The 144,179-nt window shown below is 38.9% G+C and overlaps 1 protein-coding gene and 1 non-coding gene across 3 annotated transcripts; one reads left to right on the forward strand and one right to left on the reverse strand.

The window, feature by feature from the left end:
* Positions 1-7,513: 7,513 nt before the first annotated feature.
* Positions 7,514-114,162, forward strand: LOC125403387 (aldehyde dehydrogenase, cytosolic 1-like). 2 transcript variants are annotated; one of them, XM_087908036.1, is made up of 13 exons: positions 72,290-72,447; positions 76,851-76,955; positions 83,195-83,335; positions 85,208-85,337; positions 87,229-87,290; positions 88,898-89,026; positions 90,189-90,302; positions 95,180-95,282; positions 96,787-96,971; positions 106,226-106,390; positions 108,537-108,694; positions 111,694-111,768; positions 113,612-114,162. In XM_087908036.1, the coding sequence occupies exons 1-13, from the start codon at positions 72,382-72,384 to the stop codon at positions 113,682-113,684; spliced, it is 1,506 nt and encodes a 501-aa protein (XP_087764162.1). In that variant the 5' UTR covers positions 72,290-72,381; the 3' UTR covers positions 113,685-114,162. The 2 variants fall into 2 exon arrangements, with proteins under 2 accessions (XP_087764163.1, XP_087764162.1); XM_087908037.1 differs by lacking the exons at positions 72,290-72,447; positions 76,851-76,955; positions 83,195-83,335; positions 85,208-85,337 and adding exons at positions 7,514-7,603; positions 8,284-8,413.
* On the reverse strand, positions 81,526-81,629 carry LOC125403554 (U6 spliceosomal RNA). The gene has a single exon (XR_007232995.3). It is a non-coding gene; the product is annotated as a U6 spliceosomal RNA (small nuclear RNA).
* Positions 114,163-144,179: the final 30,017 nt, after the last annotated feature.

Raw genomic sequence — 144,179 nt, forward strand, 5'->3', positions numbered from 1 at the left:
GTCAAATTGCTTTGCCTGACCAGTGTCTCAATTTTTGTATTATTTTTCTTCAGTTTTAGTTTTCTTCTTTATTAATCCAAGAGGTATATTGTATTGATCTCGGGAAAATTCAGGGTAATTTCTTGGGGTTCTCAGTCTCATGAAATGGAATCTGGAAGACTATTATTGTAACTAAGAAGGAAAGCCTTAGGGAAAACAGATGTGAAACCTCAGCAGCTGCTCAGAGAAGGTAACTGGAGGAGGAGGGGAACATTCCCATCATTCAGACAGGCACTGAAGTGGAACACATGGCCAACATAGAGCCACACATAGGACAGGGATATTTTGGGGGAAGGAACAGGAAGTTCATATTGTTGGGAAAAAGGATCTCATTTTTAAGGAAAGCATTCTCAGAAGAGACATAGAAAGAGGAAAAGGGAAAGGTATTCTTTTCTGAATAATTCATAAGTGTGATCAGACTTATCATCCTACAGTTCTGTGGTCCAAACTTATGCATTAGAGGTGGGTTTTCTGGGAAGAGAAATTACAGTATTTCATTAAAGTACTAATTATTCTCCATATCTTATTAGTTTTGCTTAAGGGGAGCCCAGCTTCCTAGAGTGGTCCCCTGTCCAAAGTGATTGAACTGGTCCAACTCTAATGTTAAGTTTCCACCTAGTTCCAAGATTCTATTCTCTTGACCAGGAGATTTTTTTCCTTCTCTGAGAGTGTTTAGTGCACAAGAAAAGGAACAAGCAAGCAGATTTATAACAAAAAGAGAAAGATAAACAGGTATAGTCAGAGAATCGCATAATCTCAACTGTCAGAGTAGTTTTTTGTTGTTGTTTTTGTTTTTGTTTTCTGCGCACAAAACAAGCCATCGTTGTTTCATTGCCCCATCTTTCCAGGACTCATCTCCTAATTCAGTGTCTCTTTGACTGGAGTAGGTAAAATGGAGTTCAGTGTTTGAGAACTATTTTTCTCCTTTTTTAAAAAAAAAATAAAATACATCCCTTTTGTATTGGAAGCCTATATAACTCTGTAAATCCAAGTACACCCATCAGCTTTCTGTCTGTAACACCTCAGGAGCAGTGAGGAAACTCTCCATGTGCCTCCATTCCTGCTACAGAGCTTCAGCATGAGGAACACATTGTAAAGTTACAGGGCTACTGGTCAAACTCAGTCACCTCCATCTGCCTCTGTCTTTTTGCCATTGATATAGATGATGAGGAGCCCCATTTCCTGAGGGGGTACAACAGCCAGAGCATTTTATTCATAAGAAGCACTTGAGGCAAGGGCTGGCTCATGGCTCTACTTTAGCTATCTTAGCCCTGGTTTATTTTTTATAAATAACTTCTAGAATAGTTTTACCTGAATTTTCCAAGATCTGTTTTTCACTGTATCATTCTCCTCTCATTTTCTTCTAATTTTCTGTCATTCTATCTTGCACAGTCTGTTCTGTCTGACAGAGACTTCATCAGAGAGAGGTTCTGAGGCTTCTCCAAGGATCTCAGGGGAGAAGGATTTTGTTTTCTGGGATTTGAGGTCTTAATTCTCCTTTCTCATTTCACATACCTTAACCACTTTCCAGTTCTAAGTCAGCCAACGTCTTCTGTCCTCCTGCACCTGCATGCATGTGCTCCACAGAAACTCACACATATGTAAAATAAAGATGCGCATGTCCTTAAATAATTTAAGTTATCAAGCGACAATACTTTCCACTCTCAAAAACATGTCAGGAGCTAATAGTGTCTTTGTGCACATGGAATAAGCCACAAGGCTGCTGTTAGCTTTCTCACAATGGCCCTATAACAACGCTAATATTTGTTTTTGAAAAAAGGTATATTTTTGTTGAAAACAACAGTTTGAATAAAATACATAGTCATTGTAAGTCAAGAAAAATATGAAGTAGAAAAATTGCAATACTCAGAAGTAAATATCAAATCAACCATAATCAAGAACCAGTACTAACATTTATGTGTATTTTATTCTAGTCCTTACCCATCATCTGTTTACAATTATCTCTCTGCAAATGCCTCATTTATCTGTATACATATCTACATAGTCATGAACAACTAGAAAAAAAATCATCATGTAAGTTGATTCCTTTTCTACTCAAATTCGTCTGATCACATTTGCCACATCTGGGAAAATCATTTTCTTGTAGATATGATTCCTGTGGCAACATTTGTACTGGAGAGACATGGGTGTGTTTTGCACAGCTTAGGGAAAGATTAAACATTTTTATTTTCATATTGTTAAACATAGGATGCTTTTATCATGCTCAAATTATTTTCTGACAATTAAAGCACATGTCCAAATTTTAAAAATTATTTGCTTCTTCTTGCTTCCCTCACTCCAGTCTTATCCCTTGCTATGGCACATGGAAAATTTTTGTGCACTTTCAAAATGTTCTGAATATACAACTATTTAATATCTCATCCTGTACATTGTGTTTGACATTTTGCCTTTTAATTTGCTTTATAATACTTAAAAACGTCCAATCAGGCATTCCTTTGTATTTTCCTGTTTCTGAATTATATTCAGAATACTATTTCCGATTCTGGCAAATATTTCTAGGGATTTTTCTAAGATTTTCGTGTTATTTAGCTGTTTTTTGTGTTATTTAGTAACCACCTGTGTCTTGTTGGATCACCATGGAATAAAGTTAGAATTCAACAACAATTCTAACCCCAGAAAGCCTACAAAGTCATGGAAGCTGAACAGTCAACTACTGAATCACCCCTGGGTCTAGGAATAAATAAAGAATGAAATTAAAGTCTTCCTTGAATTTAATGAAAATAAAGACACAACATACTCAAACCTATGGGACACAATGAAAGCAGTGCTAAGAGAAAAGTTCATAGCACTAAGTGCCCAATTAAAGAAAATGGAGAAAGCACACATTGGAGACTTAACAGCACACATGAAAGCTCTGGGAAAAAAAGGAGGAGTAGAAGATTGGAAATAATCAAACTGAGGGCTGAAATCAACAAAATTGAAACACAGAAAACAATCCAAAGAATCAATGTAACAAAATGTTCGTTCTTGGAGAAAATCAACAAGATTGACAAACCCCTAGCCAAACTAATCAAAGGGCAGAGAGAGAACACACGAATTAATAAGATCAGAAATGAAAAGGGGGACATAACCACAGACACACTGGAAATTCAGAGAATCATTAGATCTTACTACAAAAGCTTATATGCCACAAAGTTGGAAAATGTACAAGAAATGGACTTGTTTTTAGATAAGTACCATATACCAAAGTTAAATCAAGACCAGGTGAACAATCTAAATAGACCTGTTAGACGTGAAGAATTAGAAGCTGTTATCAAAAACCTCCCTACCAAAAAAAGCCCAGGACCAAATAGTTTCAATGCAAAATTCTACCAGAACTTCCAAGAAGAGTTAATACCCATATTCCTTATTGTATTTCACAATATAGAAACAGAAGAGTCATTGCCAAATTCTTTTTATGAAGCTACAGTTACCCTGTTACCAAAACCACATAAAGACACAACCAAGAAAGAGAATTACAGGCAAATATCACTCATGAATATCGACGCAAAAATTCTCAACAAAATACTGGCAAACCGAATCCAAGAACACATTAGAAAAATTATCCATTATGATCAAGTAGGCTTCATCCCAGAGATGCAGAGCTGGTTCAACATACGCAAATCTATCAATGTAATCCATCATATGAATAAACTGAAAGAAAAAAAACATATAATCATTTCATTAGATGCTGAAAAAGTATTTGACAAAATTCAACACCCCTTTGTGATAAAGGTGTTGAAGAGATTGGGGATATAAGATTTTTTTAATATATATATATATATACAGAGAAAGGAACAGAGTCAAATGCACATTGAAACAATTTCTTAATGAAATTCAACTCCAGGGCGCAAACACTGAAAATCATACCCTTTTCCAGGGATTTAAGGCTACCTCTCCTGGATACTATGTCCTAGTAACACACACCTAAATTCCCAGTTGTCTTACCTCTATGTTTTTTAGGTGTTAAATGATACATATGTGTGCATTTTTAAGACAGGGAAAGACACATAATATTTTGGCAACACTTAATACATCAACTCTAGTTTATCAAACCCTTCACCGTACTGCGTATTTAAATACTTTTTTTCTTCCTTTGCTGCATCCTCACAGATCTTCATCAACAATGAGTGGCATGACTCAGTGAGAGGCAAGAAATTTCCTGTCTTTAACCCTGCAACTGAGGAGATCATCTGTCGTGTGGAAGAAGGGGACAAGGTAAGTTTTCCAATACCCGCAGGTCCAGTTCACACCAGAAGTCTTTGTTTCTCACCGTTCTGAGCTCTAAGCCCACTGCAAGTTATGTGAAAGGCATGACAATGTGGCTGCTCAGGCAGATGGGTAAATGTTCTGTTGTCCTTGACATAAGAAATTGCCTCATATACATCTGGTAGAGAATAATTATACATAATACTCAATAATTTAATAATTAAATATCAAGAGACCAAGAAATGATTTTTTTAAAAACCTCACAGGCTATAGATCTGATGTTAGCATTTCTAATGCTACCTAGGCATCTAGAACAGGGACGTGGGGTTCAAAATGTTAATGTTCTGAGGTTACTGTAGCATAATGAAGTATTAATTTTTAATTACCGTGACGCTTTTCTTAAGGGTTAGCATTAGCATTTGGTGTTGGACATGCAGTTTTAATATAATAACATATTTAAGGTGATTGTCTGTACTTTTTAAAAGAATTTTTTAAAACCTCTTTGGCTCTTGTCTCTTTAGTTCTTTGAGGGGCCCACCACCCAGTTCCCAAATAAATATACAGAGACTTATTTTTTCTGGCCTTCACTTGGCTTGTTTCTAGCCAGCTTTCCTTAACTTAAATTATCCCAGCTCTGTATTGCCTCTGAGCTTTTATCTTTATCCTAAGGTCTTTCTTAACTCCTTACTCCTTGACTTGCCATGTAGCTGGGTCCTGGACCCTTGCATCCTCCTCTCTTCCTTTTCTCATTCCTTGATTTTTCCCCTGAGATTTCTCCTCCTATTTATTGTCTCTGCCTGCAAGTTCTGCCTTTCCTTTCTCCTTTCCTGCTATGGACCATTCAGCTATTTATTAGACCAATCGGGTGTTTTAGAAAGGCAAAGTAACAGCTTCACAGAGTTAAACAAATGCAAGGTAGAAGAATGTAACACATCTTTGTATCATTAAACAAATGTTCAACACTATAAACCATTGTAACACATCTTTAACTAATATTTTACAACATCTGTCAGCTAATTATGCCTTTTCCTTGACAATAAAATGACACTAAAATAGAAGACTATGAGTCTGTAGATATAAGTTAATAAAATGTCATATTATCGATGCTTTAACATAGAGGTCTTGAACATTTAGTTTCTATGGGACATTTTGCTCTGATGCTGACATTAGTTTCATCAGGAAAACAACTATCTACCTGGGTTCAGTAGAAACTTTGTCAGTCAGGCTGAGGACTTTTCTAGAGAAGTCAGTGAGGTTTACCTTCTCCCGAAAGCACAGATGGGAAAACTGGTGACCATCCTAGCAGCCTTGCCAGTCAGAACTGCTCTGTTCTGTGCTTAGTGACAACTGCCTCTCTCATAGAAAAATCAAGGAGACTAATTCATCCCTAGACAAACTTGCAGGCCAAATCACTGTGCCAATCTGGTTGGCTAGTGAATCCTCTAAGACAGTAGTTCTCAACCTGTGACTGGGGGTGGAGTTGAACAACCCTGTCAAAGAGGTCATGAAAGACTATCGGAAAACACACATATTATATTATAATTCATAACAACAATAAAGTGACAGTTGTGAAGTAGCAACAAAAATAATTTTATGGTGGGAGTCAACACAAAAGGGGAACTGTATTACAAGGTCACAGCACTGGGAAGGTCGAGAACCAATAAGGAAATTGTTAGTGATAAGCAAGAGCTGGTTTCACAGCCACATTCCTATATCTGTATCCTGTTTTGGAATCATTAACCAACTTGTCCTTTTAGAATTGTTGATGTTCAAACAATTTGTGAGAGATCTAATGAAGAGTGGCTGGCTTTGCTTAGAGGGCGGTTCTAACCTGGTAAAGTTCACAGTCAAGTCTGATATGCTTGACTTACTCATTATATCACAGGCTAAAGGTTTTGGAGATTCTATCTACAAGGAGAATGGGGCTGCCAAGAGGTCAAATGAAGCCTTTTATGGTATCACAAGGTGGGTTCAGGGGCCAGAGCAAATATATATATTTTTACTCTTCAGTGGCTCTGACTTCAAACTGTAGTATTTTATTTTCCTAGGTCACATGATTTGATGATAGTAAATCACAGTTAACCTGCTCACTGATTCCTGTTTAATTCAAAAGTATTTTGGAAAAGCCAGCACCTGAATAAAAATGTACAATACAGGAAGCTTGAAATTAAAAAAAATACTACAAAAAATTTATCATAAACATTTATGAGACTTATAATTTTGGCTAATGCAAAATTACTGTTACATAATGGAAAATAATTATTTACAGTTTGATTTTTATATAAATATCACCAATAATAAGTCATATGAAGCTTATGTGTCATATCCAAGCACAGATGAATATGTTTGTGTTTTTCCATAATGTGTAACTGTATTGAATAGCAATAAATTCACAAGATTTAACCATTCAAATGCGAACAATTTGGTATAAAAGTAACCCAGCTTAGTAGTCTTCTTGAGGAAAATGTGAATTCTTTCTTCCAGGAAATTACTAATATTAATTTTCATATCTCACATCACATAGTAAACATATTTGGACCACTGTATATGCATTTATGGATAACTAAATTAATACAAGTTAAAGAGTCTGCAGCAGAGTTCAGATGCTTCAGAGGTGGTTTAGAAAGAACCTGTATGATAAGGAATCCGTGCCTGGGCAGAGCTGCCGGGCAGTGGCTGGACTCAGGGGGAATAGAGAAGCTGCAGAGTTCAACTGCAAGACCCATGGCCAAGCTGGGTCTGGAACAGAAAAGAGCAGTTCAGACAGGTGAGTATGTATAGGGGTCGGCTGCCCAGCAGGCTGCTTCAATAGCAGGGGCACAGCTGAGCCAAGGAGTTCTTGGTACCTGGCGCACACACTGGGTATCAGACAATAGTTTGTTCGGAGGCCTTGCACTGCAGTCTAAGCTGTCCATCAATTTTTGTGATCCAGGCAAGGGAGTTGCACCCTTTTCTGGGTGACTGCTAAGTTCTTTCTGTGATTTTCTTGATTTCATTTCAATATGCCTACTTGGCTACACACTTTCAATTCTCCCGAGAATATGTACAAGATGGCTTGCTTTCTTTCCCCAAGAGTATGTTACTCATCAGACTGAGCTAGGCAGGTGGTATATGGTGGAGTTCCTTGGTCCACCTGAGGACTGTGTTCTAGTTTATTAAGCTGTGATGTTTTGCTCGCCAGTCTAGAATTTTGAACATCCTGAAATGAATGCTTTGTGACCTCCAGGCAGATGTGGACAAAACCGTGAAGGCTTTTCAGATTGGCTCTCCATGGCGCACCATGAATGCTTCAGAGAGGGGGCGGCTGCTGAACAAGCTGGCTGACTTATTGGAAAGAGACCATCTACTGCTGGCTGTGAGTATTAACTTACACCAAAGGGACACAGTGGGGAAGCTCCTGGAAGCATTGAAACTTCCAACTGACTAGTTAGTTTGGTTTGCAATTGTATGAGCAGACCATTTATAAATGAGAGAAATAGGATGGTGATGGTGACATTGTGCATTGTTCAGACCCTGAATTGTTGCTACAGTCAGATGATAAGTCAAAACTTGTTGGAACTCTGGTAGAGGTGGAGACAGCTGTGTACTTATGTAACCTGCTCTTAGACATGCTTAGTCAGAGATACTTAGAATTGACCAGAAATTTTAGTGGGATCAGACAATCAGAATGTCACTACCTCTCTCATCAGGATTTTGTTATTTAACCACAGACAAGTCATTTAATTCTTTCTTAAGTTGCTTTCAAAAGGAACATAAGATTTATGAATCCTTTAATCCCAGCACTCGGGAGGCAGAGGCAGGCGGATCCCTGTGAGTTCGAGGCCAGCCTGGTCTACAAGAGCTAGTTCCAGGACAGGCACCGAAAACTACAGAGAAACCCTGTCTCGAAAATCAAAAAAAAGAAAAGATTTATGAAACCTTATATTTCTAAATCTCTAGTACATAATTACTAAAATCTAAAATGATTGACTGTATATTCTTGATGGAATTTTATTGCTGAATGTTTAGACTTTGATATTACTACCTATTTTTCAGACAATGGAATCTATGAACACTGGGAAAGTATTCCCCCATGCATACATGATGGATATAGAAATAAGCATAAAAGCATTAAAGTCTTGCTCGGTCCGGGCTGACAAGGTCCATGGCCAAACAATACCAAGTGGTAAGTACATTTGGGAAACTACTTGCATGATGGCAGAAGTGAGGCCATTCGTGCAGAACTGAATACCTTCAAACAACACTCCCTGACAACAGTGTCCATCAACTAGGTAAATAATTACTTTACTTTTCACGTTGACCCAACAGAGTTCTGGTGCTGGAAGTTTTGTTAGGATTAAACATTGTGGATAATGTAGACAGAATTCAAGTAAAAACATTGTCATAGATTTACCTCCTAATTTGAGTGAGATGTCTTAAGGTCCCAAGTTTTCAAAACTGGGCACAGAAATCATTTATTGAGTGCCATTCCCATAATGACATTTGTAATTATTTTGTAACATTATTACTAAAGACTTTGCATGTACAGAATTAGTAAACTGTGCTGATTTGTGCCCAGTATATTTAGTCCAATATACTTCAATAATCCAATTTATACTAATGTATTTCAAAGGCATCAAATCAAGATTAGACTCTGATTCAGCAAGATTAGGAATCTTAGCATGGAAGTGTGGTGTATTGCTTAGTGGGGCATGCAAGTAGCAAAACAAACACACGGCAAATATTTCATGTGAGAAAAGAATCAGTTAGGGAAGAGTTGGAGGCAGTTTCATATCTCTATCTACAATGACTTCAGGAACCCAAATAATACACTTCACATTCTGATGTGCACTTCCATTCTAACTGGAAGATACAGTATAAGATATATTAGCTTCTTGATCCCAGCTTCCATCCAGAGGGCCATTGAAGGGGTTAGTTTGCTTCGGGCCCGCGGCAGGGGCCTGCGAGGTGGAGCTAGGACTTTCCCCGACCCCACAGACTCCCAGGTCACCCTGCAGTGCTGGCTCCACCCTGCTAAGCTCTCCCGCCAGCCATCCCAGCTTCCATCCAGAGGGTCATCGGAGGGGTGAGTTTGCTTCGGGCCTGTGGCAGGGGCCCGGCGAGGAGGAGCTAGGACTTTCCCCGACCCCGCAGACTCCCAGGTCACCCTGCAGTGCTGGCTCCACCCTGCTAAGCTCTCCCACCTGCAATCCCAGCTTCCATCCAGGTACAAATTCCTATATTTCTCCCTTCCCACTGGGGCCATAAAATTTCCCCAGCTCAGCTGCCTTGCATGCTGGCCTGCTCTGTAGGCGCATCCCGGAAAGAGGGAGTGCCTGTGCTTCAATAGCCTACCTGAGGAAAGGTAGGCATTCTATCAGTGAGTTCCCTGCCCGACAAGGGAACCTGACCCACTACCAGAAGTTCCAATAGAGAGCATCTGAACGAAGAGATGGGCAGACGCCAAGGCAAGACCTCCTCCAACAATCTGAAAAACAACATGAAAACACCAGATCACAATGACCCTACAATAGAAGGACTTGAACACTCTAACCCAGAAGAAATGGAAAAAAGTGCCATTATGAAAGCAATAGAGTCCCTTAAACAGGATATGAATAACTCCCTTAAAGAATTGGATGAGAAGAATAACAAAAAGTTTGAAGAAATGAGTATAGAAATGGATGAAAAATATAACAAAAAGTTTGAAGAAATAAGTAAATCCGTGAATGATACCCTCAGAAACCAAGAAAAAACAATCAAACAGGTAAAGGAAACAGTCCAAGAATTGAAAACTGAAATGGAGGCAATGAAGAAAACACAAACCGAGAACCGACTGGATATGAAAAACCTAGGTAAACGAACGGAGACTACAGAATCAAGCATAACCAATAGAATACAAGAGATAGAAGAATGAATCTCAGATTCTGAAGATACCATAGAGAAAATAAATGCTCTGGTCAAAGAAAATGGCAAATCCAACAAATTCTCTTCACAAAACATTCAGGAAATCTGGGACACAATAAAAAAAACAAATCTAAGAATAATAGGGATTGAAGAAGGAGAAGAACTGCAGATCAAAGGCCCAGAAAATATATTTAACAAAATTATAGAAGAAAACTTTCCCAATCTAAAGAACGATATTCCTATGAAGGTTCAAGAAGCATACAGAACACCGAATAGACTGGATCAAAAAAAAGTCCCCTCGCCATATAATAATCAAAACACAAAACATATAGACTAAAGAAAGAATATTAAGAGCTGCAAAGGAAAAAGGTCAAGTGACTTATAAAGGTAAACTTATCAGGCTTACACCAGACTTCTCTATGGAAACCATGAAAGCCAGAAGATCCTGGATAGAGGTACTTCAGAAACTAAGAGACCATGAATGCAAACCCAGACTACTATACCCAGGCAAGCTATCATTCACTATCAATGTAGAAAGCAAAATATTCCAGGATAAAAATAAATTTAAACAATTCGTAGCCACAAATCCAGCCTTACAGAAAGTAATAGAAGGAAAATAGCAACCCAAGGAATCCAACATTGCCATCACTGCCTACAATAACCCAGACATCTAGCGACTCTTCACAAACACAACTCAAAGAAGAGAAACACACAAACTCTACTACACACACACACACCAAAAAAATAATAACCGGAATCAACAACCACTGGTCATTAATATCACTTAATATTAATGGACTCAACTCACCTATAAAAAGGCACAGAGTAAGAGACTGGATAAGAAAACAGGATCCAACATTCTGCTGTTTACAAGAAACACACCTCAACCACAAAGATAGACATCTACTCAGAGTAAAGGGTTGGAAAAAGGTTTTCCAAGCAAATGGACCTAAGAAACAAGCTGGTGTGGCCATTCTAATATCTAAGAAAATTGACTTCAAACTAAAATCAATCAGAAGAGATGGAGATGGACATTTCATACTCATAACAGGAACAATTAATCAGGAGGAAGTCTCAATCCTGAATATCTATGCCCCTAATATAAAAGCACCCACTTATGCAAAAGAAAAACTTTTAGAACTCTAGGCAGTCATCAAACAACACACACTAATAGTGGGAGACTTCAACACACCTCTCTCACCAATGGACAGGTCAATCAAACAGAAACTCAACAGAGAAATAAGAGAATTACTAGAAGTAATGAATCAAATGGACTTAACAGGTATCTATAGAACATTCCATCCAAAAAGGAAAGAATATACCTTCTTCTCTGCAGCTCATGGAACCTTCTCGAAAATTGACCACATACTCGGTAACAAAGCAAACTTATACAGATACAAAAAAATATTAGTAATCACCTGTGTCTTGTTGGATCACCACGGAATAAATTTAGAATTCACTAACAATTCGAACACCAGAAAGCCTACAAACTCATGGAAGTTGAACAATCAACTACTGAATCATCCCTGGGTCAAGGAAGAAATAAAGAAAGTAATTAAAGTCTTCCTTGAATTTAATGAAAATAAAGACACAACATACTCAAACCTATGGGACACAATGAAAGCAGTGCTAAGAGAAAAGTTCATAGCACTAAGTGCCCAATTAAAGAAAACGGAGAAAGCACATATTGGAGACTTAACAGCACACCTAAAACCTCTGGAAAAAACAGAAGCAGACTCTCCCAGGAGGAGTAGAATATTGGAAATAATCAAACTGAGGGCTGAAATCAACAAAGTAGAAACACAGAAAACAATCCAAAAAATCAATGAAAAAAAAGTTGGTTCTTGGAGAAAATCAACAAGATTGACAAACCCCTAGCCAAACTAATGAAAAGACAGAGAGAGAACACTCAAATTAATAAGATCAGAAATGAAAAGGGGGACATAACAACAGACACAGTGGAAATTCAGAGAATCATTAGATCGTACTACGAGAGTTTATATGCCACAAAGTTGGAAAATGTACAAGAAATGGATTGGTTTTTAGATAAATATCATTTACCAAAGTTAAAACAAGACCAGGTGAACAATCTAAATAGACCTCTTAGTCGTGAAGAATTAGAAGCTGTTATTAAAAACCTCCTGAACAAAAAGAGCCCAGGACCAGATGGTTTCAATGCAGAATTCTACCAAAACTTCCAAGAAGAGCTAATACCTATACTCCTTAATGTATTTCATAATATAGAAACAGAAGAATCAATGCCAAACTCTTTTTATGAAGCTACAGTTACCCTGATACCAAAACCACACAAAGACACAACCAAGAAAGAGAATTACAGACCAATCTCACTCATGAACATTGACGCTAAAATACTCAATAAAATACTGGCAAACCGAATCCAAGAATACATTAGAAAAATTATCCACTATGATCAAGTGGGCTTCATCCCAGAGATGCAGGGCTGGTTCAACATATGCAAATCTATCAATGTAATCCATCATATGAATAAACTGAAAGAAAGAAACCATATGATCATTTTATTGGATGCTGAAAAAGCATTTGACAAAATTCAACACCCCTTTATGATAAAGGTGTTGGAGAGATTGGGTATACAAGGATCATACCTAAATATAGTAAAAGCAATATATAGTAAGCCGACAGCTAACATCAAATTGAATGGAGAGAAACTCAAAGCCATTCCACTAAAATCAGAACACGACAAGGCTGTCCACTCTCTCCATACCTCTTCAATATAGTGCTTGAAGTTCTAGCAATAGCAATAAGACAACATAAGGGGATCAAGGGGATCGAATTGGAAAGGATGAAGTTAAACTTTCGTTATTTTCAGACGATATGATAGTGTACATAAGCGACCTCCAAAAATCTATCAAAGAACTCCTACAGTTGATAAACACCTTTAGTAATGTGGCAGGATACAAGATCAACTCCAAAAAAATCGGTTGCCCTCCTATACACAAAAGATAAAGAAGCAGATAGGGAAATCAGAGAAACATCACCTTTCATGATAGCCACAAATAGCATAAAATATCTTGGGGTAACTCTAACCAATGAAGTGAAAGACCTATTTGACAAAAACTTTAAGTCCTTGAAGAAAGAAATTGAGGAGGATACCAGAAAATGGAAAGATCTCCCCTGCTCTTGGATTGGGAGAATCAACATAGTAAAAATGGCAATTCTACCAAAAGCAATCTATAGATTCAATGCAATTCCCATCAAAATCCCATCAAACTTCTTCACAGACCTTGAGAGAACAATAATCAAGTTTATATGGAAAAACAAAAATCCCAGGATAGCCAAAACAATCTTATACAATAAAGGAACTTCTGGAGGCATTACCATCCCTGACTTCAAACTCTATTTCAGAGCAACAGCATTGAAAACAGCTTGGTATTGGCATAAGAACAGAGAAGTCGACCTATGGAATCGAATAGAAGACCCGGGTATTAACCCACAAACGTATGAACATCTGATATTTGACAAGGGAGCTAAAGGTATACAATGGAAGAAGGAAAGCATCTTTAACAAATGGTGCTGACATAACTGGATGTCCACCTGTAGAAGAATGAAAATAGATCCATATCTATCACCATGCACAAAACTCAGGTCTAAATGGATTAAAGACATCAACATTAATCCGACCACTTTGAACCTGATAGAAGAGAAAGTGGGAAGTAGTCTACAAGATATAGGCACAGGAGACCACTTCCTAAGCAGAACCCCAGGAACGCAGACAATAAGAGAAACAATGAATAAATGGGACCTACTGAAACTGAGAAGCTTCTGTAAAGCAAGGACACGGCCAGTAAGACAATAAGGTTTATAACAAGGTAGATAGAACAGGCAGACAGAAGGAAGCCTAGAATTCCACATCCTCTGCACTAGGGATGTGAAGAGCACATCTGAGCCCAGATCCTAGGCTCCCTTCTCCAGTTTGCCTCTGCCTGAGGCTGATGTTCCTTGAACCTGGGAGCAGCTTTGCTGTGTGGTTGTCTTAACTAATTCTCAAATTGGTGCCATTTTGCTACTCCTGTAATGCTATCTCTATGCCCATTTACCTTCTGAAAAGGAAACAGTGAAATTCGAGAATGAGGGAACTTCTGACTTTAAATAAATTGGGTGTGCCTTAGAAAAACAGAAGAATCCTTTTCCAATTTGAGATTCCTTATTTGAGAAACACAGGGACTGTAATTCCCACTTTATTCAGTTCCAAACAATAAAAGTGAGAGTTGGTAGAAGATATTTAGCGCCCTGCTGAGCACTCAGGAAAACGTTTGTGAAGCATTCTTAGTTTCTGCTTTCTCCTCCCACTTACTTTCTCACATTAATTTAGGAGATGTCAATGTGCCCTCTCATCTCCTGATTGTCTTTTACATCTGCCCAGGCTTTGGCATGAATAAGGGCATAAGCTCCTCTCCCTGACTCCCATTGATTCTGTGCTGCCTGGATGCCAGCATCTTTAGGTCGGAGGGAATCATGAACTAAAAGCCTTCCCATCTGTGTTCTCATTGTCTAAGATGTAGTCATGGGCTTCAATGTCCTTGTCGCATACCTAGTCTCTCACCTTTGCCTGGTTAGTCTTGAAGACTCCTATTCTGTGTTAGCCACAAAAAGATGTACAACAGATTGTGAATTAATACTGAATAATGACATGTTAGCATGCTTTTAGACACCAGAGTGAACGAAAATAGTATTAGTCCTACTCAAACTCTTTTTGTTTTTTTCTTTAAAAATACTGGCAATTGTGTAAGAGGCAGAGACAGTATCTCTCGTGGTGATAACAACAACGAGACCCAGTGTAGTGAAACTTTTATTACATTCCTTTAAAATAGACCTCCAGTCACAAAGGAAAACACAGTCATTTTTTAGTGCTGGCAGGCACTGGCTACATGTGCAAAAAATTGAAATTGTAGGCTAAAAATCATTTGCTGTTTTCTGTGAAAATTCAAGCACACTTCTTGTTAGCCATCTGGATGTACACATCTACAATTAAACAATTACCTTATTTTTCTGGTGAAATAGAAAGCCTGTCAATAAGAGAAACAAAATATAATGGTTGCCTCAAAAAGAGAAAATATACCATCTTACTTAATGTACTCTCAATATATATAAAGAAGGATCAATAGTAATCAAAACAGGATACCAAAGTCAAAAATAAAATAATCATAGTTAATGAATAGGCAGGACAGAATCCACAGATAAAATAAAACAAAAGCAATGTGTTTTTCTTTGAAGAAGCAACTAGAATTAAAGAAGAAATGAGAATGGTGGGATTCCAGCTAAGTGTAGTAGGAACAAAGGGCTCAAAGCCAATTTCTTTTTTTGTGAAAAGCAACATGTGTTTAAGAAGAGGAATAGTGTTAGGGGAGATAGAGGGAGAAAGAGAAAGAAAGAAAGAAAGGAAGAAAGAAAGAAAGAAAGAAAGAAAGAAAGAAAGAAAGAAAGAAAGAAAGAAAGAAAGAAAGAAAGAGAGACAGAGGGGGAGAGAGAGAAGAAGAAGAAGAAGGAGGAGGAGGAGGAGGAAGAGGAGGAGGAGGAGGAAGAAGAGAGGGCAATAATGAGAGTGAGGATGCTGTGATCAATAAGTGGAGAATTAGGTAGTGACCTGGTATTTGTGAGATTTACACAGATAGACATAACATTGTTTGAAGCTGACTCAGAAAGATTATTATGAGCATTATGGGACCAGGAGAAAAGAATCAATTTTTGTTCTCATTAGAACAAAGCTCAAAGAGGATCTGTGCCAAGAGCTGATACAAGTAAAGGACCAACCTGGAGACAGTCCAGACTGGGAGGGTATAAAAAAAGAGGAAGAGTATTAAGATTTAGATGTTGGGCAGAATACTATTTTGACTGAACAGAATTCTCTGAATGTCATTAAAATGACGAGAAGTCAATACATGAGGTGCTTGGGGTATTTCTGATCAAATCCAGAGAGGACGTTCTGACAAAAATGAAAATAATCTTTTATCTGTCCACACATGAAGTCAGCTCTTACATCTGCCCATGAACATTGTCATGTCTCTCCAAATAAAATTAAATGGTTGTGCAAATGTCCTGTAGCACACAGCTGATAGACACAGAGAAGATTTTGTCCTGGGTGGGGATAGATTTCTACTTCCCAGTGTCAAACTGAGGTAGTATAAGTGGGCTGCATGTAGAATATATGATGCAGTTTTGATAATTCCATAACTGTAATTGTATCGAGGGCACAAGTTACTTGAGACATTTGGAACCAAAAGTATCATATCCTGGTTGTCAGCAACTTTCTATTATTTCTCTGTTTTCACTCTGGTTCATCATCTCAATAGGGCCAGAAAAAATTGAACCTGTGAAGTCATTTCTCTCTCTCTTTCCATTTTAAGGGTTGTTATTTGTCATTTTGATGTGACCCTACTAATAATGATCCAGATTACTATGATTTTATTACCAAATGAAATTCTCATGTTACTTCCTTAGTAGTAGTGACTTAGCTGAGATTTGTGGTCCAGAATTTCTTTAATGTTGGGAGGGTAGAAGCAGGGAGGAGAGCAGAGAAAATGTAGAGTTCAATAAAAATCAATAAAACATTGAGAAAAGTATTCCTTTAACTCATCGTTCCTTGGCTCATACGTAAAATGAGGCTATAAACATAGGCTCCATAGAATTTGCTGTTGTCACTATTGGTATCTTTACTGGAAATATTAGGACTTACTACTTTGTTAGCATGATGTCTAGTTTGTCACTCTCTGTCACCTCTCCTCATTGCACTTTCAACAACTACTGTTAGCTCACAGTTTCACACCCAAGTTCTACAAACATGAACGGAGTAGTCCTCATTTATAAAATTAAAGTTCACATACACACACACCTCATAAATACACATCTTTTTGAATAGAATTAAAAATATTCTCATATAAAACTCTTGGCCCATTGGAGCATCTAAACTGAGTTTAGTATGCTTGTGTGGTTAAGGCTTTAGTTAAATTTTAGAAATATTTTTCCTTGAGTAAGGGTGGGAGGGTGAGTTGTTCTGATGTAGTGAGTTTTAGGTGTTTTAATGCAACTTTCAGAAAGACAACATTTTTTTTTATTGAGAAAAGTATTTAGTAATGCTTGAAATTACTTGAGGCAATAGATAATTCAGTTTTCTTCTGTTAATTAAAAACTGAAACCTAAAAGAAATATAACTGACTAAAGAATCATAAAATAGAAGTAGTTGTAAATAATTTGCAATGATATTTTATCCTCTAATCAAATATATGCTCTTCAGAAATCATAACAGGCACCATCATATCAGAGTTCCCTGGCTATCATTGCCATCATAAATAAAGGATCAAAAGGTCTATTTCTTTTGTGGCTTCCATGCAATGTAGTGAATCTATGTCTCATCAGATGATTCATCATTTTTCCTATCATCCTATTGCATCTGAAACATATGTGTGTGTGTGTGTGTGTGTGTGTGTTTGTAATCTTCAGAAAACGTTCTTCCTCTCCTGTTAATGTTTCCTTTGCAGAGGACAATGCTGTTGAGTTTGCACACCAAGGAGTGGTCTTCCACCAGGGACAGATGTGTATAGCAGCATCCAGGCTTTTTGTTGAGGAGTCAATTTATGATGAGTTTGTGAAAAGGAGTGTTGAGTGGGCTAAGAAATATGTTCTTGGAAATCCTCTGAGTGCAGGAATAAATCAAGGTCCTCAGGTGAGTAAACATCAGAAAGGCAAGTATTTTGGATGTAAAACTAATCTTTTTAGGTCTAATTATTGTTACGTAAGATAGTATTAAGTAACTTCCTAATATTGCTCATTGGTAGCTGATATTATCTTGGTTTGGCGATTTAACTATTCTTACTTAAAACAGCAAAGATAAATCTGTTTTGTTTATGCCGATTTTTCCTTTGTATCTAGAAATATTCTAGGAGCCATGGTGGGAATAAAGCATAGAAAGAAGGGCTAATGGGATGGATCAACACATAAAAAAAATTGTCACACAATCCTGAAGACCAGAGTTCTGATTCTAACACCCATATAATAACTGACTAGTTAGAGCTTTGAGTTCAATGAGAGAGTTCCCTCTGTAGAAAAAGACTAAAAACCGTTGAAGAAGACATTCAGTGTCAACTTTTGGTATCCACAAACATGTACATATATGTATGTGCACCTGTATACACTTATTCAACATGAAGGTGCAAACACATGTAAATGCATTTGCTCCTACCTATATATACATGCATGTAAACACACACACCTGCACATTGCACTCACATAACACACAAAAAGGAAGGAATATTTCTTGCATACTTTAATTGGTAATATTCTTAATTCCTACATGCATTTTTTAGTCTGGAAATGTATACATATTTGTAAATTCTTCCTCATAATCAATTCATCATCTTAGTTGCCATTCTATAAGCAGTCGGGCACTTCCCAATCCTCTACAGGGTCCTCAGTTTCTCTGATGTAAAAATATCCTAAGTATTTTTGAAGGTCCTGATTTCTGGACCAGAAAAGCTTTTCCTTCTATTTATCAAAAGCCAGACACCCCGTGGGATCTCTGAGTTTCTTCTTTGTAGTTACATCAACTGCAAATATGAATGCCTTTTTTTTTCTCTCACCCCAATGTAAACTTTTGCTCTTGCACACCTTTCATGGGCCATTGTTTAAACTCTTGGACATTCTGAGCTTACCCTTTCTTCTGGATATCGCAATAGGGGCCACTGACCTTATCTGGAGGCAGATAAAATTGAAAGGGATCTACATAAACTATTGAGCAGAGGAAAGGATGCTACTGAGCACCCAACAGTGAACAGGAAAACCTCAAAACAAATATTTTACTCTCCTCAAGTGCCTCACTATTGAGTTGTTACCTAACTTCATACTTGAATTATTTAATAAATAAAACTTAAATTCAATTAAATGCTTAGGGTATATTGCTACCAGTGAGAAAGAAGCTTGGCAAAGTCTTAATATCCAAGTGGACATGGTCACTGCTTTCTCTGGACATAATTTGTTTGCAAAAAGGTCTTATAATTTTCTACTTAGCAAAAGTATACAAATAGAAAAGCTTTAGTACAAAAATAATGTGGAGTAGTGAAACCCCAAAGACATAAATAAGGTAACTGTCAAGTGAAGGAATCATTGTGTTGTTTTAATATCATAGTGTTTTATGAATGAGTTCAGGGATTATATAGAAGTACTTATGTTTTTTATCATGTTTGGTAATTTTTCAGATTTCTATTTGTGTTTCACATAGACCAGAAAAATATATAGTTCTGAGTGTATTTGTTGTTACTGTTCCACACTCTAAGTATTTATTGGTCTGTATACATAAGTATGAAATATGTTTATCGTTAGATATATGAGTCAAAACATAGAAGATGGTGAGAGTAGATGAACGGAAGACAGATAAATGCTATACTGATGGCACAGTGGTGCATACTTAGAGGACCTATGGAAAAAGAGAAGTCATGAGTATCTGTAATATATAACACTGAACAAGAGCCTATATTTTCCTTCACCAGGAAAGAAATCAATAGCCTCAAAAACTGAATTTTAATATTTCATAATTTACAAGGGCAATACATTAGAACAAACTTAAAACATTAACTCACAGAAGTTGAAAGCACAAAATTCCATCTTCTAGATTATTAGCACAGGGCTTTGTGAGTTCTTAGCTGCTTGTGCAAGTAGTGCTGTGCAAGTAGAATAGACAGGCATGCTGGGAATCTGGTCAGTGCTAGAGGGAAATTCTAGGCATCTCAATGCTTCTCTCTACATCTCTTTATGTTTTTCTGTCTGTAACAAGAAAAAGCTTATAGGAAGAGTCATAGAGAAGGCACTTGCCTAGCATTTCATTCATTCCTGGTTTAGTCACCAATTCTTTAAAAACCGATTTTGAGAATTAGTACTGTATTATAACCAAATAGGTATGGAGAAGGCAAAACCATATTTATTTGTATAGGAAAAACTATTTCTACAATTTTGGAGTTTCTTCTTCTTTATGATTACCAACTTACTGTATTTGAGTTTTTCAGCAGTTATAATAGGTGTGTTACTTATTTTATATTACATATTAGAGTTTATATAAGGATATTTGTTTTATAAAGTACTCATTTTTTGTTTCATACATTAACACATACATATGCACGTACATGCATATACTTGGAATGATCAGGATTTTTATTTGAAAAAGAAGTTTGAACTTTCCTCTACTCAATCTTCTTATCAATAACGAGAACATAGTAATATATGTCTTGAGGACTCACTATGTCATAAGCCACCTTTTGGGGTGAGTTCTGCCGTGGTCCAGCCATGATGGATTCATACATTCCAGGATAGAGGTTTGTGGATTAGAAATGTTAGGTAGGAGGAAAAGAGGTACAAAATAAAAACAGAGACACAGAATACTACAGGGAGGGCAACTCAGTGAATACTCAATATTGAATTTGCCCAGCTTATTTTTCATACACTTTTATTCCCCAATACAAAAGGAGGGAAAGAAGACAAAAGACTGCTTTAACATGACACAAAAGATAATCAGAACAGTTACTTACTTCAGTACTTGAGGAATCAAGCCATTGTTTCCTGAGTAAAACATTTGATGTATCAGGTAGGATATACAGTGAACATACCCTAGACCAAGTATGCTGTAGACAGTCATTCCCTATGCCAAACCTCTTATTTTAAATGAACGAGCAGGAGTATGCTTAAATTCTCTGATCTTTGGTCTGGATGGAGTGAATCACCTCTATGGGCCATCTTAATGTCCAAAACAAAAGTAACCAATCCCTGAGTCAGGCTGTGTAGCCACACCTGTTGTCAACAACTTTGAAAGAGCAAAAATAAGCTCAAACTCTGTGACCCTCCGTTAAGGTAGTACAGGCTTAAAACTGTGGACCCACACACATTATACACTGAGATGAGACAAACTGTATGGTACACTGACATAGCTAGTGCCATGTTGATTTTGTTGTATATTCTTAAATGTCTATTAAATAGAAAGCTAAAGCCGTTATAAAAGTAACAATTAACTTCTCCCCTTAGAAGTAAGTAGTATCAAAAACACCAATGATAGCCTATACTGGAGAGGATGTGGAGTGAGGGGAACACTCATCCATTGTCGGTGGGAATGCAAACTTGTGCAGCCACTGTGGAAATCAGTGTGGTGGTTTCTCAGGAAACTGGGAGTCAACCTCCCTCAGGACCCAGCAATTCTACTCTTGGGAATATACCCAAGAGATGCCCTATCATACTACAAAAGTATTTGTTCAACTATGTTCATAGCTGCACTATTTGTAATAGGCAGAACATGGAAACAACCTAGGTGCCCCTCAATAGAAGAATGGTTAAAAAAGGTGTGAAACATATACACATTAGAGTTCTACTCAGCGGTAAAAAACAATGACATCTTGAATTTTGCATGCAAATGGATGGAAATAGAAAACGCTTTACTGAGTGAGGTGACCCAGACCCAAAAAGAGGAATATGGTATGTACTCACTCATAAGTGAATTCTAGCCATAGTTAAAGGTCTTTGAGTCTATAATTTGTGATCCTAGAGAAGCTAAATAAGAAGGTGAACCTGAAGAAAATCATATAGTTATCCTCCTGGATATTAGAAGTAGGCAAGATTTCCAGGCAAACTTGGGTGCACGGGGGGGGTGGGGGGGTGGAAGTAAGGGGAGATGGTTAGGGAGAGGGGAGAGGGGGAGGATTGGGAATGACTTGGGGGAATGGGAGGGTGGGAGGGAGGAAGGATGGTTATGGGAACAGGGAAGTTTATATCTCAACTAAGGGTTTTACATTTTAGGTTTTGCAAGAGACTTGATTCTGGAGGGGTTCCCAGGCCCAAGGAGAGGTCCCCAGATTGTACTCTGGGCAGCAGAGGAGAAGGTGCCTGAACTGGCCTTGGCCCATAACCATACTGATGAATATTTTGCATGTCACCACAGAACCTTCATATGGCGATGGATGGAGATAGAGACAGAGACACATATTGGAACACTGGACTTAACTCCCTAGGTCCAAATGAGAAGCAGAGGGAGGGAGATTGTGAGCAAGGAAAGCAAATTCAGAGGGGGCCTTCATCCGACGATGGATGGAGATAGAGACGGAAACCCACAGTGGAGCACCGGAAGTCAGGACCGCGAAGGGTGCGTTCACCCATTGATACAAGGGGACTGATCGAATGAGAGCTCACCAAGGCCAGCTGGACTGGAACTGAACGAGCATGTGATCAAACCGGATTCTCTGAATGTGGCTGACATGGGGGCTGACTGAGCCCCCAAGGTCCAAATGAAGACTGAGAAGCCATTGACAATGGCACTGGGTCTTGTTTCGTCTGCATGGACTGACTTTTTGGGATCCTGGCCTGTTTGGATGCTCACCTTCCTGGACCTGGAGGGAGGGGGGAGGAACTTGCATTTCCCACAGTGCAGGAAACCCTGACTACTCTTGAGAATGGTGAGGGAGGAGGAGAGGGAGTGGGGGGGGCGAGAGGGTGTTGGGAGGAGGGGGAGGGTATTGGGAGAAGGGGAGGAAATGGAAAGAGTGTTTTCGGATACTTGAATAAACAAATCTAACAGAAAAAAAAATTGAAAATTTAATATGAATACATTTCCATTTCTTTAGCAGATATTTTAGAATTAGATTGTCACCAGATATGTTCTCTGATAAAAGAGAGGCAAATACTTTAATTAGTGAAATAAATTTGAAACAAGAACTGATAAATAGTGAGCTTTGAGGACATGATCTAGTTAATTTTCAGTATGAGGGAGAAAAAGAGAGAGATGCTTATGACCAACCAGGCAGTCAGCAATCAGTAGGATGTGAGGAAGCAGGAAAATAGAATATATGAAATGAAAGAAAGGTAAAGGGTTCTGAGGCAAAATGTAAATGAAGCAAAATTGGTTAATGAAAGTTATAAGAGCTAATGGGACAAACTTATACTAAGGCTGAGCATTCATAACTAATAATACGAATCCATATAATGATTTGGGGACTGGGAGTCCAAGAAAGCCAGTTACAATTCTACAATAGGCTAGAAATGAAGAGATTTTCTTGGGGGAAATCCATTTGAGTGATGTGCATAAGAAATTTCATAGAAAAATGGTACCATATTCTGTGCCAAAATTTCTAAAATTATAACTGATATTAGTTAGCATTTACTCTGCCTGATTGTTGAAACTGAGATAAGTTCAGTTAGAAAGTATGTCATGGATCACGTCTGATGTTCACAAGACTGAGGAGATTGGGAGAATCCAACAAGATGAAAAATGCTAATTTTAAGTCACAACAAGAGACACTTTCAATAGGCAAAATCCTGACCCTTTTGTAGTACTTTGATAACCATTTCTTTAGTATGACCCAAATTTTATCTCTGATAGGCTGTTTTCACCAATGAGTTGATATCCATTTCTTTAGTGTGAACCAAATTCTATCTCAGATAGACTGTTTTCACCAATGATATCAAACACAAGAGATATTCATGTAACCACTTGTATGAGAGCTTATGTAACAGGAAGACTTCACATTCTATTGCATTGTAGGGAGACTTGGGTCATTCTGATATTACCAAACAGAATTTTGATCTCTTTTTACATAAATATTAGTTGAAACATTGTACACCTGTGGAAACTGCCATATATTTAGGCTTAGTTAATCTCTTGAAAAACAAATATGGCAAACAGGACATGTTAGAAAGTATTATAAAACCTACTGAGCTGAACTCAGCTGTACTGAGGAAGACTGATATGGTATCAAAAGGATGCCTGGCCACATGTTTTACTTAGGTAATATCATATCCCTTTTGATTATCTGATGAAGATTAAATAATAGATAGTTATTGTTACAGTTTTCCTTGTTACCAAATTCAGAAAAGAAACTCACAAAAGAGGTATAAAGCTTATAATGTTGAGAAACAAAGCTTAAGTTGTTTATCTAAGATAATGTTTTGAGGTCTAAAAGTATAGTTTTAGGTTGATAATATAAGTTATGATAGAAAATGAGTTAGGTGAACTAAAGATTGGAACCACCAAGACAGAGTAAATAATGAAATATTTTCTCTGAATTTGCCAAATGCTATGGACTGGACTTTATGAATATAATTCTTACCTGATAATTGTTCTTATTGTATATAGTTTTACTGTATTAGATTTAAACCTTTCCTTTTTATTTACATGAAAGAGGGGAAATGTTGTGTGATATTTGAACATTGTATGAAGGTATTTTTATGTGAACTGAATGGCTAATAGCTAGGCAGGGATGATAGGTGGGATTTCCTGGGAGACAGAGGAAGAAGAAGAATCAAGGTGCAGTATTTATGCTAATAGATGCCAAGAGACATGTAAAGAGTTAGACATATAGAATGAAAGAAAGGCAAAAAGCCATGAGTTAAAATGTAGGTTAGCATAAATGGCTTGGTTTAAGTTATAGGAGCTGGTGGGACAAGATTAATCTCAGGCCAAGCTTTCATAATTAATAATAAGACTGCACATCATTATTTGTGAACTGGTTGCCCAAAGATGTAACATGAGAAGGCCGGGCCTGCTTGCTCAGATTTCTGTCCTGCCCAGCCCCTCAGCTGCTTAGCCCCAAAGAAAATGACACAGAGGACTCCGTAAGTTATAATGCTCATTGGTTCATTAGGTCAGGCTTCCCACTGGCTAACTCTCATATCTTGATTAACCCATTTTTCTGATCTATTTTAGACATGTGGCTCAGTCCCTTTTTCAGTGGGGCAGCTCACATCCTGCTGCTTCGGTGATCTGGGCAGGAGTGGGAGGAATCAACTTCCTCCTCCCCAGAATTCTCCTGCTCTCCTTGCATCATTTCGACTTCCTGTCTGGTTTTTCCGCCTACACCTCCTGCCTGGCCAATCTGCGTTTTATTTAAAATATGATGAACAGAATACAGACAATTCTCCTGCACCACAAAGAAAAATCTTTCTACAAATTAGTAGTCAAAACATTTCATGGCCATGGTAATTGATCACATGCTTAGATATAACTCATCTTTTGAAGCATGAAGGTGATAAGCAGGACTTGTTGCAAAATAGGATAAAATCTACTGATCTGAATTACTAAATCTGGTATAGAAGCAACAGGATGTGAGGAAAGACGTATATTTTAGGAATACACAGATTCTATCTCTGAAGATTGGTGGTCTTCTCCAGGCAATAACATCTATTCTTGAGTGGCATACCCACTGAAACTAGGTCAAGGTCTTCTTTTTCACTTCACTCTTTTATTTCACTCAGGACTAAGATTTCAATCATTAACATGTTTTCTTTCAAAGTGAATAAACAGCAGTTGTAAGAAACCTTCTTATATTCTCATATCATCAAATTTCTATGCTTACCTAACTACACTGAATGTAAATATTTTTTAGGTTTCTTTCCTAATTCATGAGAAAAAACATACCAAAAAATTAGATAAGTATCTGTCACCAATTTTGGAACATTGGATTTTATATGAATATTCTGGCATTTTGAAGTCTTCATTTGCAATATATTATCTTTATTATCTCTCTTTTTCTTGTGATTTCTTTCAATTAGATTGACAAAGAACAACACAATAAAATACTTGATCTCATTGAGAGTGGAAAGAAAGAAGGAGCCAAACTAGAATGTGGTGGTGTGTAGGTACACAGGTCTTTTTTCCTTCTTCCTGGCAATTCGCAGGGCTGTTTGACCTCTGACTCCCTGGAGATTCTGCACTAGCACTGACTTGAGGGTATAGTTTAGAAAGAACTTGGCTCTCTTTTGTTATAGTAATTCCACCTGTAAACAAGGTTCCAGCTGCGGGCCCTATATGCCTGCCATGCCTGGCTCCCCCAGCTGGTTCTGCCTGAGGCGCCAGGCACCTGTCATCCTATTCCACTGCTCCTGATGGGAGGGGGCCGTGACCTTTTGAACCCTCTTGCCCACTGGTATAAATACCCAACTTGAGTTGAATAAAGTGGCCATTTACTCTTTGGTAAGTGAGCAGGTCTCTTTGTGTGTGTCAGTTTAAACCCTTAGGACAGTCGTCCATTCTCGTGGACCGAGTTCAGGAAAGCATGCGCCTAAATCGGGCCTGGGTATTCACAGAAAAGTGCGGAGGCTAACAGATGGCGTCCCTCGGTGGCCCTTGAAGAAGGACTGAAGAACCGCGTTCTGCTGTCTGTGGACCCACCACGAGAATCCCAAGAGGTGAGGGTCCCCCCACGATCAGGAATCTGGCCAGTTTTATAGTGTGCAATTGTGCACGTGTAATTAGGGGGTGAATAAGCTTGATGTGTAGAAGTATGGGTGCCGAAAGGTCTGATCTGGAGCTGAAGGCCAGTGGGCAAATCAGCTGTTAAATTTCATAAAGACACTAGGCACCAGGATTAAATGACACTGCTCTAGAGACCGCTTAGACTAATTTAAAACTCAGTCCCTGGCTCTCACATGCAGGGAACTTTAATTTTTACCAAGAGAACATGGTTCCCAAGGCAACAGGGCCAATGTAGCTGGCGACTAGCAAAATAAATAGCCGAGGGCCCATATAGGTGCGGGCCTCAGGCTGAGAGAGGATTTAAAAGATATATTTGTAAGTTCTATTAATAGTTTTTGAGAAACGAACAGCTTCACAGAGCTTGTCTGTCAGGGAGACTAGAAAGCTCCCATGCATGTTTGAATGCAGGTCACAGGACCGCACTCGGCCCCTCACTGCGACTGAGGTTCTGCAAGATGCACTTAGGAACAGAGAGACAGGCTGCCAGTTGGTGCGGGGAGGAGCACAGGCGGCCGGCGGGACCATTACAGACAGGCCGGGGAGGGTAAAAAGGCAGCAGTGTGCCGGTACACTCAGCCGCAAGTGTAAACTCATCTGGGAGGCACAGCCACACTGACCAGACGCAGAAAGGGAGCAGAGCCCACAAGCAAACGGCAGCGATGCAAAAGGCAGTTGCGCGTATGCTGGCTCCCTCGCCCAAGGCAGCCGGTGAGCTGCGGGCCGCAAAAACCTAGGGCAGGGCACAATGCCAGTAGTGGCGGTGCCTGGGCAGACAGGTAAATAAAAAACGCTAGGCGTGCACCCCAAGAGGATGGCGGAGAGACTTGGGTGCATAGCCCACAAAAAGCCACAATAGCCAGGCCTTGGCGGTACAAAAGATAGTTAAAAATCCACCCTCCAAAACTCAGGTGGTAGTTTGCAGACAGAGCAGAGCAGGTCTGCATCCCACCCCCCATTGTGCAGTGCAGCCTCAGCAGTTTTAAGTTAGAAACTGTAATAGATTAAAAGGTTATACAGACCCAAAAGGGTTTAGCTAAATCTTGAGATGATTTGTTGCCTAATTTTCTAAAAATCCAAACTGTGCCAGTTTGCATTTCCACCAGTGGTGGAGGAGTTTCTCTTAAGTACAAGTTATGAGCAATGTTTAATCTTGATCATGTCATTTAAAATAAGATAGAGTCTCAAGAGTTATTTTGATTCACATTTCTCCAATGATTAAAGATGTTATAATTAAAATTTTTTTAAATGTCTTTCAGTCATTTTAAGTTTGCCTATTGAGAGTTTTCAGTTTAGGTTTGTTGCATATATTTTTATTTTATTAATTGTTCTTTGGAGGACTAATTTATGGAGTCCTTATGTTTTTTTATATGGATTGATGACTGACAAAGATTTTCCAAATCTATAGCCAGATATGTCGATCCTATTAATTATTTCTCAGATGTTGGTGGGAGGCAATGTGTACCCATAAAGATAACAATTTTAATAATTATATCCAGTTATGTTAATGCTCACGTACTGGATCAGATAATTATTTTCTGCCCCTGGTAAAGTCCCTAAGTGTCAGAACTCTGTTTAAACCCTTATCGTGAGGAATCAGGATCGCTTATGGACATTTTGAATTAACACGCACATTGGGCTTAGTTTTGAAGGAAGGAAAACTTGAGGGAAATTGTATCTTCAGAAAATGCTGAGAAACAAGAAAAGTACACAAAAGCTGGCCCTGCTGAACATCCTTGGAAAGGCTATTTGGCATATACCAGTGGCATCTAAGAGCAGCAGAATCATTGAAGAACATCTGAAATGGTATCAAAATCAGATCTCCACAGGTATCCGTGGCTGGTTCAGTTTGCAAGCATATTTACTTATAAAGCTGAAGAATGTTCCTGGTGTCTTTAATATCTTCAGTGTTACAGTGTCTGGTGTTCTTTTAATGGGTCATATGTACACTGTTTAAGACCCCAAATTACAAGACATGGTCTAAAATTGGTATTCTTGAGGTTCTCTTTCATAATGACTACTCTTTACCCCGTGTGTGTGTATGTGTATGTGTGTGTGTATGTGTGTGTGTGTGTGTGTGTGTGTGTGTGTGTGTGTGTGTGCATGTGTTTGTCTTTATGTGTGGGCAGCATCCCCACCTGCGGGGTCTGTATCATCATCCATCAGGTATGGACTGCGCCATCCATACCTTCCATGAGTTGGACAAGGCCCTAGAGGTGAAACACAGATGGATACGACACATATAGAAAGTTCGGAGTCATCCTTTAGGGAGAGAAGAATGCCCAATTCATTTATCTTAATCCAGGGTTAAATACTTTTGGCCCCAGTAAAGGAAAACTCCTCCCACCCAGAGGGGGCTGGGGAAACTGGCGTCTGTGAGAGCTCCTTCTCAGACAGGTGGTCCAGGGTGCAAGGCAGTGCCAGACAGGGGAGATGGGACTTGGCGCCTGAGCTTCTTTCAGGCAGGTTGAGAAATTACCATTTTAAAGTAATATAGACTACTCAGGCTATTGTATCAGGCTGTAGGAAAAGCAAACACGAAACTTAGCAGGAAGATTAGCTGGTTAGAGTAAACATTATTTGCATCCTGTGTTTTGGCCTCGAGAAACAGGGAGGACAGGGCCTCACATTTATGAGGACTAGTGTGCTTGGTGCATGTGTCTAGACCAAAGGATGGATGTTTCCCTTTAGCTTTTGTCTTCTTTGGTGAAGGACATCTTGTTTGATCTTGTGTATTTTAGGTTAGCTGCCTTGTGAACTGGCAACTCATCTGTTTCCACCTGCTATCCTACCATACTAACACTTTGGTTATGGATGTCTACTGTCTGGTTTGGGGGATTCAAGCTGAGATTCCCATACTTGCATGGAAGAAGCTCTACTTAATCTCCCCAGGCCCTAACTCTGTTACTTTAAAAATAATTTAAAAATTTTATATTCATACAGTTTACAGGATGAAAGTTTATGATCATTACATTAAACATTTTGATGTAATTTGTTCACCAGCCCTTCCTACACTCACAATATTGTGCAGTCACCACCCTTATCTAACTGAAAGTATTTCTTACCCCTCAAGGTAGATTTTATCTCTGAACCGTTCCTCTTGGCCCCTACCACCAACAGTCAATGTCTCACCTGCTTCCCCTTTCCTGACCCACTCCTTTAAATATTAGAGTTGCTTTTGGTGCTTGTGACCTCATCTGACAGCACACTCTGCTTCCATGGCCAACACCATTCAGTTGATTCTAGAGCACAAGTCACTGGCTCCCTTCATAATCACCACACTGCCAGGGTTCATCAGCTGCCTGCTTGCTGTCTTATCTACCCAGATGCTCTATCACCTGGATGGTCTATAACCTACATGTTCTACCACCTGGATGCTCTCCCACCTGCATGGTGTATAACCTGGATGTGCTATCACCCAGATGGTCTATCACCTGGACGCACTGTGACATGGCATGACTGTGCTGCATCTGTATAGCCTGATCTCCTTGGATTGCTCTATGAACACGAAAAGCATGAATAAAAACTTCTTCATTAATTAATTATCTTCCCTGTGCCTACTGCTATGATTAGAAAAAATGCTGGGGAGAGTGAAATTTGGGTCAGAAGCAAGTATCAGGTTCAACTTCTATCTCTGACAGAAAATGCATCATTAAACATAAACTAACTCGCCCCTGCTATCTGCATTTAGTATTAGTGCCAATATTTTTAACATGATCTATAAAGGTGCTTCTGATGGGCAAAGTATTAATATCTCCACAGTGAATATCATTTGGATACAAGCAATCTTCATGTTGATATAAAACCACCTGGGAGATATAAATAAAAGTATGAAACTACATGTTGGAGGAATGACAAAATGTGGTGACTGGTAACTTTTGACATGAAATTGATCAAAAATTCTGTGATGGGCATGAACAGGCTCAGATCTTCAGAGACCTTACCTTGGTTGAATCCCAGGTTCTCCCCTGCTCCTCAAGGTGCTATACAGGACTGTTTACACAACCAGTCAAGCTTCCTGTTTCTCCTCTGCTTGATTCTACCAGTGTGGGGATTTAGCATAGAGCCTTATTCATCTTTTGGCATGATAATTTCACCTGCAAGGGAGGGATCTCACGGAGGTGCCTGATCTGTCTGCCACTACTGCTAGCTCAGTACCCCCTGCCTGGAAGAACCTGTCACATGGGCTCCAGGCTCTCATTGCTTTGTTCCCACTCCTGACTGAGAGGGAGCTCTCCTCTTTTGGGCCCTAGTATATTAACCCTGAATTTCGCTGAATAAAGTTGACATTTACCCTTTGGGCAAATGACCTGGGTCTCTCTGTGTGTGCATCTCTGTTTAACCCCTAGGACATTATCCAGCTCGTGGAAGGTATGGAGTCGCAGTCCATACTTGGTGGGTGGTGATACAGACCCCGTGGCGTGGAACGCTCACCACAAATCGAGGCCCAAGTGAGATCAAAAGCAGCTACAACCAAAGAACTCTCATCTGCAAAACCATCTGCGAGTTTTGAGGGGTAAGGAGAATCCATGTGGTCACCCTCAGGAAAGTCTGGCCAGCAAGTTTACAGAGAGCGTGAGGGTGGATTGGCTCCAAATGGGTGCAGGGTCCGGTTTCGGGCCATTTGATAATGCTTGTAGAGAAGCAAGGGAAGTAAGTAAGCACCGGTATTTTTAATGTAGACCATACGTGAGTTCCTTAGACAGTTTTCTTTTATGTAGGTAGTAACTGCCTAATTTTTTTTAATAGAGCTCAGTCCCTGACTCTCATGTGCAGGGAACTTTAACTTTTACTAAAGAGAACAGGCTGGGTGCAGCTAGCGCCCGATGGGAATCCGTTTCTTAGGCAACAGGGCCCAGCGTAGCTGGTGACTAGTAAATGGCCAATGGCTTGTAAAAATGTGGGCCTCGGGCTGAGAGGAGATTCAAAAAACAGTATCCATAAGTCCTACTAAGAGTTTTGAGATTCAAAAGTTAAAATTTACTAAAGGCATGAGTGCGAGCAAGCGCAGGCGGGAGGGAGCAGCACACGGCGCAGAACAGCGCCTGCCCGGGCCGCGGCTCAGCCAGAGGGCAGTCCGAGAGGGCGCCTGGGTCCCCGGCCCCACTTGGAGGGACAGTGCCCGATGTTCCCCAATGTGGGGGGCAACGGCGGCAGCTGGGCGGACCCCAAAGGACCATGCGGGTGTTGCCACCTCAACCGAGGAGACGGCGTTGCCGCAAAACCCTGAGAGCTGGGCTTGGGGACCATGACAGACAGGCCAAGGCAGGTGGCTCGGATGGCACAGGCCAGGTGCAGGGACGGCCTAAAAGGCAAACAGAAACCGCCCGCGGGCACACACCACAACCAAGGTGCACATAGCGGCCTACGGCAAGTGGCTAAGCCAACAGGAAAAAGGCGTGCGCCACATCCGAGGCGCGCCATAGCTGGGGAGCCGCTCGGGCTGTGCAGGAATGCCAGCGGCGAGGTTGCCTGTATCCTGGGCAACAGAGGCAGACAAAATAGCCTGCCGTGGCGGGCAGGATGAGCAACGCTGGGGCTACTAGCTTAAGAAATTTTCACCTAAAGAGGGAGCTGGAGAGATGGTTCAGAGGTTAAGAGTATTGCCTGCTCTTCCAGAGGTCATGAGTTCAATTCCTGGTAACCACGTGGTGGCTTACAACCATCTATGTTGAGATCTGGAGCCCTTTCTTTTTAAAAAAGGAACAAAAAAAGGTTGTTCACACATGGGCCTGTGTCCCGCCCCCTGCTGTGCAGCACAGCTTCAGCTAGGGGAAAAGACAGCTTTAAATTAAAACAGTCTCTAGATAAACAGGTTAAAAATGCTTCTTTTCCATTTCACAATTTTGCTTCTTTGTCAAAAGTCTGTGGTTTGTCGGCAGGTAAATTTGTATTCAAGGTAAATTGGTTTCAATACTGTAACTCTATGATAAAGTTTAAAGTTAGAGATTATAATAGACTCAAAAGTTCCTTAATTATACAGGATTTTAAGTTTTGTCTTTTCTCATGAGGGTAAAAATTATTTTATTTAAAAGTCTATCTTGATCATGTTACAAAAATAAAACAGAGTCTCAAGAGTTATTTTAATTGATATTTCTCCTATAGTTGAGGATGTTATTCAAACTTTTTTTTAAATGTCTTTCAGTCACTTTAAGTTCATCTATTAAGAGTTCTCAGTTTAGGTCTGTTACATATATTTTTACTTGATTAATTGTTCTTTGGAGGACTAATTTCTGGAGTCCCTATGTTTTTATAATGGATTAATGACTGATAAAGATTTTCCAATTCTATAAACTGATATGTCTTGTTGACTGTCCTTTGCTATATGGAAGCTTCTCAGTTCTAAAGATCCTATTAATTATTTCTCTAAATTTTGACAAAAGGTTATATGCCCTCATAAAAATGGCAATTTGGATAATTCTATTAAGTTATGTGAGTGCTCACATACTGGATCAGATAATTATTTTCGGCCCCTGAAAAAGTTCCAGGCAGAGCTGGTTCTAAAAGATGTTTTGGAATTGGCCATTCAGCCCAATTCAAAGGCCTGCTGTGGTGGCACAGGCCAGTAGGATTTACTCTTTGGAACAGAAACCTACAGGTCTCTATAAATTCAAGACCAGCCTACACTAGCGCTGGCTGTACTAAATTTTAACCTGAGTTTTTATTACTCTTAAATATTAACTTGGGAGAGGAGCTTTATTTATGTCTCTCCTAGAAATGTTGACGTCCATTTGGGTACTGCTGTGCTGTGCTGTAGATTCATCTGTCCAGAGGCCTGAGGACAAAGCCTCTGCTATGGAGCTGTCTGGCCTGTCTGCTACTGAGCTGGCAGATTCCTGAAAAGCAATCCAGTGCCTGGATTTACCATTTTCTAGTTCCCTACCCTTGATCTGTCAGTCATTGCCATGACTGCTAGACGTGGCTTGCTCCCCCATCCTGTCAGCAGCTCCTGCTGCGTGCTAGGGAAAGCTTGCCAAAGCAGGTTACAAAATGTCTTGGCCGTTCAAATTGAGCTAAATTTATAATTGAGTACTGCAGTTAATCTTTACGGACTGGGTACGAGTTTTTGACCTCTGTTGGTCACAGAATAGGCTTTTGCTGTTTTTCATGGACCCTGGAATACAAGATTTGCTAATTGGCTGTCATTTAATCTAGTTAGCTAAACCAGGGCCCATTTCTTTTTTTCACCGGTGCTAAAAGTCCTTACTTAATGGTCTCCATTCTGAGCAGACTTTTTAAAGACTGTGTAAGCACAGTCTCCTTTAGGAATGCTTGTATATGTGCTAAAGCATCATTTTCATGATATCATGGTGCCAGAGTCAGTGACAAACTCAGGTCAATGCTGTCACATGACAAGTCCTATTATACATTCACCTTGGAGTATCTTTCAACATAAATCCGGCTAAACTTGATGATGTATGACTTGAGCCAGAGACGGATTCGGTTTGTATGGAGGGGCAGTCTCAAGCTAAGACAGGGATGTGTTTGGACCTGGACACATTCCAATGACAGGTAATGGTGTCTTGCCTGATGTCCATCCCACCTAAGCCAGGCTTAGTCATCATATTTTAATTTAATAGGGGGACCTGTTGGATCCCAGGTTCTCCACTGCTCTTCGAGGTGCTATACAGGACTGTTTACACAACTAGTCAAGCTTCCTGTTTCTCCTCTGCTTGATTCTACTGGTGTGGGGATTTAACATAGAGCCTTATTCATCTTTTGGTATGGTAATTTCACCTGCAAGGGAGGGATCTCATGGAGGTGCCTGATCTGTCTGCCACTGCTGCTAGCTCGGTACCCCCTGCCTGGAAGAACCTGTCACACGGGCACCAGGCTCTTATCGCTTTGTTCCCACTCCTGGCTGAGAGGGGGCTCTCCTCTTTTTGGCCCTAGTATATTAACCCTAAATTTCCCTGAATAAAGTTGGCATTTACCCTTTGGGCAAATGACCTGAGTCTCTCTGTGTGTGCATCACTGTTTAACCCCTAGGACATTATCCAGCTCGTGGAAGGTATGGAGTCGCAGTCCATACTTGGTGGGTGGTGATACAGACCCCGTGGTGTGGAACACTTGCCACAAATTACCTTCAATATAGATCTGAGTGTAAAACCAAGAGAAACAACAGTATGAGAGGATGACAATGTTCAGAATTTGATTGCTACTTAGGAGGACAACTTACCAAACTGTGCAAAGCTAAACATATACAAACTACTACAATCTATTATCGAGGAACCAATCAAGTTATTTCCTAAGTATTGTGCTTTTTTTCAGATGGAAAAATCATTTCCATTTTATCCAATGCAGCACACTAGATTATATGAGAATTCTATCTCATAGAAGAATAAAAAACATAAGGTGAAAGTGATATGTTGTAAGGTGCTGTCAGAACATTGCCATTGTTAAATGGTGCTGGTGTCTTACAGCTTGGAGGTAAACAGATCCTTTGATGCTGCTGCGTGGGCCAGAGCGCCTGGGGCTTGTAATTTGCATAACTGAGCCTTGGTTCCCTGGCCTGTCCTGAGGCCCCGGGCTCCAGCAGAATGGTATTAACCAATCAGCATCAGAGCCTCTCCATCCTAGAAAAGCAGCTGCCACTTGGCTTCTCGCTCTCTCTTGTCCCTCTCTCGTCCCCCATTCCCCCTTCAACCAAGTACTCCAGTAAAGTTGTGATTTGAGAAGGATTCTCGATTTCGTGGTCGCTTCTGCTTGCTGGTCAAGGGATGCGTCCCACAACTGGTGTCATTTAAACCCAAGACACTGGAACATCAGTCATCAAGGAGGGAGCAGAATTCAGAACCCAACACAAGGAGCAGTGATGTCAGGAAATCCTCCAGATGTATGCTGATTGCTAAGGCTGGTCCAGACTGGTAATGTTTGTATTCGTTCTTCTCAGCTGTTTTGGGCTGCGCTGCTATTAATCAGGTTGTGAGTGCCTTTGCTGCTACTAGTCAAAAGTGAAACTAAGTCTAGTCAAAAGTGAAACTAAGTCCACAGTAGATCAAGCGGCATTTTTCTAAAAAGACTTCCTTGTAAGTAAAAAGGGGGTTTTTTCTTTAGCCCAGGGGTTAAGTGTATACCATGGGCAATTCTTATGGAACCACCTCGAGCGCCAAGAGATTTATCGCTCAATCCAGGCGCTTTTGTGGCAGCGTGATTTAAAGATCTCTTCCAGCACTGTCGCTACTATCGTGAGGGACATTGTTAAAATCTCACCTTGGTTTGCAGCTTCAGGTGATCTAACTTTGCCATCTTGGAATAGGCTAGGCAGGGATTTGGAACAAGCAGAAGGAAAGATTGGGAGGGGCACACTTCCTTTTTGAAGGATGGTGCGGGACTGCTTGAAGGAAGAACGTAATATAGAGATATTAAAACAGGGTCGCAAGGCATTACAGAAACATCAAGACAGCTTTTCAGAATCAGATCAGAAGGAGGAACAAGAGGATAGGCCTATAAAGAAAAAGGAAAAATCAAGAGAACAGGATCCGGAAATAGAAAAAAGAGAAAAGGGGAAGAGAAGCCCCATAACTTTAGTGGTGAAGGAATTTATAGACCTAGATTTATCAGAGGAGGAAGAGCAGCTTGAGGAGGCAGCTGCTAAATCTGAGAAAGAGCGAGGTAGCCAGAGGCGGGGCAATGATGATGTGTTAACTACGAAGGACAGAAGAGACGAGGCGCCCGTAGCTTCTGCTCCTTCCCCATCCGCCCCTCCACCCATGTACTCACAGGTAGCTACAGAGGGCCACAGCTTCATAGGAAGGCAAACTTGGTCGCAATTAGTGGCTGCCTTTCCTGTTTTTGAAGAGCCACAGAATCATAATAGTTGGTATGAACCAGTCCCATACAGACAGCTTAAGGATCTGGTTGAAGCTACGAAAAATTATGGAGCAAATGCCAGTTATACAATCGTGTTATTGAGAAGGATTGCTGCAGTAGCGCTGACTCCTACAGACTGGCAGGAGATTGCAAGGGCAGCTCTTCTGGCAGGGCAGTTCCTGGAATTTAAATCTATAGCCCAGGACAAGGCTCAAACCCAAGCGTGAATTAACACACAAGGCAGCCACCCACAGTGGACAGCTGATATGCTTCTTGGACAGAGGCCATTTGCTGGAAATCAGAATAATTATCCTTGGGAGGTATATCAGCAGGTTAGTGAGATTCATTATAGAGCATGGAAATCACTCCCTAATAAAGGTGAAACAGCTGGTAACTTAACCAAGATTATTCAAGGTGCTGCAGAGCCATTCTCTGATTATGTGACTAGAATGACAGAGGCAGCTGAAAGAATGTTTGGGAATTTAGACATATCAATGCTTTTTGTCCAGCAGATCATTTTCAAACAGAGCACCAAGGAATATCAAAGAGCAATAAGTCCAGTAAAGGGAAAGGGATTAGAAGCCTGGATCAAAGCCTGCCGTGAAGTTGGGGGGCCTCTAACCAATGCAGGGTTGGCGACTGTTGTGCTTGCTGCTGCCAGAGGTGCCAGGGGAGATAAGGGAAAGGCATGCTTTAAATGCGGACAGTTGGGACATCTCATGACACAATGTCCCAATAGTAATAATGCCTCAGATTCTTCAGGGCCCTCAGCTGTAACATCACAGAGGCAGCCAGGCACTTGTCCCAGATGCAAGAAAGGGATGCATTGGGCTAATGAGTGCAAATCAGTTAGGGACATAAATGGACAACTTATTCCTCAGGCTGTTCAGTCATTGTCAAAAAATGGATTAAGGGACCCATGCACCCAGGGCCCAAAAATATTTGGGGCAATTCAGAGCTCGATGGCAGTCCCCGATATGACTCCATTGTCCCAACAAGAAGGGTAACCAAGGGCTCCGGAGGGCTGGACCTCAGTGCCACCTCCGAACTGGTATTAACTCAGGATATGGGAGTTCAGATCATAGAAACAGAGGTATCTGGACCATTAGAACAAGATACTGTTGGCATAGTTCTGGGGAATTCATCCTCAATTATGAAGGGCCTGATAGTTCATCCTGGAGTCATAGACACTGCTTATGAAGGCTGCATTAAAATTCTTTGCCATTCTCTGTACGGGGTAATTTCCATCGCCCCGGGAGACAGAGTAGCTCAACTCTTAGTTCTGCCTTCAGGGTGTAATAAGCTTCTAGCAGAGGGGCTTATCCTAAAGGACAAAGGCCTTGCTTCCATGGGAGCAGATTTGACTTGTTTATCCTTGGAGCTTGATCAGCGGCCAATTTTAAGTTTAGAAATAGAAGGAATGGTTTTTTCAGGCCTGGTGGATACTGGGGCGGATAAAAGTATCATCAGATCCCAGGCATAGCCAAAACGCTGGCCCTTACAACAGGCTTCCCAGTCCCTTCAAGGGCTGGGGTATGCACAAACGCCTCATATAAGTGCTAAGGAGTTAGTCTGGAGAACAGAAGATCAGAAAGGGACTTTTCAGCCTTTTGTGGTTGATTTGCCCATCAACCTGTGGGGCAGGGATGTGCAGTCTCAAATGAGATTGAGACTTACAAATGATTACTCTGACACCAGTAAGCAAATGATGGCACATCAGGGCTATGCTCCCAAAAAGGGACTTGGTAAATGTCTCCAAGGTAGACAGAATCCTATTGAGACTGTCTCCAAGTTAGATAGAAAAGGCTTGGGTTTTTCATAGGGGCCACTGAAGTTGTTGCTTCCAGACAAAAGACAATGCCCATCTCTTGGCTAATAAATAAGCTGGTATGGGTCCCTCAGTGGCCCCTTTCCTTGAAAAAGCCGGAAGCTACAAATCAATTAGTACAAAAACAGTTAGAACTAGGACACTTAGAACATTCTGTATCGCGTTGGACTACGCCTATTTTTGTGATCAAAAGGCTTCTGGAGGTTGGAGGGTACTACATAACCTTAGGGCAGTCAATGCTCAGATGCAAGTCATGGGCCCAGCCCAGCAGGGCCTCCCATTGCTTTCAGCAGTACCAAAGAATTGGCCTGTAATTTCCTTGGATATCAAGGACTGTTTCTTTTCAATTCCCGTGTGCCTTCAGGACCGGGAAAGGTTTGCATTTACCCTTCCTTCTGTTAACAATGAACAGCCCAATGCTCGGTTTCAATAGAAAACCTTGCCTCAGGGGATGGCCAATAGCATATTAATGTGTCAGCTATATGTAGATGCAGCATTGAGTCCTGTTAGGAGACAATTTCCTACCGTAAAAATTGTCCACTACATGGATGATTTATTGTTATCTGCCCCCCCATCAGAAAACCCTGAAGGAAGTTTTCCAAAAGGTTACATCCCTTTTGGAGGAACAAGGACTCCACATAGCCTCAAATAAAGTACAAGCATCTTCAATGGTGAAGTTTTTGGGGACTATAATCACCCCTGAAAGCATCAGGCCTCAGAAAGTGCTTATTCGCACCCATCACCTTAAAACTCTTAATGATTTCCAGCAGTTGCTGAGAGATATAAATTGGATTAGAGGATATTTAAATATACCTCGATCTGAGCTCTTGCCTTTGATTTCCATCTTAGAGGGCAATCCTGATATCTGTTCACCTAGAGTCATGACCCCGACTGCAATGCAGGCCCTTAAGAGGGTAGAATCTGCTATTACTACAGCTCAATTGCAGTGGGTGAATCCATCCTTGCCAATCCTGCTATGCATTCTCAAAACAAAGAATTATCCCACTGGAGTGTTATGGCAAGATGGGCCCCTCTGGTGGATACATGAAAATTCCATAGTAGCAAGATCTGTTCAATATTATCCAGAATTGGTGGCTGGCCAAGCATTAATGGGAATAAAGCTTTGCTTAGCCCACTTTGCGAGAATGCCTGACAAGTTGATAATTCCCTATACGAGGGAACAGGTAGAAGTTTTGACAGCCATGGCAGATGGATGGGCTATCCTGCTTTGTGCATTCCCAAATGTTATTGACAATCATGTGCCAAGACACCCCTTGATAAATTTTGTGGAGAGAAATTTGGTGTATTTTCCCAGGATTACCTTGCCCCACCCATTAGAAGGAACCTTAGCTATTTATTCAGGTGGCTCAAAGATGGGAAAAGGGGCTTTGGTGGCAGGAAATGCTAAACCTGTGATCTTTCAATTTCAGCCTGATTCCCCCCAAGTCACTGAGTGCTTGGTGGTGTTGGAGGTATTTCAGAGATTTCTTGAGACATTTAATTTAATTTCAGATTCACAATATGTGGTGAATGCTGTGGCCTCTCTTGAGGTTGCAGCCTCAATTCGCAGCTCAAGTACAGTGTCTAATATTGTTTTACAAATACAAAAACATATTTTAAAAAGAGAAAATCCCTATTATATTGCTCATATTCGAGCCCATTCTCTTTTGCCAGGACCTATGGCAGAGGCCAATGCTCAAGCTGATGGTGCTACTCGAGCACTCGCCCTTGTGGCTACAGATTCACTCCAGCTAGCTAGAGATTTCCATCAGCTCTATCATGTCCCAGAGAATACACTTCGCTTAATGTTTAAGATCTCTAGGGACAATGCCAGGAGAATAGTAAAAGCCTGTCCCTCCTGCGTGACCATGTTACATCCCCCACATATTGGGGTAAATCCCAGGGGGTTAAAGCCAAACTCACTCTGGCAAATGGATGTGACTCACATCTCAGAATTTGGCAGACAAAAATATGTTAATGTGTCAGTGGACACATGCTCTGGGATAATTCATGCCACCCCACTAGTGGGGGAAAAGGTAACTCATGTAAAAATGCATTGCTTAGAGGCCTGGGCAGCTTGGGGAAAGTCAAGTCGCCTAAAAACCGACAATGGCCCGGCATATGCCTTACAGGGCTTTAAAGCCTTTTGCAAGCAATTACAAGTTGAACATACCACTGGCCTACCATACAATCCGCAAAGCCAGGGTATCATAGAAAGAGCAAATAGAAATTTAAAGGAAATTTTGCAAAAACAGAAAGGGGAATAGCTGTAGCAGCTTCCTCCAGAGAAAGGATTTCTCTTGCACTCTTTACACTTAATTTTTTAATTCAAAATATTGCTGGAAAAATAGCAGCGTACAGGCATGCCCTGCATGAAAGCTCTACAGAGCAAGATTTGATCATGTGGAGAGATGTATTAAATAACAAATGGTTTGGACCGGATCCGGTAATTACCAGATCCAAGGGAGTGATTTGCGTTTTCCCTCAGAATCGTGAGGATCCAATCTGGGTGCCAGCGAGACTGACCAGAGAACTGGAGGATGCTGTGAAGAAGAAAGATGACCCAGTGGATGCAGAGTGCCCTGCTGTGGAAGATTCGTGTGGAAGCAGCAGAGATGACCCTCTGGGCGGTGTCAAGAGCAGCTGTTTCATTCTATCACCTTGAGCAGCACACTGTGCAGCCTCTTACTTTTGAGCAATTTTCTGACTGACTCTATTCTGCCTTTTTCCTTCCTTAGGGATGGGTGGGAGCAGAGTTATTTTTGGCATGCTGTCTAGGTGGATGTGCGGTATGTCTTTGGTTGGTGTGCCATCTGCTAGCCCAAATGAAGAGGGACAAGGTCATTGTGGCACAGGCCTTGGCTGCCTTGGAATGTGGATCCTCACCCCAAGTTTGGTTTTCAGCCTTAAAAGAGCTCGTAGGCAAAAGCCATGCATAGCCTTAGCACCCTCTAGGGACCAGACAGTCCCACTGCACAGAGGAAGGTATGCATAGGCGAGGGTGTATGGATACAGCCCTAGCACTCCCAGGGAAAAATCTATCCCCTTGCACGGGAAGGGTATATCTTGTTTTTTCATTTCCCTTGATCGATCCACACATCATGAGGTGGGGACCAGATTGGGAAATAGGTTTTGCCTTATTGCTCTTTAAAACAAAATAGGGGGAGTTGTAAGGAGCCGTCAGAACATCGCCATTGTTAAATGGTGCTGGCGTCCTACAGCTTGGAGGTAAACAGATCCTTTGATGCTGCTGTGCGGGCCAGAGTGCCTGGGGCTTGTATTTTGCATAACTGAGCCTTGGTTCCCTGGCCTGTCCCAAGGCCCCGGGCTCAAGCAGAATGGTATTAACCAATCAGCATCTGAGCCTCTCCACCCTAGAAAAGCAGCTGCCACTTGGCTTCTCGCTCTTTCTCGTCCCTCTCTCATCCCTCATTCTCCCTTCAACCAAGTGCTCCAATAAAGTTGTGATTTGGGAAGGATTCTCGATTTCGTGGTCGCTTCTGCTTGCTGGTCAAGGGATGCGTCCCACAATATGTTACTATCAAATACCCATTCAGTCCAATTAGAAAGGCTGAGAAAACTCCAGAAGTCAAAAGAACAAAGGAATCTGAAATCTTGGAGAAATTCAAGCAGTTCCTGTTTTCAGCCTTGATGGACCAAGGTTTGAGCAGCCACGAAAGAGGAGAAGTAAGGCTTGGAGAAGAGGTAAGACTGAGACCTATACTTTCAATGACTTCTACCCACTTAACAATGTAATAGAAAAATATGTTCTCTGAATGACTGGATAGGGGTGTGGTCGTAGCCTCAGGCAGAACTCAATGAAAAATGATTCTTTCTTTCTTGGCATTTGATAAACAAGGATGAATTGTCCTTGTCAGTGTTCATGGTGTTCCAGTACTGAAACTTGGCACTGTGGTAGCTCCCAAATGCCAAGAAGAGATACCATTAAGGAAAAAATGTTGCTTTTCCCCATACAACAACCCAGCAACATATATAATTACATATCTTACATGCAGTTCTGATAAAGTGTAATTGAGAAGACTTATAAAAATCTCAGTTCCATTCTCTTTGTCCCCCATATAGAGATCTGTGTAAAAGTGTGTGGTTTTGTACAGTTCCCTAAAAATCTCTGGATATGTTATTTAAGCAAAGTGGCCTTTTAGACATTTAGACTTTCAGAGTAACTGCTGCTGTGTCTTGTAAAACATATCCTCTTCCAAAAAAAACATATATTGTCTTTGCCGAGTCCACTGTTTAAACAGTACTTCAGAGTTTTTATTAATGTCAGTCAAGAAGAGAATGGCAGACTTTCTTCTTTACCATTCATTTGTGCAAAAACATGTAGAACAACTGAAAGTTATCTTGAATCCTTCAGTTAGGCAATGATTTGATACAATTTATCATGGTTAAATTAATATAAAAAACAGTAATACATTGGAAGTGTAAATAAGCTTGTAGAAAAAGAAAGTTGTTGAAATTAAAAAAATGGGTCATCTAATTAGTATACTAAGGACATAAGAATAGAGAGCACGTAATCGAGAGATCTGATAAGTTAATTGAGGAGGCATCAAAAGGGCAGGAAGCCACAGAATTTTAAAATATGTCAAAAGTAGTTAGCATAAGAAGGCTCTCCATTTGAATAAAAACTAAGAAACCTCCAAAATGAATGAATGTCATGAAACCCAGACTGGAGTGTCAAAATGAATGCAGAGAAACACATTTAGACATATCATAGTAAAAATAATGACAAGGAAAAAGCACACACGCACAGAAGAGAACTGTAGCCAATGGCTGAGAGAAAATAACTTGGCAATAGAAACATCATCTACCCTAGAATTTTAGAAAAAAAAGGGAGAACTTGCCTTAATTTCTGGTTCTGATAATGGAAGAACTAATAATATGGACTGGAGCTATAAGAACATCCAGAAAAACCATGGTAGCCTGCTTGCTGTCATGCTGTTCTCACCAATATGGACTCTCAAACTGTAAGCCAAAATAAACTTTTTTTATAAAAAAAAAAACAGAAAAAAAATGAAACAAATCTCTTAAGTATAGGAAATGTGCTAATTAGACAGTGACATAAGGTCACTGGAAATTCTATAGATGCATGGAGCTTTTGAAGTGGAGTAGGAGGATTAGAGTAAGTGTTCTCAGGACATTTCTGATTAATTACAGAGACTCAAACTGTACATTTTTGAGGCCATGACCCATACCTTACAAGCTTCTGGTACTTAGTCTATGGCATGCAAAGTGTAGAATAGTAATAATGGATGCTTTCTACTTTGACCTTAGAACACCAGTACCTGTAGCTGTATGAAATAACTGGAGACATCGGGAGCATTGTAGAGTCAAATACACATACACTTCTAAAAATCACATGGTCCTAGTTTTCTGCTTATTTCTACAAACAAAATTTTAAATTAGTGTCCAGCACATATGTTTTTCTAGTAGAGGAAGATGAACACACCCACAAACTCTATAAATTTAATATAAACAGATATGGTTGGAAATATCAGATACAATCATAAAATATCCATGATTAAATTGTAAGATGAATTTTTGAAAAGATACATGGGAATAAGAAAACCCTAACAAGGAGTTATTTTTTGAACAAAATGATCTGTGTCAAGAACTCAGTGAATCAATGTTTATGACAAACAGTACACAGTTGAGGGTAGAATTAATGAATTGATTAGGGTAGAAGAGACTTTCCAAAGTGAAGCATTAGAAGAACAATCAAAACCAGATAAGACAGGATGGATGAAGGCAGCATCCAATGATGTGATATTGCTAGGCATGCTGGGATCGCAGAAGGGCCAGAGACAAAAAACAGAACTGTAATCAGAGAAATGGATTCATGCTTAAGAAACTTTATTACCTTGAAGCAGAAAAAAATGAAATTACAAGAAGATCCTGATAAAGTAAAAGCAGCAGTGCTAATGAAGCCAATGAGAAGAAAACACCAGGAGTATCAATAGAAAGGCTCAAAGGACCAGTCTTTAGGTAATCATCTGACAACACAGTAACAGCAAAAGAAGAATCTAGCATAAGGATAAAGTGGTGACATGGCTTCCATCCCAGAATTTTCCATCCGGGAAGCTCTAGTGTTCTATATTAAAAATATAAAACTGAGTTAATTATATGCACATTGCTTTTATTAATATGATCATCCGTATACTGAAGAAGAAAGGCAGAATAAATATATATTTACAGGAAAAAGCAAATATAATCCATCAACATGGATTAGATAGAAATTTCTATCTAAAGTGCAATAAATATTCTTTACTGGAAAGTATTTTCAAGTATAGGGAAAACTATCGCTTGTTTAAGTTTAGAGATAAAGAGAGAACAATGCCAATGAGCATAATTGAATGAATGTAATTGAATGATTTATACATGGGTATTTTTCTTAGCTATAATTGAAATATCTGTTTAATATCTCACAATTTCTAGCTATGTATACATATAAATGATGAAAAAGAGGAATCTAAAGGTACAGTTTCTACTTCTAGCTGAGTTGAAAAAGGAAGGTGTTTTGAAATGTTAATCTAATTATTACTATCTATAAAAATTTTAAGTAAGATATCAGGGTAAAGAGATCAGAGAAGGAGGGGAGCAGCCACAGTCACTTCCTACTTCTGCTGTTCCTCTTTCCAAAAGGGCCATGACCCTCTCTCAGCCCACATTACCACTTCCTGTCTCTTGTTTGTCTGCAGTCCTTCAAACCTCTATGGTCAGCTACTGGCCAACTGTGCCATCTGACTCCAAGCAAGTTTTACTTTTCAGGACACAGACAGAATAATTACACATTTCCCCCTATTTGTCTAAACAAATAGCAAAGGTTTTAACTAACACAGTAAAACTATGTACAATAAATACAATGACTATATACAAATATATATAGGCAAGAATTACATTAAAATGCCCACTTCATTTGAATTTGACAAGTACAGAGAAAATACTCCATTATCTACCCTATTCTGGTGAGTCCAAAGTATTGTACCTAATTCATCTTTTATCTTAACTGGTATTACCAACCCAAAATTATCTATTTATATTTCTTGACCTTGCATAGTTTACACCTCTTTTGTGAGCTTCTTTACTGAATTTTATAACAAGGAAAGCCAAAACTATAACTGTCTAGTCTTCAAATTTATCAGAAACCTGGGAAGAATATAATATTACCTGAGTAAACAGGAAGTATAGAGTAAACAGCATTCAAAACTAAAAAATGGCAGAGACAGCTGGTTGCCTGGATAGTTGCCCAGGGTTCTTCTGTAACATTGGGGCATCCATATCCAGGCCTTGAATATCTGACAGATTTTTCTGGAAGCATGAATTTTGAAGGACTGTCTCACCTTGTCTTTGCAAATTTTGACAGTCACTTTCTTTTGTGTCGTGCTTGTCTAATTTGGGCAGCATTCTGTCAGCATTCGAAGCACAGTTTCTTGCCCACTGTCTAATTTCTGTCACAAAGAAAGTAAACTTCATATAGAGTTTTTTTTTGATACCCATCATCTCTGTAGTAGATTGGCACTGCCATGAGCAGATAATTCTCTTTGCCATTAAAAGGGAGAAAAGAACCTTATATTTCTTATTGTTCAGATGTTGCATTTGTCTAGTGGTCTTCAGACTCTTTCGCTGATTGTCTTCATTTCTTGAAAAGGCAAAAGCAAAACTTTGTCCCAATCCTGATTTTTATAATCAGGCATGATAATATGGCATGTTATATCTGATAAACTGAAAAATATTTATTAGTTTTGTAGATTAGTTTAGATTGAATGGTCATGCTCTTTTTTAAACTATCACTTATTGTAATCAAGAGATCGCTCTTGTTCAAACCTAATATTTATAATATTTGCCTTATGTTTCTCCTGAAATTTATGTTTTATCTTCTAAAGCTATTCTATTCAGAGCAGTATATTGAGTTTTTTTTTTTACAATAGGTATTAGGTCCTTTAGTTGCTCTGGGGAGGAATTTACCCCATGGAGAAAGTCTGTGCACATTTTTAAAACACACTATGATTCATTCCGAAGTTTATTTCTGTCTGAACCTGTTTTTGTTGCATATCTGTATTCATTTTCTGACAAGGAATGACTTTAAAATGGTAAAAATTTGTTCACAATGGCTCGGATGCTGACTCTGCCTCTTTTGGCTTTATAATATAGCAGAGGTACATTTACTGCCAGCTCTGTGAGCCATGTTCACTGCCTCAGGACCTACTACTTCCTGCAGGTATAGGGCAACATGGGGAAGGGGAGAGCTAGGTGTTGGTAGTTCCATGCTCAGCAAAAGGTTTGGCTGGAAAAGCATCTTATGTACTGTCATCCTGGAGATGTCAGGCATCTGTTCCTTGGGGGAGGTGAGAAGGCAGTTGTCTAGGAAGAAAATATTGTTATTACCAAAGGTGAGTGTGCCAGGATAAGGATCAGGTAGGCCCTTCATTGTGGCATCCTGGAAAACTGGAGGGTGGAAGGTCCTGTATGTATGCTGGACAGACCAAGTGTCCTGAGTAGGTGCTTGTTTGAGCTTGGAGAGATGGTACCAGCATGGATGTCCTAAGAGCATGGCAGCTGAGGGGGTGGTGAGGATTACCATGTGAGGTCCTGTTTTTGTTCTTTAAAAGGCGGGCGTGTTCCCTGGCAGGCTCGCAGAGCAGCCGCTAGTCCGACAAGTATGGCTGTGGGTCCCTGCAAGATCTCCAGGATGGCAGCACCATGTGGTCGGGCGAGTCAGGCGGCGGGTATGGCGTTAAAAGGCTCACAGGACATAGTAAATAAACATAAGGGTAAACTTTTATTACTTAAAGAAGAAGGAGAGAAAGAAAAGCAGAAATGGAAAAGAGAACAGAGAGAAGAAAAACACGTGTGCACACGCCAGGAGAGAGGGACAGAAGAGTAAGGGTTAAGATGGCGACCAGGAGGTCAGAAGTGGCTGGAGTGGGCGTGGCTTGCTCTTAAAGGGACCAGACCCAAAGGAATAACATTCCTGGATCCTTTTTATAATAAAAAGTAGAAGGTTAGACATTACAGTTTGAAGGAATTGGGGCGGCGAATTCTCAAGACGGCTTCCGGCTGATTTGTGGGTTTCATCTTTGGGGGGAAGATCCAAGAGAAGGCTGGGTGCTGGTCACATCCTGGCATAGTTAGTCTCTGCTCCCGACAGGTGTCTGTGGCATAGAAATGTCTGGTGTCCCTTGTACCTGGTTAGGGTGTTGGCAGAACAGAGGACAAAGTTAAATTAAGAAAAAAAGATTTTTCTGACATGAGCTCCATGACCCTGAGCTACTTTGTCTGCTAATTCCCTGGAGATGGGAAACATTTCTATCCATCCCAGTTGGTGTCCTCGAAGCTGGTGTAGAGACTGATGCATGTGGAGAGCTCCTTGTGGGTTGGCCTGGGCACATGTCTGGCAGGAAGAATGAACCTGTAAAATAGAATCTTGGAGATGGTGGGGTCATAAGGGGCTCCAAGAAGTGGAACAAAGCTTTGGCAAAGCAGCTAAGGATTTCTTGAATCAGTAAAGGTGTGGGGCAAGCAGGCATCACTAAGAAAGAATGAGAGAAAAATTGTCTTGCAAGAATGCAGAGCAATGGCAAAGTTTTAAGTGGGAAGGAATGGGTTCTGTCTACCCCCATAACTGAAATTGTTGAGGGGAACATAAGGCCTGAGTAAAAATAAAATAATGAATTTACCCTCTACTTGCAGCTTTATCCTAGGCTCGGATAGGGTTACAGGATATACCAAGTCTGGGCAGCATCAATCCTCTGCAAGGCTGAGAAGTTTAAGGGCTGACACAGTTTCACTTCCTGATGTTGGTGAGGCTGGACCTCTGTGACATGGCATAGAGGACAAGCCCACATGGGGGCATTGTGATTTCCAGTGTCCAGTTTGCTGGCAGATAGGGCATAACCTCGAAGGAGGCATAGTGCAATATCGTGCCACATGACCATTTAGGCCACACTTAAACAGCTTACTTGTGAGGTTGACTTAGGCTGAGATCCACCAGGGCAGAGCCTTGTGGTTGGCTTCCCTTATCCACCTTCCTGGGACCTCAGGGCAGTTACTAAGTACTGGGCCTGTAGGTAAGCTTCCTGCTGTAGCCTTGTCTGTCAGGAAGACTCAGCTGATTCCTCTTGGGCATTGAAACTTTAAAGGCCATTTACACCAATTCTCATATAGGGGTTTGGGGACCCTCTTCAACCTTTCTTAACTTTAAGCAGAAGGATTAGTAGAAAAGGAACCTAGCCACTTTTCTATCTGAGAGAGATCTGAAAGAGAAAATGTGGAAGTTGACCTTGAACCTTTGGATTGGGAATGAGAGGAATGTGGAGAATGTTGCTCCACCTCTTGAGTGAGTGAGTGAGGGGCCAGTGCCTCTATCTGAGAGAGATCTGAAAGAGAAAATGTGGAAGTTGATCTTGAACCTTTGGATTGAGAAGGAGAGGAATGTGGAGAACGTGGCTCCACCTTTTGAGTGAATGAGTGCCTCTGGCTGTGTGGTGTTGGGAGATATTGGCTAAGGGAATGATGAGAGCACAGAGCCCCAAGACCATGAACATATGTAAGCTCTGCCCATTTGTCCTTGAAGCAACAAAATTTTTTAGGTCCTGGAGGATGGTAAGTTCAAGGCTTCCTTCTGGTGGGCAACATACCCCATTGTCAAGATCATATTGAGGCCAAATCTTAGTGCATAGAGAAATTAGCCATTCAGGACAGATTGTAAGGGATAGGCTCAATTTAAAAAGATTCTGTAAAAGGCATCCCAGGGGCGACAGTGGATGTGGCTTTGAACTGCAAGTGCCCATTTTAAAGTCTATGCCCAACCAAGTGACCTGAGTCTATTACAGCATGTCTGCTAAAATAGCTCTCAGGTACAACAGGGTTGTAGAAATTGAATGCTTGGCATCCTAAAACAAACAAATCCTACCTCAGCAGAGCCTGGTCTTTCCGGTCTGGCCGCTGCTGATCAAACTCTTGGCACGAGCTCATGGCTTCAACAAGAATTTGATAATTGATAAAAATAAGTACAAATGGGTCCCCCCCAACCCTATTGTATAGACAAGAAAAAGGGACTCACCAAGAAACAGCTGCTGTAGCCCAGAGCCGGTTTTAGCATGGTGTAGAGAGCCCAGATTGTAGACTGGGGGCTTTTGACATGTGACCTAGGGCCATGCAGAAAAGGATGCCCTACCTGGTGGGGCCTCCAGATGTTAGGATTTTTTTGTAACACAAGCTCTCTGCTAATGCAAAAACCCCAATCAAGCCAAATCACAAGCCAAATTAAGAAATATCCAGGTTTAATGAGATTTCTTCACTCTCGGATGGCCCCAAGGGGGTATCGGAAGGCTGCTAATGTGACCACCAGGAGGAAAGAAAAGAGACCATGAGTTTCTCCTTTGGGAGCTCACATAAATACTCTGTGGGAGTGGTCAGGACTTAGCATGCTGGGATTTAGAGTCCAGACCAATACAACTCTCAGGCCTAGGGGCTAGGATAGATGCAAGGGGCTGGAGTCTATACTGCCAACTTAACAATACAGCAGTTTTAGCAGTATATTTGAAGAAAAATTTATGAAATGAAATTGAATTACAGTACATAAAATGCATAGGTACATATTATATTCTACTGCATTTTATTTTTCAAAATGCTTTTCTAAACCCATTAGGCTGATTTGATCTTCAGAAACCAAACTTTTCTTTGATAATTATTTTGACTATTAGGTTACTCGGTTAAAAATTAATGAACATTCCAAGTGAAAATGAAATGATACCTATTGTTCTTTTTTAAAAATATTATGATGATGGGATGTCCCGGGCAGCTCACGGAGCAGCTGCTAGTGGCTGTGGGTCTCCGCCAGATCTCCAGGGTGGCAGCGCCATGCGGCCTGGGGAGTCAGGGTCCCCAGGCGAGCGGCAGAGTCAGGCAGCTGGATGCGGTGGACGGCAGAGTAAATGGACATAAGGCTATACATAAAGCTAGACATTTATTACTTAAAGAAAGGGAGACATAGACAAACATAGAGAGAACAAAGACACAAGTACACACGACACGAAACAAACACACACAGACACACACATACACGCACACACACGAGAGAGAAGATGGCAGCAGGGGGAGGTGGGGTCAGAAGTGGCTGGGGTGGGCGTGGTTAGTTCTTAAAGTGTCCCAATGGAATAACATTCCTGGATCCTTTTTATAATAAAAAGTAGAAGGTTAGACATTACAGGTTGAAGGAATTGGGGCGGCGAATTCTCAAGACTGATTCTGGCTGATTTGTGGGCGTCGTCTTTGGGGGGGTGAGGGAGATCCGAGAGAAGCTGGGTGTTGGTCACATCTTGGCATAGTTGGTCTCTGTTCCCGACAGGACAGGTATCTGTGGCATAGAAATGTCTGGTGTCCCTTGTACCTGGTTAGGGTGTTGGCAGAACAGAGGACAAAGTTAAATTGAGAAAAAAAAATTTTTAGGACCAGGGAATTGAGGGGTTTTTATCTGACCTGTTTACAGTGGGTTCTTTAATTTGGCTCCCTGGAATTTATAAGAAAAACAGAAGTTTTAGACATATATATATATATTAAGAACTCCTTGGGTTTGTAAAAGCAGAAATTATAATGAAAAGTATTTTTATTTGGTGAGACAACCTGGCAAAACCTCTCAGCTATCAGACTGTCAGAGATCTTTGAGAAGGGTCAGATTTTACTTGAGTTACTGATTAAAAAATGACAGAGAACTTACTTGGTTGGCACCCAGAGCTACTCTTTGGTCCTCCCTGGTCGCTGAAGGTTGCATTTGACCTTTGTTGTTTAGTGCAGAGTCAGTCAGGCTTTTGAAGACCCTGTGGACTAAGAAATCTTTAGGAAGACAGGCCTACCTTGACTCTGGGCAGCTAGACTGTCGATTTCAGTGATTTTGTCCACGTTTGGAGGTCCCCAGTTTAGGTGAAAGGCAGTTTTTTGCCCAATGGTCAGCGCTTGGCAGTCGAAGCAAACTGCAGATGGACGGTGGTCAGTGACGTGACCGTTTGTCTTCTGTCTTCTTGGAGGAAACAGAGTGCTTGCTATGAACCAACTTGTCTGTTTTTGTTATGAAAAGTTTTTTTTAAATAATTAAACATTTAAATATCGCATTCCCCAGATCTCTGAGCAGTTGAGGGCTGATTATTAGGTATAGCTGCAGTATAGAATCTGTCTGGAAGATTGGGTTTGAGTTTGACTGTATTGACTCTTAACAGGTAAGATCCATATTTGTAAAAAGACAGACAGAAAGAAAAAAAACTGTTTGTAACATTAAGATTAGTCTAGAACTGACAATGGTAGAAAACAGCTTAACAGTACATACCAGTTTAAAATATGAGAATTATGATTTTGTAGTCTGAAACGAGATTAAATGAACAATTATTTTACATAGAAAGATTGAACAGGAATTAGGCAAAGTGTATGTTTCTGATGGACCCTATCAGAAAGCACGTCACTATGCAAAACACCTGTAATCAGAGTTAACGAGAACACCAAGGAGAGGGAGAGGAAAGGCAGGACATACATAAGAATAAGAAAGCTTGGTTGCGTGATCTGGCTCTCAGTGAATCTATTGATAAAGTCATCTGACCCCAATGAACATGGTGGCAGCCACGTGTTACAATGGAAAAGTTACAGTTTTTGAGCAGTTGTTGAGCTGCCATGCCGAACCATAAGCTGCAGAGGGGAGCAAAAGTCTGGAACTGAAAAAAAAAAAAACTGCACCAGGTCATGGCTGGGATGGAAAAGCCAGCGACTGCCTGCAGTGGACAATTGCTATCCAGAGTCTGAATCGTGAAAACCCGCGCAACAAAAGAGCACCCAAGACCACGTGAATGAGCGTCCTCAATTCACGGGTGGGGAGTTATGGGCCTAGCTGGATAAACCAGAGGCCAGGGCCTCTCCGAAGCAGCGGTTACGACGAGAGGAGAGAAAAAGTAAAGAAAAGAAGTGAAAATGAAAAAAAGATAAAGAAACTGAGGACCCAGTCCCCAGACGAATGTCCAATGCACAGCACGGGTTGCAGTGTTAACGCAGGCAGACCAACCCCTGGCGTCGTCCAAACACTATTCCAGCAAAGGAAAGCAACCATCTGTAGCAGAACGAGGAGCGACTCACCAATTGTTACAAACAAGCCGGTGTTGTTTGTAACAGGTGGGTCGGTGTTGAGACCTCGGTTCCGATTCAGTCCCAGAAGTTGGAGCTCAGAGTCCCGGATGATATGTGAAGCTGGGACCGGCCCTTGGCGGGTGAATCTCTCGAGTCCGCGGAAACAAATATTGTTCTTTTAAAAAAATAATATGATGATGGGATGTCCCGGGCAGCTTGCGGAGCAGCTGCTAGTGGCTGTGGGTCCCTGCAAGATCTCCAGGGTGGCAGGGTCATGCGACCAGGGGAGTCAGGGACCCCGGGAGAGCAGCAGAGTCAGGCGGCTGGATGCGGTAGACGGCAGAGTAAATGGACGTAAGGCTATACATAAAGCTAGACATTTATTACTTAAAGAAAGGGAGACATAGACAAACATAGAGAGAACAAAGACACACGTACACACGACATGAAACAAACACACACACATACACGCACACTCACGAGAGAGAAGATGGCGGTGGGAGGTGGGGTCAGAAGTGGCTGGGGTGGGCGCAGTTAGTTCTTAAAGTGTCCCAATGGAATAACAATACCTAGCTAGCTCAGGATAAACTAACAGTCTCTTTACTTAACCAAAAAAACGAATTGGTTGCAGAGATGAGTTACCAATGTGGCACTACATGAGAAGACAATGTGCATGTCTTCTCCATGAGTGAACAATGGTTCATTCTGGTAAATGTGTCCAGACTATTCTTATGGTCAAGGTGTATTGTGTTAAGTCATCAAAACTGTTAACTCAAAATGTCTCTAATTTCAAAGAACATAAAAGACAGATTATTCTTACGTGAAAAATGAATTGCCATGACCTAATTTCACCCAAATAACAAGCCCCAATTGGAAAATGTTTTCATTTTATTGGTATATGTTTTAGAGAATCCATGAGAAACCAAGGTACAGCCACCACTGAAATCCAACAGGGTGAACCAAAGATTTTTGGGAGTTACTTATAGGAATATGGATGACAGGTTGCTTGTAGGAGCATAAATGACTTGAAGAGAGCTGTATCATTGAAATGTACCCTAGTATGGATCACAGCTCACAAACCTGGAACCTGGAGGACACTGTATGGTCTATAGGCAGCTCAATATATTCAAAAGTATCCTTTCCAAGTGACTCAGTTGGTTTAAATCATTGTTAGGCAGCTGTCCTTGTTACTGTTTCTTCCAGGTGACTGGTCTTGTCCCATAGTCTTCTTTGCAGCTTGCATCATCTGAGAGTCTTCTTTCCAGCTTGCCTTCTCAGAGTGACTCTTAGCAGCCTTTATTGTTTACTTTTGGGAGGGAAGGCTAGTTGAGTGAATCTGGTCAGTTTCAGGAAGTTCCTTAAGGCAGGTTTATCTTCTGTGTTAAGAAGCTTCTTAGAAGATTATGATGTTTAACTCACAGAGAAACTTCTACACAACATTATAGAACAAAGAAAGTCCTAAATCAAGGCATTTTCAAATACATTGATGGGTGTATCATATAGGTAGTTACAGAAAAATGGGAAAGCTCTGCAATGGGTCTCAGAGTTATCTGATGAAATGCTGAAATTTGAGTTGTTGTAAAATTTAATTCATTCGAAAGATGTTACTTGAAAATTTCAAGGCTGCCAGATTAGAAAAAGAGGTTGTCAATGAATAGCTATGGGATTGGGGATAGCCTGACATAATTTGGCTCTTGCTCTGGAGCACTGAAATGCTCCAAAATCCTGAAGCTGAATAAGCCAATTTGTCCTATAACGTATTTAACATGAGGTTTTTGCTCCTGTTTCTTAATGTTTAATTCATGAAATAATGATATGAAAAGTGTTTCATTTCATCCTCAAGGATAGAGGTGGTTTGCATATATCTGAACTCAAGCTCCCATTTAGTAGTGTGCTTGCTATTTGATGGTAGCTGTTGTGAGTTTGTTCAAAAACAGCACAGATGTATTCTCTTGCAGTTTTGTTTCTATTGGAACTGTACAAGTGGTGTGACCATAGAATTCCAGAGCTCAGAAATCAAATTTCATGTCCAGGAGATGATAGTAAATTGATGATCAGGGTCTATTTCCTTCTGAGACTCTAGGGGAGAAACCATATCCTTGTCTTTTCTACATTACACTGTTTTGCTTCTGACCCTTTTGTTCTTTTGCTCTGGATCCTTCAATCAGCTTCAAGTTAGCAGCACAATATTTCCTTTCATTTTCCACTTTGCCTTTGTTTATCATAGTTAAATCTCTGCCATACTTTATCGAGACCATTGTAATTGCATTTTGGACTATGGTGATTTAAGTAAGATGGTAATTTTCAAAATGCGCAATTTCAAGACATCAGAATTAACATTGTATTTGCTGTTTTTCTCATTATTGGAACCAAATATCTGACAGACAAAATTATTTGTTTTGGCTTATAGATTCTGAAATTTCAGACAATAGAATTAGTTCTATTTAATCTGGTCCATTGAAGAGAGATTAACATTCCAATAGGAGTGTAGCAATGGAGGTTCATCTTTTGATACAAAGAAAGGAGGAGATTAGCAATCAAGTACAGCCATAGCCGTCTTCCTGCAGCTAGACTGCTGTGGATAATGCTCTTTTACACTGTAAAGATTTGTCACTGTATTGTTTTAATAAAACACTGATTGGCCTGGAGCCAGGCAGAAAGTGTAGGTGGCACAACTAGACTAGGAAATTCTGGGAAGAGGAAAGGCATACATGCAATCATCACAAGTCAGATGCAGAGGGAAGAAGATGAGAATGCCTTAAGGAGAAAAAGTACCAAATGCTTCCCTAAAATTTGGCAAGAATTTTCACATAAAGCCCAAGAAAGCTTAAAAAAAAAAGCATTCTAGACAGACAAGAACAGAGTCAAATACAGCTTCTGGATAGCTATCTTTAATCTCATAGACTCTGTTTTCTGGCTGTAAGCAAAGGTGCGACTCCTTTAAGAAAAGGCTTCTTGCCTGAGCATTCACAACAAAACCTGCTCTGTGGCTCTTTGTTGGAGACAAGCCTCAACAAAAATACCACTTAGCAGGGTAGAGGCATGGAAATCAGAAATGTTAGTAAAGAATACAAGGATGTAACTAAAAATAATAAAACTGAGATATAGGGTAGTATTGGGAGAAAGTTTCAGTGAATACTGATATCAATAGTGTATTTAATTTTTCATAATCTTTTATATCCCAATACAAAAGTGGGGAAGAAGGCAACAAAGACTTCTTTAATATGCTACAAAGGACAACTCGAACAGTTAATTGCTTCAATACTTTGAAACATCAAGCCATTAGCATTCTGTTGTTTAGGCAGTGAATTGAGCCTAGACCAAGTATCCTGCTAGCAGCCACTCCCCAGGTTAAACCTCCTATTACAAAAGAAGTAGTAGAAGTATGCTTGCATATCCTGACCATTTGTCTGGATAGAGTGGATTTACCTATATGGGCCCTCTTAATGTCAAAAGAACCAAGTCATGGGTTGGGATGTGAAGCCCTGGTGGTTGTTGACAATCAGAGTTTTAACAGCCTCAAACTCTATGACCTTAAGACAAGGTGGATATAGGCTCACATTTTTGGATCTCCACAGTTCTTTTTAGAGGCCCGGCCACAAACCATTTAAATGGCTTTTGTGACCAGTCAGCAGCATTTTGTGGTGTCATGGATGTATAAACCCCAAGAGTTGTAGCAGTAAATGTTGCTTCTGCCAATACTTCTGCCATGAAGCTAGACTCTCAAAGAATTAGGTAATGGGCTTGAGCCTGTTGCCAAAGTTGTAGTTTTAAATCAAGCCACACTTCTTTGCAGATTAGACTCTTGTGGTCAGAAAAAGAGATAGAGATGCGCATTTAAGGCAGATTCAGAGGGGAAAAACAACCTCTATATGGTACACAGTGTTCTTAAGAATATATTTTGGCTTGGGAGAGAAAAAGAAAAGAATAGAGAAAGTCCATTAAAAAAGAAATAGAGTAGTTGGGTGTGATGGCACATATCTTTAATCCCAGCACTTGGGAGGCAGAGGCAGGCAGATCCCTGTGAGTTCAAGGCCAGCATGGTCTACACAGTAAGTTCCAGGACAGCTAAAGGTACACAGAAATATCTGATGTGGGATTTCCGTCTGTATGTTGTGATTACCACTGATTAATAAAGAAACTGCTTTGGGTCTATAGCAGGGAAGAACAGAGTTGGGGGAAAAAATTAACTGAATGCTGGAAGAAAGAAGGTAGAGTCAAGAGGAGCCATGTAGCCCCTGAAGAAAGACACTAGACAGAACCTTGCCAGTAAGTTACAGCCATGTGGTGATACACAGATTAATAGGAATGGGTTAAATTAAGATTTAATTTATTTCTTTTGGAATTTATTTAATTTTTGATTAATTTCAATTAATTTATTTAATTTTGGGAAACTTGGGAGCTGCTATAGAAACATAGTGCAGTGGAAACTTCGTGCAATTTGTGAAGGTGATCTTAATGTTGACTCCTGGTAATGAGAAATAAAGAATCTCAAGTGACCATTTCTTATAGCCAGGCAAGACTTCCAGGGGAGGAACTGCATTGCAATAAATTCCATTGTCAGTCAAGGGGTTCTATGAAAATCCCCCAAACAACCTGGGCTAATACTAAGACAAAGGATTACCTCGAAAACTGACAGAAGAACCACATTGATGAGCACACACAACTCACTGAACATGGAGAACTCAAGCTGGTGCCTACATGAAACCTTCATCACTATATTCTAGTATCTCTGGTGTGAAAAAGATACTTTTGGGGGTACCAAAAGAGAAATGTAAGCAGCAACACAGTTGTAAGACCTTTGACCAACTATCTGTCCTGCCTAGAAAATATGCTAGGGAAATTGTGGCCCAGAATTTATGGGACTAGCCAATGAATGTTTGATTTGACTTAATGCCTACTCCAAAGGAAGGAATCCATGTTCAACACTGTTTATGTATCCAAGAACAAATGTTTGTGTAGTCAAGAACCAGAGACTAAATAGCCCAGAGACCTAGGTTAAATCCAAACATAACTGATTTAAAATAGAACAATAAAATAATTCCCAATGATGCTCTGGTATACTCATAGATCTGTGCCTTATCCAGTTGTTAACAGAGAGTCTTCCTCTGGCAGCAGATGGGAACAGATGTGGAGACCTACACTCAGATATTATGCTGAGAAAGAGTCTAAATGGGAAGCCTCTATTAAATCCCTTAACCCAGAGCTCAGGCAATCCTGCAATGGAGAAGGTGGAACAATATTAAGAGTCAGAGGGCATGGAGGACACCAGGAGAACATAGCTCTCTGAATCAACTAAGCCAGGAGCCTTTCCACTCACAGAGACTGCAGCAGCAATCCCAAGTTCTACATGGCTCTGTATTAGGCCCTCTACATACCTTGTGAAGTCCTATACATACCAAGTGAAAGAAGTATCAGTCAATGGCTCCATAAGAATTCAAGGATGACTTTATGTTTCAGTTAGAAAAATGTCTTCATAGTTTTGATAAATGATACTTAAAATGTTTTTATTTTTGGAGAAATTTCTATATAACCTTTGGTTGTTTTAGAGATCAGACTATCTGTTCATTTACTAATGTCTTCTTTAATTTTTACAACAATGATTTACCATTTTCCATATAAAATTATTGTTGTACTACATTGAGAAAGAAATAGAAAAACAGGAATAAATTCATTTATATTTGATGTGGACGTAGTTATGTTAGGGATATTCGTGTGTATGTGTCCTTGCCTGCACATGCCAGATGTCAATGTTGAGCTTCTTTCTCAATCACTATCTAGCTTGTTATTGAGACCAAGCCTCTCATTAAATATGAGCACATTGATTGGTTATATTGGCTGCTAAAAAATCTTGGGACTGTTCCTGTCTCTGTCTCCTATGCTGGGACAACAAGCTTGCAGTGATGTGCCTGGCCTTTCTGCTGTGTGCTCAAGTTATGGAATTGGGACCTTATGCTTGTATAATAAATGCTTTCCTAATTAAGCCATCTCCCCAGACCCATATGTAATTATTTTCAAACATACTTTATATCGGATAGAGGTAGAAGCCATAGCCATGAAACCTGTGACTAGAGATCTAGTTGTGAATATGCTAGAGAAGTTTGGACATCTCCTATTTGTATGTAAATATTGTTGTTGTTTAATGCTCGCATGTTCCCTGGCAGGCTCGCAGAGCAGCCCTAGTCCGACAAGGAAGGCTGTGGGTCCCTGCAAGGTCCCCAGGGTGGCAGGCTGGTCCCGCCATGTGGCCCGGAGAGTCAGGTGGGCGGGTGCGGCGTATAAAAGTCTCACAGGACATAGTAAATAAACATAAGGGTAAACATTTATTACTTAAAGAAGGAGAGGAAGAAAGGCAGAAATAGAAAAGAGGACAGAGAGAGGAAAAACACATGTGCACATGCCAAGAGATGGGGATAGAAGTAAAGATGGCAACCAGGAGGTCAGAAGTGGCTGGGAGTGGGTGTGGCTTGCCCTTAAAGGGACAAGACCCAAAGGAATAACAAATATACTTCATGCTAAGTTGTTTTTTATTTTCATTATGTTGTTTTTATATTTTATTTCTACTAAGATTTTTCCTTAGTTAAATTGCTTCTTTTGTGTAACAAAAACATAAGCCACGTGTATGTTATAAATAGTAAGCATCAATCAACACAGTAAGAGTTCCTACTTTTGTTTCTAGTATTCCCTGTGTATCTTTCTACTTCACATTCTCATTCGAAAGATATGTAACTGTGATATTTCTGGCAAGAGGAATATCATTTAGAATGGAAAATAAACTTCAAGAAACGAAAAATATATTTTATATTTCTCAAATTGCCTAGAAACAATTGGAAATGTACAACCCTGAAATGTAGAAAACACATATGATTCAGCGAGGTTATTTTAATTCCTGTTTATTTCAATATTGTTTTATCTTCAAATAAAAAAAAACATTGATAAAGATAAAGAAGACTGGATAAAGTTGGATGAAATAACAAGACTATGAATATGAATTACTTGGACTCTAAAAATCATGAAAGTCATTCCAGATCTTTTGGAACATAGAAAAATTGCTGGTTTATTTAAATCTGTGTACAGCCTCTATAGGAAGGCAATGAAGGTGCTTTTTGGAAGAGGGAATAAAGGATGGAGGGGCAGAGAAGCAGCATTCATCACTCGATTTCCTGAATGTCAAGGAAGCTGGAGTCAAGAGAAGCCCTTTTGTCTCCAGGTGCTTTTGTCAGGGGTTCTGTCTCAGCACTAGAGCTGTAAGTAATACTTCTGTGAATGGTTCAGTAACAACTGTAGAGGAGACTCTCTGTTTAATGTAATGTGGACAGTTTATGATCATAGCCATATCCGTGTGCACAAAGCATTTTCATTACCCTTGTTAAAAACATTTAAGACTAAGAAGCTTTCAGCTTTCCTTGAACAATCGTTGCTTCAAAGTCAAGAATGAGGTAGCTGGTGATTTTCACTTGCTGGCATTGTGAGCAGTGAAAATGAGGGTGAGCCCTTCTGTAATCAGGTATCACAATGACAAAGCACTTTGTGAAAGGAAGGGGTGGGGATCTGTTTGCATGACCTTTACATTGTCTGATAGCAGGAACAATTGCTTAGTGGGAAAACCTTGCCCCAGCCTTAAGCAACTCAACACTCAAATTGCTTTGTCAACAAGTAATGATTGGGGTCGTGTTAGTTTGTGACTAAAGTTCATTAATTAAAATAAATGTGTTTGTTACTTTAACATACCTTTCTCTACTCCATCTGAAAACTTGATCATGGACTATAATTGATGGAAAGCTTCTTTCTAAGGTAAAAATTTACCCTTAAAAGAAAACTAAGGAAATGGATATTTTCAAAGATAGTGTTGCATTTGTATATTTAGACCAAGCTATAAGAAAGGACATTATTTAAGGAGATAATTCCCCCTAATACTTCATGAACACTTGATATGTAATACAGGGGTAAGAGAATTGAATATTGAGCACAAGTTCAGAATGGACCCTACCTCACTCCCCTTTTCTTCACAAATTAGGATAAACTCTGTGAAGTCCAGGTCTGTCCAATGGCTCCCACTACCCTTGAATGATAACATGTAAGCTTCTTGGCACGCATTAAATATGCTTCATGGTAGGCCTGGCTCACCTCAGGCTCCTTTCTCAACTCCTTTCCCCATAAATGCTGAGTTTCAGATCGCTTCCAAGAACAGAAGTCTCTGTTTTGAGTGTGTGAGCTAAAACATGGTATCTTCCCTTATGAAGGCTGCTCATTACTCTTCTCATTCCATATAACCATGAAAGACTCCCGTGGGCGTCTTCCTTCGGGAGAGACCCCGTGCCCAAAGATCAGTCGAAAACACGGAGCTGGATGCAAACAGCAAGAGGTTTATTGGATACACAGGTACCTGGGGCGACCAAGTCTCTCGGAGGACTTGCGCGCCTGCAGGTTGGGAGTGAGGGGTTCTTATAGGAGAGCAAAAAGCGAGGTTTACAGAAGCAAGATGCAGGGTGGTAAATTCTTAACCTAAATAACAATGAGGGGACTACTCAGCGGTTTACTGTTCCTCTTATCCTGCCCCCCTTTCCTGGCTGGCGACTAGATGTCTGATTGCACAGCCCCTGACTCGTGACAAGCCTCACTTTATACGTGACTCAGGCCTCGCAATCCTCTCTTTCTTTGTTCCTACTCAGGCCAGTCCATAAATCCCCTGTCCTGCAGCCAGATAAGGCTGTCCTTGCTCTAATCTCAGGTATCTTTGCTTAGCATTCCAGAGGCCCTGAACTGAGCTTGTTATTTGGTCAGCATTCCAGAGGCCCTGAGCTTGTTATTTGTTCAGCATTCCGGAGGCCCTGAGCTTGTTATTTGTGAATCCTTTGCAAAACAGTATAACTGTGGCTGAAACGAGTTGGGGTCCTTCAACTATTTTTTGTTCCCTCTCTCCATTCCTCCCTTCTTTCTGAGATTACAGGAGTGATCCATCATGCTCAGCAAAGTCCCTCATTTCCTCCTACTTTTCTTTGCATTTTTGGTTAAATCCTTACTGTGTTAATTACTACTTCGGGATTCAGACTTGATTCTAGGAAATGTTTCCAAACTCCTATATCCACAGTTCATTTGCATCCTTTAAGACCTTACAGAGTTAACTGATTGAAATTTCCCTCCTTTTGATCTATTGCTTCCCTTGAGTCCTTGCAAACAAAGAAAAGATTCTGCAGGTAAATTAGTGAAGGCCTGGGGAAATACAACTCAGCTTCTTTCTTAACCTTTCCTCAGTTTACAGTATCCTAGCACTAATGCCTGAAAGTGTGGTTAGACCTTCTAAGAAATGTATGCATTGACAGTGGCTGCTAAACTGAGACTTAAGATTTGGAAGCAGTAACCTACTAACTATGTACATTTAAACTGTAAGTTGTGGCAATCCTACAGGGATCCATGACCTGATATGGGCAGGTTCATTTTGCCTTGGTGCTACTCTCACTATGGGCTGAAAATTACTATGTGACTTTACAACTTCCTTTCTAGTTATTGACATCACTGGGTGTGTTTGCAACATCCACATGGTGCCAAGGTGGAGATGATCACGTGAGCCAAGATTTCAGCACCCACATTGTTGCCTAAGATTCCTGATATTACTAAGTCTTCAAGCCCTCAAAGCACCTCTTTGCATCCCTGGGAATTCCTATGTCATTGGTATTTAATCCCGCTTCCCAATCTTCTTTCAATTTCTTTCCTCTTTTCATCTTCCTAAATGCTCCTGCACAGAAGTGGCTCTAATGCTCCAGGTACTGTCTTGGGCAACACTCACTCCTATACAGTAGGATGCCTGACTCCAAAGGCCTGAAAGAGTTGTTCACTAGGTGGCAATGCCACATAAGACTGTTGAGACTTTAAATCACAGTTTACTCTTTTTAATAACTATGTTTAAGAACAATGATGTTTGTATATTCCTGACAATTGTTCTATTGTCTCCTTTGCCTTGGAAGATCTAGAGATTCAGACTTAGGCCATGCCAAACATACCATCTCATAGGTAAATTTATGTGTGACGTCCTTCTGTATGTGTTGTTTTTAACTGCAGATGAATAAAGCTCTTTGGGCCAGTGGTTAAGCAGAGTAAAGCCAGGTGGAAAATCCAAACAGAGATAAAGACAGCAAGTAGGCAGAGTCAAGAAGATGTCATGTAGTTACAGAAAAAGAAAGATCATGCCGCTAGAAACTTACTGGTAAGTCATAGCCTTGTGGTGATACACAGATTAATAGAAAAGGGTTAATTTAAGATGTAAGAGTTAGTTAATAAGAATCCTGAGCTAATAGGCCAAACAATGTTGTAATTAATATAGTTTTTGTGTGGTCAGTTGGGTCTGGATAGCTGGAAACAAAAGAGCAATCTCCATTTACAAAATGGCACCCAACATGGAAAATGGATCCACATAAGACCTAAAAAAGATTAAGAAAAAAAAGTGGAAGCTTCTAGAATCACAAAAACAGGAGCCACGTCCAGTTTCTTGGTATACACATTTTTTAGATAGGCTCTGTTTGCTGGTGGTGAACAGACACATGACTCCATTAAGATAAGTCTTTCTGACTCAACATTAGCAGCAAAAACTGTGCAACTTCTTTGAGAGACAGTTTCCTGGATCATGCTGGCTGCACTAACTCTGTCTCTTTTGTGAGGTCCTGCCATTAAATGGGATTTGAGGGTAGTGTGCTACTAGTTACTTAATGGTGACATAGAACTCTTGTATCAGTGGAGCTGGGGCAGTGAACATGGCTCACAGAGCTGATGGTAAATGGTTGTAGTCTCATTATTTTTAAACATTTTATAAATGGTACATAACTATAAATAGTTAAATTCTATAAATATTACTTTTAAAAATTTAACAAATCATAAAGGAGGAGAAAGACTACCATCCCACCTTTAAATATCAGTTCTGTCTCAACACTGTTCAGTGGGGCTCAGCATCAAGGCTGAGTCCACATGCACTGTCTAATTGACTCAAATGACAGAACTAATATGATTTAAGCTATGAGCATAAAAGTGAAGAGGAGAATTACTTCTAGCAAAATGATGAACATGTTGTAGGGTAATCTATGCATACCATAAATCTCAGATACATAGGGAGACTGACCCTTTTGCTTTCTGTCTTCACTATCAGGATTCCAAGTGGAAAGTATAGATAAAATATTGAATATTGTGTTGTCAAGGTAATTTCAAAGCCTATACCAGCCAAGTTCCAGGAGACAACCTTGGCCCACAAGGTTCAACAACATCCTCTTTAAGCTCCAATAATTGCCTTATAAGGTTTTTAATCTACAATTTATTATAGAGACCTTACTGTCCACTGAGTTGTTCAACTGCATTAGATGCCTGGGATACATGGTATATTAGGAACAAACAGAAAGACAATGATAAAACATGTGAGTACCCAAAAATAAAAGGTGAAAAATTTGGCTAAATAAAGAAGACTAGTAGGTAAATAGAAATTAATCCATATATACACAAGTTTCATTTCATGAGTACTTTTTAGCATCCGGTTGATAACAAACTGCACAAGGGTTAAAACCCTGAACAGGCATAAGAATGTTGTGATATCAGATAAACCATAGCTATTAAAAATGTAAAGAAATATTTATCATGTAGATATCTCAAAGATTAAGGAAGCAGTAGTTTGAGAGCTGTGGCATGAATCAGAACAAGATTCTGAGCTCCATGAACCACCCAGGATCCTGAAGTTAGACAATGTGAAAAGAAGGCATCCTAGTCCATTTATGTTGCTTTAACAATAGACCATAGACTAGATGTCTTTTAGAGAAGAGTCCTGGAGGTTTAAAGTCAAACATCAGAAGTCTAGCATGATCAGGCTGTGTGGTAGCAGGCTCCTGACTTCTTTTGGATCTTCACATTGAAGGCATTTGCCAGAAAAGCTGGTGACATAGTTAGGTGTTAGAATGTTGCCCATCATGTCTGAGGCTCTGGGTTCACTCAATAGTACCAGAAAATAAAGAGAGTTGAAAAAAAAATCAAAGCAATGAGGCCAGAACTAGAAAAAAGGAAATCACCAAGAGGCTTTTCTGGGTTCTTTCTTATAAAGTCGTTTTTCTGGGTTCTTTCTTATGAAGTCATTAATCTCACTGATAAGGTCTTCCCCTTCATGATCCATTTTTATCTAATGGGTCCCACATTTCCCACCAGCACATTTAAGGTTACAACTTAAACATGTGCACTTTGAGAGGAAGCAAATATTTGGCCCACTGCAGAAGAGTTCATTATACTATTCAGTTATGTTTTACTACCTAATCTTTTTTTAATTTCTATTATTATTAGTAGTAGAAAGTTCAACTACCTATGTAAGGAAGAGCTTTGCTCTTGTAAAAACTGCTTGTTCAATGAAGCTGTGCACTGATGTGTTGTCTGTTGAGCTGGTTTCAGTGATGGCAGAAGTCATGGTCTGTGCATTTCTTGGTATAAGTACATGTTTAACAAGAGTTGGAAGTCATTGCTTATATACAACCCTGTATTTCTTTTTATGTATGTGTGTATGAGTATGAAATTTAGCTTATCATTGAGAAAGAAGTAATTAAATATTGTTTGCAAGGACCTGATGTTAAAAAAGTACCAGCTTGCAACGGGCAGTGGTGGCACACACCTATAATTGTAGCACTTGGGAGGCAGAGGCAGATGGATCTCTGAATTTGAGGCCAGCCTGGTTTACAAAAGTTATTTCGAGAACAGGCTCCAAACTACAGAGAAACCCTGTCTTAAAATGCCAAAAAAGGAATACATAAATAAAAAAATAAAAAATGTACCAGTTCTGTCATCAAATGAAAACTTTGGGTCTAGTCATGAGGAGGGCCTCCCCAGTTCCCATCATTTTACTAAAATTTTATTTTCCCTCTTTATGAGGAAAAATGAATGAAAGAGTATTTGACTTTTGTAATCATCCCTAGAAATAAACTTTTGTGTAAATTAAATTCTGGGCTTGACAACAGTCGACTTGGAAATACCTGCCATAGCCCAGTACTGAGCAGAAAAAAACATTTTGGCAAAGGAAGCCAAAGTTTTGGAAAGTACACATAATGGTTAGTAAGTACTTGTTGAAAATTAATGAGCTGTCTTGGTACCTGCCTCCAAAGTTTTTTTAGCTACATGCTACGGTTCTCGGTTTAAGGAGTACATTAATACATAATTATCTAGTGAAAGACGGTGAATGATGTACCTACTCAGAGAGTAAGTGGAAATTCCAAGAATGTTTTTCAACCTGTGATTTTTACCTCCTCGATATCAAATAAACAAGTTTTGGATCCACAACCGTGACCCTTGCAAAATACAACTGTTTGGGCATTGTCCAGAGCCCTAGTCTGCACGTTATGTAATAGCTGTTGCACAATTGTGCATTTAACTCAAAGTAAAAAATATTTCCAAAATGAAAAGGGAACAAGAGATTAGAGGAGGAGAAGTTTCTATCTTAATTCAAAACAGAGGCACAGGGTACTCAAGGACATCCAAAACGTACTGTCGGAAAATCTAGAAGATTGTTCTGTTCTCCAGACCTGAATTGTCTCCTATTTTTCCCAAATACAGCTGTTTTAAAAACATAATCTCTCCGACTACAGGGACAGTCAAGTTAGATCCCTCTCTCATCTATTGCTTAAGAGGGGGTCATCCTTGTGTATGCCTGGAAATTTCTCCAGAGCCTGGTTTATGCTAACCCTATAATGGCTCCCTCAATAAATATATCTTTTTTCTTGTTCTCATCTCTGTTTTTGTCCATTTCGACTATCCCATTCCTCCAAGTTCTCTTCACACCTCCCATCCTCCCCTCCTTTCCCTTCCTATCCTCCCTTTTCCCCCCAACCCCATGCTCCCAATTTTGTCAGACTATATTGCCTACTTCGACTTTCCAGGTGGATCTCTCTCTATATATATACATTTTAAGACTCACCTTATTGCTTAGCTTCTCTAGGATCATGAACTGTAGGCTCATTATTCTTTGTTTGATGTAGGTGGGTCATCTGTCTATGTGTTACTTTCATTGGTTAATAAAGAAACTGCCTTGGCTTTTTGATAGGGCAGGATTTAGATAGGTGGATTAGACAGAACAGAATGCTGGGAAGAAGGACATGAGGCAGACATCACGATTCCCCTTCCTGTGATGGACGCTGGCTATACTCATGCCGGTAAGTCACGACCTCGTGGTGACATACAGATTATTAGAAATGGGTTAGTCAAGATGTGAGAATTAGCCAAGAAGAAGCTAGATATAATGGGCTAGGCAGTGTTTAAATAAATACAGTTTCTGTGTAATTATTTCAGGTAAAGCTAGCTGGGTGGTGGGAAGCAGCCCCCCACCCATTTCACTACATTTGTTTATAGCTAGTATCGACTTATGAGTGACTACATACCATATTCATCTTTTGGGGTCAGGATTATCTCAATCAAGATAGTGTTTTCTAATTCCATCCATTTGCATGCAAAATTCAAGATGTCATTGTTTTCTTACAATATTTTTTTACCTCTAACGTGTAAATGTGTCACATTTTCTTTATCCATTCTTTGGTTGAAGGGTTTAGGTTGTTTGCAGGTTTTGTCTATTACAAATAATGCTGCTATGAACATGGTTGAACAAATGCCTTTGTAGTATGATTGAGCATCTTTTGGATATATGCCCAAGAATTATATTGTTAGATCCTGAGGTACGTTGATTCTCAATTTTCTGAGAAACCACCATATCGATTTCCAAAGTGGTTGTACAAGTTTGTATTCCCATGAGCAATGGACGAGTGTTCTCCTTATTTCCCATCCTCTCCAGCAAAAGCTGATGAATATCTTCAATATCATCCTAGTAACTTTCATCTAGCTACTGATGGAAACAGAGGAAGAGATCCACTTTGGAGCACTGGACTGAGCTCCAAAGTCTAGTTGAAGGTTGGGAAGAATGAGAATATGAGCACAGAGGTCAAGACTATGCTGGGTACACCCACTGAAACAGTCTACCTGAGCTAATGGGAGCTCACTACCCTAGACAGACTGGGATAGAATAAGTATAGGACCAAACTATTCCCTCTGAATGTTGACAGTTGTGTGGCTGGGGCAGACTGAGGGGACACTAGTAGTGGCACTAGGATTTATCCCTACTGTATGTACTGGCCTTTTGAGAACCTGTTTTCTTTGGTTGTATACCTCGCTCAGCCTAGATTTAGTAGGGAGGGCCTTGGTCCTTCCCCAAAGCAATGTGTCTTACCTTCTCAGAGGATTGGATGGGGGTGTGGTAGAAGGGTATGTGGAAGGAATGGGAGGTGGGGAGGGAGTGGGAACTTGAATTGATATGTACAATGAAAAAAAAAGATATTTTATTTTTTTAAAATAAATAAATAAATAAATAAATAAAATTCTATATAAAAACATAGTCACACATTTATTTACGCGCTGCCTATTGTTCCTTTTTATGTGCATAGACTAAGTTACAACATAATTGACATGTCCCAGTGTAACATGAGGGCCAGCTTGCTGGGGTTTCTGTCCTGACCAGAACCCCACAGCCGGCAAGCCCTAAAGGAAATCACACACAGGACTCCATAAGATTATAAACTGATTGGCCCATTAGCTCAGTCTTCTTATTAACTAATTCATACATCTTATGGTAACACATAATTCTTGTCTGTGTTAGCCATGTGGCTCAGTACCTTTCCCAGCAGGGCAGGTTATATCTTGCTTCTCTGTGGTCTGGGCAGGAATGGAGGAATGGGCTTCCTCCTTCCTAGCCTTTTCCTGTTCTCCTCGCCCCATCTTTACTTCCTGTCTGGTTGACCCACCTATACTTCCTGTCTGGCCAATCAGCGTTTTATTAAAATACATGATTGACAGAATAAAGATAATTCTCCCGCACCAGTCCCAGAAAGATGAAAATATTTTCTACTTGTTCCATAAAAAAGGCTTGCCATTTTCTGCTCAGATGAATAAAAGGTTCAACATAATTTCCATGTGTGTACCTACTCATATGGAGATGCCAAGCTGATCTTTCCTACGATGTGGGAAGTCCTTCTGCATATGTGTTGCTTTTATTGGTTAATGAATAAAGAATCTTTCTGGGGCCTGGCAAGGCCATTGTTTATTCTTAATAACCAGAGCATGCAAAGAATGCTATCTAGTTCCTTCCATATCTTGTGCTGGAGAGTCTACACAGAGTAGCATTGTGTCCAAAATAAAAACACTGGAGGTCAAAATGATGTTTTACAAAGTTCCAGGCTCAAAACATTCTGAATTCAAACTCTAAGGGAGTGAAAATTACAGTCGTTCTTTGTACACCACATAGACTGTAGTGGAACTCAGTGTTTCTCAACCTTCCTAATGCTGCAACCTTTAATACAGTTCCTCATGTTGTGGAGACACCCCAGTCATAAAATTATTTTATTGCTACTGTAATTTTACTACTTTTATGAATTGTAATATAAATATCTGATTTGCAGGATATCTGATACATGACCCCTTCCCACTCCCAGAGGGTGGGTACCCATATGTTGATAACTGCTCTCCTAGAGTAATTATTCACAAGTGCAAATCCTTCCAAAATCTGACATTCCTTTCACTTTCAAAGATTTTCATTATCAACTTGTAGTAATAAGGAACGGTGGGCTGTGTTCCTGCCCGGATCCCGGCTTGCTTAACCCCGAAATAATTATATGGAAACTATTAATTTAAACACTGCTTGGCCCATTAGTTTTAGCCTCTTATTGGCTAACTCTCACATCTTGATTAACCCATTTTTAATAATCTGTGTAGCACCACGAGGAGACAGCTTACCGGGAAGGATCCTAACCTGTGTCTGTCTTGGAGAGGAGAGTCATGGCGACTGCCTCAGTGCCTTCTTTCTCCCAGCATTTTGGTCTGTCTTCCCCGCCTACCTATATTCTGACCTATCAGGTCAAGTAGTTTCCTTAATCAATTAACCAATGAGAGTAACAAAAGACCAAACCCTTCTCTCATCAAATAGTGTAATGCTCCTTGAGGGTCAATGAGTGACTGTGATCTCTGACTGAAAACGCCTACACAATTTTCTCTTACCATTGAAAAGACAAAGATACTCTAAGGCTCTGATTTTACCCAGACTGAAAATAGACCTGACTGTCTAAATTTTTAAAGGTGGCCAAAGACAGTCTAGAGAGAGGACCTTTCTCCACAGCAGCATTCTAACCTGAGACATAGTAAATTCTGTCAGCTTGGCCTGAAGATTCATGGTCTTTTGTAGTTTTCTTTTATTTCTCTTTTGTCTTTTGGGGCGCTGCAACCAGCTCCCAAATAAATCATATGGGGACTTATTCTTTTTTTTATGAATGCACAGCCTTAGCTTGATTTATTTCTAGTAAGTTTTTCTTAACTAAAATGATCCCATCTACCTTTGGCCTCTGGGCTTTTATCTTCCTGTTTTATACACCTTTCTTTACTTCTTATTCTGTGACTTGCTGTGGAGCTGAATGGCTGGACCCTGATGCCCTCCTCCTCCCTCTCTTGTTTCTCAATCTCCAAAATTGCTCCTATTTACTCCCTCTGACTGTAAGCCCCACCTATTCTTTCTCCTGCCTTGCAATTGGCTGTTTAGCTCTTTATTAGACCAATCGGGTGTTTTAGACAGCAAAGTAACATAGCTTCATGGAGTTAAACAAACACACAATAAAATCATGAGCTCCACAAGGTTACACAGTAGATCAGCTGACATTTAGAAGGCCAACCCACCAGAGATTTACATATCTGATCGACGATAAATTCACTCAGGCATGGTTCATGAAAAATGCTGCCTTTTGAGTAGCTGGCTGGCTGTAACTGTAAATTCTCTTGTGTGATAAGATGTTCCGCTCTAACCCAGCTTTGGGACTCTAAAGCAATGTATGCCTCATATGTTGGGTGCAATCTTCCTGTGTTCTGTTAGTAGGATGACTTTTTCCCCAAAGTGTGTAATTCTGGCAAAAAATAAAAAAATAAGACAGTCAAACCTTTGTCCCACACTACAATAAAAAACAAACAGACAAAAAACAAACAAACAAAAAAACCAAAAACTCTTGGGAGCCTTTTCTCTATATTTAACTCACCGCCAGTATTATTTGGTCAATTAGAAATCCTTGTGGGGTGATCACAGGGGAACTTTCACACAGCAGAATTGCAGGTATCTAGCCTTGATAGATTTAAGATCTTTACAGATTTATGACAAATTAGATTGATATTGTAGGTGTCTGTTCTTATTATATTATAGTCCTTCAAGAGATCAATGCACCTTTGTTGACCTAAGCTTCCTTCCCTGACACCTACCTGCTCTGATTGAGAATAGCAATTAATACTCTGTACCAGCTTTTGATGCAATAGAGTAATTGTTTTTTATTAGGTCCTGGGATTCAAGTGATAAAAAAAGGCTGTTAATTGACTAACCATGTCCAGATATTATTAATCAAACTTAAGAAATGTAGAAGAATGCACATATTCTTTTCATCTTCCTTAGTACTCTCAATGGTTTAGTTTTTTCCCTTTGTAACTTTTGTAGAGGCCCCTTTAAGAGATGGTTGGAACCTCCCCACAGCTGCAGGGATGGTTAGCTACAAACTAATTGCTAAGTTTACCACATATCTTCATAAAATGCCTGTGTTCCTGAGAATTTTACTTGTAGTTTTCTTTTATTACTAACAAGTTGTTAATGAATGGAGGGATATATGTGTGTTGTGATTACATATATGTATGTATGTATGTATGTATGTATGTATGTATGTATATCTGCCTGGGTGTTTGTAATGGAGAAAAAATAAGATTGAAGAGAAAGAATCTAGAAGGATAAAAATGTAGGAAAATGAAGAAGAAAAAAGAATGCAGAGTAATTAGAATAAGAATGAAATGGAACAGAGTTTGTAACAGACAATTGGAATTTGAATTGAGACAGAGAGTTAGAGCTAAGAAATTATAGGCAATTATGGCAAGAAAAGTAGAATTAATGCAGAACAATGAAGAGACGTGACTGGAACTGCAAGCATATGAATCTTTATCCTCAGATTAGATCCGTCCTAAAATCCTTTTCTCAATGTGGAGACAACCTGATCAAACCCTGGGAGGAAGCCAGAAGAACAGGACTGTGCTGGCTGTCGATAATAAGGGAACACAACACATCTTACAGCAAGTCGGCAGCCAACATCAAATTAAATGGAGAGAAACTCAAGTGATTCCGCTAAAATCAGGAACTAGCAAGGCTGCCCAATCTCTCCATATCTCTTAAATATGGTTCTTGAAGTTTTATCAATAGCAATAGGACAACGAAAGGAGATCAAGGGGATTCAAGTTGGAAAGGAAAAAGTCAAACTTTTCTTATTTGCAGATGATATGATAGTGCATATAAGTAACCCCAAAACTCTATCCGAGAACTCCGGCAGCTGATAAATACCTTCAGGGATGTGACAGGATACAAGATCAACTCAAAAAAATCAGTAGCCCACCTATACACAAATGCCACTGGCAGTGGCACCAGGACTTATCCCTACCGCATGTAATGGCTTTTTGGGATCCTAATCTCTTTGGATGTACACCTAGCTCAGCCAACACATAGCAGGGAGGGCCTGGAATCTTCCACAAAGCAATGTGCCCAACCCTCTCTGAGGATTAGATGGGGGTGGGGTGGGAGGAACTGTGGAGGGAATAGGAGTAGGGGCGGGAGTGGGAACTTGGATTGGGACTTTTTAAAAAATCTAATAAATTAAGAAAAAAGCCACAAATGTTCCACGGCATAAACAAATGTAATAATTCCACAACTGTCCTCTCCCCCAGCTGCTAATGACAACAGAATCTTTTCTTCTTTACTTCACAAATTCCCTGTTTCCAAGTCTATCAGAGAAGGGAAAGTTACATAATAACCTAAAAAGACATGAAAAACTTAGAAAATGATAACTGGCTTTGAGTGTCCAGAGCTCTGGGTCGCAAGTACTTTCTTAGCACAGGCAGGTTTGACCTGGTAAATTAATTCATCTGTAAATAGTGAGCAGTCTCTCCAGATGGAACTTCAGGGCTGAGGTGCAGGTTCCTTAAGGATTCACATTTAAAAGCAAAGGCTCCCTGCCAGCCTTAGTTACAAGAGAGTAGTGTTCTTTCTGCCCTGCTCTGAATCTGCCCATCCAATCATATCTGAGCATGCAAATGACCCTTAGTGCATGCAGATAAAAAGGAGCAAGTGCCCTAACAGAACAAAATTGCTGAGCCTGTCACCTGTGTTCCAGGAGCCAAACCGGCAATGTCTTCCCCTGCACAAACTGAAATCCCTACCCCGCTGGGTGACTTGAAGATTCAGTACACCAAGGTAAGAAAAACACTTGCAGGTGGGGCTTTCCCTGGGGTCCTGGTTAAAGCATGGTCAATTGTGGCTTCTTTGCAGACAGAAAAACAAAAAGCTTGAAAATCAAGTGGCCTGATTCAATGGTGAATTCTAAGCCCTATCAGGCAACTTCTCATAAGACATACATACAAGGAAAAAGGCTTTCACTCTATGTGAATGGTTCTTGTGCCAGAGTGCAGTGAAGCAGACTGAGTTGCTCAGGTCTATTAACTCTGTGCAGTGAATACTTATGATTAGAAAACGGAGAAATTTAGTGGAAGGAGCCAGGCACATGGGAAGTTCTCTCTCTTGCTTTTTCTCTCAAAATAGCTCAGTGGAACAGGAAAATATGGCTTTGTTTTTTGACAGTGTTAAGGTTGGAGGACTGAACCCTGGACCTTGAATGGAATTGAATTATTTTTCTTATTTTGAAATAGAAATAGTAGTTGTTTATTTCTGCAGGCAGGCTTGCTGTTGTTGGAAAAAAACATTCCATTATTAACAGTTAAATATTTAGAGACATAAGAGCAGGAATCTGACCCAGGCTTGAAAATCTGTAGCCAGGGAGAGCAGATGATTAGGCTGGGCTCGTTGGACTCTCGTTATTTTGCCTACTGAACAGTTTCATGCCTACTTCTGTTACATGTCTTAGGATTTCAAACTTAAGAAAAATCTCTCTCTCTCTCTCTCTCTCTCTCTCTCTCTCTCTCTCTCTTTCTCTCTCTCTCTCTCCCCCTCCCTCCTTCCCTCTCTGTCTCTCTGTCTCTTTCTTTCTCTCTCTGTCTGTCTCTGTTTGTCTCTCTGTCTTTCTCTCTCTCTCTCTCTCTCTCTCTCTCTCTCTCTCTCTCACACACACACACACACACACACACACACACACACACACATCCAATCAAGTCATTGAGAAAGTCACTTAAAGTGTTATGGCCTGATGCAGAAAACAAAGTGAGAGACGAACTGTTAAACTCTGCAGAGAACCTAACTGGGTTCTGACACAAACAACTACATCAGAGAGTGTTAAAGTAAGTGAGGAGACCTGATGTCTTCTCTCATCTATTTTGTTTTCCCTGTGAGCAAATGTAGTTGGTTTCAAATCCTTGAAGCCTTTGTATTTTCCTAAGCACCTAAGCTGCCTAGTTTAAGGGTTCTTTGCTTAGGCTAAGGTCCTTAGGAGAGGACCCTGGTCATGATCCATGAGCAGTTAGACATGTCTGGGGCATGATTTCACCAGGCTTTCTTGGACAGAAAATATTTTCAGTTTATGTTTTGTCGAAGGAAAATATATGAACTAGGATGTATCCACACTCTCCAACAGCTCACAGGTGTCAAAGTGTGTCCACTCCATAGACTCGGACCCTCTTCTCATTTGGAAGAAATACTTGTCACAATCTCAAATCAGATATTCCAAGAAGATGGGAACTGTCTACCTAGTTTATATAGTTACAGTTTAATCACTAAGAATAGTCTGGTTTGCATAATTTCAAATGGAAATGTATTTAGGTCATCAGAAAGTTCCTCCCCCTCTTCTTCATTTGTCATTTACGAATTTTCTTAACTCTCTCTCTGTGTGTGTGTGTGTGTGTGTGTGTGTGTGCATCTCCAGGAAGTTTTAAAGTGAGCTGCCTTTACTCTGGATTGTTTCATTTAGCATTTACTAATTAAAAATGAGATGAAAGTACTAGAAAAATAAGCTATTCTTTAAAGCGCCATGTACAAATGCAGGCAGGACCTGTTATCCCTTAACACAGATCAATGTTTCCAGACTGAAACTTCTTTGCTCCAAACAGTTCATAAAGCTATGAAGCAGGAATGGAGGCACATGTAGCATCTCCTTACCACTCCTAAGGTATTACGTACAGAAAGCTGATGGGTACACTTGTATTTATAGAGATATAAAGGCTTCCAATACAATCTCACGTTGGGAGAATGGAGAAACTAAGTATTGAAAGTCCAGAACACATTTATTTGATGTTCAAATACTTCTCTACTTAATAATAAACAGCACCATTCAGTGAATTTTGATTTTCTTTGTAAGTCTGGTCTACTTATTAAGCATTGTATTATTTGATGAGCATTGTCACACTTGGGAAGACACCAGCTATGGATGCAATTAAATTTCAATGGGGAGCATTCTCTATCCCTCTGCATATTCCTTTGCTGCATTCCATGGAGAATTATATTTGACTTTCACTCTTAAGAGGGGTTGAGATAATGACTGTTAACTAAGTTCCTAGTTGCAAACCAGAAAGACAAGGGTGAGAAGTATTTATCAAATTGCTTTGCCTGACTAGTGTCTCAATTTTTGTATTATTTTCCTTCACTGTTTTAGTTTTCTTCGTTATTATTGCAAGAGGTATATTGTATTGATGTTAGGGACATTCAGGGTAATTTCTTGAGGTTCTCAGTCTCATGAAATAGAATCTGGAGGACTATTATTGAAACTAAGAAGGAAAACTCAGGGCAAAACAGATGTGAAACCTCAGCAGCTGCTCAGAGAAGGAGACTGGAGGAGGAGAACATTCTCATCATTCATCCAGGCACTGAAGTGAAACACATGACCAACAAAGATCCACACGGAGGGCAGGGAAGTTTTCAGGGAAGGAATAGGAAGTTAATACTGTTGGGAAAAAGGATAAAACTGTTAAGGAAAGCATTCTCAGAAGAGACATAGAAAGAGGAAAAGGGAAAGTTATTCTTTTCTAAATAATTCAGAAGAGTGATCAGACTTATCATCCTACAGTGCTATGGTCCAAACTTATGCATTAGAGGTGGGTCTTCTTGGAAGAGAAAGTACAGTATTTCATTAAAGGACTCATTATTCTCCTTATCTCTTTACTTTGGCTTAAGGGGAGCCCAGCTTCCTAGAGTGGTCCCCTGTCTGAACTGATTGAACCCGTCCAACTCTAATGTTAAATCTCCACGTAGGTCTGAGATTCTCTTCTCTTGACCAGGAATTTTTTTTTCCTACTCGAATAGTGTTTAGTGCACAAGAAAAGGCACAAACAAACAGATTAATAACAATAAGAAAAAGAATAACAGGTATAGTCAGAGAGTTGCATAATCTTAACTTTCAGAGTCTTTTTTGTTTTTGTTTTCTGCACAGAAAACAAGCCATCGCTGTATCATCACCTCACCTATCCAGGACTCATCCCCTAGTTCAGTTCCTCTTTGACTGGAGTAGATAAAACAGAGTTCAATGTCTGAGAACATTTCTTTTTTTTTCTTTTAAAAAAATGCATCCCTTTTGTATTGGAAGCCTTTATAACTCTATAAATTCAAGTGTACCCATCAGCTTTCTGCACGTAATACCTTAGGAGCGGTAAGGAGATGCTCCATGTGCCTCCATTCCTGCTACAGACCTTTAGCATGAAGAGCTCATTTGAAAGGTACAGGGCCACTGGTCACACTCTGTCACCTCCACCTGGATCTGCATTCTTACCACTGATATAGGATGATGAGGAGCCCTGTTTCCTGAGGAGGAATAACAGCCAGAACATTTAATTTATAAGAAGCACTTGAGGCCAGGGCTGGCTCATGGGGAATGGTCTACATTAGCTGTCTTAGTCCTGTTGTGTTTTTTTCTGAATAGACTTTAACTTCTAGAATATTTTTACCTGACTTTTCCCCGAACTGTTTCCCACCATATCATTCTCCTCTCATTTTCTCCTAATTTTCTGTCATTCTATCTTGCACAGTCATGTCTTGTCTGAAAGAGACTTCATCAGAGAGAAGTTCTGAGGGTTCTCCAAGGATCTCAAGGGTGAAAGATTTTGTTTTCAGGGATTTGGGCTCTTATTTCTCCTTTCTTATTTCACACACCTTAACCACTTTCCAATTCTAAGGTGGTCACGGCCCTCTGTCCTCCTGCAACTGCATGCGTATGAAACGCACACGGGAAAACACATGTGTAAATAAAAATGCACAATCTTTAGAGAATTTAAGTTATCAAGGGACAATACCTTCCACACTCAAGAACGTGTCATTAGCTAATAGTGTTTTTGTTCACATGAAATAAGCCGCAAGGCTTCTGTTAGCTTTCTCACAATGGCCGTATTACAAGGCTAAGATTTCTTTTATACAGAAGAAGAAATGGAGTCAATTGCACATAAAAACGTTTCTTAATAAAACCCAAGTTCAGGGTGCAAATATTGAAATTCCCACCCTATTCCAGGGATCTACGGGTGCCTCTTCTAGTTCCTATGTCCTAGTAACACACACACCTAAATTCTCAGTTGTCTAACCTCTATGGTTTTTAGGTGTTAAATGACACACATGTGAGCATATTTTAGACAGGGAAAGCCCCATATCTGGGCAACACTTAATATCTCAACTCATCACCATACTTCATATTTAAATGCTTTTGGTCTTCCTTTGTTGCATCCCCACAGATCTTCATCAACAATGAATGGCATGACTCAGTGAGTGGCAAGAAATTTCCTGTCTTTAACCCTGCAACTGAGGAGATCATCTGCCATGTGGAAGAAGGGGACAAGGTGAGTTTTCCAACACCCGCAGGTCCAGTTCACACCAGAAGTCTTTGTTTCTCACCGTTCTGAGCTCACCGTCCACTGCAAGTTCAGTGAAAGACATGACAAGATGACTGCTCAAGCAGTTGGGTAAATGTTCTGTTGTCCTTGGCATAAGAAATTGCATCATATTCATCTGATAGAGAATAAATATCCATAATACACAAGAACTTAAAAATTAAAATATCAAGAGACCAAGAAACGATAAATAACAACAACAACAACAACAACAAAAAACCCCACACAGGCTGTAGATCTCATGTTATCATTTCTAATGTTACCCTGGAATCTAGAATAGGGAAGTGGGGTTCAAAATGTTGATGTTTTGAGGCTACTGTAGCATAATGAAGTATTAATTTTTAAATACTTGTCTCTTTTCTTAAGGATTAGCATTAGCATTTATTGTGGGGCATGGAGTTTTAATAATAATTAATAATAATAATATATTTAAGGTGCCTCTCTGTAGTTTTTTTTTTAATATCTCTTTGGCTCTTGGCTCTTTGCTTCTTTGAGGGGCCCACCACCCAGTTCCCAAATAAATATACAGAGACTTATTCTTCCTGGCCTTCACTTGGCTTGTTTCTAGTCTGCTTTCCTTAATTTAAATTTTCCCAGCTCTGCTTTGCCTCTGAGCTTTTATCTTTTTTCTATAGGCCTTTCTTAACTTCTTATTCCTTGGCTTGCTGAGTGGCTGGCCTCTTGTATCCTCCTCTCTTCCTTTTCTAATTCCTTGATCTTTCCCCTGAAATTTCTTCTCCTATTTATTGTCTCTTCCTACAAGTCCTGCCTATCCTTTCTCCTTTCCTGCTATGGACCATTCAGCTCTTTATTAGACCAATCAGGTGTTTTAGACAGGCAAAGTAACAGCTTCACAGAGTTATACAAATACAATGTAGAAGAATGCAGCATATCTTTGCATGATTAAACAAATATTACACAGCATAAACAATTGTAACACATCTTCAACTTATATTATACAACATCTGTCAGCTAATTATGCCTTCTCCTTGACAATAAAATGACACTGAAAAAGAAGACTATGAGTCTGTATATATAAGGTAACAAAAAGTAATATTATTGATGTTTTAACATAGAGGCCTTGAACATTTAGCTTCTATGGGACATTTTGCTCTGATGCTGGCATTAATTTCATCAGGAAAACAACTCTCTACCTGGATTCAGTAGAAACTTTGTCAGGCTGAGGACTTTTCTAGGGGAGTCAGTGAGGTTTACCTTCTTCTGAAGGCACAGATGGGAAAACTGGTGACCATCTCTGCAGCCTTGCCAGTGAACACTGATCTGTTCTTTGCTTAGTGACAACTGCCTCTCCCATAGAAAGAGCAAGGAGACTAACTCATACCCAGACAAACTACAGTCCAAGTCACTGTGCCAATCTGGTTGGCTGAGCAAATGAATCCCCTAAGACAGTGGTTCTCCATTTGTGGGGTGGGTGGAGTTGAACAACTCCGTCGTAGAGCTCACCTAAGACTATCGGAAAACATAGATATTAAGTTATAATTCATAACAGTAGTAAAGTGACAGTTGTGAAGTAGCAACAAAAATACATTTATGGTGGGAGTCACCACAAATGAGGAACTGTATTACAAAGTCACAACACTGGGAAGGTCAAGAACCACTGCTATAAGAAAATTGTTAGTGATCAACAAGAGCTGGCTTCACAGCCACATTCCTGTATCTGTATCTTGTTTTGCAATCATTAACCAAATTGTCCTTTTAGAAATGTTGATGTTCAAACAATTTGTGAGAGATCTAATGAAGGGTGACTAGCATTGCTTAGAGGGCGGTTCTAACCTGGTAAAGTTCAGTCCAGTCTGATATGCTATACTTACTCATTAGATCACAGGCTAAAGGTTTTGGAGAGTCCATCCACAAGCAGAATGGGGCTGCCAACAGGCCAAATCAAGCCTTTCATGGTATCACAAGGGTGGGGCAGGGGCCAGAGTAAATACATTTTTTTTCTCTTCAGTGGCTCTGACGTATTTCCCCAGGTCACAAGGTGTGATGACAGTAAATCACAGTTAACCTGGTCACTGTTTTCCTTTTAATTCAAAAGTATTTTGGAAATGCCAGCCCCTGAATAAAAATCTACACTAAAAGAATCTTGAAGTTAAAAAATACTACAAAAATGCTATCAAAAGCATTTATGGGACTCATAATTTTGGTTAATGAAAAATGTTCATCACATTATGGAAAAGAATTATTTACAGTAGTATTTGTTGTACAAAGATCAACAAGAATAAGTCATACAAGGCTTATGTGCCACATCCGAGCACAGATGAATATATTTGCATCTTTCCATAATATCTAACTGTATTGAATAACAATAAATTCACAAGATTTAGCCATTCAAATGAGAGCAATTTGGTATAAAAGTCACCTACCTTAGTAGTCTCCTTGAGGAGACTACTAACATTAATTCTCATACCACACATTACATAGTAAACTTATTTGGACCACTGTATATGCATATGTGGATTACTAAATAAATACAAGTTAAAGAGTCTCCAGCAGAGTTCAGAGGCTTCAGAAGTGGCCTAGAAAAAAACTGTACTGATGAGGAATCCGTGCCTGGGCAGAGCTGCCGGGGAGTGGCTGGACTCAGGGGGAATAGAGAAGCTGGAAACTCAACAGCAGATCAAAGGCCAGACTGGGTCTAGAACAGAAAAGAGCAGTTCAGACAGGTGAGCGTGTACATGGGCCGGCCGCCCAGTAGGCTGGGCAATAGCAGTGGTCCAGCTGAGCCAAGGAGTCTTTGGTACCTGACACAGACACACAGACACACACACACACACACACACACACACACACACACTGGGTATCAGACAATAGTTTGTTCAGAGTCCACGCATTGCAGTCTACGCTGTCCATCAACTTTAGTGATCCAGGCAAGGGAGTTGCACCCTTTTCTGGGTACCTATTAAGTTTCTTTCTGTGATTTCCTTGATTTGATTTTAATATGCCTACTTGGCTACACGCTTTCAATTCTCCCTAGTATACGTACAAGACAGCTTGCTTTCTATCGCCAAGAGTATGTTACTCATCAGACTGTGCTAGGCAGGTGGTATATGGTGGATTTCCTTGGTCCACCTAGAGGCTGTAGTCATCTTTCTCCCTCAAAATGGAGACAAAAGCTTCTCACAAAATGCACTCTCACAGGGTAACCTACAGGCTGAAAAATCACTGTTCTCTACAGTGTGGAGTGACTTGGCATTGACTATTTCACAAAGCAGTGCTATTGAACATCCTTTCTGAGAAAATTGAATGTGGAGGTCAGATGTAGAATAAAATATTGATTCTATTTCTGCTGTGTTTCACTAGCATAAGGAAAGGTTACTAGAATAAGGTAAGGTTTCCTTCCTTATCACTAAGGCAGGGTCCACAATACTTAAGTATAATAGTAACTGGGGTGATAAAGAACTTGCCTTTCTTCTTGTAACTTAGTCGGATCTTTATTATGATCTGCCATTGAGCTGGGTGTCTGGTGATTATTGATGTAAAAGTTGTTATATTAAAACAGGCCTTGAAAAATGTGTAAGACTGTGGAAGTAAATGGGATTGCTCATAGGACCTTCTCTATGCAAAAAGAATTTCAGGAGCAAAGGTGGGAAGAGCTGTTTCAGCTAGAGTAGGAGAAATGTGAACAGGAAGTCTTTCCAGAAAATGTTGGACCTTGAAAACCAGAGAGCTTTGCTCTTTGCTCTTAGGATTGCGGGTGCAGCCAGCAGTTACAAACACAGACAAAAATGTGATAAGATAAATTACATGGCAATTAACCTAGTAGCATTAAAGAGAAGGTGGGAAGTGGAGAAAGTGAATGGGAGACTGTTCACAGGTTGCAACAGAAAAGGCCTTTGTGACAGAAGGTAAAGAAGCTGAAAGGCTGTACTGGAATGAACTAGAATGCTGTAATCATTTTCATGTTGGCTTGTCTTCTAGGACCACAGTTAACTCCATCTTGTGCACATTTGGCATGTCTGCCACATAGAAAATGTGAGACACATGTGAGTTTGAAGATAAAATAAGTGAATTTCAAACAAGTTGTAGCACAGCACAGTAGAGTTTAGAATAGAGTGGACCCTCTGCACCCTCAGATTCCAATTTGGTTCACTCAACTCTGGGGTCTGAAATGTGCAGCTGCTGACATGGATGAAGAAATGAGGCCTGTCACAGCTGTGTGCACACTGTGTGCACAGAAAAATGTGGCCACTATTCTCAAAACAGTACAGTTTGTCTACTACTTCACTAGTATTTGTACTCAGTATCAGAAGTATGTTTATTAAAAGAATGTCTGAGGGGTAATATATAAATACTAAGTAAGTTTGGCACTCATGAATTTAGATTATCATTCGATGACTTTGGGAACAAATCCTCTAGCATACTAAGGAAGGCCTGTGTTTACCTAGATTTTTCCATTCCCAGGATTCCCTCAATTTGTGTTTTCTTTACTGCATATATTCCCATTGTCTAGTCTCAAACAGTTTCCTTCACCTGATTATTTGTTTTTTATTGGCTTTCTAAAAATATGGAATATTTCACAAATTTACCTGTCATCCTTGTGCAGGGGTCATGAAAATCTCTATATCATACTAATTTTAATATATGTGCTGCTGACGCTAGCATGAGGCCTGTGTTTAATATAATAGCATGATGATGATGTTCAGGTCTAGGTTCCTCCCATCTAATGAATGTTTCAGAATAAACTCTATACCTCACTGTCCTATCATTAGCCAACCGATAGAAAGCTATATGGTGGATGCATATTTGGATGCCTAAAAATTAAAAGGGAGAACTCAGAATCCATTTTTTAAATTAAAAACACAGTGTCTTTAGTCTATTTCTGGTCCTACAAGACTAAATATCTGGTTTGAGAAAAGGAGAGCCATGACCCAAATGATAAAATCAGAAGAATACATTTACTTGTAACAGTTTTTTGTAGGCAATTTTTTTTTCATGCATGGTAACATGGTGTCTCAAAGGTCATTTCACTCCATTGCTAAGAGGGGCCAGGAATCTCAAGAGAGTTCTTATTAAACAGAGGCAAATGAAGGAACACTGAGCAAAGAAATCCACGCAGAACTGTGGTCACACTAGTTTAAGACGTGTGGTTTAAAACTCACTTTATTTTCCTTCGCAAAGTGCATTACAACAAGAAGTCAAGCCCACTGTCCTTTTGATCATCTTGATTTATACTGTACCCTATACTGGTGAGTCCTGTAGACAAAAAGCTGTGCAATAGTCCTTACATGCATGGTATTTGCAGTTGACCTGATTAAGTTAAAAAAAAAAGCACACAAAGTAGGAATGGAAGAAGCAGCGACACTTTCAGCGGGTGGACTGGAAGAGACTAGAAGCATGAAGAGGGGTCTACAGACGACGGGAGTGACCATGGCAATGTGGAAGGGATATGGCTCAGGAGATTTAAAGGAGTAAACGAAAGGAAAAATACAGCGGTGATTAAAATACATTAGCGAAAACAAGAAAGCTAAACAGTGCGAGTGTGCCTTTATTCTATCACTCCATTTTGTTTCAATTAATGAGGCTATAAGCAGTATCTTATTAATAAAAGACTGTCCTCCGCTTATTTAGGGACTAGAGTGGATCACTTTGCATGCGCTTGGAAGGATGGGCTTACCATACACATAGTGCTTTGGTTTGGATGTGAAACGCCCAGTACAGCTGTCACCCAGGTGGTGGCGCTGTTCTGAGAGGCTATCAAAGATTCGTGCTAGATGCAGAGTTGTGATCAGGTTACATGGTTCAGACCCACTCTATTTGTCTTGAGATAGATAGTCTTTTGTTTTTTGCTTTAATTTCTTCATCTGCAAAATGAATTTTCACAGTATTTTCTAAATCAAATGAGATAAAAAGTTTAAATTAACTAGAACATTATTTCAAATAAAATAAACACTGTGTCCTATTTACATGGGATAAAGTAAAAGCTATTAAAAAACACGTCTCTTCTAGAGTTTAACTATTTGATAAGGATATGGAGCTTACTTGAAATATTACTCAAGAGAATCATTCTATCATATTGTGGTGCAGTGTGTGCGGAATGTTCTGGACCCTGGACTAATATAGACTAGCGTCTGTCTCTGAGGACTGTGTTATAGTTTATTAAGTTGTGATGTGTTGCTTACCAGTATAGAGTTTTGAACATCCTGAAATAAATGCTCTGTGACTTCCAGGCAGATGTGGACAAAGCCGTGAAGGCTGCACGACAGGCTTTTCAGATTGGCTCCACATGGCGCACCATGGATGCATCAGAGAGGGGGCGCCTGCTGAACAAGCTGGCTGACTTAATGGAAAGAGACCGTCTACTGCTTGCTGTGAGTATTAACTTACACCAAAGGGAGACAGTGGGGAAGCTCCAGGGAGCATTCACCGTTCCAACTGGATGGTCAGTTTGATGGAGAGCCAGACTGACAAACTTGTTCCTGCCTTTTCTCTAGAACTTCTCAGAGTCCAGAGCCCAACTTTGCTATTCTCATTAAATCTCGTTATGCTCTTAGGGCCTATATTTTTAAATTTCAATAGTTACATAAGTCAGCATAGATTATGGATGGAGGGTATAATTCCTTTTCTTTTCTGCTTTGAATTTCAGCAAAGTCAACTGAAAACAAAGTGTTACACAGGTTACAATTCAAAGTAAATATTATTAGCTTCAGAATCTTAAGTAACAACAAGATTCAAGTCATAATTTTATCAAAAATATGAGCAATTCAGCAATTATTAAAAATCACCTATTCCTTTAGGATTTTTTTCATTGTTCAAACATGCCAAAATAGATTTCATAGCTATGTAGTAAATGTATACTAACTGAAATATTCTACTGAAAGTAATTGGTATTTCCCAAAGCTTAGTTCTTTTCATTTGTCTTAATTGCAGAGTGAAATGTCTTAACTTCCTCTGTCATCTTGAGAGCTATAGGGATGGAAGAATAGATATAAAGTGACAAATTTAAGATAGTGGACAATATCAGACCTGTGCATCTTGCCAGGTGACACCTAGTGGATTGTATGATTTCAAAGCATCCTTTAAAGTCTGCATTAAAGGGTGAGGAGAAGATACTGTAAAGATAAGAAAATGTGGAACTTCATAATCTTTTAGTTTTCCTTTTATAAAAATAGATTCTTTTCTCATACAATATATCCTGATTTTATTTTTCCTTCTTCTATTGCTCCCAGTTCCTTGATTCCCATCATGTGGATCCACCTCTAGCAGTCTCTCATTAGAAAATAACTGGTTTCTAAGAGATAACAACCAAAAATGACAAAATAAAATATAATCAGGTAAAGTTAAAAAAAACCCATCATATTGAAGTTGAATACAGCAGACAAATAGAAGGAAAGAAGCCCCAAGAGTAGGCATAAAGAATCAGAGACTCACTTGTTCTCACAGTCGGGGGATCCCATAAAATGAGAAGCTAAAAGCTTTAATATATCTCCAGAGGACTTGGTGCAGATCCATGCAGGCCCCATGCTTGCTGTTTCAAACTGTAAGATCATGTGCACCTCGTTTAGAGGTTTTAGCTGTTTTAGAGGGCCTCGTCCTCCTGGTGTCCTCCATCTTCTCTGGCTCTTATGCTTTCTCTCCCTTCTTTTCCATGGTGATCTCTGAGCTCTGAGAGGAGGAATTAGTGAAATACTTATGACAATATTTCCCAAACAAGGGGTTAATAGTTAAATTCTCTGCTATGTAGGTGTTGCAATTGTGTGAACACACAGCTATGAGTTTTACAATTGTACGAGCAGACCGTTTATACACGAGAGGAATAGGATGGCGATAGTGATATTGTCCATAGTTGCAGAACCTGAATTGGTGCTACAGTCAGATGACAAGTGCAAGCTTGTTGGAACTCTGATAGGATGTGGAGACTAAGAATCATTTTCACAGCTGAGTACTTATGTAACTGGCTCTTAGACACGCTTAACCAGAGGTACTTAAGAAAGAATCGGACAGAAAGATTAGTGGGATCAGGCAATCAGAATGTCACTATCTCTCTCATCAGGATCTTGTTATGTGACCACAAACAAGACATTTAATTCTTTCTTAAGTTGCTTTCAAAGGAACATTCGATTTAAGAATCTTTATATATCTAAAACTCTAATACGTAATTACTAAAACCATTGACTGTATATTCTTGATGTAATTTTTATTATTGAATGTTTAGACTTTAATATTACTATCTATTTTTTCAGACAATGGAATCTATGAACGCTGGGAAAGTATTCCCCCAGGCATACATGATGGATTTAGACATCAGCATAAAAACATTAAAGTACTGTGCAGGCTGGGCTGACAAGATCCATGGCCAAACAATACCAAGTGGTAAGTACATTTGGGAAACTACCTGCATGATGGCAGAAGTGAAGGCCATTCATGCAGAACTGAATACCTTCAAATTCTCCCTGACAACTTTGTTCATCAACTAGGTAATTAATTACTTTACTTTTCATGTTGACTCAACAGAGTTCTGGTGCTAGAAGTTTTATTAAGAGTAAACATTGTGGCTAGTATAGATATAATTCAAGTAAGAACATTGTCATAGACTCACCTACTAATTTGAGTGAGATGTCTTATAGCCCAAAGTTTTCAAAACTGGCCATAGAAATCACTTATTGATTGCCATTCCCATAATGACATTTGTACTTCTTCTGCAATATTATTACCTAAGACTTTACATGTCTGGAATGAGTAAGCTGTGCTGATTTGTGCCCAGTATACTTAGTCCAATAGACTTCAACTACCCAATTTATACTAATGTGTTTCAAAAGCATCAAAGCAAGATGAGACTCTGATTCAGCAGGATTAAGAATCTTTGCATGGAAGTGTGGTGTATTGCTTAGTGGGGTATGCAAGTGGCAGAACAGACACCCGGCAAATATTTCATGTGGGAAAAGAATCAGTTTGGGAAGGGTTGGAGGCAGTTTCACATCTCTATCTACAATGACTTCAGGAACCCAAAAAATCCACTTCAGGATTTTTCTCTGATGTGCACTTCCACTCAAACTGGAAGATACAGTATAAGATATATTAGCTTCTTACATCTCTTATAACATAAAAGAAGAGAATGAGACAACAGGGGTACTATGAAACAGGATATTTTGTGGCTCTTTCTCTACTTTTGGGAAACATAGAGGAAGCTGTTCAAAGTACCTGTAGAACTGGACAGGTAAAGAGGTTGTGTGCTTGCAGTTGGTTCCTGTGAAAGCCACAACAAAACATAGAACAGCAAAACTCCAAATGGGAAGATATCATTGTGAGGATTTGCTGTGATAATACACTATGAACAAAAGAACTTATGAACAAAACGGTCTCTTTCACTTGTATTTCTACCCTATATTACTTCTGAGGGAAATAAGGGTGAAAAATCAGGGCAGAAACCTAGAGGCAGTAACTGAAGCAGAGGCCATGGACAAAAACAATGTACTATAGGGTTACTTTTTATGGCTTGTTCAGTCTGATACAATTCAGGATCATTTGCCAAGGTTTGGTATTATTCACAGTGGGCTGGGCCATCCCGAATCCAAAAATAATTGAGAAAATGTTGCATTGACTTGCCTATAGAGCAATCTCATCAGAGTATTTTCTCAATTAAGGTTTCCTCTTCCAAGATATATTTAGGTTTTTGTTGATAGTGAGGCACAAGTGTCAGTCACATCAAGAAAGAAAAGAACAACATTTCATTTCAAATATTTCATTCATCGAATAAGAGACTGCATTTATGTTTGGTAGGGATAAGGAAACACCAAAACTATAGCAATTCTAAGAGAAAGACTTCTTACTTCTTGGAAAAGTTTTACTATTTTAAATATTTTACCTGTTTAAAAGTTGGAGCTCCTGGGACATTTGAGATACTGGGAAATTTTGCACATGGCTCTGCCTTTGTCCAGAGGGGACCTCGTCCCCCTGTTCCTTTCTGCACCACTCTGTGTATGAGAGTGATGAAGAAGGCAGCCATCTTGGAATACAGAGAATGGAGTTAACATTCTACGGGATCCTCCCCGATCCTGTCACTTATTTACCTGTACCTCGGTCTTTAGAATGAAATTGCTATTTGAGAGCTCCGTTGCTTATGTGATTAACCTTGGAGACAGGATGTTTTGTTTCTCTTTTGCTAGTCACTGTGGACTTCCTCTCCTACCAACCGCACATCACCCTGTTCTGAGTGGATCCTGCATTTGCCTTTATTGGATGGTGTGTTTTTTCTGTTTTTCAGATGGAGATATTTTCACTTATACAAGACGTGAGCCTATTGGGGTGTGTGGCCAAATCATTCCTGTAAGTCTTATTTCATGACTCTGATGGGGGGAAGAGAGCTGTAATTCCATTTGATCTGAAGCCCATTCCCACACAAGTGAAGCTTATGTGATGGTTATGTGTGAAGTAAATTCAATAAGCATGAGTACCTGAAGCACTCATTTCTATAACTTTGCTTCTTGTATATGAGCTGTCTTGTCCAGATATCCCTCAATTAAATGCTTTACCCTTTGAGGATGTTTCAATGTTGACAAATAAGTCCTAAGAGTTTATTGCAAGTTTTTTTTTTCTGGAAATTGTGCTTTGTTCTGGATTCATGAGCTGTGCTCTGTAACTATATGACAAAGGTTTATCACCACTCATCTGTGTTTGAACATATTTACGGGACACAGCAGTGCCCACTGCTCCTAGCACTGCTTTCTCCTCCTTGAGACTTCCCACTGTGGACAGTAACTGAAGCAAGACTGTTCAAATCCTGATTTTTTTTTTTTATTTCAGTGGAAGGAAAAATCCTCTTAACAATTGGGAAAGCATGTGGCCTATATTTAACTTTAGATAGTAGGTTTGGGTAGTCAATATTCTTCTTCCAAAAAATCATGTTATGGATGTAACCAGATTTTCTTGAAAGTTAACTCAGGACACTGGCCACATACAGGTGACATAGCTTAAAAGGCTAAATTAAATCACAATGAAGTATCCCAAAGGTTTTGAAATGACAGTCATACTAATATATTCATGGAACAGTTTAGTATTTCAAAGGCTTAAAAAACACTCAAACATGCAAACATGTCTACATCACACTACCAGCTTGGACTATTAGAAAAGTTTAAATTTTAACTCCCCCCTTTGTCCTGTTTTTTTTTTTTTTCTGGGGATCAAACACTGGACTTCACACATGATACACAGATGTATGCTATGCCATAACCCTGAATTTCTTTATTAATCCTTAAGACATCCATCTAAAGTATAGTGGACTGTTTTTAGGACTCCCGGGTGTCAAGTGCCTTAAATAGAGAAGAAACAGTCACATATCTTATTTCTACTGCTGACCAATGGGTTTGCTGGGATGATCTGAACTCAAACACTCACCCTCAGGATGGGAATTTGACGCCTCTTTGTGTAAACTTTAACAATTTTGTGTTTCTGAACTGAACCTAGCTCAGTGGTATGGAGAACACATTTAATATGCTTACATCCTTGGGATCACTCCCTGGCACACATACACACAAAATCTGGATGTGAATTTTTCTGAATTATTATATTGGATAAAATACCATAAGTGCCTTCCAGGAAGAAAGAGGAAGAGAATTTCACACTTTTAAAACACAAGTAAATTACAACATGCTTAACTATATGTGAAGCCATGAAGTAGCCTTTTTCTTGTAAAATAAGAATTCAGAATCACATGACTTGATTGCATTTTGTAGCTCTTTCCTCTTCCCTTTTCCTACATAGCTTGTTTTGAGTTTTTATCATTTTGTAGTTTCATTTGTAAACATAAATAAAATAAACTAGATAATTATACACAACTTCGAAAATATTAGTCAACTTTTATCAGGGCAGCAAGCATGAATAACAAATGTAGTTTTGAATGATGCAAAGAGTCCATTGTTCAATTTTCTTTCTAGTGGAATGGTCCCTTGATCATGTTAACTTGGAAGATAGGCCCTGCCCTTGCCTGTGGGAACACAGTGATCGTCAAACCCGCAGAGCAAACCCCTCTCACTGCTCTTCATATGGCATCTTTAGTAAAAGAGGTAAGTCTCCAGAGTCTAAACGTGCAGGTGAATTCAGGGTCCCCCGTTCACCTACAGCCTCAATCTCATCACTAAGAGCTTCACTGATCACAGGCTGATCCTGTGCAGTTGTGCAGATGAAAGCAACAGAACCACAGGCTGTAACTTTTGTCAGTCAGCAAAATGTGTCTCTATCTAAATAATGACAGAGGCTCATAGCTTGTCACCCTGTAACGGGTCACTTACATTGTTCAAATCTCATGAATGTAAGTTAATTAAGAAATGTAGCATTTTTCAAATGGTGAAATACTGAGCTTTATCTTCATTATCTAGATTAAAACTTGCCTGGTTGCTTCTGCAATCTTCTTTCAAGTTTTATTTTCAGTTTTAATTTCTTTAAAGGTTCATGGCTTCTTTATCAATATGTCTGCTGTTTCAATATGTTTCTAGTTTTGATGGTGGTGACTGTAAATTCTGTCTTTCTGTGTAGGTAATTTTACATACACTCTGATATCTTATCCATTTGAGTTCCTTTTATAAAATTTGATGCTGTCTGTCATTGGAGTGATCAGTTGTCGCAATTTTGTTGTCTACTTGACAAACCTAGGAAGCAGGTACCTCATCTGAGAAACTGTCATCATCAGATTAGCCTGTGGCCATATCTGTGGGGTTTTTCCTTGATCTCTGACTGATGCAGTAAGGCCCAGTCCACTGTGAACAGTGCTATCCATAGGCAGATTGGCCTAGCTGCATAAGAGAGGTAGCTGAGCTAGCCAGAGAAAACAAGGCAGTGCATATAATTTCTCCATGGTCTTTGTTTTAGTTTCTGGCTCCAGGTTCCTACCTTGGTTTTCCTCAACAATGGGCATAACCTATAAATCAGATAAACTCCTTCCTTCCCAAGACTGTTTTGGTCAATGATTTATCATAGCAAATGAGAAACAATTAATACACCAAAGGCAACAGATTTGCCCATGGAACGCAGTGTTCTAAGAGATTACCACCTTTAGAGATACTTTCATATGGATAAGAAATTAAAGACAGTAACAAATAAAGGACAGATACACTTAAGTGCATTTTCTTGAGAGAAGAACCCCCACGGTGAGCATAAAGAAATAGCCCCACTCAGGTCATGTATGAATTAAGTTCTTGAATTATTTACTGCTTGCTTCTTACCTTGCAGGCAGGATTTCCCCCTGGCGTGGTGAATGTTGTCCCTGGTTATGGACCAACTGCAGGGGCAGCCATCTCCTCACACATGGACATTGACAAAGTGGCCTTCACGGGTTCAACAGAGGTAGTACCATTTTCTGAATATCTCGTCTTTAATAAGCAGAAACACACTCTCTGTAGCTGTCTTGCAGCAAACACTTTCTTTAGAAAAGTTGCTTTGGGGCTGGGCAGTGGTGGCGCATACCTTCAATCCCAGCATTCTGTAATCAGAGGCAGGCAGATCTCTGTGAGTTCGAGGTCAGCCTGGTCTACAAGAGCTAGCTCCAGGACAGTCTCCAAAGTTTCAGAGAAACCCTGTCTCAACAACAACAACAACAACAACTCCAAAAAAAAAAAGAAAAGAAAAGTTGCTTTGATGATTTGCTCTTTAATCTAGACTCCAGATATGTTTATCAAAGACAAGTGGATTAATTTTGAATAACAAGAAAATACTGTTATGGATTATAGTAAATGATTTGTAGTGTAATCACTACTATCTCTTAGAGAAATATAGCCTTTGAGGCAGTCAGATGATTAGATAAGTGTATGGTAGAAAATACAAGTCAGGCAACAGTGATTTGTATGAGTCACTGTAATTACTGCCTCTAGATTAAGAAAAGTCAATGGTACAGTTTCACCTCTAGCTCCTGTGTGAATTTTTTTTTCTACACAGTATACCCTGAGAGGGTGACACATTCCACTTTCTTCAATGTTCCTGCCTGGAGAGCCTTGGTTTTCAGTGTGCCTTGCTATGCCCTGAGTAGATAAAAGTTGAAGAATGGGAACCAACCACAACCATATCAAGACTCACTAAGGGGGGAGGAAGAGTTGTAAAACAGAATTCTGGGGGTCGAAAAAATTTCTAATATAAACAAAAATTATATAGCTATTAAGCTGTTTCTAGCAAAGCCATGCTGGAATCACCCTACCAGATTAGAATGTTATTAACTATTTACAGAAAAGATGCTGCAGGACTCATTGGGATGGGTGGAAAAGGTGAGCTTGTATAGACCTCGCCAGGTCCTCAACCTTGAGTTCAGGTCCTGAGGCAGAAAAGGGGTGTCAGTGCAAAGAAAACTCTGACTCCAAAGTGGATTACACTCAAGTGGCCCCAAATAACTCAGGTTGTCTTTATTTATACATAAACAGTGTTTTTCTTACCAGGGTTACAGGAACAGCTCTGTTATTGGCTTCTGATTTTTACTTTAAGAAATACATCACAATTTAAGGAATACATTGTGATCATTATGGAAGTCCCCAATGTTCCCCTTTAGGCTTCCTCAAATAAACCTTCCCACTCCTTACATAACCTTCTTCTAGACATAGAGGTATTTTTAAAGGCTTTCCTAAATATTGAGTCAGACACATCCCACTCCAACAGCACTTATGCCTGATGACAGCTAACTGCGGTTACAAAGTTAAAAAGTATAGGTGAGGGTATAGTACTTTAAGGACAACAGTGTTAGAACTCAGATTATCCTTTTATGACTGCAAGATATGCTTTTATACAGTTCCCTTTTCTATAAGCAGGTTCCATGTCTCAATCTCTGTGTAAAAGGCAGACTTTGATAAAGCACTCTTTTCCTATCTCATTATACCATACTTCTTCCACCAATATAAATGCTGGTATATGGTAAAGATGGAACTGCTCATCACATAACTTGCATTGTAGCTTTTCCTCTTGGAGCATGCCAGATCCTACCAATGTTGCTATGCTTTGTGTCCAGGGAATGTGCTCTCAACTGAGGCTTTTCCCCTATTTTCTGTCTGCACACTCTGCTCTCCTTTCCAGAATTTGGAGCCATTGCTAATGTTTCAAGTGTTGTTTCCTCAAATATATCTGACTGTCTCTTTTGGGTCAGAAAAGTTCTCAGGATCAGGAGTTGTAGTTAGTAATCAGAAAGAGGTTTGAGAAGCATCTCCTCTTTAGGGAAGTCTTAGGGGAAAATATTCTAGAAAGAACAGAATTTCCAGGGTAAATTACAGCTATTGTATGTGTGACTGCAAAAGTAAAACTAAAAACCATCTAGAGAACCAACAGTATAACAAGAAAGAAAAGAGCATGAAAGCCTCATGAATTTTGCAAATTCCTATGCTATCCCATGGACTCCTGGTCCTTGCCAAGTGAGAGTTCATTTTCACAGGTGTTTTGCCCTGACGCAACCTGCAGGACAGATAGCCATAGGCTGATCTGATACTAGGCTACATGGCTCCCAACAACACCTTACTGCCAACACAAGAGACTGGTAGAATAAAAAAGGTGATTGGATATTTACAAAGTTCTACTCCAGGGATCAAGAGAAGGAAACTTATGTGAACATGGAATTTGTTCCAGGTTTTTAGAAAGAACATTCTATGCCATGAGTTGAGAATGTGTCAATTGTGTAGCTAACTGCACAGAGAATTGAAATAAGACTTTGAATTTTGATTTTCTTCATCTTTCAAATGTGTGAATATTTGTCATAGACAGTAGAAAAATAGTGTATCATGTAAATATCTGATTGAGATAAGTTAAATCAACTACTCAGTCACAATTTCCTTTGGAAAAAATATGCGAGGGTACCCAAGACATACTGATAGTTTTAGCGATGGTGATACAAGTAGGTAGTAGGCTCATAGCAAGGTAGATAGAACAGGCAGCTGGAAGGAAGCCTATAATTCCACATCCTCTGCACTACGGATGTGATGAGCACATCTGAGCCCAGATCATAGGATCATTTCTCCAGTTTGCCTCTGTCTGAAGCTGGTATTCCTTGAATCTGGGTGCAGCTTTGTTGTGCGGTTGTCTTAACTAATCCTCAACTTGGTGCCATTTTGCTATTCCTGTAATGCTATCTCTATGCCCATTTACCCTTCTGAAAAGGAAACAATGAAATAAGGGGCCTAGGAACTTCTCTCTTCAAATAAGGAGTGCATGCCTCAGAAAAACAGAAGAATCCTTTTCCAATTTGAGATTCTTTATTTGAGAAGCACAGGGACTGCAATTCCTACTTTATTCATTTCTACATAATAACAGTGAGAGCTGGTAGAAGAAGATATTTAGCGCCCTGCTGAGCACTCATGAAAATGTTTGTGAAGCATTCTTAGCTTCTGCTTCCTCTTCCCACCCACTTTCTCACATTAATTTAGGAGATGTCAATGCACCCTCTCATCTCCTGATTAGTCTTTTACATTTGGATGCCAGCATCTTTAGGTCTGAGGGAATCATGAACGAAAAGCCTTCCCATCAGTGTTCTCTTTATCTAAGATGTAATCATGGGCATGACTGTTCTTGACTCATAGCTAGTCTCTCACCCTTGCCTGGTTAGTCTTGAAGACTCTCTTAATCTCTGTTAGCCACGAAAAAATGTACAACAGCTTGTGAATTAATACTGAATAATGACATGTTAGCAACATGTTTTTAGACACCAGGGTGAACAAAAATAGCATTAGTCCTCCTCAAACTCTTTGAGCTTGTTTCTTTAAAGATACTAGCATTGTGTAAGAGGCAGAGACAGTGTCTTTCATAGTGATAACAACAACGGGACCTATTTTTGTGAAACTTTTAATACATTTCTTTACAATAGGCCTCCAGTCACAAAGTAAAACACAGTCAGTTTGTAGAGGTGGCAGGCACTGACTACATTTGCCCTATATGGCAATGTAACAATATGATAAACACATTATCACACCAAGAGTTCTGTTAAGAACTCTTAAGAGTTCTGTTTTGTCTTTCTTGAAGATGCAAAGAAATGAAATTGTAGGCTAAAAATCATTTTCTGTTTTTTGTGAAAATTCAAGGCCACTTTTTTGATAGCCATCTGGATGTACACACCTAGACTTAAACGATTACCGTATTGTTCTGGTGAAATAGAAAGCCAGTCAATAAAAGAAACAAAATACAATGGTTGTCTCAAAATAAGAAAGTAGACAATCTTAGCTTATTGTGTTCTCAATATATATAATGAAGAATCATTAATAATCAAAACAGGATACAAAAAACCAAAAATAATCATAAATAATGCACTAGACAGAACAGAATCCCTAGAAAAAATAAAATAAAGCAAAAGCAATGTGTTTTTCTGTGAAGAAGCAACTAGAATTAAGAAATGAGAATGGTGGGTAGAATTCCAGCTAAGTGTAGTAGGAACAAAGAGCTCAGAGCCAGTTTCTTTTTTATGAAAGGCAACATGTGCTTGAGAAGAGGAAAAGTAGTAGGGGAGATAGAAGGTGAAAGAGAGAGAAAGAAAGAGAGAGAGAGGGGGAGAAAGAGAGAGAGACAGAGAGAGAGAAGAAGAAGAAGAAGAAGAAGAAGAAGAAGAAGAAGAAGAAGAAGAAGAAGAAGAAGAAGAAGAGGACGAGGAAGAGGAAGGAGGAGGAGGAGGAGGAGGAAGAGAGGGTAATAATGAGTGAGGATGCTGTGATAAATAAGTGGGGATTTAGGTAGTGACTGGGTATTTATGTGATTTACACAGCTACACATGACATCATTTGAGGCTGATTCAGAAACATCTTTATAAGCATTGTGAGACCAGGAGAAAAGAATCATTTTTTCTTCTCATTAGAAAAAGGCTCAAAGAGGATCTGTGTCAAGAGCTGATCCCAAGTAAGGGACCAACCTGGATGCAGTCCAGGCTGGGAGGGTATAAAAAAAGAGGAAGAAGGTTGAGTTTTATGATGGACAGACTACTATTTTGACTGGACAGAATTCTCTGAATGTCACTAAAATGGTGAGACGTCAATACATGAAATGCTTGGGGGATATTTCTGATCAAATCCAGAGAGGACTTTCTGACAAAAATGGAAATAATCCTTTATCTGTTCACACATAAAGTCAGCTTTCATATCTGCCAGTGAACATTTTCATGTGACTTCCAAATAAAATTAAATGGTTGTGCAAATGTCCTGTAAATGGAAAGTATTAAAACAACCTATCCACACAAAAACAAACTAACCCTCCTCCTCTGCGATGTTTGATTTCAGGTTGGAAAATTAATCAAAGAAGCTGCAGGGAAAAGCAATCTGAAGAGGGTCACCCTGGAGCTGGGGGGAAAGAGTCCTTGCATTGTGTTTGCAGATGCTGACTGTGAGTACAAGTCCCTTGCTAGCGTCTCACCTTCTTCCTCCTGATGCCTGATGATATCACGGTCACCTGGAGTACAAGTAAATTGAAAGTAAAAAGGAATTTACAACAGTCTGTGGTGATTCTGAAAAACTTTCAAACTGTTCCCATAGCATACAGCTTATAGACACAGAGAAGATTTTGTCCTGGGTTGGGATAGATTGCTACTTCCCAGTGTCAATCTGAGGAAGTATTAAGTGGGCTGCATCTACAATATATGATGCAGTTTTGGTAATTCCATACCTTCAATTGTATCAAGGACACAAGATACTTGAGACATGTGGAACCAAAAATATCCTATTCTGATCGCCAGCAAGTTCCTATTTTTCTTCTGTTTTCAGTCTGGACCATCATCTTGAGAGAGCCAGAAGAAAATTGAACCTGTAAATCATTTATCTCTCTCTTTCCATTTTAAGGGTAGTTAATTTTGTCATTTTGATGCAACCCTATTAAAATGATCCAGATTACTATGATTTTATTACCAAATGAAATCCTTATGCTACTTCCTAAACAGTAGCAACTTAGCCGAGATTTGTGATCAAGAATTCCTTTAACCCATCGTTCCTCAACTCATACTTAAAATGAGGCTATAAACAAAGGCTTCATGGAATTTGCTGTTGTCAGTATTGGGATCTGTACTGGAAATATTAGGACTTACTACCTGGTTAGCAAGATGTCTAGTTTGACACTCTCTGTCACCTCTCCTCACTGCACTTTCAACAACTACTGTTAGCTCACAGTTTCACACCCGGGTTCTCCAATCATGAACTGTGTAGTCTTCATTTATAAAATTAAAGCATATATACACACACCTCAAAAATCTTTATCTTTTTTTATGATAGAATTAAAAATATTCTATCATAAAACTCTAGGCACCTTGAACCATCTAAACTATGAGTTTAGTATGCTTATGTGTTTAAGGCTTTAGTTAAATTTTAGAAGTATTTTTCCTGGAGTAAGGGTGGGAGAGTGAGTTGTTCTGATGTAGTGAGTTTTAGTTGCTTGAATGTTACTTTCAGAAAGACATTTTTTTATTGAGCAAAGTATTTAGAAAGGCTTGAAATTACTAAAGGCAATAGATAATTCAGTTTTCTCCTATTAGTTAAAAGCTGACACCTTTTCAGTTTTCTCCTATTAGTTAAAAGAAACATATGACTAAAGAATTATAAAATGGAGAAATTGTAAAATTATTTACAATGATATTTTATCTTCTAAACTAATGTATATTCTTCAGAAGTCATAACAGGCACCATCTTGTCATAGTTCCCTTGTTGTTACTATTTCCATGGCAAATAAAGGATCAAGAAGTCTATTGTTTCGTGGCTTCCATGCAGTATAATTTGCTGAATCTATGTCTCATCAGATGATTCATCATTTTTCCTATCATCATATTGCATTTGAAAAATATGGTGTGTGTGTGTATTCTTTATAAAACATTCTTCCTCTCCTGTGAATGTTTCCTTTGCAGTGGACAATGCTGTTGAGTTTGCACACCAAGGAGTGTTCTTCCACCAGGGACAGATTTGTATAGCAGCATCCAGGCTTTTTGTTGAGGAGTCAATTTATGATGAGTTTGTGAAAAGGAGTGTTGAGCGGGCTAAGAAATACGTTCTTGGAAATCCTCTGAATGCAGGAATAAATCAAGGTCCTCAGGTAAGTAAACATTAGAAAGGCAAGTATTTTTGATGTAAGATTAACCTTTTTGGTTTCATTTTGTTGGAGTTAGATTAACTTCTTTTTCATGCTCATTGCTAGCTGATGTTATCTTGATCTGATGATTTAATGAACCTAAGTTCAAAGAGCAAAGATCAATCTGTTTTCTTTATGCCATTTTTTCCTTTGTATCCAAAAACATTCTAGGAGCCATGGTGTGAATTAAGCATAGAAAGAAGGGCTGATGAGACGGATCAACATAAAAAACATTTGTCACACAACCCCAAGACCAGAGTTCTGATTCTAACACCCATATAAAAGATGACTAGTTAGACTGGAGGTTTGAGTTCAGTGAAAGGGTTTCCCTCAGTAGAAAAAGTGAAAACCATTGAGGAAGACATTCAGTGTCAACCTTTGACATCCACAAGCATGTACATACATGTATATGCACCTGTATACACTTCTTCAACATGCAGGTGCACACACATGTACATGCATTTGCTCCTACCTATATATACATACATGCAAACACACACCCCTGCACACTGCACTCACATAAACACAAAAAAGGAAGGAAAATTTTAAAGTGCTATTATTTCTTGCATTCTCTAATTGATAAAATTCTTAATTCCTACATACAATGATTTAGTCTGTAAATATATACATATCTGTAAATTCTTCCTCCTAATCAATCCTTCATCTCAGTTGTCATTCTATATTCTCCAACCCTCTGCAGAGTTCTCAGTTTTTTCTGATATAACAATATCCTAAGGGTTGTTGAAGGTCCTGGTTTCTGAACCAGAAAAGCTTCTCCTTCAATTTATCAAAAGCTAGACATTCCATGGGGCCTCTGAGTTCTTCTTTGTAGTTACATCAACTGTAAATATGAATAACTTTGTCTCTCTCACCCCAAAGTAAACTTTTGCTCTTTTACAACTTTTTGCTTTGGTTTACAATGGCTAGCTCCACCCTCTGACTCCAAGCAAGCTTTAATTCTTAGAACACAAACAAAATATCACAATTTCTTCCTTTTATTCAAATAAAAATCAACGTTATAACTGACATAGAAAAACTATATAAATAAATGTAATAACTATATACAAATATATACAGATAAGAATTCCATGACAATGTCTAGTCTATTTGTATTTGACAAATTCAGAGAATATACTTCATAGTCTATTCTATCTTGGTGAGTCTAAAGTGTTATACCTAATTCACTTTCTATCCAACCCAAAACTTTTTTATATGTCTCTAAACCTTATAGACTTTACAACTCTCTTGTGAGTATTTTTTTTCTCACTTTGATGAAAAGTAAAACTATAGCTATCGAGTCTTCAGCTCTATTAGATTCTTGAAAAGGATATAATATTTCCTGATTAAATAGGGAGTGCAGAACAAACAACAGCCAAACTAAAAAATAGGAGAAACAGCTGGTTGTCTGGACCCAAGGATCCTCTGTAATTTTGTGGCACCGTCTTTAGTATATAGATCTAGATTATCTGACAAACTTTTCTTTAAAGCAGGATATTCCTGAGGGCTTTCCTACCTTGTCTTGTCAGTGTTCAGTAGTTACTTTCTTTTGTGTCCAGCCTATCCAATTTGGATACCATAAGGTCAGGAGTGGAGGAAAGGGCAGTTTCTTGCCAAGTGGCTAACTTTTTTGCCACAATGAAAGTAAACTCCATATTGAGGTTCCTCAAAGTCCATCATCTTCTCTAAAGTAGCTTGGTGCTGCCAACAGCAGACATGTCTCATTGTCATAAAAAAGAAACTTATGTTAATAAAACATCTTAAATGTCATATTCTGTAGATCTCTGAAGTGTTTGAAGACTACCACCTGTCTATCTAAAATATGTCTCTGTTTGACCTTAGAAACATACCTAATATGAAACAAATTTGATTATAATAGGCGACTAACTACTAACCTGCATTTCTTTGTTTTCTTAAAGAGTTTGTAATAATAACTTTCTAGGATTAGAAATTTGTATTGTATTGTTAAAAGATCTGTAGAGACACAATACCTCAAACAAGAGTAGAACCACTTGTACAGTACGTAATAACAAGTATAACCTTAGATCAATATAAAATGCACACCAATATAAAATATTTAAGATTAGTAGTTGCTATTTTGGTTTAAAATAGATTCAGTAATCTACCCTTTTATGTTTTTATTTCTATATTCTCCCTTTTTAATTTCAGAACAATATCCTTGAATCTAATCTCCTTCACTCAATTTTTTTCTAACCATTACCCATAACAACTTGTAACTAACCTCCCTAAATAATGACAAATATCCATAACCCACTGAATAATGAAAAACTGCTCACCCCACCTCTTGGTAATGAAGATGTCATATTCTTAAAATTACTGTCATGGTTGATGGCATCTTTAGGGAAAAGAAAAAATATGAGATAATTTTCAAGTACTTGGAGAGCGAGCTATATCATTTGTTGTCCAGTCTCTCTATTGGGAAAGTGCAGGACTTATCTCAAGTTCTGGCTAGAAAAGTTTGTAAGGCTGGACTGTCTCAACTATCTAACCTGAAATTGACCTGAGCAGTTTGTTTTTCAAAATCAATCTTTGAGTGATGTTTGTTAGCTTAGTGGTATTACTATATTCACAGTTGAATTGTCATTGTGGGACCCCATCCTACTTTTGGAGACTTCAAGGGTCATTTTTAGGCATGGCCATGATTCACTTCAGAAAACTGAAATATTTTAAATATTTTATAAAGCAAATTTAAAAGAGGTTAAAAGACCATAATTTGATATGTATATCCAGAGTAAAAAACTTAATTCCTAGTTACCTGATAGAGACTCAAACCTGAAATCATGTATAGGAAGCTAGATGAAGCCCCTTTTTTAGAATTATTACTTAGTATGACCATTAATATTGTGACAAAAGTTTGATATATATATATATATATATATATAAATTTTATATAATTAGAACTAATATCTATATCATAAGAAAAGTTTTAAAGAGTCAAAATAAAGCTAAAGGATTATGAGATTAGTGGCAATAGAATAGTCCCTTAATTTTGTTTTTACTTCTCTCCCATACCAGATGACTCTTTTGACATGAGACAGAGATTTTGGATTCTTCTTTTAATAAGCATGCTTGAGGTTAGACAAGAAGAGAACCATGGTCCAATTCCAAAGTCATCTTTAATTTTAAATTGAACTGGGATGACAAAAAGACAATTTGTTTTATGTGTCTGTAGAGAATATCAGAAACAAATATTTGAGATGATTTATGAAATTTTACCCTGTTGGACATATTCTATACCATTAGGCCAATTTTATTCTTTTTCTTGGGACATTTTCTATGGATGATTCATCTTTTTCTTCAGATATCTCACTTATCTACTGGTTTTCAGATTCCTTAGCTTGATGCCTTTATTCTCCTGAAAAGACAAAAAACAAAACCCTTCACCAACCCTAACCTTGTAGAGTTTCTCTTTTGGCAAGTTATAGCTGATCAAATGAAAAGCATTTCTTAGTCATACAAGTTAGTTTAGATTGAATGGTCACTCTGATGAACTAACATCTCTTCTAATCAAGAAGTCTCCCTTGTTTGAATTTAATCTTTATAATATTTGATTTATGGTGTCTCCAGAAATTTTTGCTTTATCTTCTAAAGCAGTTTTATCATCCAGAGCTGGATGGCTTTTTTTTCCACAATATTCATTAGGTCCTCTAATTTCTTTGGGATGGAGTTTCCCCCATGGTTACAGAGAATGACTGAACAAAATTTGCCATGAGGGCTTGCTAGTGGTCCCCCGTCACTGATCAGTAAAGATCAGTAAAGGTCTTTACTGATGGCAAAGGGTTACCTCATTTTTACCTCATTGATCTGCCTTTTTTTGTCCAATGTCAGCTTTTGCCATACTTTCTGAATACTCCAGAAGGCATGGGGATTCTGTTTGGATTAGAAAAAACTTTGTTTTTAGGAATGATCTACAGTCTCTTTTAAGGTAACCTTGTTTGCCACAATGAAAGAACCTGACATCTTGATTTTTCTTCAAGCCTCTAGAAATCTCCTCTATCTAAACATCATCATAGTTGTAAGATCTAATATTGACTATATTTTGTATCCAATCCTTTATGGCTACTGATCTTGCTTCAGAGGTCTAACTACCCTTTTGCATTGTGAATTAGCATTTTCAAAAGCTAATTCAATATTATTTGTCTAGCTTCTGAATTTGGTATCATTTTGTTTACAGCTGAAATCAATTTTTGTAAAAAAAGTCAATGAAACTTTATTTGGCCCTATATAACTTTAGCAAATGACTCAGCTCGCTTTCTGACTTATTTAATTTTATCCCAAGTATTCAAAACTGCTGCATAGTATAGGACAAGGGTATGGTCATCTTAGAGACTGTCTTGTACATCAGCATAATCACCCTCTCCAAGAAGTTGGTCTTGGGAAATTTTAATACCTCTACCACTACTTCACTGTTCAATGGTCCAAGTCTCATCTTTCCATCAGGACCTCCATTGCAATTGAGGACCAGGCTCCAATAATGCTGTAATCAAGTTTCCCTGTATTGTGGGACAATTCTCTCACTCCTTGACCATGAATTTAACATCAGCTTTGCACTGTATACAATATGAGACCATAGCTTCCTTAAATCTACTCAATTTTAACATTGCCACAGGAATCTTACATAGACTTGGAGATACTTGACATTTGGCAGCTGTTCCCATAAGGTGACTGGATAAATTAAAGTTGGCTGATAACCTTGGGCTGTTGCTCCTCTCTAATTTTATAATGTAATACTAAGTTTGATTCCCCTTTAAATTGCTCTAACTTTGTCTTAATATTTTTTAAGGCTTGTAACTTAACAGTCAAAATGGCATTGTTTTCTCTAGCAACTCTTTCTAAGGCCTGTGTCTTGGCACTCACATCAACCATCTTGGCACTCATACCAATCAACTTGGTACTTGTATCAACCAACCTGGCACTCATACCAACCAACATTTTTTAGGGCTAAAGCAAGAATTACCAAACTGATAATGTTTAGAATTGACATTGCATAAATCCCAGCTAAGTTAATTAATTGTTCCACTTAAATCATCCATTGTGGAATCATACATAGACCTAACTCTCTCCATCATAACATAGTTTCCTACTTTTTTAATGTTGGAAATCTCTCTCTCTCTCTCTCTCTCTCTCTCTCTCTCTCTCTCTCACTAGTTACTCCCTTTAACTACTCCCAATTATCTCTCCAAATATGCTAGTGAAGACAGTGGAGTGTAGGGCTGGATGCCGCTGTGTAGCTGTGTAGCACATCTGAGAGGAGAACACAGGCAGTTCAGAGTCTTTCCGAGGACAGCTGCACCTGCTAGCATGTAGCTGTGAGCTGAGAGTATGTGGCAGTTGCACCAACAGTAGAAGCCTGAGGGGGTGTCAAAGCAGCTACCTAGTGTGGTAGCACTCCAATGAGGGAGGCCAGAGGAAGCCTGGAACACATGGGGAGGGGAAGCTGGTTGTCTGAAAAATGCATACTGGGGATCGTGCAGAAGGAGGACACTTGGTGGGAGTTACCTGAAGCCTGAGCTGGACAGTAGTGAGAGCCTAACTGTAGCAGCACTTGGAGCCCAAGTGTCTGTAGAGATTGCTATAGAGAGGCTGCAATGGAAAAATCCCAGACTCACTCAGAAGGCTTGGAGTAAGAGAAGAAATGTCAGTTGACTCTGAAGGCTGTTTTGGCTGCAAAGCCAGGAGTGAGTGGATATTTTGTGCTTTCATGCCCCCACGATAGATGCCAGATGAAGTGTATATATAATTTATCTTACCAATAAAAAGAAGGAATCAGATGTTGGGGTAAGAAGCTGAAGGATCAGAGAATGAGCACATCAGTCACTGTTGCTTTCTACTTCTTTCATTCCTCTGAGAAAAAGAGCAGAGATCCTGTCTCCACCATGACTTATCACTTCCTGTCTCCTCTCTGCACAGTCCACCTTGATAGCTCGACCCTTTAAGTCCAAGCAAACTTTATTTGTTAGAACACAAACAAATTATCACACGACACATATCGGCTTGTCAATTGCTTTCATCACTGTATGGATTTTTTTTTTTTAGGTGAACATGTTTTTGAGATTTCAGGAGTGTTGTTTCCCCATCATATATAGACTCTCTCTCAGCAGAAACACTGGTTTTCTCTTATAAACTTCTGGCACCTGTTTCACAATGGTGCCTGAGACACAGTGTAGGGTTGTATTTTAGGTGTATCATTTTAATTAACACATTTTAATATTTTCTCTGAAAGGTCTTGTTGGACTATGGTTGTCAAATATGGGCTTTCTGCAGATAATGCTTGTGTTTCTTGGAATTATCTGATTTTCAACACATCAAATATAAGAAATTAAAGAATTTGTGTATTTGAAGAATTAAAGTATATATTTTGAAACCACTGAATTTTCTAGACTGGCCCATGAAGCAATAAAGGTGTCTGCTATATACAAGAATTATTAAATAAGCTCATAGATTGCTAAAAAAAAAGACAAGTTCATCACTACTCAAACTCATACTGAACAAACCATACTGAGCATGTCCCCATGTTTTGCCAAATTTTCTGCTATTATCCTTAAAACATTAAAATAATGTTCTTTAGTCTTTTCAATGGATTTAACTCACCCTCTCATTTACCTCTACCAAAGGGTCCATGGAAGATATTTTAAGTATAATCTGATGCTCAAGCTGCAGACTGCAGGAGCCATTGTCAGTACCAAAGCATTTGAATGTAAAGTTCTCTTCTGTTAGACTCCATTGCTATTATAAAGTTCCCAGCAAACGAATGCCTTCATCCTCTTTCTTTAGTGGATATTCAAGGGTTAGATTGTCACCAGATATGTTCTCTGGTAAAAGAGAGGCAAACACTTTAATTTGGGAAATAAACTTGAAACAAAAACTAATAAATAGTGAGCTTTGAGGACATGATCAAGTTAATTTTCAGAATGAGGGAGAAAAAGAGGGAGATGCTTATGACCAATCAGGCAGTCAGCAGTCAGTCAGACGTGGGGAAGCAGGAAAGTAGAATATATGGAAAGAAAGAAAGATAAAGGTTCTGAGGCAAAATGTAAATGAAGAGAAACTGGCTATAAGAGCTAGTGGGACAAGCCTATACTAAGGCTGAGCATTCATAAGTAATATTACATCTCCATGTAATGATTTGGGGGCTGGGAGTCCAAGAAAGCCAGTTACAATTCTACAATGGACTAGTAATGAATAGATTTTATTTGGGGAACATTCATTTGAGTGATGTGCATAAGAGATTACATAGAAACATGGTACCATATTCTGTGCCAAAGTTTCTAAAATTACAACTGATATTAGTTAGCATTTACTCTGCCTTATTGTTGAAATTGATATAAGTGCAGTTAGAAAGCACGTCATGGATCACTTCTGATCCTCACAAGACTGAGGAGATTGGGAAAGTCCAACAATATGAAAAATGCCATTTTTAAGTCACGACAAGAGACACTTTCAACAGGCAAAACCCTGCCCCTCTTTGTAGTGTTTTGATATCCATTCCTTTAGTGTGACCAACTTATACCTCAGAGAGGCTGTTTTCACCAGCGATGTCAGACACAAGAAATATTCACTCAGCCACTTTTATTAGAGCCTAGGTAACAGGAAGACTTTGCATTCTATTGCATTATAGGGAGACTTGGGTTATTCTGATATTATCAAGCAGAATTTTGACCTTTTTATACATTTTCTTATGTAAAATATTAGTAAAACATTATAAAACATTATACACCCATGGAAGCTGCCATGTATATAGGCATAGTTCATTTTTTGAAAAACAAAAATGGTAAATAGGGCTTGTTGGAAGCTGGTATGCAACCTACTGAGCTGAACTCAGCTCTACTGAGGAAGCATGATGTGGTACCAAAGGGATGCCTGGCCAGATGCTTTACTTAGGTAATATCATTTACCTTTTAGGTCTCTGATGGGGATTAACGACTGGATAGTTATTATTGCAGTTTTCCTTGTTACCAGATTCAGAAAAGAAACTCACAAAAGCTTAAGTTGTATATGTAAGATAATGTTTTGAGGTATAAAATTATAATTTAAGTTGGTAATCTAAGTTATGATAGAAAGTGAATTAGATACCAATGATTGGAATCACCAAGACAGAATAGATAATGGAGTATTTTCTCTGAATTTGACAAGTGCCATGGACTGTACATTGTGAATATAATTCTTACCTGATAATTGTTCCTATTGTATATAGTTTTACTGTATTGGATTTAAACCTTTCCTTTTAATTTAGATGAAAGAGGGGAAATGTTATTTGATATTTGGACATTGCATGAAGGTTTATTGCTGTGAACTGAATGGCTAATAGGTAGGCAGGGACGATAGGTGGGATTTCCTGGGAGACAGAGGAAGAGGAAGAATCGAGGTGCAGTATTTATGCTAATAGATGCCAAGAGACATGTAAAGAGTTAGACATATAGAATGAAAGAAAGGCAAAAGCCATGAGGCAAAATGTAGATTAACATAAAGGGCTTAATTTAAATTATAGGAGCTAGTGGGACAAGCCTAAGGCCAAGCTCTCATAGTAATAATAAGTCTGCACATCATTATTTGTAAACTGGTTGCCCAGAGAAAAATCTTCCTACAAATTAGTAGCTAAAACATTTTATGCTCATGGTAATTGACCACGTGCTCAGACATAATTCATCTTTTGAAGCACAAAAGTGATTAGCAGGGCTTGTTGGAAGTTGGGATACAATCTACTGAGCTGAACTAACAAGTCTGTTATAGTACCAGCAGAATGCAAGGACAGATGCATCTTTTAGGAATACAGATTCTATCTCTGAAGATTCGTGGTCTTCTCCAGTCAAGAGCATCTATTCTTGAGTGACATACCAACTGAAACTGGGTCAAAGTCCTCTTTCTCACTTCACTCTTTTATTTCACTCAGGACTAAGATTTCAGACAAATGTGTTCAATCATTGATGTTTTTCTTCCAAAGTGAATAAACAGCAGTTGAACGAAACCTTCTTATATTCTCATGTCACCAATTTCTATGTTTACCTAACTACACTAAACATAAACATTTTTAAGGTTTCCCTCCTCATTCATGGGGAAAAAACATACTAAAGAATCAGATGAGTATCTGTCACCAATTGTGAAACACTGTATTTCATATGAATATCCAAGCACTTTGAAGTCTTCATTTACCATATATTATCTTTATTGTCACTCTTTTTCTTGCGATTTCTTTTAATTAGATTGACAAGGAACAACACACTAAAATACTTGATCTCATTGAGAGTGGGAAGAAAGAAGGAGCCAAGCTAGAGTGTGGTGGTGGACGCTGGGGGAACAAAGGTTTCTTTGTTCAGCCCACAGTGTTCTCCAATGTTACCGATGAGATGCGCATTGCCAAAGAGGAGGTAATGGTCCTACCTGTTTCTATTTCTGGGCTTGTGGTCTTCTTTTGTGCATAACCTGTAGGTCCCTTATAATCCTCAGCTCCTTGAGTAGCATTCCCCTGAAATGTTTGATGATAAAGTCTAAAGTAATTTGTGATCAAGACTAATTAGTGAGGAGTGCAATGGGCTACAAATAGTTAATATCAGACACATCAGATTTTGTAGGTGTTTAATTTACAGCCTTAAAGGAATGGAAAATGACCCTGTTCTTTGTAAAAATAGGAATAAATGTGGACATATTGGGCTACATATGCCAGGCACAGAACAGCATCCACTGAATTATCTATATTATCCACATAAAAAGTCAACCAAGAGAGACAGAGTGAACTGGCTAGGTAAGGGAAGTGAGGATGAGTCCTGGGGGGCACAATCTAGGTAGCATCAATAAAGACGGTACTCAGATATCCAACATATAATTAAGAGGAACTAGTTTGTAATTAAAATGGTAGATAATAGGCTTCACAAGTATGAGGGCTTTTAATATATACAGAGATATGAGCACTTGCCTTGAACAATGAAAGTGTCGGGTACTACACTAAAATAGGAAGACACAGAAACCCAAAAATACTAACTCACAATTTCAACATTCAATGCATCTATACACATGTCACTGATATGGCAGAGTATTTGAAAGGTTATGTTCTTTGCTTCCATAACATAAACAAATAACGAGGAAAGGGGACTATTCAGCTTTGCGGGGAGATGAAATAAAGAAAAGAAATAAAAATCAAATATATGTGGATCATCCAAAACATTTAGGACATCTGCATCAATTCAATACTCAACTGCATTTACATTTCTGCACTTACTGGTCAATTCTTCTTCGATCAGAACTATTGCTCTAATAGAATTTGGTTAACATTTCTATGAAGGACAATAAAGCACAAAATAATCTTCATTCAAGTAAACATTTGCTGTGCTCCTATAGTGTGCTCAATGGATATCTCATTTGTTACTTCAGAATAGGAGCCGGAGCCCTTACCGTGTCAGCTGAGCTACTGCAACTCTGAGCAAAACCCATGTTCCTGCTCCACCTGCTTCCCATTGACAGTGTTTGCATTGCTATCCTTCCCAGTTATAGGGTCATGAGAGAATTTAGAACCTCAACGTCTGCCCCTGACCTTTAGTGAGTGGCTTCTAACTGCCCCATGACACCCAAATTGTCATGGAACCAGAAAACCATTTGATGCTTGAGGGTTTTTGCCAACTTGTGTTAACATTTCCCAAAAAATTGTACTAGCATTCAGAAAAGCCTTTTATTGAATTTTGATAAATACCTTACCAAAATATAGTAGGTTTTATATCCATGTGAAAATCCAGTTGTTTCCTATTACCTCAGAGGGGGATGAGATACGGACTGAGTTGTGTGAGGGTCTTACTAACTAGATTAAAGTAGAAACGAAATACTGACTTATCCTGGATTAGACAAATTGTGACTCTCATTCCCTGACTTGTAACTCGAGCTACTGCCAGAGGTTTTAGTTAGTACAGGTTCTGGAGTTAGGTTTTCAGCAAAAAATCCTTTTATACTTTTTGGTAATTCTGTATATGGTTGGGTGACTAGTAGAATCTCGATAAAAATTTTGTGTTGTTTTAACTAATTTTTATAATTAAAAAAGTAACCAAATATAATAAAATGGATGATACTTAAATCAATGACACATCAGTGTTCAAGGCATAAGCACTGTTATCAATCATTGCCTGTTTGTTGCACTCAGAGCAAAGCATTGATTTTTTTTTTTTGTCTTCTTGTCTTATGCAGTATCTTGAAGAAAACCAGGCTTAGAATTTAAAACGTTTTCAAGGAAATCATGCATTTCCTGATATGTTGTTCGGTCTTTACATTTTGGGAAGCTCTGTCACAGTGTGTAAGAATAAACACTGCCATGATGATTGGTGTCTGCTCCATAGAGAAAAATCACACATGATCAGAACATGTTTCTGGGTTCACATGGATGGCTATCTGCATTTATCCTTACACATAGGTCTGAAGAGAGAGACAACACCTTAGTCCATGGAGAATGGCTTCTAAGAAAGCATAGGAAGTATACTTAAAGCATATGCAGTGTGTATAGTGTTAACCTGTGTTTCTGTCATTCCTATGTAGATATTTGGACCAGTGCAACAAATCATGAAGTTTAAATGTATAGATGATGTGATCAAGAGAGCAAACAATACTTCCTATGGCCTGGCAGCTGGAGTCTTCACAAAAGACCTGGATAAGGCCCTCACTGTGTCTTCTGCTCTGCAGGCCGGGGTAGTGTGGTAAGTGCATCTGAAGTAAGCTGTGCCCTTCCTGTATTAGCCAAATGGGCAGGCTGAGTTGACCCCCTCTAGACTTGAACTTTCCTAGAAATTATCTGACTTGTTAGAAAGATAGTTTCTGTAAATATAAAATGAAAACTAATTATCATCTTTCAGCTTTACAAATTACTTATGTAGAATATTGACCATTTTATGGCTGTTTGATTTATACAATAAATGTATTATTAGATAATGCCAGGGCACTTTGTACTTTGCTATATAAGCAGGAAGAAGAGAGTAAATTTCTATTATAATCAACTATATATTAGATAATGTATATTGGTACCTTATGTACACCAGACATTATTGGTGTCTGTTTACCATATTACTATCGTTTACCATATTTGAAATCGAACCATACATGTTACATTAGCTGAATATATGCTCTACTTGTGAGCGCTATCCTCGTCTGATCTATACTTTTTAACACAAGATAAGAGCTCAATTTCTCAGTCTGACCTTGAGCTCACTCAGTAGCCCACACTGGTCTTGGACTTCTCATCCTCCTGCAAAATGCTTCTGAGAGGCTGGGATCACATGTCCACAAGTCCATAGACTTAGTGCTATTTAATTATTTTTTAAAATTAATATATGTGCATATGTATTTTGCTTGCATATATGTCTGTGCCCCATGTGAGTAGCTGGTGCATGCTGAAGCATGAAGAGGGTATCCAGTCTGTTGGAACTGGAGTCGTAGACAGTTGTAATTCATAGGATATGTGTACTGGGACTCAGCTTAAGTCCTCTGTAAGAGCAGCAAGGACTGTTAACACTGAGCCTTCTCTCCAGCCCTTTCTATATCTTTGACTTAGTCTGTTCTTTGATTTTTGTAATTTAACTTTAATACAAATTCTTAGACTGTGCCTCTCACCCTGAGTCTTTGCCCATCGTTTCATATCTATGGATTGTTTCCTCAGCAACCTTTTCCTCATCAAGCCTCCCTTCCCTTAGTCCTGGAAACAGCACAAGTTATTTTCATTCTCTCACCTAGTCCAGTTAAAGAAAACTAGGCACTGAAAAGCATCCTAAGGGACACAATGAGGCAGTTCTTGACCCTCTTGTTCACTTGAAATACCTTTTCCTCCTATCAAAGTGAGAGTCATTATCTAGGTACCACTGACTCAAAATTGTAATGTATTTCTTACACTCATCATTTTGTCTTACTCAACAACTACACTTTTTTTCTCAAACCTTGTCTGTGATAAGAACCAGGAACCTGCTGAGATTTAGAAACTCATGAAGAACATACAATAAATAGCAGAGTGAGAGCTATACGCTCTAAAACATCCTTCTCCACATGTGCCTATTTAGTGTGAGTTTAACCAGCTTCACACTAAAATGACAAATCCCAAATGCTGTGAAATATGCCAACAGAATGTTAAGACTGTCTGTATTCTGGGGTATTTCAAATTTTGTATTTTCAAATATGGATTTTCAACCAGTAAAATCTATTTGAATAATTCATAGATTGAAAAAACCCTCAAACTGAAACACTTCTGATCTCCTGAATTTCAGCAAAGAAGTATGCAGCCTATATCATTGAGAGCTGAAGTACTTGTAGAGTGTACTTGGTGTGCAAGTGTAAGAAACTGAGTTTCATTATAGCTTCCAAGTAAAAGCAAGATATGGTGGCCTGTGCTTGGAAGTTTATCACTGTTGTCTGAGACAGAAGAATCCCTGGACTTCAATGGTTAGGCAATTTAGCAAAATTGGTGTGCCTGAAAGACAGGAGAGGAATTGATAACAGGAAAATACGAACACTTTAACTTCATTTCTTCTCTGGCCCCCATGTATCTTCCCCATGAATGCATAAACATACACACACACACACATACACAAACACACACACACATATACACACACACACATTCAAACATACACACTCATGTACATAAATTAGATGAATGAAAAATTTATCTGAACAACCAAATGAGGGATGAGATTGAGAATCAGACACTTTAATTACCTTGCCTCTGGGGTTTACTCTGAGTGTAGGTTTTTTCCTCAATGAAACATGTTAAAAATGCTCTAAAATCTTAATATACAACCATCATTAAAAGCCTTTTTTTATTATGGCATTCTACCAAAGTCTCTTAAAGGAAATCAATCAAAGTCCCATCTAGTTAGTATAACCTACAATCAACAGAGATTTTTCTATGTTAAAAGTCCTAGTAAACTCTGCATTACTAACTCATATATGTTCATATTCTACATTTGCTAAAGACTTTATCAATCATCTGTCAGAGGTCAATAGCAGCTCTATAAAATATAGAACATTATTCTCTCTGCATTCGTATTCAAATAATTGTTCACAGCCTGCAGAACTGCGCTCCAATCACCCTCTCCATTGCCTTGATCTACAGTGACCTTCTCTCTAGTTATAGTCACACTTTTTACTGTGTGTTTGTTAGAAACATCTTCAAAATATTTCTAAAATCTGGTTACCAGACTGATAAATGGGCCCAATTCCTGCCACCATTCTGTTTAAACTGTCTATTTATCAATGAATAAAACAAATAGAATAAGAATTGACACATATAATAATTGCTGAAAACAGTTGATTTTTAGGCTGCTAAATGTATAAACTTCAAGATTACCCCAAAGCTTCATGCATATAAGCCATTAAAGAACACAGTTTAATCCCAGCCTCAGACACTTCCTTTTATGGTATATTCGTTCTTCCCTCTGTTATGATTCAAATTAACAGTATGTGCATATGCGCCACATGTGCACACATGCATGCACACAAATTCATACTCATAGTTGTATCATTTATTTCTAGGTAACATATATGGATGCTTTCTGTATTCTAGATTATAGTGCTGCTTTTAATCCCAGTGATCATACTTGTTCAAAATAATGTAGTTCTTAAGGAGATTTCTGAATTTTTAAATTTTCTGCTTAGAAATTATGGGATGTATTAAGTATTATCTATAGTAGCCACCTCTTCTTTGTTTTAGGGTGAACTGCTATTTGGCTATGGCTGTCCAGTGTCCTTTTGGTGGATTCAAGATGTCTGGAAATGGGCGAGAACTGTAAGCTAAACTGTATATTACAATAAAAACTTATTTTGTGATAAGAATTTCCACTCCCAGGAAACTTCTGTTTTCACTACTTTGGGGGGTAAACTACACCTATATTTAGCATCAAATAGTTTTTTAGATGTTGGAAGTACTTCCTAAGTGCAGAAAAGCCATAGCAGATGGATTATACTTAATTATGCTCCTACTACCCATTCAGGGCCATGGTAGGTACACCACCTTGGTAAATAAATTGTTGCCCGTTTTTAGGATTTTCTATGATATATGTAAATAGAAGCTGTTTTCAGAAAGCAGGTGAAATGGTAAACTGGTAACACTGAGATGAATGAAAATGAATATTAAAGCACTCAAGGTAATTAAATATATTTCTTAAATGACTTAAAGTTGCCTTATCACAAGATGATATGCTTCTGGTGAAGTCTACGTAATAACTATGATACATCTGTTAAATAAAGTATTTGCTGCAAAATGTCCCCAGAGAATTACTGAGACAATTACCTAAAATGACTCTTTTCTGGAGGTATGAGTTATTTTCAAAGGCAGAAAACCTAAATAATGAATTTGAATACAGGATTTCCAAAGAATCCCAAATAGTGAACTCCGATGAATTTTTATTTTCTTTATTGTATTTGTCAAGTCAGCTTAGCAATTGTTTCCCTGTACTTCCATTAAGACTCATCCCTTGACAGGAGGGATGAAGCAGACAGAGCTTAGTCTCATACTGTTTTATGCATTGGGTGGTCTGTCATGAGAAGCATGCTTTTGAGGTTTTTAAGAGCTAGTTCCAAAAGTTTAAATTATTGATAGAAACTACCAATATATGGCATTATTGGTTGCTCAGGATAATAAGACATTGTCTGTATACAAAACTGAATCTGGAACAGAGTAGTTAGAGAAGTATCAGAAACCAGCTCCTTTGCAAACCTGTGTGTGTATAGGTTTCATGATCCTGGGAACAGTCCTATATACATGCAATGTGATCTTATCCAAACAATGGAGATCACAACTGAGTGTAGTCCTTATAAATTAAACCATCCATCAGGAGGAAAGAAATCATGATTTCCAAAATGGCCTCAGGTCGAACTCAAATAATTACTCTGGCATCTACACAGGACTCAGCTCAGCTTCTGATCACTTCAGATTGACTTGAAAAATTTTAAGTGCATTGTTAACGTTGAATAATAGAGAAAACCAACATCTACTAAAATCTGAAAAGCCTGAATCAACCTATCTTTAGTTTCTTTTCTCCTTAGAAGGAAATACAAGATTTCTAAAAACAAAATAAAAGAAAACAAAAAGAAACAATGAAATAAAAATCCAACCTATGAAGATTAGGGGTTGTTTGGCCCAGATTAAGAAGTTTCTCTTAAAACTACAGCTTCAGAAGAACAGAACCCTGAATGGAGGAGGATCTGTGACAATGCAGATTGTGAATGTTGGCTCAAGTGAAGCTGGTGGTTTATTCTGTTTCTCTTCAGTCACCATACAGTGTGATGTGACTCGTCCTCCTTATTTATTGGTCCAATAAAATATAATTAGATTGAAAATTATGTAGTAGTTAGCCATATGCCCAAATAATGTAATGTAAACAGCAGATATCTTATCTGAAAATAGGCAGAGCACATAAATATTTAAAACAAAACACATACTTAAGAATATTTTTCTCCATTGAAGAATTTGTTTGGTCATAGAGCTAATAGTCAGCTAACAACTCTATGAACTACTCTGTATTTAGTAAATATTTTATATTGTTCTTACTCAGATAAGCAAAAGAAACTTGTACCAAATTATTTTCAGTGTGCAATCATGTTTATATGCAATTTTCTTTCCTCTATAGGGGTGAGCATGGAATTTATGAATACACTGAGCTCAAGACAGTCGCAATGAAAATATCTCAGAAGAACTCATAAAGAAGCCAGCAGAATGACGAGAAACCATTCAGCAACTGGACAAATCTCCTATAGTCACCAATATAGTGGTGTTCTCCTTTAACTCTGTCTTCTATTGACTTCTTAAACATAAGTGATTCATCAGTATTAATGTCACACATAGAAAACATGTAGCTTGATCTGAAAGAATCACTTGCCTCCTAATAGGTGACCCCAATTCCTAGTCCAAATGAAAGGGATTGATTTAGGTACATGCTCCTTGTGACTCTGTCATGATCAGGTGCTTTCCAGTTAGATACTTGTTTAGAATATTTACTTGGTAAGGGGGACCAGTAGTGATTTAAGTTCTGTCCCACAGTGACCCCTTGAATTATGCCTATTGACTACAGAGTAAGTTGTTCTGTTTCCTATGGTTATCCCCTCTGAGTGCTGTGAAATGTTTTCTAGAATGCCTAGATGGAATTAAAATGTTAAGATTAATAAAGGCAATCTTACATGATTTTTGTTTAACTTGAGTTTTTAAAATAAATGTTTATTCTTTGAAAATTTCATATATATGTACAGTATGTTAGGATCATATATTTAAACCGTCTCTCTCCTATGGCTCCCCAGAATTGCATTTGTACATCCTCCTCCCAATTCCATGTACATTTAAATTGATCATCCCTCACTGAATCCAGTTAATGCTACCCTCATGCACATGAGTGTGGAGCCTTTCACTAGGGACATAGTCAATCTATCAGGAGCCAATCTACCTCTGGAGAAAACTGACTTCCCTTCCACCAGCAGGCATCAACTGCTAATAGTTCCTCTTACAAAGGTGACTTTTGTGCTCCTGCATTCATGCTGTAATGTTGGCTGGCTTTTTCTTGTGAAGGTCTTATGTAGTTAACCACAGCCACCATGGATTCGAGAGTATAATGACCAGTTATTTCTGGAGGCACTACTTTTTTTTCAGTATTTGCTGATCTCTGGACCTCATAACATTTTTACCCCTCTTTAATGATGTTCTCTAGGCCTTGTGGGGAGGGGTGGTAATATAAAAGTCCCATTGATTGCTGAACGTTCTACAAATATTAATTCTCTGCATTTTAGCTTTGTGTGAATCTCTATGTTATTCATCTTTTCCTGAAAATGCAACGTGTCTAGAGAGACTCGCAGTAATATATGAGCAAAGATATAAGTCTTTGGGGAAGTTTGTTACTCTATCCTTTTAGTTTGTTGTTGTAGCTCACATGATTCACACCATGCACATAGCACCTTCTGCTACTTCCAAAGCAAGAGAGTAGGAAGAAGGTTTCTAAGGCAGTACCAGTTTGATTCCTTGACCAGCGTTGAAGAAACAATTTAGGGGAAGATTTGATGGAGATATCCATTTTAGGGCTGAGTGCTCCAATATAACACCTGATCCTGTATTACCCTCTTGGTACAGTTTGTGCGCCACTGTACCTTATGCAAGTTGGGCAAAAGCCTGGAGATTGAAAGAAACACACAAGAGACTTGGGTCATTCAAAAGGAGATCAGCCAAATGCCACTTTATTCAATTTAGGGGAAAACCTATATACTTGGCCTCTGCAAAAGGATTACCTCCCAGGCAGGTGGGAATCTGGCTGCTGCATAAGGATTTCCTCCCGGGCAGGTGGGAAATTACCATACCAAAGATGAAACAATGGTCTTCAGCTAATCACCAGGCTAGGGCAGAGGGAGCACAGGAGCAAACAGGGTGCTAGGCTGGCTGGCCAGAAACTGTCCTCAATATTCACCACAAGGAGCAAGGGTAGGCCGGGCCCTACAGGTCCCCCTTTTATATAAATTATATGACTATGTCTGTCTTGGGTGGCATTGGACATCAGGTAATACCCCTTACCCATCATGGGAAAGCATCCAGGTCAAAACACATTTTCTGTTTTAGGTTGGTCCCCCCCAAAAACCTTACCTGTCATTGACTCACTAGACACCCATCACCAAGTTCAGCAAGATTTGTGTTGAAAGATACTCTGGGGCAATAGCTAAGAGTACTTGCCATGTGTCAACATTGACCTGAGCTTTTCTTTAGGTCTGGCATCATGAAACCATGAAGATGATGCTCCAGCACATATAAGCAATCCTAAAGGAGACTGTGCTTGCTAAATCCTTAATAAGTCTGCCCAAATAGGATCCCTTTAAGTAAGGACTCAGCACTGGTGGAAGGAACCATGGTATAGTTAACTAGAATAAAAATAATAGCCAATTTGTAGTCTTGTTCTCCAGGGTCCATGAATAACAGGAAAAAGCCTTTACTGTGACCTAGCAGAGGTCAAAACCCACAACCAATTGTAAAATTAACTGCAGTATTCAATTGTAAATTTAGCTCAATTTGAATGGTCAAGGCATTTGCACACTGCCCTGAGAAGGTATCCATTGCTAGCAGAGGCAACTAACTGATTAAAGGAAAATCCAGCAGCATTAGCTACTCTGGTAGCCACAGCAATGGCTACCAATAACATGGGAAGGGTAGATGGGTAAAGGAAGAGTCCTTGGCACCCAGACCACCACAGTCAGTGCCTCAGGAACCTAGCAACTCTTCAGTTGACAAGCCAGTGTCTGCTGGAGTTCTTGGCTCTGTCCTGTCTTCAGGTTTCTGGACAGGAAAATCCACAGCACGCACCAGACACTCAGGTACCCAAATTGGATTGTCAGCATTCTGCAGGAAAACACAAACAGCTCCTCTACCCCACACCCGTACAGGATCTGGACCATACCAGGTGCCATCTGTTAGATTCTTCCATTTAACATGAGGCATTCCAAAGAATTTGGCCACCAATGTCGCTCAGCAGTGGTCTGAGATTGAGCATCAACAGTCAAAATATTTAAAATGTATAATATAAAAGACAAATGGTCTCTGGGGGTGGAACCATAATCCCCCTTTTTGGTTTTAAGCAAATAAGCTTTGAGCATACAATGTGCTCGCTCCACTATAGCTTGTCCTTGAGGATTATAAGGTATACCCGATTTATGAGAAATAGAGAACTCAGAGCAAAATTTAGCAAAGCCAGTGCTGGTGTAGGCTGGTCCATTATCAGTTTTCACAGTTTTTGGAACTCCCATGTAGGCAAAAACCTGGAGACAGTGACTTTTAACATCCCGTAATTTTTCTCCTGTATGAGCTGAGGCAAAAATAAGATGAGAATATGTATCCACAGTTACGTGAACATATTGCACGTGCCCAAAAGAAGAAACGTGGGTAACATCCATTTGCCATAAATGATTAGGAGCAAGCCCATGAGGATTAACTCCCAAATGGGGAACAGTTAAAAGTTCTGTACACAAAGAGCATTTTTTAACAATATCAGTGGCTTGCTCTTGAGATATCCTAAAATGAAATCTTAAAGACCCAGCATTGAGATGAAAATGATTATGAGCTTTTTTTGTAGCTCCATAAGATTCTTGACTCACTGCATAAATTTGGTGAGTAAACTGATCAGCCAAAGCATTCCCCTCGCTTAAGAGGCCAGGCAGGTTTGTAAAGTCCCATAACTTGTTTTGTTTTGGTTTCTGATGACATTTTCCTTCATTTGGTTAAATAATGACCTTGCCTGTCTTCTTACCTCTTTAACACCAGTGCACATTTAGGGAGCCATGTTGGAAGGTGCTATGATGCTGGAGGGTGTGCTCTGAAGAGCAAAGGAGCTTCCAAAGTCATGTACACAGTGTAACATTTGCAGCCCATGCTCCCATTATGCCTTGCAACGAAGACCTTCTCATTCTGACCTGAGTTCCCACATGGAAAACGAGTTGGGCTCGAGTAAAAACAGGAAAATATTTGTGCATTGGTGTATTTATTCTCAAATATTCTTATTTGATGACTTAAAATTTATGGTTTGGAATCTTTAGAAAGACAGTTTACAAACTCAGATTTTGTAATACAAGAGATTATCATTTCTAAATAATAGACACTGTGTGACAGTGATATTGTAGCATTCTAACAGATGCTATCATCACACAGAGCAACATGAGAATGAGTGAAGTCAGCAGTTCCTGAAGTCATTGCAACTCTAAGTTCAAATGTTGTTAAGCTTGCCTAAACTTAGAAGATTAGAATTTGATTGCCTTTTAAGTCTTAGAACAAAATTATTGCCATTTTGAAAGCTGGAGAAAAGGAAGTCTTTCAAAAACCTGAAAGGTGTATTGTTACAGAGAATAAAAAATATTCATATACAGTGGTGGATTGCATTTTGTTAAACCCAAAGAGTACCTATATTTTTTAAAGATGTGTTTGAACCATGTATAAATATGTCAGCCAACAGACCATGAGAATTATGGTAATGCACCCCATAAGGTCATTTCTCATATCACAGAGAAGGCTGAGCACAGAATAAGACAAAATCCAGAAGCAGTTTGAATATTTGAAAATTAAATCTTCTTTGTATAAATAAGTCATTACAGGATTAAACAAGAGCTTTCTGCTTTACATTGTCTGGTTCTGAGTCACTGGACAGGATTTTATATTTCATTAATCATATCAAGGACACACCAAGAATAATGATTAAAACTTTGGAATGTTTTAGAATTTCTTGTAGCCTATGTGTGAGGATATTTACGAGGCATTTAGTTTTGCAATTAGAAGTATGATTTCATTGTCCACAAAGTCTATGGAACAGAAGAATCTTCATTTTCACAAATGATAAGCTAAATGATAGAAATTGGAATTTTCTCTTCAAGCAAGGACAGTTTCAGACCTCAGATCCAGTGCATCAGATGTCTATTGTACTGAGATATTTTTTCTTGGTCTTTTATTTTCTCTGTTACTTTTTGAAATCTTAATAATTTAGTTTAAAAAAATAAAATTTCATTAAATTTCCCAAATGGTCAATTTAGTGTCAAAGTATTGTGGAGGAGATACTGAGACATGTAGAGACACCATAGTAATAAATTTTTTGTCCTATGTCAGCTTTGTTGCAGGTGCCTTCAGATATTATTTGTTTCACATAAAAATAAAATATTCTACATGTGCAATGTTTCAATATATTAGAAAAGAGGAAAAATATGGACAAAATTGTATAATCATGAAGCAGAATACACAGTGTCTATGATTGATAGTGAGAAATTCTGTAAGTTTTTTCACTGGAAAAATGGTTTGACCTTGATTTTGTGCAAAAATCTGCCATAGTTCCCTGGTTCAGTGGGTAAAACCAAGCATGTGAAGGAAGCAGACTCTAGTTTGGAAATGAGAAATAAAATTGGGAAGGTGCATTTTCTATGGTAAATGTCCTACAGATTTAGCATTTAATACTATGTGGAAACTTTAATAAATTATAATATTTGTATTCAAAGCCAACTTATGGTATCTTAAGTAATTAAACAAAAAAGACATCTAAAATGGTTTGGTAATGTGTAGACATTGAACTTTACATTTATTCTCTTAAATAGAACAGGGGAAATCATATAACGTTTGCCCAGTTTCTCCCCATTGTAGCAACTTGCAAAACTCTGGCAAAATTTCTCAAGTGAAACACTGACGTCCTTACTGCCCAGAAGCAGAATGGCCCCAGTACCACATCGGTCTCTGGTGTTTGCTTTCAAGATTATACCCACATCCTTTTCTCTAGAGTGTCCCTTAAGAAAGGTAAGTTTGTTCTTATAAATTCATGTTCCATGACAAACCATTAGAACTTTGTTCTAAATTTTGTCCATATTTTTCAAGAGGTCACTCTGTAACCCAGAAGGCCTTTGAGTTTGTAATTCTCTTGCCTCATTCTCCCACTTGCCTAGGATGATAGCCCTCACTCTGGGCTGAAATAGGCTCAGAATATATTTCAGTTTTATAACAAATGCTGTTAAACAATTCATATGGCAGGAAGATTGTTTTTCTCATCTTTTGCCTTTGTATTGAAGTCTAGATGAGAGTTCTCCCTCTTTGGAAATCAATATAACAGTTTATTGAGAATCAATAAAGTTCAAGACTCAGCTATAACACCCCGAGTAATATACCCAAAAATTGCTCCATCCTTTCACAAGGACACTTGCTGGACTAGGGTACAATGGAAACTTCATGGAATCTGTGAGAGTAACCCCAGGATATACTGCTAGTGATAGTGAACATGTAGCCTGAATCAGCCTTTTTCTGTTACCAGGCAAGGCCTCAAGCATAGGGATTTGGACACCAACCCAGTCACAAAACCTTCAGCCTACAATTTGCCCTGTCTGCAGAGTGTTCTGGGACCAGAGCCTTGCAGGTTTGTCTTCAAAGAGACCTGAGAGACTTTATTCAGGAATTCAGTTTCTCACTATAAATATTAGAAACTTTGAAGGTACTGTGGAGGACAGAGAGAAAATATCATGGGAACCAGAGGGATCAAGACATGGCCCATAGAATCAACCAACCAACCAACCAACCAACCAACCAGCACTCATGGGGACTTGCAGAGATCAGGGAATTTATAGAGGTCTGACTTAGGTCCTCTATGTCTATGTTATGGCCAAGTAGCTTGTTGTTTTGCAAGATTCCTAACAGTGGGAATGGGCCCTGTATCTGACTCTTTTGTCTACTTGTTGGATTCTTTTTTTTTTTAATAGTGGGATGACTTGTCCCATCTTGATGTGATGGTATGTGTCTGGCCTTATTGTAGCTTGCTATGCCATGTTTGGTTGATATCTCTGGGAGGTCTACTCTTTTTCTGAGGGGTGACAGAGATGGATGAGTCATGGTAGAGGTGGGGTGAGGGAAAGACACTGGGAGGAGGGAAGGGAGATGAATCTAATGTAATATATGAGAGAATGTAATATGTAATATATACATATGCATATATGTTTAGAAAAGAATAAAAAGGAGTTCTTAGAGTATTCATTTGTTTAAGTTCACAAAAGAATGGAATAATAGTCAAAGGTTACTCTAAAGTTCAATTGTATTGTCTCATGCTGTCATGCCATCAAGTGAACAAGTGTCAGGTGACAGGAAGAAAGTAGACCAGAGGAAAGAAAATGGGAAGAAAGACTAAGAGACAGTTGGAAGGTGACATTCCAAGGAGGGTTTTATGAGAAAATAGTTTAGGTAATGCAACACTCAATTCTGAATGAAAGCTAAGCTCCTTTCCAAAGGATCATTTGTTTTCATACATTCTACTTACCATTCATTCATTCACATTTTGACCTTCTAACATCTATTTTGACATCCTAATGCTCAGTTCTCTTACCCGTTTAATACCAAACACTTTATAAAGCAGGGTGAGAACAGACAATGGAAAATTCAAAGGTGTGTGCTGAAAAGAACAGCCTGTATCACTCTGTGTTTCCTCTTTGTGCCCAGGCTTGTCAATCTAATTCCAGGTACCTTTGCATCTGACTGATGGACAAAGACATCAAAGCACACAAGCATGGTGAAGGTGCTCAATGCCACAAGGAATTGTGAATCATTAAACAAATATTGGAAGTAAAAGAATCATTATTAGAGAGCTACCAAGTCTCCCTGACATACAATTCTGAACACCCTGGAGGTAAGAGCTACATCCCCGACGATCAGTGAATATGTACTTGAGAGGCATGTCATATCCTGCTCTTAGCTGAAAGGGCTAGGTAGCTGAAAATGTTTAGTTATAACCTGCCTGAGGAGTGACTAATGAGACACTCTCTAAAAAACAACAAATAAAAGAAGCCCTGCTTTATCACTATGATGAGCTATCAGGATGTTAAGAGTCTCAGACCTCAGAGTGCCATAATAGATAGACAATGATGGTGGAATTTGATCGTGGAAAACAGGTCATTCTCTGCAATAAGGCATTATCACTTTTTCTTTCCTTTTTTTTTCTTGTCATTTTGATCCATATTGGTCAATGATGAAATGTAAATGAATACTTTTGATGGGACTTTGAAACTCCCCTGGAATTGTCTCTGATCTATGAAATCTTTCAGAAACAATATAAAATAAGCAGTCATGACATGTTGGTGCACAAAAACTGCCAGGTAAGCACCGAATCATAACTGCCAGTCCTTCATTTCAATTGAATTGCCAGGACACTTTGATTGTAGCAGATCATTTGACATAGAATTAGTTGGGAAGTTAGAGGAAATTGACCACAAAATCAAGTTCCTCCCATTACAAATTCCCAAAGCCTTTTCTGTAGGCTTAAGTTTATGAACTGAAAGATATTTCAATGACCTTTGAGCTAAAAGAATCAGACTATAGCAATTAGAAGTTAAGTGTGATTGAAAGGTGTGGATATTTAATGAGTTCAAGAAGAAGTGGATGGCTAGCATGCAGGATTACATACTGTAAGAATTCTACACTAAATCATTTCCTGCTATAATACCCCTGTCCCTTTTCTACCTGTAAATATATTAGCTACTGACTGGAAGTGAGCTGAGAGTCCTGATACACATGTGGTTGTTAGTTGCCTTGCTCTGTCAACTTTGAGCTTGTTTGAAGAGCCAGCTTTTTTCCACTCTGACTTGATAAGTCCTTCTATATTATGCACAGGATACAACTATATTAAAAGGAAGAAGTTCTGTTCTAATAGCACATGATAGTTACTACTCACTAATTTCATTCCCCAGACACTAATGGTTCTTTATGCAGGTAATATATCATGTAATATTAAGATGTCAATGAACATTTACTGCAGAGGGGTAAACCTTCTTCAAGGCCACTATATGTCATGATCAGATGGTAGCTTCTGTGACACAAAAATGATTAACTGGTACAATCAAGAATGATGTTTTCTTCGTTTGCCTTTCTTGGCAAATACATGCCTTCATTCATCTACCAGTTGCTTGAGCATATTTTTCATTCTTTAGTCTTGGGTGGAAGGCAAGAAGTAGTTTGTAGTTGTGAAAGTTCTCAGAGGGTTGGAATTATTATGGTCTTGCCTTGAGCACTTTTAGTTCTCTTGATACTTTTTTTTTGTTCTTCAGATACTTCTAGTGCTGAGGTTTCTATACCATCAATGCACTCTGTAACATGAACAATTTTGGTATATCAGAACTTTTCTCCTATTACAGCTATAATACACGGCACTCTTCTTTGATTGGGCGAATCTAGTGTAACTATGTTAATTGGCACAGTTACATGCATTTTCCACATCCAGCATAATAATGAACAGAGCCGTTTTCACAAACTCTCAAATTTAAAGAGGGAAAGAATCTACAAATATTATGAGAGATAAATGACATGCTTAATGTGTTAGACCCAGTGTTCAATTCCCATTTAAAACAAAACAAACAAATTAAAATTTAAAACAAAGTCACATGAGTAGATTTTAATATAGTGCAAAAGATATCTCTCAAAGAATTTATTAAACAAAAGGAAACTTCATACACATGAGAAAAAGACTCAACAGGAAGAAGACAAGCTCTAAAAATTAATATTCTTGATCTACAACTTGATAAGGGAGTTCTATAAACACGACAAAGATTGTCTGTTTACCTCTAACCTCTTGAATGTAGAGAAAATAAATATTTATTTTGGGAGTATAGCAATGTGAAGGATTTTCCTAGAACAGCAAAGACAATAGCATGCCATGTCACGGAGCCCTTTCTTACTCATTGCCTTTACAGTGTGATCTTAACATAGCACCAGGACTCTGTGTTTTTACTTCTAGGGATTCTGCCCAGCATTTCTCCTATTCTAGTCCTAATCCTAAACTTAACCCTAATCTTATGTCAGGGCCGAGATAGGTGCTAGACAACAACAGAAAAAAATGTATTGCAGGAAACATTAATCAAGTTTTATTAGTGATTTTTTTCCAGGATTCCCTTCAAATTCTCTCAATAAATGTGTTTCTCAAAAAAATTCCTTCTAATTTATTCAACTCCATACCACCCAAACCAAACTTCTTGGGGGTTATTTAAAGCACTTCATTGTTGCTTCTGCTATTTTTTGCAAATACTATATATGATTTAACATAACTTTTGTATTTCAGTGGCTATTGAGCTTCAGATGCTCCATTGAAAGTCTTCACTAGTCATGCTTGAGTAGACTTTTTCTTTACAAATGCCCAGTATGTAAGCTAACTTCAGAGACAGTGTTGTCATCAATTGTTTTCTCATTGCTAATGGTTCCACCAAAATACAATGAGTATCTTGAAATAACTTCTTGTCCAATTTTGGTAAAGTTTTGTGGTCTTTTCTGATACTTGGCACACTGGTCACATTATTTAAGAAGCTTGTAGCAAGGGTGTTAGCCTAGTGGCTACATTAGCTAGAGGACCAGGCAATAATATTCTGAGGAGTTAAGCAGACTCTGTGCATGCTGAGTTTTCATGCTGTAGAGCTGAAATTACCATTAATTTGAATATAATTGGCCCCCAGAAGACCATAGGGAATGGCACTATCAGGAGATGTGGCTTTTTTGGAATCAATCTGGCCTTGTTAGAAGAAGTAAGTCACTGTGGGATGGACTTTGAGATTTTGTTTGTTCCAAAGACAGAGACTTGTGGATCTCTGATTTTGAGCTACAGAGAAAGTTCAGGAACAGCCAAGATTAAGCAGTGAAGAAATCTATGGAAAACAGAAATCTTCAGAAGATGTAATTGAAAGATCCCTGAATTTGAGGCCAGCCAACCAAGTTCTAGAACAGTCAAACTTAGGCAATAAGATAACATTCAAACACAGAAAATTTGTAAAGATGTAATTGAACAAGAAGAGCATGTTCCAGCACCAGCAAGCAGCAGAACTTGGCAGCTTCAGCAATGTGGTTCTGGCTTTAGAGTTAAGGATAAAAGAAACAAACAGGCTATGAAACTTGCCTCCATGTCTATGGAAACCAGCTTAAGCCAGGCATGTGTTAGGCATGTCTCTAAATGCAGAAAGGCTATTGTGTGAAATTGTGAAGTTAAAGCCTGGATTACATTGGAAAATCCAAAATGATAGAGATGCCAGAGTCATAGGATATCTGGCATGGTAAGTTACTAACAGAAAGTGCAAACAGTCCAAAAGAAAGAAGTGTGTTTAATTCAAAAAAGTTGGACAGAGTTGGAGATCTGAAGAGTGTTTTGACAGCAGACATGGAGATGCAGAGTTTGTAGTTTGCCCAGCGGGCTTCTGATCTTTCTTTAGTCCAGTATTTCTTTTTTTAAATTATTTCCATTGAGTTATATATTTTTCTCTACTCCCCTCCTTTCCTCCCCCTCCCCTTCAGCCTTGTCCCATGATCCTTATGCTACCAATTTACTTAGGAGATCTTGTCTTTCTCTACTTCCCATATAGATTAGATCCATGTATGCATCTTTTAGGGTCCTCTTTGTTGTCTAGGTTCTCTGGGATTGTGAACTGTAGGCTGGTTTTTCTTTGCTTTAGGTGTGAAAGCCACTTAAGAGTGAGTACATATATTTGTCTTTCTGGGTCTGGGTTACCTCATTCAATGTGATATTTTCTAGATCCATCTATTTGCCTACAAATTTCAAGATGTCATTTTTTTTCTGTATAGAACTCCATTGTATTAATGTACCACATCTTCTTTATCCATTCTTAGTCAAAGAGCATTTAGGTTATTCCCAGGTTTTGGCTGTGACAAATAATGTTGCTATGCACATAGCTGAGCACATGTTCTTGTGGTATGATTGAGCATCCTTTGGGTATATACCCAGAAGTGGTGTTTCTGGGTCTTGAGGAAGGTGGTTTCTTAATTTTCTGAGAAATTGCCATGCTTATTTCCAAAGCAGTTGTACAAGTTTACAATCCTACCAGCAATGTAGGAGTGTTCCCTTTACACCATATTCTCTCCAGCATAAGCTATTTTTGATCTTGGCAATTCTTACAGGTGGATGATATCTTGGAGTTGTTTTGATTTGCATTTTTCTGAGGGCTAAGGATGTTGAGCATTTCCTTAAGTGACTTTCAGCCATGTTATATTCATTTTTGAGAGTTCTCTGCTTAGCTCTGTACCCCATGTAATAGGATTATTTGTTCTTTTAATGACCTATTTCTTGAGTTCTTTGTATGTTTTTAAGGTCAACCTTTTTGTCCATGTAGGGTTGGTAAAAATCTCTTCCCATTCTGTAGGCTGCTGTTTTGTTTCATTGATCATGTTCTTTGCTTTCCAGAAGCTTCTCAGTTTTATGAGATTCCATTTATTAATTGTTGTTTTCAGTGTCTGTGCTACTGGAGTTATATTCAGAAAGAGGTCTCCTATACTAATGCATTCAAGTGTACTTCCCACTTTCTCTTCTATGAGGTTCTGTATGATTGGTTTTATGTTGAGGTTTTTGATCCATTTTGACTTAAATTTTATGCATGGTGATAGATATGGATCTATTTTCATTCTCCTACATGTTGATATCCAGGTATGCCAGCACAATTTGTTGAATATGCTTTCTTTGTTCCGTTTTATAGTTTTTGATTATTTGTCAAAAATCAGGTGTTCATAGGTATGTGGACTGATATCTGGGTCTTTGCTTTGGTTCCGTTGATCATCCCGTCTGTTTTTATTCCATTACCAGGCTGTTTTCAGTACTGTAGCTCTGTAGTAGAGTTTGAAGTCAGGGATAGTGATACCTCCAGAAGTTCCTTTACTGTACAGGATTGTTTTGGCTATCCTGAATTTTTTTCTTTTCCTTATGAAGTTGAGTACCATTCTTTCAAGGTCTGTGAAGAATGTTGCTGGGGTTTTGATAGACATTGCATTGAATTTGTAGTTTGCTTTTGGCTATATTGCCATTTTTACTATATTTATTCTACCTACCCAGGAGCATAGAAGATATTTCCATTTTCTCATGTCTTCTTCATATTCTTTCTTCAAAGATTTAAAGCTCTTGTCATACAGTTCTTCCACTTGTTTGATTAAAGTTACTTCAAGGTATTTTATGCTAGTTGTGGCTATTGTGAAGGGTGATGTTTTGCTGATTTCTTTCTTTTCTCATTTAACATCTGTGTAAAGAAGGGCTACAGATTTCTTTTTTATTTAATCTTGTATCCCGCTACATTCATGAAATTGTTTATGAGTTGCATTAGTTCTTTGGTAGAAATTTTGGGGTCACTTATATAAACTATCATTTCATCAGCAAATAATGGGAGTTCGATTTCTTTTTTGATTTATATCCCCTTGATTTTCTTTTATTGTCTTTTTGATCTTGCTTGGATCTCAAGAACTATATTCAATATATATGGAGAGAGTTGTTACTGTAAGGCGACTGAATAAATTAAAAATAGTAGTTTGAAGACCTTAGACTGTTCCTCTCTAACCTTATAAAGCAACACTGAAATTGGTTCTCCCTTAAATTCCTCTTTCTGGCTCTGAATGTCTCTGTGATCTGTTTTCATATGTTTTTCTAAAACTTAGATCTTAGCATTAGATCTTTCTAAAACATCTCAGCATTCATATTGACCATTTTAGTGGCAAAACAAAAATGATAAAGCTGATAATGTTTACAATTGACATTTCATAAATTCCATCCAAATTAGTTTTCCTCCCTTTAAGTGTTCCATTTTCAAACAATCCAGTTCATTATCATGTAGAGACCTATCTCCCTCCATTGTAATAATGTTTCCCAGTTTTTGATGCAGGAAAATCTCTCTCTTTTAACCAATTCCTTCCAATAAGACTATCCAGTTTTCTCATCAAACCTCTTGCTGCTGATAATGGTGGAACATGAGGCTGCATACACATCTGATGGGAACACATAGGCAGTGCTTAGGCTGCTTGAGGACAGCTGCAGCTGCAAGCGTGTTGCCTTGAGCTGAGAGTATGTGGCGGCTGCAAGAACAGTAGAAGCCTGAGCAGTTGTCAAGGCAGTTACCAAGTGTGGCAGCAAACTCAAGAGGGTACTCAGTGGAAGCCCACAACCCATATGGGACAGGGAGTTAGCCGGCTGAAAATTACACAGGTGATTTTGTGAAAGAAGAGGTGTTGCAGTAGTGTGTGGTGGGAGCTGCCCAAAGGCAGAGCTGGCCAGTCTAGGGCACATAAGTCCAACTGCAACGTTTGCAGACCAGGTGCCTCTGGTGTTTGGAGCCTGTGGAGTTTGCTACAGAAAGGCTGCAACAACAACAAAAAAATCCAAGCTTACTCAGATGCTTGGGAAAAAAATAGAGAAAGTCCTAGCCAGTGACTCCTGCAGGAGTTACTCTCTCTGGAACTCTCACATACAGTTCCAGCATGTGCCAGTGAATATAACGCCACAAGCAAATAGGTTTTTCATGAATTCTTGCCCCACCCAAATTAGGTGCCAGATGTAGTATAAGTTCTAATTGATCTTAAAAATAAAAACCCAGAGTCAGATATTAGAAGGTGAAAGTTGAAAGAACAGAGAAGCAGAGCAGGCAGTTACTAAAGTTTTTACCTCTACAAAATTCTCAGACTAAGAAGAGATCAAACACCTTTCCTTCCAGCTTATATTCTTCTCTCTGCCCACCTGTATCACTTCCTATCTGTCTGTATAGACTTCCAGACCTCTGTGGTTAACTAGTGGCAAGCTCTGCCCTCTGATCTTCAGGCAAGCTTTATTTGTTAGAGTACAAATAAGATATCACCACAATGCACTCTATCATACTCACTTTCCAGTCCTCCCAGTTCTGTCTCAATCCTTATAACTTTCCACCCCCCAAAAGAAAGAAAGAAAGAAAGAAAATTAATCAAACGATCAAAAATCAGCAAGTTCAGTTTGTGTGCCTATATAGTCCCTGAAACATGGTTATACTCCCAGTGGCGAGCCTCTTCAAGAGAATTGAGTTCTTCCCCATCTTCACCTTCACCAGAAGGCATAAATATGAAAAGCTACACTTCAGTATCCTTATCACAAAGTTTAAAAGGTTTCTTTGATATCTTCCTGTCTAGATTGATACTTTTGTGGGGAGCTTCATGGACTCAGCCCTTTCAACTACAGCATAGGCCACTGAAGCTATCATAACCCTTGATCAAGTGTTGCAAATGCAGCAGCTGAGAGCAATTTCCCGCAGCCCAGATCCCAGCTAGCTTTACACCCGAAATAATTACACAGAAACTGTATTCATTTAAGCACTGCCTGGCCCATTGTCTCTAGCCCCTTATTGACTAACTCTCACATATTAATTAACCCATTTCTAATAGTATGTGTAGCACCATGAGGTTGTGGCTTACCAGGAATATTCTAACCCATGTCCATCTTGGAGAGGAGAGCCATGGCGTCTGCCTACCTTTGCTTTCTTTCTCTCACAATTCTGTTCTGTCTTTCCCATCTACCTATGTTTTGACCTAGCAGGCCAAGCAGTTTCTTTTTTATTAATTAAGCAATTAAAGGCAACAGATAGATAGAAGACCCTCCTATATCATTTCCCCCTTTTCTGTTTAAACAAAAAGAAAGGCTTTCACTTTAACATAGTAAAATTACATTTAACAAAACAGTTATCAAGCAAGAATTACAGTTACAATATTTATATCTACTTTATCTTTTATCATAACAAAGGAAAACTATAACTCTAACAAACCATTCTTCAACTCCATCAAAGACCCCAGAAGAATATAATATTACCTAAGTAAACAAGAAGTAAGCAACTTCTAAAACTCTAGAAATGACAGAGACATCTCACTGCCTGTACAGTCACTCAAAGTTCTTTTGTACCATTGGGGCATCCATCTTCAGCCTACAGGCCCATAGAATCCAGCAGACTTTTCCACGAAACAGGAAATTTCAAAGGCAGTTCAGTCACTATCTGCTGTGTCCTTCAGAATGTCTCACAGACTCTTTCATGAATCAGGAAACCCGAAAGACCATCTCACCTTTAGGCAAGTTTACCAGTCCTCTCTCTGAGGGTTCTTTGTGTCCAGTTTATGCATCAGTCCAGGCAAGAGCAGTTTCTTGCCAAATGGCTAACAAACTCCATAAGGAGCCTCTTCAACACCCATCTTCCTCTTGAAGTAACTGGTGCTGCCGGGAGAAGACATGTCTCATTGTCATCAAAAGCCCTAACTTATTAAAACATTTAAAATGTCATATTCTGTAGTCTCTGAAAGATATGAAGAATGCCTATTTAACTGAAATATATCTCTATATAATCTAGAAAATCTAACTAACATGACTACAAGCTTGACTATTATTGATGGTTATACATTAACAACCTATACTTTCTAATTATACATTACATTTTTAAATGAACTACACAATCACAATACCTTAATCAAGCTCAGAAATACATATTCATATAACAAAATTAACCTTAAAATCCATACCATTGCAAATTATTCATATCTATATCATATCCCTCTTTAAATGTAAAAGAACATTTATAAACAACATTTGGGAATATGGACGTAGTTATTTCTCTCCAAACTTCTTCCTGCTGTATAGGGGCACTGTAAATCAGGTCTTTCACAGTAAAACCTGTGTGCTAGGTTCATCTCAGTTGGCAGTTGAATGAAGTAATTTTTGAGGGTGTTCACAGCAACCTTTCAGGAGGGCGTGGTCTATCATAATATTGGGATGTAAGGAATCCATATGGTCTCATCCTCTGTGAAAACAAAAGAAGAACCTCCTTTCCAAAGCATCATATTCTTAGACCTAAATCCTGAAGTCAAGATACCTTTAGAACATATATGTTGGATCAGCTTAGCAGCCCACACAATGAAATGTCTCTCTGTATTTAGCTCCTTCACAGTCAAAAATTTTAAAGAAAACATGATGTACATAATCCAGACTCTCTGTGAATTTTCCATTTTTATATGGCTTATTTTTATTTATTTCTTTTAATCTATAACTATCTGTACTCTGTCTCTTTAAAGACTTTACCCCTTATATTTTTAAGGCATTAAATTTATTCTCTATATTCCTTTTCTTCTCTCTCACAAGGCTACGTATGTCTCTCTAACATTATCACCCATTTAGAGGTCTTTTATGTCTGAATCTGTCCTATTGCAAATCTGTAATTTTATACTGTCTTGAAGAGCTTTTAAAATGCTAAGTAGCTCAATTGTGGCTGCTCTGGATGTTGGCTCCACCTCGCTCCAATTTCAAAATGGTGGACGTACCATTTTCTACTAGCTCTGGGGCCACCAGGTAGAAGCTGCACTCGGTATTTTAACTCTGCGACTGAGTGTATAGCACAGGAACTCTTTTCATCCAAGTTACATCCAAATCTGACATGCAGAGTGCTGTGCAGCCTAGAAACATCTCTGTATGGAGGCAGAAATCCTCCATGCTCTCCTGCCTGCCTAAGCCTGATTTTGTCATCTGCTTAGGTGCAGGCAGGGAGCACTGAGCCATTGGCAAATATCTGATCCCAGAAATGTTCCATAGCTGGAGTTTGCACTGGTGGCAGGGCCCAGGAAGCTGTATTTTAAAACGGCAATGCCGCTATTGCTGAAACAGGAAATCTCTCTATGGCACAACCTAGCAGACAGCAAAAAGCTGTGTTAAACTCTCTTTCCCTTATTTTTAAGCCCTCTCAGGTTTTTAAGTGGATTTAGTTACCACGTTGGGTGCCACTCAGCTGCAAAATGAGCAGCTGCCAGCCGTTTCCTGCTGCCCAGCTCCTGGCTAGCTTTACACTCGAAATAATTACATAGAAACTGTATTCATTTAAACACTGCCTGGCCCATTGTCTCCAGCCCCTTTTTGGCTACAGAAAACAGAAGGCAATGTGGCAGGCACCATGCTTCTCCTGCCCAAGATGGACGTGGGTTAGAATCCTCCAGGCAAGCCATAACCTCATGGTGGTATACAGATTATTAGATATGGGTTAGTCAAGATGTGAGAGTTAGCCAATAAGAGGCTGGGGATAATGGGCCAGGCAGTGTTTAAATGAATACAATTTGTGTGTTGTTATTTTGGGGTATAAGTTAGTTAGCCAGGTGTATGGGAACCAGGCTGCAGGAAGCGGCCTGCTGCTCCTGTTACAATCAAGGATATCAGCATGAACTCAGGGGCAAAATGGCCGTGGACACAATGTGGTTCCTGGCACCAGACTGGTCCATGGTATTTAGCATTGTTTCAGGCAGTATCACAGACCACAGACACCCACCTGGACTTTGGTGCTAACACAGATGAAAAGCATCAATGTGACATTTTGTGACAATGCAGACTATGGTCATCCACCCAGCCTCCTAGGAAGCACATTGACCTCAATATGGTCCCCAGTCACAGATTAGACCACAGACACCAATACATTCCTTTATTGAAGCACAGTCCTTGATTGAAACAACTTGATGTCAGCAGGGGTCATGTTGGTGTCTGACACCAAGTTGTTACCAGTCAAAACAGAAGAAGTTTAAATGGGTTAGTAAATTTGTCACAAATTACAATGTACTGAAAAAATAGTAAAGACAACTTGAAATTGTTATCATCTAGAGCTCTTAGAGTGAACAGTGCAAATTCATTTGAAAATCTTTTCTCTAAAAATGAATGCTTGAAGGTTGTCCTTAAAAACTGTGATGCGGAAGTACAGCTCCTCATACTTGATGGCTTCTGGCAGAGGCAAGGACTCTGTTTCCTTTAAGCAACTGGCCACTAGGCAATTGGTCATGTTCCAATGAGTATAGTACCATAAATTGGACTTGGTGAATTTTTTTCCTTTTTTTCCCTCTTTATTTTTTTTTTTCAGAGATGGCACAAGTGTGTGGAGGATAGATCTAGGAAAGCTGTTAAGTAAGCATGATCAGGATGCATTGTGTAAAATCCCCAAATAATCAATAAAAATATTATGTTGGAAAAAATAAATGAATGCTTGAAAGATGGAACTCTCTCTCTCCCACTTTAAAGTTCAATCATGGCCTCAAGTCCCAGTCATCCTATTAAGCCTTATTCCTGAAGGGATTGGTGTGTTACCTTCCTTTCTGGACTAATCTTTGCTGTTGATATTTTATATTTAATACTACCTACCTGTAAATCAAGGTTCACTATACCTAAATGTTTAATAATTTGTGACTATAAAGAACTTACCTTCCTTATTCTACTTTAACAGGCTGATAATTATTTTCTGCCATTGAACTGGGTATCTGGTCACTATTGAAGTAGATTGACTATTGAGAACAGTCTTGAAAAATGTTTAAGAGTTTGAAAGCAAAGGAACTTGGGGGTGGAACATTCTCTATTCAAGCAGAATTTCAGAAACAAAGGCTGAGCCAGAGCAGGAGACATGTAGAGAAGTCTGTGTAAGGAAAACCATGTTATGTGATATTAAATCACTCTATAAACCCTGAGTTTGTATTTACATCAATTAAATAATATGAATCTTGGTTAAGGAGGTAGGGCAGAAACAACTTGACAGGAAGTAATCATACAGATTCAGATGGAGTCTAGGAGATGGATCGAGGAATGTACAGCAAGTAGTAGGGAGGGATTCTGAGGATGACAGTCATTCTTGGTTGGTGGAACTGAGGGATATACTCTTTCTGAGATGCTGGCAAAGAGGGAAGGTTAGCTGGTTACTCCTCAATCTCTCTGAGGTAGCAGGTTTTCAGCCTAGCCTCTGACTCCTGAGTCTTATTGATAAATAGAATATAGACATTTAGTTAAAAACTACATTTGGTGGCAGTATCAGGAGGAGGATCCAGCAGGACATAAAGTCCTGCCAGGCCACTGCCTCAGAAGCAGCCCAATAACTGTGGTTGTGTCGATTATATTTTAAATAAACACTGATTGGTCAATAACCAGGCAGGAAGTATAGGCGGGACAACCAGACAGTCAGTAGAGATGGGTGAATGAGAATTCCAGGAAGGAGGAAGTCCCTTCCTCTGCAGTCCTGACCAATCACAGAAGAAGCAAGATGTGACTGCCTCACTGAAAAAGGTACTGAGCCATGTAGCTAACATAGACAAGAATAATGGGCTGATAAATGTTGCAAGAGTTAATAAGAAGCCTGAGCTAATGGGCCAATTAGTTTATAGTTAATGTAGACCTCTGTGTGATTTCTTTGGAACTTAACGATTGAGGGAACTGGGCAGGTCAGAAAAACCAGTCAACACTGTGGAGCCACACCTATTAAATGAAACAGCAGTAGATTCAGGTACAGCCACTGTGCCAGCAGAAAAATATTAAATCCAGGCCAGAAATTGTTGGACCTTGGAAACCAGGGACTCTTGTCCTTGAATTTGTGGATGAATTCCAGCAAACATGCAAGGAAATTTGGTAAGATGGATTATATGAAGATTACCCTGGAAGATTTATGGAGACGGGGGTAGACAAGGAAACAAATAGAAAACTGCTGACAATATGGAACAACAAAACTTATGTAGAAGAGGGCAGAAAAAGGCTGAAAGGGCATCCTTGAACAGACTAGGATGCTGCCGTTATTTTCATGTTGCTTTGTTTTCTAGGACCACAGTTGTTTCTACCTAGTTAGCACTTATCATTTCTGTGACATAGAAAATGTGAGACAACTGTTCCTAGATTTAAAGATAAGGAAAATGAACTTTGGAAGCTTTGGCATAATATATTACAATTTAGATTAGAGTGAATTCTTTGCACCCACAAATTCCACATGGATTAGAAATGTGTTGCTACTTAAATAGATGAGGTAATGCAGCCTATTGTGACTTTGTGAATAGAAACTGAGAGACCTTTGTTGGCCTTTTGTACCTTATTCACTAAACATTAATGTGTACTTATTACGTATCTAGCATATGTATTAGATACTGAAATAAACTAGAGATGATTTACATTGTAGGTGGAGTTTTCCTGTTCAATAGCCACTCTCAGATAAACACACTAATATTAATTATAAATGCTCAGTCAATAGCTTAGGCATATTACTAACTAGTGCTTACATTTTAAGTAAGCCCTTATTCCTTATTTAAGCTCTGACACATGGTGATACGTTTTTAAAAATGCATGTTTACCATCTGCTCCCTCTGCATCTTGCTGCCAACTCCAGACTCTCCCCTTCTTTCTGCCTGCATTCTCATAGTCTGCTTCTTCTGTCTAATCTTATTCTGTTCATCTACTGGGTCAGTCAGCTTCTTTATTAAGCCAATCACAGCAACATATACTCATACAGTGTAAGGAAACATTCCACAGCATTATACTGTATGGGAGTACTTGTATGTTACATTTAAACACTGCCAATTTAGCATCCTTGGGTTTAGGTCATCTTTGGGGATCTTGAGACTAATTCCTCTTGGAGAATAAGGGATAAATTTGCTTTCACATGGTGTATGTTTATCTACTTTGTATAATGGAAAAGGATATTTTCTTCCCCCTTTTTATTCTCCTTTGCAGACTAATGATAAGCATTGAGTGTGCATAAAGTATTTAGCCTGATGTGTGCAGAGTCAGATGCCTCCATAATTATATAGATAATAAGGGGATACTAGAATAGAATCTGAGCTTTTGATCTATCACTGAAATTAAGCACTACTACTCTATGTCTGTCATTGCAACATTAAATGTAAATAGTAAGAAAAGAAGAACCACAATCCATGAGACACAATGAGAAGGTTTTCATTTCCATCAGTATTATGTAGGGATGTTTTTCCCATGGCTGAGGTATTTGTCTGAGAACAAGATCCTCCCCACCCCTTTGGGAATGCAGAAGGCTCAAGATAGCCTATATTTGCCAAAACCCACAAAGAAAACATTGAGCAGACAGAGACACATGAAAGGCATGTTGCACAGGTGTGTTTAACACACAGCTAAATGTGTGTAAATCTGTGGTGCCCATCGATTATACTGGCTAACTGTAATGTTTGTGGTTTGTTCTTATCCCCCCACTACTGACTTCTGAATATAATTTGGAAAAAAAATCAGTAAATATTTTGTAACACAAGACAATGTAAAATTATATATTTTAATATGAACAACCAAATTCTCAAAATATATTGTGCATGTATTTTTTTAGAAAAATTATATTAAAAATATGCATTTTGTTTTATATACTTGTTCTTCTCCTCAATGTTCATCACTCAGTGGGAAGTGATAACATGGACAGAAAATGAGACTTTTTTGTAGTTGGTAATAGTACCTCTTACTCAGATTAGACTGTACTTCTGAAAAATCCTTCCTGTTCTATTAAAAAGACAGAAGATACTAGGCTTCTGGTGGTTGAACTTTCACTTTTCCTAATTACAAATATGCAAAAGTGATATGCATTTAACAGAAACTATAATGTCATTTGAAGTTTGGCCTATTCGTGAGTTAACAATCTGCAGCACGGTGTCTTCCTGGGGTGCTGGTTGGATACCTAGCCAGTCATAAGATCACCCAGGTCAACAATTAGGACTGAAAAGCCAAGTATATAGTATTTAATAAACTAAATGAGATACTCTACAGTTACAAAATAGGCTTTCTTATGAGATAGAGTAGGCTAATACATGATGTTGGCTGTATCAGATATTCTAAATATACTTTTACCTTATGAAATTATAATGTTTAAGTTTTCCAAAAGTAAGGGGCATCTATACTATAAACAGTTACTTGCACTTTAATTATTAGACTTAATTATTATTAAGTTTAGGGCTTATTTTTAAACATTCACTTATTTTATTATGTGTGTGTATGTACGTTCATGAATGCATACCTGTATGCATGTATGAGTATGTGTGTGTGTGAGAGAGAGAGAGAGAGAGACAGACAGAGACAGAGAGACAGAGAGACAGAGAGACAGAGAGACACAGAGACACACAGAGAGAGAGATGGGAAGGGGAGAGAAAGATTGCTTTTGAGTTCAGGTGTGCATATGAAAGTCCAGGGTCAGCTCTTGAAGAGTATGCTGGCTAGTTTTATGTCACTATGACACATGTTAGAGTCATTTGTGAAGAGCAAACATCAATTGAGAAAATGCCCTCACTGTTTTGGTCTATGGAGTATTTTCTTAATTAGTGATGCCTGGGAGAGGATCCAACCCACTGTAAATGATGTCATTTGGACTTGGCCAGGTGGTTAAGGAGTATTTATGAAATCAATCGAATAAGCATAGGGGAAGAACCCAGTAAGTATCATTCCTCCATGGCTTCTGCATCAGTTCTTGTTTTGTTTCCCTGGACAATGAACTACCAGCTATATAATGGAATATCCTTTTTTTCCCCTAAGCTGATTTTTGTCATGGCATCTTATCACAGCAATAGAAATCCTAAATAAGACCGGGCATCTTTTTCTTGTGCCATCTTATAGGATCCTGAGGTCCAACTCCAATTCTTAGGTCTGTGTGTCAGGTCCTCTATTTCTGAATCATATAGCTAGCCAGGACATCTTATTTGAATACAATTTAAGGAAGGAAAGGATTACTAATTTATTTGAAGCCCATGACTCTCTAAGAGGGCAGTGACAAATGGGAATGGGATTTAGCAAAATTATGGTAATTTCTTTCCCTCATGTTCTAATTCCTGAGAGAAAAATGCATGTCCTGCAAAGATCTGTAACCTGTTAGCCTATATGCTAGTTAAGATTCCTTGAGCTTTATGTGGCAGTCAGTTAAATACAAAAGATATTGGAATGATATATGCCTAAAAGTATTTGTCCTTCATAGGACTTGCAAATTAGATAGATTAGGGTAGATATAATGGAGAGGAGGATGATTTTAAAGTTAAATATTTAGAATATTTAGTATTTAGAAATAAAGTTCTGAATATGATAATGGGCTTGGACTCTGTCAGTGCACTAGAGATAGGATGAGTATTTTAACATGTTTTAAAGACACAGATGGTGACTGAATATCAACTGACAAAATATGCACAGATAAAAAGAACACAATAAGTCTAATAGACCTGTGGTTGATTCCTGACCCACACAATGGTCGGGCATAGGGTGTGGTTCAAGTTGTCTGGCTTGAGCTGGAAATTTTTTTGAATTTTTAGCAGAAATGTCAGTATTCCCCTTAGAATGATTATGGGAGTAAAGTGGCCTATGGAATGTTTAACCTTTGGCCTAGTAGCCATCACCAAGTGGGGACTCCAAAGAAAATAATTTTCTTCTCTTTGCTATGTGCAGTATTAGAGAAGTCCTAGACCTATCTGGGACTTTTTACCCTATAAAAAGTTGTTACAAAGCTCAGAATATGGTTAAGTGCTGTTAGTTTACTGGACCCTGATGGAATGTTTCCCTTGAGATAACAGAAATTGAAAATATATGATGATCTTGATGACTACAGTTTTGCTGACCATTACAATTGAAACATCAGGAAATGATACAGGAAGACTGAAATCAGGACCAACCATCCTTAATTTCTTTACAGTCTTGTAGTGATTTGAATGAGAATGGCATGCATAGGATTATATATTCAAATTCTTAATCACCAGAGAACAGAACTGTTTGAAAGGATTATAAGGACTAGGAGGAATGGCCTTGTTGGAGGAAATGTGTCACTGGGGCTGGGCTTTGAAGTTTCAAAAGCCCATGGCAGCTTGTTCCTTCTCATCTCTTTCTTTTTCTCTGCTTACAGATCAGGATGTAGTTCCCTGCTATGATGATAATGGACAGAATCTCTGAAATTGCAAGCAAGTCGTAATAAAGCATTTTCTTTTATAAATTGCCTTGGTCATGGTGTCTCTTCACACCAATAGAACAGTGACTGAGACAAATCTAAATGTATTTATTGCAAATTTTCTGACTTCAAATAGTCCAGAAGATAATTATACTATGAAAACCTGCATAAAAACAGGGTGTGCTAATAAGGAAATGCTAGAGAATAGACACCTGTGTCATATGATGGTTATTTGGGCTTGATGTAAGCACTGATGATATCTTACAATGACAGCCGATGCCTGACTATCTTCCTCTGTCTCACTACTCTATTCCTGGGATATGATAAATAGTTCTCTATTTCAGCTGAAAATTCATCACTCTGGTTGGATCTCACCTTGCTATTTTCATTATGTCTGTCTTATTTATCAAAATAACACATTTAAATCATCTCTATGATTGTGTCTTTTGTTTCTGTTACTGTAATAACTGCGATGATCAAAAATAACTTGAGGAGGAGAAGGTTCATTGTCTTACAGGTTACAGTACAACACTGAGGGAAGTAAGAAGAGAAGCTAGAAGCAGAAATTGAAGCAGGGGCCATGGGGCAATACTGCCCTATGGTTTGCTTCCCTTGGTCAAGTATTCTTATGTAATAGCCTCACACATCCTGGGGTGTCACAGTCCCATTTTATCAGTTGACAAAAATTACCCCACAGAAGTGCCTTTGGGCAAACCTGATGGTGCCAATTACTCCATTGAGATTCCCCTTTGACAGGTATGCCTGGATTTGTATCAAGTTGACAAAAACCAGTAACGACAGATAGATAAATTTCAGGTAGAACTGTATTGTCTTTTGGGAAGTTTCTTTGGTCAATCAGAATAATGACAAGAACAGACCATTTCTGTGGATCTTAACAGACGATATAATAAAAGCCTTGATGAAGGACTATATCTCTACCTGGGGATTTGTGTGTGATTAGGTGACTTATTGTCATGTAAGTATTGCATGAAAGGCTGTGGTTAGGCCAATACTTTCTATTATCCCTGATCAAATAGGCAAGATATAAAGTCAGGGCCAGTCATTCATTTGCACAGGTGCATGTAGTGGTACTTACAGATGTTTTGTTTTCTCATCTCTAGGGAATAATATTGTCTTTGTATATTTACAAAGCTCACGAAATGACAATGAAGATATTACAGAACCCATTCAAAAGAGTAGAGAGTGACTCTTCCTCAATGGCTAAGAATCCCATGAGATGTTTAATATAGTAAACTTAAAGCATAGATTTTGTTTCTTGGCTTCTAAAACTTAAGTGAACCATTATCAATAATAATACACATAGACAACACTTACCTTATTCTTGAAAATCATATGTGGTCACAGTTCTATGCCCAATTAAAGGAACAGATTTGAATGTCAGGTGATTTCCTATGAGGCCACTTGTCTAGAATATTCATTTGATAAAGGGACAGATTGTCATTTAGCATCTGTTTCTTAATAATTCCTTGAATTATTCAACATGCATATTAACTGTAAAGTATGTTGTTGTGTTTCCAGTGGTTAGGTCTTTAGTGGGCTTCAAGATGTTCATCAGAATGTCATATTAGTTTATTAAGTAATACACTGTAATATGAATAAAATTCTTAATAAACATATGCTTTTCTTAGACTTGAATATTTTAGGAGTAAGTTTGGGTTGTGGTGGTAATAAACTATCCTGTTACCCAAAAGATTGGCTTCAATTGACCACCATGGGACACTAAGGGACAGGATGCATTGGACAACACAGGACACCAGCGAACAGGATGCCATCATCGGAATACTTCGGACACCCCAAACCCCTCGATGCCCACAAAGTCAGCAGGAAGCAGTTATGAGAGACTGGACTATGCCCCCATTCCCGACCCACTAAGATCCTCAACCCCCCAAATTCTTAACAAATCAAAAAGTGTGAAATGTTATTCTCCTGGGGAACTGCATTTCCCAGGAGGCCCCTATGCGCAGGCGCATTGTGAAGCGTGGTCCGCCTGACTCAAAAGACTTAATTTCCCAAAAGCACATGCACCCACAATCCAACACGGACGCAGAATGCAGCATCTGATGCACGTGTACGCTGGGTTGGTCTTTAAAAGGCAGAGCCATGGTATGCCCTTCCTCTTTTCCCCTTCCTGTTTTCAGCCTGCACTGTCCCCACGCCCCTTCCCTGTAATAAAGTTACACGTGGGTTTGTTTGTACCTCGTGGTCTCTTTCGTATTCTGCAGAAACAACAGTTTAGTTGAGCATAGGAAAGCATTGCAAATAAAAGTCTAGTTGACCGATTCTCAAACGTCAAAAGAACCTTATCATTTGGTAAAGAAATCCTTGAAAAATTGCACAGAAATGATAATTACTGTATTGGTCTTTTATAAAGAGACATTGAAGTTTATCAAACAGTAAAGATCTGGATTATTGTGTGATATTTTGATTGTGTTTTGACAAATACATCTTGTTTGGAGTCCGAGGACAGAGACGACCAAAATTAACCATAGAGGTTTGGAGGACTATTGACAGCTAGGAGACTGAAGTCCTGAGGTGGAGGCTGAAAGAGGAGGAGGAACCAATGAAAAAGGTTGAAAATCACTGGTGGCTGTCCCCTGCCTCTCTGATCTTTTAGGATATTACCCCAATATCTGACTCCTGATTTTTTATTGTTAGAGAATAATTAGTTAAGGCAGTTTGTTAAATGTCCCACTGAAGGCCAGATTAGCAGATGCTGTAAGGAAGAACAGAAGCATAAGGAAGGGACACTTAAGCTGCTTGGAGTGGAATGAGGCAGGGGGTGGGGAGATCCATTGTAGGGAGAATCCCAGCATAACCAGATGACATGCCAGGAATGCAGACAAATATCAAACAGCAAAGAGAAGTGAGGAGAGGGTTAGGGAGGAGGGGTGAGAGCATAGCATACAGAAATCATGGGCAAATGGGGGCTTGTTTGTTTCACACTGGCCATGTTTTTATAGGCATTAAGGGACATATGATGTCAAATAGTCTCAATTTATAAAGATTTTGTAAAAGGCAGCACAAGTGTGTTTAAGGATGAGGCCTCGAATCTAAGTGTCTCTTTTTCAAGTCCATGCTGTGACTATGGACTCAAAACCTAGCACAATGTGTTCACTATTGTAGATTTTAGGTCAAAAATAAAATAGAGGATTGTGAGAAATACCTTAACAGGACATCTCCTGACAAAGGCATCCCACAGGACAAGGCAGGTCCTTGTTTCCAGATTGAGAGCCTTAGCAGGACAGCCTGAAAATTATATGAGACCTTGAGTCTCTAATGGTAGTGACTTGGAAATCAGAATTTACCCCAACTAAGCCGATCATAGCCTTGCAGATAGCAGGTGTGAGGGAGGTGTTTTCCCACCTAGTGGCCATGGGCCAGTGAGAAAGCCACCCTGGATCGGACCTACAGGTAAAAAGTTTTTGAACCCAAATAAACCTCTCTGCCAATACAAGAATCCAAATCAGAACAAATCAAACCAAATTAGCAAAAACCCAGGTTTAATACCAATGCTCCCGTGTGGCCTTCCAACCTCCCTAAGAGGAGGCAGGGAAGGAAGATTAGAAAACCACATGTTTGTTCTCTGGGGTACAATTTAAAGAACACTATGGGAGTTGTCTTGAGTATCTCTGGGGATGGGTCATTGTTTAGCAGGCTTTCTCAGAGGTGGAGTGTGTACCAAGGCAACTCCTAGGGGCGGGGCTTGGATTGGAACTTCCATCTAAACATTCCAGGATCTTTGAATATATGGATGCCAGGGCCTGAGGTGGTGCTTCCAGCCAAACATATAGTAACATGCAAGGAGACAGAGATGAAGTTTGAAGGAATTGAGAATTGCCTCATAAAGGAAATTTGACTGGTTGTGGACTTCACAATGAGTTGGTTTTCAGGGGCCAAAGGGAATGAGAGCATTGTCCTTTCTCAGGACAATTCATAGAACTGTATCTGAAGCATTCTACATACTTTTCCCGAAGTTTCAAGTTACAGTGAGTGAAAATCCATTGTAGGTTTTGAGAAGTATTATAACCTGCTTAGTTTTGTTTCATTATGATACCTTTCAAAATTTATTTTAGTACAGAGGCTTGCCTTTTCTCTTGCCTCAGGAAATCATGTTGAAAGGTGCTGTTCTTGCAGTGGCAGCTCTGGTGCTGGAGGGAGTGCTCTCTGAAGATCAAAGGATGATCCTGGGTGATGTCCTTACAGCCCACACTCCTTTTATGTCCTTCATCGAGGACTTTTTCATTTTGGGCTATGCTCCCACATAAAATAACAAGGTTGGGTTCAAGTTAAATAAAAAATATTTGTGCATTGGTGTATGTATTCTAAAAGGTTTAAAATTAAAAAAATTTAAGGTTAGGAATCTTTTGACTATCAGTTTCCAGACTGTGGTTCTATATTAAAATAGTTTATTATTTCTCAGTTGCAGACATCTTGTGACACTGATATTATGACATTGAATAGCTGCCCTATTCATGAATAACAGTATGAGAAACAATGAAGGTCAGTGGCTGCTGAGAACTGAAACAATTACAATGTCAACTTTCTTAAACTGTATAAACCTATAAAATTGCAATTTTATTTACATTGTAAGGTTTAGGAATAATTACTCTTTTATAAACTGAAGGAGTCACATAGTTTAAGAGAGAAAAATGACCAAATACAGAAGAGGGCTGCATTTTAGGAAAACTGAACAGAGCCTACAGTTTTGCATCATGTGTCTAAGTTGTGGGTCTATACGTGGGAAGAGATCACAGTGTAACTGCATGCAAATATTTTCATATAACACAGAGGAGGCTGAGCAGAGAACAAGATGAGATCCAGAAGCACGTCTGAACATTCAGGAATTAAATATTCTCATATAAATAAAACATTACAGAATTAAACAAAATATCTGTTTCATACCATCTCATACTATCTCTATAAAAATTATTTATATTCCATTATTTGTTTCAAATCAATGCCAACAATAATTTTTAAAACTTTGTAAAGTTAGAAGATTTCTTCTCAGTCTATGGGTAAACAATGGTGAGCAATAACTTAGTTTGGTAGTCATAAATATGATCTCAGTATACACAAATAGTCACAGGACAAAATAGTTTCCTTTTCTGGGAAACTCAAACTATTTGACAGAATTGGGGCATGCTATTTAGACCTCACGTATATATTCTTAAATTGCCTGTCCCATGATTTTTTATCTTTTTATCTATTATTCTTCACTGCTACTTATCATGGTACATATTTTTGGATTTATTTTAAAATTATCAAACAAAAATTGGACAGGGATCTTCATTTCTTACTGTCATCATAAAATCCTTTCAACTTAGGACATAGCTTATAGTCATTTTTTTCTAAAATGAAAGGAATGATAAAATAAAATCATGCACTTTTCTAGATGATGTTAAAGATTTTTTTACCTATGCATATTTGTGTGGTATGCATGCAATATTTGTGTTCATATGAGGACAAACATGCATGTTAATCAAAAGTCTACTATGCTTGTGGAGACTACAGATCAATATTTCATGTCTTCCTCTGTTGTTCTCCATATTATATATTGAATCAGGGTCTCTCCACTTGAATCAAAGCTTCACAGATTTGTCTAGTCTAGCTACCCAGATGCCTTCATCTACCCTGCATTTAAGTGGGGGGGTGAGGATCTCAATTCCTTTCAGATGAAAGTACTTCCAGTGACAGAACTTTTACCCACAGAGCCAGCAGCTGTACATTTTTGTTGCTGTTGTTGTTGAAAATGATCCAGATATATAGCTGTCTCTTTGTTACTGTTTAACTACAGACTCCAACTTGTTACTGAGTTGCTTTCTCACAGTACACTAAATTAACCAAACTATGTTTTTATGTGACAATCAATTCATCTGTTAGAATTTCACTCTCTAACTTTTCAATGGAGATGAAATTCTGCTTTCTCACTAACAGAATTAGAGACAGTGACTAAGTTCCCCAGGAAGGCTCAGGGACTGGAGGAAGGTGTGAAAACTTTCTGATGTAGTACCACAACTCTGGAACTATGCAAAGCACTATCCTGATAAAGACACTAATGAGAAAAAAAAATCATTTCCATGATCACTATCTTAGGGTTTCTATAGTAGTAAGGAGATATCATGACCATGGCAATTCTTATAAAAGAAAGCATTTATAGGGTGGCTTACAGTTCAGAGATTCAGTTCATTATACTATGGTGGA

The sequence above is a fragment of the Myodes glareolus genome, chromosome 7, assembly GCF_982192425.1.
Source record: "Myodes glareolus chromosome 7, mMyoGla1.1, whole genome shotgun sequence".
NCBI classification, from domain to species: Eukaryota; Metazoa; Chordata; class Mammalia; order Rodentia; family Cricetidae; genus Myodes; species Myodes glareolus.

Bases quoted from the DNA above. Each gene is read 5' to 3' on its own strand.
- LOC125403387 (XM_087908036.1), top strand. From the start codon at position 72,382: ATGTCTTCCCCTGCACAAACTGAAATCCCTACCCCGCTGGGTGACTTG. The intron at 106,391-108,536 runs GTAATGGTCCTA...ATTCCTATGTAG, and splicing joins TGCGCATTGCCAAAGAGGAG to ATATTTGGACCAGTGCAACA. The intron at 111,769-113,611 runs GTAAGCTAAACT...TTTCCTCTATAG, and splicing joins TCTGGAAATGGGCGAGAACT to GGGTGAGCATGGAATTTATG.